The following is a 144,179-nucleotide window of genomic DNA, read 5'->3' as shown; positions in this document are numbered from 1 at the left end:
CATGATACAAGCATCATAAAGATAAAATATCTTACAAGAATGTGGCTATGCATGTGATTGGTCTCAACGGCATCCTAGTTAATGAAAGCTTACTGGTACATGTGAAAGCTCTTTTAGGAAGCGAGAAACTTTTCGCTATGCCGAAAGGAGCAGAAGCTTTGGGAAACTCACTTCCGAAATATGAGAAACTCGATTCCCTTTAGTGGGAAGCCCGCTTCCTCTTTGTTTCACAAATCAATTTTGTTTTCCCTCTAGCTTATTGTCACTTTCCACTCACTTTCGACACTTTTCATATTAGTTATAACTTGGTTTTATATAGTTTTATATTTGTGTTTGGGTTGTTTCTTATTTGCTTCCGCCCATGCATTTGAAATTGAATACCTCGAATCTCACATTGGAATTTGTCGATTGGCAGGTAGGTAAATTTCAAAACCAGTCATTGGAATACACACTAAGAGGGCGTTTGTTACACTCCCACCCAAAGGCGTTAGAGGGAAAGGGATTCCCTATGGGAGGAGGTCTGAACCCATTTTGATGAAAAAGCTTCTTCTTCTTTTTTGCATTTATTATGGACATGTTTCACCCTTTTCGTGAAAGAGACTCTATTTCCTATGAAAAGGGTCTCTTTCTTAGGAAAAGACATGAAATAAATGCATGTGTTTGGATCCCTTAGATCTCAAGATTTGAGGGATATGCTCAGGTGAGAGATCCTTGGATCCTCTCATCAACATCCCTAAGGTTGGAGGAGATATCTAAATCTAAGGATCTCTATTTGTCTTTCTTTACTTCTGATAAAGGGATTTTAGATAAAGTGTTTGAAATAAATTCAGACCTTGAGATGAGGAGTGCACCACATCAACGAACCGAACCTCAGATCCTCGGGTCTGAACTCCGAGGGATTCAAATGCACCCTAATATTATTGACCATGTCACGTATTGACCACATTCAGCAATACGTGAAACAGCAAAAATTGTTGAATACATAATTTGAAAAGGACTCACATTAAAAAAAAGGCTGAGAAGTAAAAAAAAATCAGCAAACAATACATACAAGTTTAATTCAGTTTAAATTTTAAAAAATGGATAGAGAAAATAGACATATATATATATATATATATATATATACTCTCAAACATTTTTCAAATTACATGTTACCTTTTTAGGTTAAAAAGGTAACTTTGATAAATTTATGAAGTTAATTTTTTAAAAAAGGTGTTTGACTTTTTATTTTTTCTCAAGTTCAAAAGACTTATAATGCCCAAAAAAGTAATCCTACATTTTTTAAAATACCATTCTTTTAAAGGGCATTTTAACCATTTTAATGTGGAAATGTAACTAATGTTAAACAGAACCAGTTTAATGTTAGGTTAACCTTATATATATAAGATTTGTTATGAAAATTAATTTTTTTTTATGAAAAATAGTTAATATATAGGAACAATGAGATTCAGATTCAATAATCATTATGATCCAAACCCAATATCTGATTCAATTGGGACCTATAACTGATTTTGTATGAGAAGTATTTTGTTTAATAAGTTTTAATGTTCCAAACGCTTTTCTCAAATAAGGTGTATTTTTGCTGATTTTTTTTAAAAGGATGGAGTTTCAGTGAATTTTTTCATTGTCAAAATGTGTTGGGACGTTGCAAGTTCGAACCCCAAATTGTATGGTTGTATCTGGTAGGGGTCTGTCTAACCCCAGCTTTATCTGTCGAAAAAAAAAAGATATCTCCAATCAACTCAAAAAGTCCAGCATCGTATCCTTCTTATGAGGCAACAACAGATTCGGACCTTGACTGGGTTCAAGAGAATGAACCACAATCCAAATCGTTAGGCTATTGAATCCATATCAGCACCTCCGTCAGTCAAAGTGCTTTATTTTTTCCCTTCTGACTATCAAATTTATTATTTATTGCTGTTTGACTCAACCTGCTAACTAAGTCGTATAAACGACCCGTTGAAGCCCACTGACCCACCACCGATTACTAAAAGGGAAAACTTATATTTCCCAACTGCACATACATTATTACTTTAATTGCCAAACACTTCTTAATTTATTTTTCATAAAAAAGTTGAAGAGCAAAAATTATCTTTTCGCTCCTAATCTTTTGTTGTGCATAGAAGACGTTCTACTTATTCTATGATTATAAGAAGGATGGATTAGTAACTTCCAAAAAATTGCCCTAAACTAACAGTCATATAACAAAAGTGGGGAAATATGTAATTCTCCTTCAATTAAAAAAAAGGAATTTTTTCATTTTACGGACTCATCGTTTGTCACTAATTTCAAATATGGTTCTCATGTTTTTAAAATTCTAAATATCCGTGGAACTTTTTCTAAAAAGTTTCAAACAAGAACCTGCATTTAATATTGTCATTTAACTCAAGTTATACCAAACGGGGTTATAAGTATAGCATTGTTACTCGTATAGGTCGGGCCCAAAATAAGATACATATCGTATCATAAAAATAAAAAAATAAAAAAACTAAAATCTAAAAAAAAAATTAATAATAATTATAATTGAAACCATGATGAATTGCACAAAATACTATCATAAAATCAAAAGCATTTATGTCTCTAGCTGCATAAGATATTATCAAACATCAACTATCTCACAAGAACAATTCAAAATATTAAATATATTATAATTAATAGCATCCTACGGTACTCATACTTTCAAATTATATAAACAAAATATTATGATAATAGTTGCACTTGATTTTTAATCAATTTGTACTTATTGTTTGACTGCATTATTGTTATTATGAATCAAATGATGTCAACTTAATTTGCTTGAAGAGTGTTAAGCATGATTTTTACTTTGATATAAATTTTTTATTTTTGTGATTTCAACTTTGTGGTAAGTTGACGAAGGGTTGGAAAGAGCAACACCTCAGATGTAAAAAAAAAAAAATGAAAGTAGCTTTATAATTTTACTCATAATAATTATTTTTTTACCTTAACTCATTTTCTTGAATAGAAAAATGATGAAAATATATTTTATTTTAGCAAACCACAAAAACCCTCTCACTTGTACATGGATTGTACTCAAAATCGTTTTCATGAGTCCTAAGATGCCTCTAATAGCTTCTACACAAATGAGAGAGTCAGCTCTTAAGAGATTTTTAAAACATTGAAAAATGATGATTCGACCCTTTTTTTAAGTGTTTTGACTTTGTATCGTATAATACACTATGTATAGTTTGGCTAAATTACAACAGCCATTATTAAGAGTTTGATCCAATCTTATCAGTATCACTATCGACCCTCTATCGCTTGGCCTGCCAACGATAAATCGATTGATACTCAAATGAATCATTCTAAATCAACCAAAAAATATTTAAAAATATCACATGTCAATCAGAACATGACAGATGTTAAAGCCACTAAAATAATATTAAGTATTTTTATATTTATTAAAAAATAACTGATTTACGGTTGAAGCTTATCGATTTTCTGCCGATACAATACTTAAAGGGGATGATATATATGCACCCATACCACAACATCGGTTCAAACTGTTTACTTTTTTCTCTTTTTTAACGCGGATGAATGAATACTTTTCAAGTTTCAAAGAACACTACAAGAAATAAAAAAGAATAAAGTTTTTTTCAAGATCGCAGATGTTGACCTCAGATCCGGGGGGTTTCCTATTTTGACTGTGGGCAATATTTGTAATAAAGTGCAAAAAGTCGGACCTTGAAATTTTCTCAAAAAAAAAAAAAAAACTTGCGGAAGTTTCCATGGTCCTTTCTTCCACTTCCTACAATTCAAAACAAATAAGAGTTCCCAAGTGGCTTAAATATCGTCAAAGAAGAACGGCATCTTAACTTGGTGAAGATCAAATCTCTATCTTTTCCGGTTTCTCTCCCTCGATGTTCTCTTGCGCGAAGGTTTCTTCCGTGGACGGTGACGACCAACTAGTCGATAGCCCATCAACACCACCGAAGAAACCGATGAAGAAGCAGAATAATAAGAAGAAGAAGAACCCCTTCTCCTCTGGAGGCTTGGACAGATTGGCCGTCCTCTCCGCAGATCTCGATGCCAGAAGGCAGAAGATCTTGGCCCAGATAGGCTCCACACAGGCTGATCACGTGCTCGTAAGGTTCGTCCACTCCAGTTCAACCGGATGGATTCCGGTCGTAATCAGGCTCAAGGAAGAAGATGAAAGAAAAGTTTACAAAAAAGAACACATAAAACCTGCCGCAGTCAGTGACAAGTTTTGGGTGTCTCCCACAAAGCCAATCGAAAGCTTAGTTCAGAGACGAAAAACTCAAGAAGAGAGTGCTCTTGCATCTCATGGCGGAAAGAATGGAGCGGAGATACGTGGGGAGAAGAAGAGAAGTGCAAAGGATTGGCTTGTTTGGTCTGGGGTGGTAGGGGGGAATTGGGGACTTCTGGTTGTGGTAGTGTTGGTTCTGTTGTGCTTGGCGTTGTTTGGGAGGACGTTCGCTGCTCTTTGCACCGGTCTTTGGTGGTACTTGGTGGCTGCTTTGGAGGGGTTGAGCGTCGATGGGAGGGCCTCTAAGGAGAAGAGAAACGTTAGGAAGAGGGTTCCTGGTGATCTTAGATCTGTTGAGTACACAAAAATTAGTGGTTGATGAAGGGTCGTGCCTCGAACATGCCATTTTCAGGTGTCCAATGTGTTGATTCTTGGTGCTTTGGAGTCTCTTGGTTTTTTTTTTCACAAAATTTTCCTTGTACAGCGATTGTAAATTAATTTTTAGGGGTTACAAGAATGATGGGGTGGCCGTAGAAGTTGCAAATGTAAATTTTCGGTGCATTGAAATGTATGCATCTAGGGAAGCAGAATGTGATCTTGAAAAAGATGTTACAAAATTTTAGTTTACAATAACTATGTTGCGACGTTGAAAAGTTAATTTTGATTTTTTTTTTTCAAATTTGTCAACAATTTAACATTTTCCGGCTATGGGGTTTGCCGGAATACGATGTGCAGCTGTCCATTACATTATTTCCAGCCAACGTTGATCGGATAATCGCTGGAAAAGGGAGAACGAAACCGTAGTTTTGTACTTCGGCAATTTTCCGACGATGGGTTGGTCGCAATGTGATGTGCAATTGCACGTCTTTCTTTTAGATTGTTTTTTGGCCAACTTATGGCTGGAAAAGTTCCCATAAGAGGAGAAATAAAAAAAAAAAAAAGGCATTGGGATTACGTTTCTCTTGTTTTTCGGTCAATTTCCGGTGATAGATTGGCCGTAAATTATTAAAATCTCCTTTCTTTGCTGTTTTCGGGCACCTCTTTCCGCCATTTTTCATTATCCATCAAAAGAATTATTTACTAAAAACTATAAACAATTTGTCGTCCAAAATGTAGTCAAAATCGGTTTCAGAATCGAATCGATTCACAAAAAGATTCAAAGAATCGGCCGATTGAGCTTCCATCAAGTGGGGCCGAATCGGCCATCTTATTTTATTTTAATTTAAAAAATCAATACAAAATAAAATTTACAAAAAAAATAAAGAAAATTCTGATTCAACCTCAATTCAGCTCGATTCTGCTGATTTGTCACCCTTAACCAAATCGATTTTAAACAATGTGATTTGAATTGGCCTATTTGATTTGATTATGATAACATTGACCCACTGACGCACGGGTGTGTCCATAATGTAAGATCATCGTAGGACCTCACCCGGGTTTTTTCTCGCTTCATCGAAGGTTCCTCATCATAAAAAAAAACATTGGTCCCAACACCAATAGAAAACATATAAGCTCTCATAAATCAAATCGGTTTTGCTTATCACCCAAGTCATCCATATCATTTATGTAAGTTGTTTTGATCAAATCAAACTCTATAAATATGATCTGCATCGTGCATTTAGCGAAGATTGACATTTAAATCACCCTATTAGACTTGTGTGCAGGACTTTTGGTAATTCAAAATTCAACTGTTGACAACACCCAAAATTGTGGTTTAAATTAATATATTTGTTGACAAAAAATACAAGGGTTCACATTTGTTAAATCAACCATGTTGAATCTATCTATAGGGTCAAATTTGATCAAAGCAACTTAAGAGGGTACGAAAATAGGGAATGACATAGAGGAGTGGAACCAAACTGCTAAAAAATGACATCAAAATGAGTCCTCATTCATATCATGCAATAAGATAAGGTTATTTGTCTGCCAACGATTAGAAAAATGCTTGCGATGTACCTATTAACTCATCATATTACAATAACAACCTTCACGATCAAATGTTTAAAAATATTGACCCGTTTTTTTGTTATGAAGATATGTGAGAAACTTTTTTATTTCGAAGGACAATATGTGAAACCACCAAAAAAAAATATCACTTCTCAAGGTGATGGATACTAACATGTATGCCCTTATTTGGCAGTTTTTATAAACTGTGTGGTCCGTATGGGGATTTTCAGAAGATGGTGGCTCATGTATGGGATCAGACGCAATAGGTTGGCTCCAAATGGAGTTTTACTTAAAAAATTTAATGCGCCAACTCAAAAAAGTAAAAAAAAAAAGGTCACGAAATCAAAGAAGGGACTCCATTTATCAAAGTGAGAGAGATAGAGATTCAAAACTGCTCCAAAATGTTGGTTTGTTTGATGCTTTGTCTAAGATTGGATTGAATGAACGAACAAAAAAGACATAACACATGTTTTATTTGTTTTGTAACAACTGTACAATGTTTGTTTCGACCATACACATAGTTTGTGTTTCTTAATTATGTTTGTTGTTTGATTTACGTTGTGCGGACAACTTTGACACACACGGAATTTGGGCCGGATAACTTCATTTTGGATCATACGACCAGATTCCACTTACCAATATCTATGTTTTAACATATTTAATATGGATTTTAACCTTGAATATGGATCTCAAATTAGATCTTAATATCAAAACAATATAAAAACTTTGTATAAAAACAAATACACATTCATTTTTTCGACATCCCAAATATTATAGTTCGTATCACATTGGATCAAAACAGGAATGTATGTCAAAAATCATGAATTTTTCCTCAAATACAGATCTCAATTTGGATCCAAATACCAAAATAGTATAAAACTCGTGTAAAAATAAATACACAATCATGTTTTTGATATCTCAATGTTATAATCGATATCATCTTGGATCCAATTATGAATGTATATAAAAATAATGGATTTTTTCTTGAATATGGATCTCAAATTGGATCCAAATACCAAAACAATATAAAATTAATTCTATTTTTTCTTTAGAAAAAAAAATAAAAATGAAACTACATAAAGTTAATTATGTTTATACTTTATAGAAAATAAATTATTTATATGCTATTATGGCTAATTAATTTGTTCAACCATGCATAATATTGAGTATTCCCAAAGGGGTTTGGCATAGTGGGATTAAGCCTAGTCCCCTAGTCAGGCAGTTTAGGTTCAAATACCATGGGTGCCACTTCTTGTCGAGCCAAACATGGTCTCCTTATAGGCTTGGGGTAAGCTCACGAAGTTTTATGCTACCAGGACAATGAACGTAAGTACAACAGTCAGAGCTAGAGCGACTAGGTCTCTGATCCTGAGGGCGGTTTCTTTTTGTAAATATAAAAAAAGCACAACATTGATTGATATTGATTCATTTGAAAAATTGGTCACCTTAATAGTTCAAAAAATATAAAAAAGTTTAATTAATGATTCAAAATCTTGTCAATTGTCATTCCAGTCCGTATTAAATATTAAATGTAATGAGAAGCTACCCGACTGCATCCCTACCATCACTACAATAAAAATGTCAATTAGCGACGGAAATAATCCATCACAATTTTATGACGGATTAGCGAGAGAAAATGAGTTGTCCCTAAAATTTGATTTAGTTGCGGGATTTGCAACGGAACAATTCCGATGCTAAGTAGCGACGAAATTACATCCATCACAAACTATGTCGCAACTTAGCGACGAAATAGCGATGACTTTTTCCCATCGCTGATTAGCGACGGTGTTTGCGACAGAATATTTTTGTCGTGAATCCGTCGCTAAGTAACGTCGATGTTGACGACAAAATTATTCTGTCGCGAATCCGTCGCTATTTTTCAATGTAAAATGCTCATCTAGGGCACGAAATTAACTATGCTCTCTCTCTCTCTCTCTCTCTCTCTCTCTCTCTCTCTCTCTCTCTCTCTCTCTCTCTCTCTCTCTCTCTCTCTCTCTCTCTGCTCGCCCTAGCCACCTACCTCTCTCCAACGACCGCCTTGGTCGCCTCTCCTCCTTGTGTCTGGTAGACACTCCGAGAACCCCCCCTCTTTGTGTCTCCTCTCGTTTCCCCAACGGCCACTAGTGACTGCGCTGACGATCTCCCTATCGCCGTCCCTCTTTGACCTCGCTCTCTAGAAGGCTCCCTCGGTCGATGACCTCTTTTCTCTAATGACACCTTCCCCTTCGGCTCAGGTAACCCTCGACTCCCCTCTCTCTTTCTGTTGCATCGCCGACCGTTTCATTTTTCGCCAGAGAGGGGCCGAGCCTCCCTGTCTTACGGGATGCGAGGGAGGGGCTCAAGCCCCTCCCTGTCTTCTTGTCTTACGGGTTGCGCTGGAGGGGCTCGACCCCTCCCTTTTTCTTTTTTTTTGCCAGGGAGGGGCTCGGCCCCCTCCCCTGTTTTTTTTCGCCAGAGAGGGGTCGAGCCCCCTCTCTGTTTTTATTTTTTATTTTTTTGCCAGGGAGGGGTCGAGCCCCCTTTCTATTTCTCTATCTTACGGGATGCGAGGGAGTGGCTCGGCCCCCTCTTATGTTTTTTTTCGTTGGAGAGGGATTGTGCCCCCTCCCTATCTTACGGGATGCAAGGGAGGGACTCTGACCGCTCTCTGTTTCCTTCTTCGCCAGGTAGGGGTCGAGCCTCCTCATTGTATTATTTTGTATATTTGTGCTTTATAGGTACGTTGTTGAGCTAATTATGTGATACTTAGTGCTAAGCATGGCATGCAATTAAAAATGCAGTGAAAAAAAAATGCAAAGGCAAAAGCAATTCAAATCGGGTAAATACCCGTGGTGAGTAAGTGATGCAAGTGCATCACATGCTATTTAATTTCTTGGATGCAACACTTTTCTGTTCACACACTCACTTAATTATGGATATCTAGGACTGCTTTGATAGAGTTTAGAGATCATGCTGAGCATGATTTTAATGTATAAAAATATAAGTGTTCTTATTTTTTGAGTACGGATTTCATGCTAGGCATAGTAGTAGTTAGCGGGTTATTGGGGTGTGTTTGTTGCAGATACATGTTTGACATTGTTTTGATATGAATGATTTAAATGTATTACAATGTTTGATGTTTCTGTATCCATACTTGCATGAAGTTATTTTTTATTTGATTATGCCTTCCATGTGAAATTGTATCATGAAAATATGCTTCAAATGAACATATCATTTTATGAAATATGATCTTATATTTCTAAATATTCTCATGATGTGTATAAATATGATGTAATGGTGTTACACACAAAATTATTGAATTATCAATGCATGCATAATAGTTCATGGAATTGCATTTTATATTAAGCATGTTTGTGGTATAGAGGAGAAGAAAATTTACGCATTAATTGAAACAAAAAATTGCTCACAAACAATCACCAAATAAGAATTAATAGATAAATTAGATATTTTTTCATCATAGCATTATTAAAATTCTCTTTTAACTGGTGATGATAATATTCGTACATCGAGTAAGTATATTTAATATGTAACACTAAGTTTTATATGTGCATACATGGTTTGGTAATGTAAGTATTTATTAAGTGCAGACAATTTGTTCTGGAGTTGCGAAGAAAACTTTCATATCTCATTGATGCAGAAGTATCGACGGAACGTAAAAATAAGTTTGTGGCATGGTTGAAGAGTTGGTAAGGACGATGACATACATTCTTTTCATGTAAACAATAATAAGTTACTTAATTGGTCGTGATCACAGTCATTATTTATGCTTGTAGGTTCACCATGATGATGTTAAAGATCAAGGAATATGTGATTTACAAAATGATATGACCAAAGTTGTGCAATGTTACAATGGGTACATCGTAAATGGTTATCGATTCCATACAAAAGACTACGGTGTCAATAAATCAACGATGAATAATGGCGTGTGTGTCAAGGGCAGCAGCTACGATGAAAATGAACATGACTACTACGGTGTTATAGAAGAAATAATGGAGTTGACTTAAGCACAAATAATAGTGTAACTTTATTCAAGTGTCATTGGTTTGATCTCACATCAGCAAGAGTCAATAAAGTCTCAGGCATTGTGGAGGTGAAACATAAATCAAGGTTTGGAACATATGAACAATTCATATTAGCCTCGCAAGCTCAACAAGTTTATTATACTTCATATTCGAGTACAAGGAAGTCAGATAAAAATGAATGGTAGGCAGTTTGTAAGGTGAAGTCTAAACTATAACCCGAGTATGATCAGTTACAGGAAGACAAGTTAACTGAAAAGAGTAATTACTATCAATTAGATGATATTTTTGACTTCTTTTATGGTCACGATGTCACACATGGTCTGCATGTCATATCTCCATTATCCGATGGCACATGTATGGGAGAATGTGATTAAAATGATATACCAAGTGGATAAGCACCCAATGTAGAAGAAGACGAAAAGGAGGAGAAAGAAGAAGAATATGAAAGTGGAACAAGTGATGAGTAAGCATACTCGATCTAGTAAAATACATGTTTGAATGCTATGAATGATTTGAATGTATTGCCATGTTTGATGAGGTAGTAGTTAGCAGAATATTGGAGTGTGTTTGTTGTAGGTACATGTTTGACATTGATATGCTATGAATGATTTGAATGTATTGCCACGTTTGATGTGACTGTATCCATGCTTGCATAAAGTTATTTTCGATTTGAATATATATCCATGAAATTGCATATTATGTAACTGATTTAAATAACATTTTTATTTGTTAGAATATGGTTCGTGGAGGTCACAGTGGTCGAGAACCAAGTGGAGGCAGTGGGACATCATTAGGTAAATGTCTTTGTTATATTTAAATATAGGCATTCATTATGGTTTTGCTTATATGTTGATATAAACATTGTTACATGTTAATCATCTTTATAGGATCTCAGCTCAGTGATAGGGAGACTCAGCCTTCATCTTCACGCAATGCTTCAATAGGTATATCCTTTAAATAATTATATACTTGATTAGTTTAAATATGCATTGTATGAATTTCTAATTCATTGTTCTGTAGGTGATGGTTCGCCTATACATGACCCACCTACACCAGTTACTCATACACATCACAGGACAACACCGGATGCAGGGTCTTCTCAGTGTGTCACACAATGACTCATTCAAATAGTGTATATTGATAGTCGATCGTAAGTATTTCATTGTCACTTATCCAATATTTATCTTATAAATAATATATATCGATAGTCCACTGTTAATGTGTATCAATTCATGTATAGTGTGAGGTTCAAGCACCAAAAAGTAATACGAGAAATTAGGAAGTCACTACTGTAACATCTTCCAGGACCGATTGCGTAATAAAAAGAGTATCTAACGGAGGTGTTGGACAGATTAATGTCCTCATTTATGGTATGCAATCATTTATCATAATTAATGTGTTTCATATTTAATTTTTTGTTATACTCATGTGTGCTAACTTCTGAAAGTATTTATAGGTTTTTCATCGCTTCGCGACTGCGAACAAAGAAAAAGACGCGAGGGTAGTGTGGCAGAAGGTGGTTGTCAATCGATTTGCCGACATGCTGCACAATATAAAGACTACAGCAAAAAAAAAACAGTTGTTGGGATGGATGATCCACTACAGTGGAAGGGCCATGAGTCTTCTACTATCAGGAGAGATTATTGGGAGGGCATGTGTGACAAGTGGGTGAGCAATGAATTTTGAAATCGCTCAACAAAGGCTGCACAAAACCGAGATAAAATGCCCAATGCCCATCTACACACAGGTGGATCTAAAACTTTTGGGAGTCACCAGAAGAAAATGGTAACTCATTAATATATATATAGTCAAATTTGTAAGTATTTCTGCATACTTATTAATTGATTTTTTTATCATTTAACATTGCAGGAAGCAGAAATAGGAGACATTGTGCCTTACAAGGATGTGTTTGTTGAAACACATAAACGTAAGAGCATGTGAGATTTTGTATTAGAGAAGGTGAGAGCGACATAAGTATGTATTTATTGTATTAATAAACACTATAATATACAAGTTACTATGAATTATATTATCATAAACATTATTCTTAATTCTTAATTCATATTCTAATCATTACTTTGTAGGAGTCATACGAGTAGCAAATGGTAGAGCGATATGGTGATGACTCCACTCAGCATCCGCCTTTTGATCCTACAGCATGGGTGACTGCAACCGGTGAACCCAAAAAGGGTCGTGTGTTCAGATTTGGGAGTAACATGAACACCACAACAGTCGTTGCCTCCTGCAGCCATGGCTCTCAGAGTTCTCCCGCCAGCATTAACTCTCAATGTTTGATTGACTCTGCAATGTCTTGGGATGGTGTTTGTTAACGTCTTGAGGACAAAATGCAGTACTTTTTAAATAAAGTCATTTTCAATATTGTCTATAATGAGTTGTGCAACTTTTTTAGGGATAGAAGAACTTTGTCTGCATTCAACATGAGCTCCGGTGTCCGTCAGGTATAAAGATTCATGTCATTTATTTCATGTCGTTAGATTTCAAGCTAGTATATGCATGATTGACTACATATATGCATGATTGCCTAACTATGATTTTTTTGACACCTTTAGAACACATATATGCATGATTGATTCACTATATAATTTTTATGACACCCTTATAACACATATACGCATGATTGAATCACTATAAAAGTTTGTTTATAACCGTACAACACATATATGCATGATTTCATCATTATAAAATTTTCTTAGTGCCTTATAACACATATATGAATGATTGAATCATTATGAAAGTTTTTTTAACAACATTAGAACGCATACAAGCATGCTTTCATCACTATGACAACCTTAGAACACATATGAGCCTGATATTAGCATATATAATAGTTTTTTAATGCCTTATAACACATATACACATGATTGAATCACTATAAAATTTTTTGACTGCCTTAGAATATGATACACATGATTTAATCACATATAAAGTTTTTTTATTGCCTTAGAACACATATGAGCATGATTGAATCAATATAAAAGTTTTTTGACTACCTTATAATACATATGAGCATGATATTAGCATATATGAAAGTTTTTTGACTGCCTTATAAAACATATATGAATGATTGAATCAATATGAAAGTTTTTTGACAACCTTAGAACACATATATGCATGATTGAATCAATATGAAAGTTTTTTTACAACCTTAGAACACATATATGCATGATTGAATCACTATGAAAGTTTTTTGACAATCTTAGAACACATACAAGGTTGCTTTCATCACTATAAAATTATTTTACTGTAATAGAACACACATATACATGATTAAATTACCATAAAATTTTCCTTAGAACACATATATGCATGATTGAATCGATATAAAAGTTTTTTGACTGCCTTAGAATACATATGAGCATGATTGAATCACTATGAAAGTTTTTTGACAACATTAGATCACATATAAGCATGATTTCATCACTGTGAAAGTTTTTTTACTGCCTTGTAACACATATATGCATGATTGTGATACATAACACATTTATTTGACAACCTTATAAACCATATATGCACGCGTGAATCACTGTGACATTCTTTGACAACCTTAGAACACATATCTGCATGATTGAATCCTATATTTTTTTTTTCAGTCTTAGAACACATATCTAAGTTCTCTTAATGTCCTTCAGTTTATTGCTAGCCTATGTGTCATTCAACCATTTACTTTGTTGCATTAGATTAGGTGCATTGCATATAATTTATTTCATTATATTTTGTTTATAAATACTAATATTTTGGTTCTCTTGTAGGATGCTGGAGATGATCAGTGTAGATGAGCTAATGAAGGCATGGAGGGAGGGGCAGATCGAAAAAATGAAGAGGATGATGCCCAGAATCTTGGCAAGGATTAGATTCATGTGTTTAATTTGTTTGACGTACTTGGAACTAATTAAAACTTGGCAATGACTGTATTTGGTTGTTAAAGTTGTTTAACTTAGAACTTGTGTTAAATTTGTTTCACACACACACACACACACACACACACACACACATATATATATATATATACATTATGTGTACTTTATTTTTTATAAACAAGTTATATGAATTGTATAGCAAATTTTTTTTCTCGAGTTTCAGAATATTTAATTTTTTTTTAAAATTAGCGACGGATATTATCCGTTGCTATTCCGTCACCAATTTAAAGCAGTCGTTGGTTTGCGACAGAATTTAAGGCGTCGCTAATATCCGTCGCCAACTTAGCGATGGACATTAGTGACATATATGTATCCCTCGTTACAGATTAGCAACGGATTAAATTCCATCGCATAACTAAATCAGTCTCTATTTAGTGGCAAACATGATCCACCGCTAATCTGTCGCTAAGTAGCGACGGATTGGCGACAAATAAATATTGTCGCAGTTTAGCGACTAGGGTTATGCGACGGACGCTATCCATCGCTAATCCGCTGCTAAACATGTTAGCGACGAATTTTATGACAGATTAACGACGGATAGCGTTCGTTGCTAATACACATTTTTCTTGTAGTGCATATGGTACCCGATTGCTCAGAACCATCCATTTTTTATATTTTTTTGGAATTCTTACCTTACAAATGTGTTCAACATGATTGATTTACTATAGATTGACACTTGGATCATTTGATTCCAATCGATCTGCAATTTTCATAATTTTTTTTCAAATACCACTTTTTTAATTCAAAATGCATGATCCAAGTGTCAATTTTTAGTTAATCAATCATGCTTAACACATCTAAAAGGTCAAAATTTCTAAAAAAATGCACAAAAACTTCTTAGTGGGTAGTATGTTTTTTTTGTATGGTAGGTTTCCATTTCTCTATATCTTCTTCATGGATGTGATGTTATTTTTGTCCTCGTATTTTCATGTTTAGGGGTGCGTGTGTGGCGCCCCAAACCCCGACTTTGGAAAAACTTAGGATTTTCTGTAAAAAAAAAAATTTGAAAGGTTTAAATAGAAACAACGGAAAGCAAGGTGTTGGAAAAACAACAAAGCCGCGAGTTTGGGCGGCCATCACAGGTAAGTGCAACAAAATAGACAACAATTTTAAAATAAGGTACAACCACCAGTGTAAAAAGGGCATACAACCCAACAGTTTAAATGTTTATAAAAATAAGAGTCTAAAAGTCCAAAATAGGGAATACATTCCAACAACACCCAAAACCCAAAAAGCACAGGATCTGCAGGTTAGTGTGTGGGTCCTCCGAGCCTCCACCGCGTATCATCGCATCCGCACTATACTTGTTCGTCACCTACATCCCCATAAAACGGGGTCAAGCCTCTTGCAAGGTGGTGAAGAAACAACCACAGGCATAAACATATATTATGTAAAAAGAAAAGCAGTAACAGAACTGACAAGTATAAGTGCCTGTGTCAAGTAAGTGCAAAGTGACAAGTACTAGTCAACTAGAAAGTAACAAGCTGAAGTAACAGTGAAACACGTAGCTAAAGCAACAAACTGGACTATAACGAGTACTGAGCAGCAAGTAACTGAAGTAACAACTGAAAGGACTGTAAAGCATGTACTCAAGCAGTAACCAACTGTAACAAGTAAAGGAACTAAGCAACAACTGGAACAAGTAAGGCAACTGAAGTAAAGTCTACATGACAAGCCAGGTAACAGCTACTGTAAGTCAGCTGTTTGGTTAGTCTTTAAGTTCTTCTGATTACTCCTTTGGGTACGCGAAGGAAACCTCACATTCTGTGAGACATGCACCCAACGTCTGTTATTCAAATTATAGTGTGGTAACCGGGGAAGCTACAGACCGAGTCAACCATATGCGAGCAACACACAGCTAGGAGAAAACACTCGCATAGGCAAGGATTGCAATCCATACTACTGCAGTAATGAGGTCCTAAGAAGGCAACCTCGACCTCCCTAACTATGAGTGACTGGAGGCCAAAAGACGCTACAGCTCCTGTCAAAACACGTGTCGTAGTAACGACAAGTCACTTAGGGTTGTACCATCCACCATCTCCCAAGGTGAACCATTTTGTGAATGGGGGCGAGACAAGTTTATCTTTCTTAGGCTCATGTTTATTTGTACCTCACAACGAGGAATTTGCCTCGTGGTCCCCGTAGGGTACGCAAAATGAGAACTTGGCCTGCCCATTCACGTGCTCAGCCTCACGCGGCCAACAGAGCACACTGTTCGTGAAAGCAGTCACAACACCATATTATTTATTTTTGTTTAGGGTATATCACACAAGAATCTATACACAACACAAGGGCCACTGCCCAAGGACTCCATCTGAGCCCACAACAAGTCATTTTTGTTTATTCATACCCTATGGTGTTTAATTTCTTATCTTTACATTTCATAAGGTAAGTGCACCTAATGCGCTTACCAATGCCTCAAGCAATATACCTCCTCAGGGTACGCACTACTCAGTAACAGTGTCAGGATGTGCTAAGTGCAAAGTGTAAGAATATCACATGTTTCTATCTTTTGCACAAGTATAAACAATAGAGGCATTTGCATAATATGCAATAATTAAAATGCATTGACTTGCATACTTCGGTGTTAAGATTGCATTTAACAACATTCTCATGCATATGGGAATTACATTCGTGTTCTCAAGGTTTTGAAATTGAACTTAACCAACATCCCGTCTAATGGGAATAACATTGGTTTTTTCCAAGGTGAATCGCCGCTCTTGCAGGGGAGATGCAATTGCGACACAAAAGATCATTACACGTGGTTCAACACACTTATGTGTTTATAGCGAAATATGGGATATTCTGTCTTATGGTAATAACATTAGCTATTTCCACGGTATGGGGTGCTGTGCCTGCGGACCCGAAACAAAGATATTTAAACACACTTGTGATATACAACGACGTAGTCTCTAAGTAAATGAATTAACAATAACGATCAATGCTTATCTTTCTGGTCTGTCAAATGTGAACCAAAGCATAAGGGTCTTCCTTACGCAACACGACACACATATGTGTCGAAGGTGATTCTGAAGTAACCCATCTAATGGGGATTACATTAGCATTACCACTGTTCGGGGTGCCGCGCCCGCGGACCTTAAACAAACCGTTGCCAACACGAACGTAGGTCAACAATATGTAACTCATACATAGTTCAGCATGCGGAAACATCTAACGAAATATCTGGACGACACACAGAAGTGTCACAAGTCCATTCGGTCATACCGAATCGATCATTATGTGTTTTAACCTATATGTGTATACTTATCTATACCTATATGTATATGTATTTATATATGTTTCTCATTTCAATTGCACTCAATCAGGCACAACCTTACATGTATATATATGACACGTACATATATACATTCGCACCGAAATATATATATATCGAACTTTTTGAAACCCAAGGCATGTACAGTTATGCCAAAACCCTAACCGACTAACGAAAGGGTGCGAGGCAAGTCAAAGGCTAACCCGAACCCACTATGGTTCAGTTCCAAGTAGGTGTGGACTGGTTTTGATAGGGTAGAGTATTAACAACCACAATATTGGCAGAACGGGGCTGCAAGTGTGCCAATACGAAGATCCGCACGCTTGCTGCCAACAAGCTCTAATTAAAATGATGGACTGGTCCTACGGACCAGACTGTCATGCCTACCATCAAGGTCTGGTCCAACTCATGGATCGGATCATACCTGCTAAGGGGTTCGGTTCGGGTTGATTCAAGCCCCGACAAGGCCCAACCGGTTAACATAGTGCAAGGGGTACTAAGGTTGACCAAGGTATCTAGTCCATAGGACCAGACCGCTGTCACAACATGCTAAGTTCTAAACCTTTTAGTTCAGACCAAAGCCCAAAGGGGCTCTGCTGAAAGAGAGGACTCGGGGGTGTCCAGCACTAAGCGGTTGGCACCCGGCTCCAACTGAGTGGAGCCACGACTAGCACTGGGTGCTAGCAGGGCTGCCAAGGGTTCAGGTATGAACCTCGGTTCAGACCTGCACCCACAACGAGTTTACAGGTTGCCAAGGGTGCGCAACACCCAAGTGGTGCGCACCCAACTCCAGTCAAGAGGAAAATGGCTAGGCCAACTAAATAAAGTTCGGGGCACCGAGGGAGCTGGACATGGGGGAGGGACTGGTCCACAGGACCCTGCGGTCCACAACCACAAACAGGTCTGAACCACTCGATTCAGACCTGGACCCAAACAGGGTCGACAACTATAGCCCGAGTGCCCAGCCCTTGCGGCTAGCACCCGACTCATCCTAAGAAAGGCCAAGGCTGGCACCGGGTGCCAGCCTTGCTGCCAAAGCACACACACACACACACACACACACACACACACACACACACACACACACACACACACATACAGGTCTGAACCCTGGGTTCAGACCTGCATGCAACCGAAGCACATAGGTATAAAAAAAATACTTTTGAAGGCATGTGCTGGGCACACAGACTATCTGCATGGCGCAAACCGGGTTGGCCAAAAGGTCTGGTCCACTGGACCAGGTCTGGCGCTTATCCCAGCAACATGAGCAGAAGCTCAGGGGGGGCGGTCGAGCAGCCAACCCAAAGGGGTTTGGCACCGAACAACAGGGTTCACCTGGTCGGTTAGACCACTCGGTGCCCTGGTGCGCCAACCGAGTAAACCGACCCTTGAACCAAAATGTCAAAAATAAGGTAAAAAAACAAAACAAAGCAAGCATTACCTTGCTACTGAAAAGGCCAGGGTTCCACGCTCAAGCAGAGCTGGTCACGACGTGACCCAAGCCCAGATCGTGGCTGCAATACCAGCCCCAACGTGTGGGGACTGGGTTGAGCCCAACACCACAAGAAGAAACACCAAAAGAAAATAAAAGAATGTTGATGGCTGGAATGCACCAACCGGCGTTCCAGCACTCCAAGATCATGCCAAACAAACTGGGTGTAGGCTGGACGAGCCCAGCTCGGTCCAGCGCACCCGGAGAAATTTCTATAGATGTGAACACACCATGAATACAGCAGGAAGGAAAAACGTAACAACATTTTTGTTAAAAAGGAAGACAACAACAAGCATAAAAGATGATTAAAACTGAAATGAAATCGAGAAAAAAAAATCAAAAAACAAAGATTGCAAATGCATGCTGCAAAATGATAATGCAAATCCATGGTGATTCAAGATTACAACTACAATCTTAGAGCTAATCCACTGTTTGGGCTTGCATGCAAAGATGCAAAGCCCCACCAGTTTCCTTTTCATACCGAAATCGTAAACAAGTAAGGTGAATCTTCACCTTAGCTAATCGAAGAAGAAGAAGGTAAGTTGCAGTTTCCTACTCCAAGAGACACCCACGACTGGAAGTAGGGAACAAGAGAGAGAGAGAGAGAGAGAGAGAGAGGAGATTTGGTAGAGAGAAGAGAGAGAGAAAGTTAGGGAAAATCGCCCAACAAAGTGGGGCCGACTTTTCCAAGGAGGTTTTATAGGATGTGCTTTATGGATGGACGACTATGATTATTCCCTCCAAGATGGAGGGGTGGGGAAATCCACGCCCCCCCCACAACCAATGCATGTCAAGCTTTCAAAAAGTTTAAGAAAACTTTCAAAAACACCATTTTGAAAAGCCTTTTAAGTTTCAACAAATTACAAGGGGGCGCCCTTGGCTGCCACCCAACTAGCCCAATCGTTTTTAAGCATTTGAATCTTTTCAAAAACCTTTCCAAACTGCCATGGGGCGCCAGCCCCATGCCTTTCTTTTGGAAAAGACGCCCCTCATGATGGCCTTGAAGCTCCATCATGAGGAACTTGGAAATGATACATGGCCAATAAAGGCCTTCTTTTCAAAATCATGCAAGATTATTTCAAAAATACCATCCAACTGGTCAGCCCTTGACCAGCTGGTCAACCATGGACAAGGACGTCCACCATGGGGTCGTCCAAGGGGTTTGGATCCTTTAGTAGCTCCGGATCCAAATCCAAAAATTGCATATTGTATACCTCTCAAAATAATGCTTATTTAATACATTACAAAGCTAATTTAATTCCAATAAATTATTTAGTTCTCTTCATAATCTTAATTAATACGAAATGCTTAAAGCCTTTTGAGGAAATTACCTCCCGTTTGCTAGAATTAAGCGTATTAAGATTCGAGTCCAATCGTAGATCAAAACTCATAATTCACATGCATTGATGAGGTTTTTTCGTCGTTCGGATCTCAAATTCGGGGTGTATCACCACAACCCTATTCCAAATTTACCCTAAAAGTTTCAGAAGTTAATTCGTTCTAGATTTCCCGAAATCACTCTTTTACATAAAATTACGCGATTTTACCCGATTCTCAAAATAAGCAAATCTTCAGGAATTGCCAAAACATAAAAAATCATCGATTTCAACATATTTACGCAATGTACATCAAAAGTAAAATCGTGGATCTTACAACGTGCGTAACATATTTTTTCAAAACACACACTTAAAATTCTTTCCTATCCTTATTAAATATCATATCATTTTGAAAAAATTGTAGGCAGAAATGACTGAATTTGAGAACTCACTAAGCACCAAGTAGATCACCTGATTCGATAGTTGCCCCCTTGTAAAATCAATACTACATATCACATCTGTATGATGGCATTTAATAGAAAACAAAAAAACCTAAGAAAATCTTGGTTCATAATCTGACAAACATATTATTAGTAAGCATATTCTATTGATTCATTTTTAGTGAGTCACTATAGTTGTTCCAGCCCGCCATGTTGATACCTTTGTTTCTTGATGTAAATACCTCTTTGATCTTCATAGTAAATAGCCTTTGGCCTAGGATCCCTCGTGAACAACAATTGTTACGGGTCCCTCCCCCTTCTTTTTCTTGCTCTCTTAGTGTAATCTTGCAACTTATGAATATGAGTTACTTTCTCTCTATCTCTCTCTATTGCTCTCTTTGAGATTGCGCGTGCTCTATTGCGATTGTGCACCCTTGTGCAGGGTGTTTGTGTTGCTTCCTTGACTCAGAAGACTGACCTAGTTGGAATCACCAGGAGCTGCGCGATGTTTCCGAATAAGTCCATGACAATTGGTATGAGAGCCTACTCGAGAATTGGAGGAAGGAAAGATGGGTATTTGTTGAAACTCTCATGAGTTGAGTTCGATAATGGATTCAAAGTTTGGAGAACTCTTTGGAAAAGTCCATAAAGAGAAAAAGGCAAAAAAAGAAGAAATTTATCGTGGAGTCGACAAAAAATGTTTCGCTTGGAAGAAACGGTCAGCCCTATAGAAAAATGGGTGACCAAAGTCGAGAAAAGAATGACAAAATTGACAGGTGACGTTCGTACATGTGCCAATGCTGTTAAAAGGGCACAAGATGACTTCAAAAAGTTAGATGGTGATATGAGGGCTGAGACTGAAGAACTAAGGACTACAGTCCAAGAATTATCAGATCGGTTGGGTATGCAGGAGGTTGAAATGCGGGAACTTTGGGAACGATACAGAGTCCTATAAAGGTTATTGGAAAACAAGATTGGTAGTATGGCCAATGCCGAAAATCTTGGAAACAACCCACAAGGGAGAAACACAATGATGTTTCATCTTGAATGCCCTAAGTTGAAACTAGTCGAGACGAAAAATTTTAAAGGTGAAATAGATGCTAGGATCTTGGAAAATTGGTTGTGGGATATGAAACAATTCCTTGATCAAGCAGAGATTGACATAAATGCTGATCGAATACGTACGACAACTAGGTATTTGATTGAGGATGCCGCCATATGGTGGAGGACGTAATACCGGAGCATAGAACACAAAGGAGTTATGATTGAATCGTGGGACAACTTCAAAAATGAAATAAGGGGATATTTCCTTCCACACAATGCAGAGGAACTTGCCCGTGACAAGCTGATGGCCCTAAGAAATACAGGAAACATTCAAGAATATGTGGCAATATTTTTATCAGTGATGCTCGATATAGAAGGCATGTCGAAAACAATTCACATTTACATCTTTAAAAGAGGCCTAAGGTTTTGAGCTCAACAGGAATTGACTCGGATGAAACTGACGAACCTTGTAAGTGCGATGGCGATAGCTGAACAAATAGTTGAGTTCCCTAATCGTGGGGGACCTCAAGCAAGGCCATTCCACAAAGATGATCTGGGTAATGCTGCAGGAGGTCAAGGAGAAAACCATTATCGACCACCTCCTCGAGGCCAGAGAAATTAGCCTCAAGCATAACATGATGGACTTTTGGAAAATAGACTGGTACCTCCGAACCTTCGGTGTTTGTACTGCAACGGAAATCACTTTGCGCACGTTTGCCCCAACCAAAATCAAGGAAATGTGAGACGAAGGGCGGTCAATGCTATCGAGATAAAAGAGACACCCATAGAAGAGAACGTCCTTAATTACCGATCTGTTCGACCAGCTAGAGGAAGCTCGAGTTTTCTCAAAATTGGATCTGTGATCGAGATATTGGTAGGTTAGAATTGCGGAAGGAGACGAGGCCAAGACTACATGTGTTACACGGTATAGTGCTTTCGAGTTTTTAGTAATGCTATTTGGTTTAACGAATGCACCTGCAACTTTTTTTACACTGATGAACCAGATATTCTACCCTTATCTTGATCATTTTATAGTCGTGTATTTAGATGATATCGTTGTTTATAGTTAAAACATGAAAGAACACGTGCGGCATCTGCGCAAGATGTTTCAGATTCTAAAGGACAATGAGTTGTACATAAAAAGAGAGAAGTGCATGTTCGGCCAAGAGGAGATAAGTTTCTTGGGCCATATGGTTGGAAAGCGTTGTCTAAGGATGGATAGTCAGAAGGTAAGAGCTATTCAGGATTGCAAAATCCCAACCAAGGTCCCTGAGCTACTATCCTTTTTTGGCTTAGCAAACTACTATCACCGGTTCATTGAGGGATATTCATCCATTGCAATGCTTCTAACAGAGTTGCTGAGAAAGGATAGAAGTTGGGATTGACAAGGAGAATGCCAAAATGCATTCGAGTCTCTTAAAGATGCCATGGTCAAAGAATCGGTCTTACAGCCGCTAAACCAAGAAAAAATGTTTGAAGTATATACAGATGCATTAGATTTTGCCATTGGAGATGTATTGATGCAAGAGGGTCATCCTATCGCCTTTGAAAGTTGAAATGACTGCCATCATACATTGCTTATGTGCGTGGAGGCATTACCTACTGGGGTCGACATTTGTTGTCTACGCTGACAATGTTGCCATGACCTATTTTCAAACATAGAGAAAGCTTAGCCCCAAACACGCTCTCTGACAAGAGTTCTTAGTCAATTTTGATATAATTCTGGAGTACAAACATGGAAAGACCAACATAGTGGCAGATGCACTGAGTAGGAAGGCCGAACTGTCGACCTTGATTGAAGATAAAAGTGGGGGTACTGGACCTCGAAGCGACCTCCTCGATAGAATCCGAGAAAGCTTGCAAAAAGACCCCATGACATAACATCTTTTCTCTCTGGTAAAAAAAGGAAAGCCGAGACGGTTTTGGGAACAAGAAGGATTGCTGATAACAACCGGGAATTGAATATATGTGCCCCGATGAGGATCCTTGCGTTGAAAGATATTGGAGGAGTGCCACGACTCTCTCTGGGCAGGACATCCAAGACAGGAAAAGACCTTTGCGTTGATGGAACGAGTTTATTACTGGCCTCAAATGCGTGATGACGTAGACGGTTACATACACACTTGTTTGATCTGTCAACAGAATAAGGCCATGAATGAGAAGACTGCGAGACTATTGGAGCCTCTCCTCATCCCAAGCTGACCTTGGAAGAGCATTTCTATGAATTTTACCGTCAGCTTACAAAAAATTGAGGGGTACAATATTATTTTTGTTGTAGTTGACAATTTTTCAAAATATGCGACCTTTGCGCCTATCCATAACAATTATTCAACTAAAGATACAACTCGACTCTTTGTAAAGCACGTTGTGATGTAATGGGGCATTTCAGAGTGCATTATCAGTGATTGGGATGCTCGGTTTACAGGTAAATTTTAGAGAGAAGTCTTCCAGTTGTTGGGATCAACATTGTATTTTTTCTACCAATTTTCACTCACAGACAGACGACTAGACTGAACGTATTAATGGGATGTTAGAAGAATACTTAGGCACTTTGTAAATGCAAATCAAAAAATTGGATGGATCTATTGGATATCGCTTAGTTCTGCTATAATATTTAAAAGAGTGAATCATTGGGACATAGTCCATTCGAGATTGTAATAGGACAACAACCCCAGACACCACACTACATCGCTGCCCAAGGTTGAGGAAAGACATTTATACACAAAGCTGTCAAGAATTGGCATGATCAGACAGAATTAGCAAAGACATTTATACACAAAGTTGCTAAACGAATGAAGAAATGGGCAGATCAAGATCATCGGCCCACCAAGTTTCGAGTCAGATATAAAGTGTTGGTCAAATTATACCCCAAGAGAACAACTGTCTTTCGGGGATACCATCGAGGGCTCATTCAAAAATATGATGAACCCTTTTCTGTTATCCAGAGGATTGTCAAGTTAGCATATAAGCTAGACCTTTCTACCAGCTTTCAAGTTCACACTGTATTTCACGTGTGTAATCTAAAGCCCTTCAATGAAGATGAATTTAGCCATAATCTACCTCAGCGGGCTCTCATTCCTCAGCATCAACATCGACCTCCAGAGAAATTGAATTCATCATGGACCACATCAACAACTATCTAGGAGAAGTGAAGAAGTATCTCATGAAATGGAAAGGACTACTAGAGAGTGATGCCAGTTGGGAGACTACAAGAAATATTTGCCAGTTTCAACAAGTCATTGAAGACTACCGATAGTAGATCGCGTCGAGGACGACACCAGTTTAGGTGGGGGAGCATGCTCCAGCATGCCATATTGATACCTTTGTTTCTTGATGTAATTACCTCGTTGATACTTTGTAGTGTACATAAATGGCCTTTGGCTTAAGATTCCCCATGAACAACAATTATTACGGAACCCTTCCCCCCCTTTTTGCTTTCATGGTGTAATCTTGCAACTTATGAATATGAGTTACTTTCTCTCTCTCTATGACTCTCTTTGAGATTGTGCGTGCTTTGTTGTGATTGTATACCCTCGTGCGGGGTGTTTGTGTTGCTTCTTTGACTCGAAAGACTGACATGATTGGAATGACCAGGTGTTGCGCGGTGCTTCCAAATAAGCCCACGACAATAGTATGTTTACTCAAAATACATCTATCAAAATGTGGATTAGGTAATTTTAATGTTTTCTTTGCAAATTTGACCATGTCCGTTTGCTAAGAATTAATTGCTAGATCATATACTTTTGACAAAAAAATATAATTTTTGGAAGTTCAAGTATTTATGATAATTATGAGCCCTTGATTTTAAGGTCTCAAATGATTTTGCCTTTGCATCGTTGATTACGGTGAGATTTAGAAAAAAGACAAAACAATAAAAAAATCTCGATTCATACTTCGATCAACATATTTTCAATAAAAATTTTTTATTGACTCTACTTTTAATTAACTAAAAAACAAATGAAGTATGCATTTGAATTAACAAAAAAATTTGGGTACAAATATGATAATCCCAAACGTTAACTCATGATGGTCCAAATTGTTTTTTTTTGAGTCGCCACGGTACGGAAAGCCTTCGTTTGGGAGTTTAATTTTATCTGTCAGCCCTAAGCGCATCGCCGTAAGTCACGGCGGTTCCGCACCAAAACCCAAGTTACGCGTAAATATAAAGGCAACTCGGACGCACGGTAGAACAGCACGAACCAGAGCTGCTTGCGCTTTCCCTCCACTGGATTGATTTGATCTGCTCAGAGATGCCGATGGAAGATGAGGGTAGAAACCGAAGAAGAAGAAGAAGCGGCGGCGGTGGCGATGGTGGTGGGAAGAGGAGGATTGGGAGTGGCGGTGGTGGGAAGGGGAGGGTTGGGGAGGTGAAGGGGCGAGAGCGTTCGTCCTACTTCGCTCGAAGGGAGGCAGCGAGAGTGCTGCGGATCGTCCTTCGTGGGGACGCACAGCAGAAGGCCGTTGCCTCCATCAAATCCCTCGTCTACAGTCCATCCGTCAGGAACAAGAAGGCCACCTTCGCCCTCGTCTGCCAGACCCTCAAGCGTAACTCTCTCTCTCTCTCTTGTCTGGTATTAGGAAAGATTGAAGCTACTCATCTGCTCAGCGGTAGATGGTACCTTTGTTATGATGCATTGCAGTAAAGGGTGTGTTGGGTGAGGATAACTCAGGAGTTATAGGACTCAAATTGGCGTTGAAACAATCTATGGGCGCATTTTTATGATGATTTACAAGGCAACAAAAGTGTGCCGACATAGATGCAAGAAGAAGAAAGGTTGCTTGTGTAATGACCCGATCCGGGGCCTCTCGAGCCCGGGTTCGTGGACGTTAGTTCTGAGAGGGAAATTACTCAATAATCTAAAAAACAGTTAAAAATCGTGCAAGAATTTTTTTTCTTTTATTCAATACTTGAAGGTCCATACATCCATTTACAATATCATAACCATCCAAAGACAAAAGAAGCATCAAAAGTAAAAGAAAATCATACTTCTGATGTGGCTGAGTCGTACTAAGTCCTGTGAGTGGTGGCTGCAGTCCCTGAACCTACAGTTGCAATAAAAAGAAGGGAGTGAGTCTATAACACAATAAGATTCCATTTACAAATAGAAACGACCGTTGCAACTGTAGTGAGCTCTAAGCTCCTAGTCTTAGTTTAGTTTGCTACTTATGCACACATGTTAGTTATGAGTTTTACCCCCTTTACCGCATCTCTATTATCATTTCAAACAACTCTTCTACTCTAATCGGCTATTCCGGACATAGCTTCCTCGGGCGTAGCAACCCATGTAGACAACTCAGAGTTTACAATGTTGGTCAGACTTATGAACCTACTCACAAACAACGTAGTCCAAACCGGCCCAGATTACAGACACAGGTGCTGCAGCAGCTCGCCGGTTGCAAGCCGGGAGCGAAGGGACTCAAACGGTAGTTAGCCGAAGAGCCAGGGTGGCTATACTTTCCCCCAAGGTGTCTCAAGGAGCTATACCTTCCCCCAAGGTGTCTCAAGGAGCTATACCTGCCCCCAAGGTTTCGTGGTTCATGCTACATCCTACATGTGTCTAATGGACAATGTTTTAACCCCTAAGGGTCACCTAGAAACGTCTGAGATATTCCCAGGTTACTCACGAGGTACACACCTCAACATTACCCTAGACCATGCCTCTTAGTAGAGTTCCCATCACACACCGAGTGGTCATCCTATAGACAACTTTTACTCAACATTCACATCTTGAATTTAGTGCGTTATACAATCCTCAGTGTATATCCATTAATTACTTTTAACACATGTTTACATGTTTGAACTGTTAAGGATGACAACCCACTACAGATTAATTCACGACACTTACAATGCCCCTCCCAAGGCATAAGCGTGACATTTCCCAAGGTAATACCTACCCTGAGACTCTGGAACTCTACCTCAATTTTCACATAACACATCAATCTCATACATGCAATCATGTCATGCCACTTTTATTTCATAACTCAGAAAATATGATGATCAGGTTTAAGCATTGCACTTGAACTTTATAGATTCCTAGGCATGCAAAACAGTGTCTCTTTATAATAAACAAAACTAACATATTTAAAGCACATAGAATCATATATAAAGATGCCTAAACTAATTAGCATGTGTTTTAATCAACTAAGGAGGAATTTGCAAATGTTCACTTACCTGGAACGCTTAATTTCCAATTGCAACCCTTGATCTGAAAACAACGAATACCTCGTATCATCAAAATTACCAAAACACTATTAAACTTAATTGTCAAACTCTGACTCCATTTTGTTCACAAATCCCCTACTAATAGATTCTACCCAAGCAGTAGAATCCATGGATTCAAGAATCACATGGATCTGACTTCGGGCACTTAGCTATGCCTTGTATATTTTGTAGGCATATCAAGGGCAAAATGATCTTTTTGCTCTTTCAATGACCTCTATGTCATCTTTACTTCATGTTACTTTAAGATTCACACTCATAATAACATTTGATCACTCAGGTCCTCAACTCAACTATGATTTGGATCATGGATTCGGTATTCTTGATCCAAACCTGCTTGAAAAGGGTTTGTCTGGATCTAAATCAGGTCGTCTAATCGAATCCATTTGAGTTTTGGGTCCAAATTGAGATCCAAACCCGAATCCAATTTGTAATGGAAAAATCGAGTCTTTGCTACTTTGATTTTTTCACCGCACTCTATAAATCAATCGCACCCGCATCTTATTTGTCTTGGTCTAGACTTAGTCGGTCTGACCCATATTAGGTCTACCTTTGTTCTGGGCCGAAACAATCCACCATTACAAACCCGACTCGGTCTGCTAACTACTTCGGACCCGACTCGGCCCGTATAGACTAATACGGTCTGCTGTCACAACGCACCTATCCACTTCATCTTTTTTTTTTTTCTACAACAGTTCCGACAACATCATTGTTGTCGAACTGTTGCAACCTCTGCCGATGGGCCGGTGCTTGCGGTGATGAGGGCAGCGGCCAGACCTCCTGCCTCCTTGCGGCAGGCGGTCCTCCCTTCCCCGTTTTCGTCATCAGTGGTTGACAACAGCAGAGGGAAAATCCCTCAATCATTCTCCTTCTTCTATTGAAATGCAGGGACAGGGTTCTCCCTGTCCCTGTTTTTCTGCAACTCGCCGGCAGCTGTGAGGTTGCCGGCGACCCCCGTGTTTAGACAACCAACGAGAGGCAACAACAGAGAGGAAACCCCTCTGTCGTTCTCCTTCTATCGCAAAGCAGGGACAGGGTTCTCCCTGTCCCTATTTTGTTGCAACTCACCGGCAACTGTGAAGTTGCCGGCGACCCCCATGTTTAGCCAACCAGCGAGAGGGAGATGCTTACCTGACGGCGACCGACGACAGCTGCAACACTCCTCCCGATTCTCCCTTCACGCTCCCTCTATGCTCCTCGTGTGATCAAACAGGGAAATGAGAGGAGCCCCCCCCATGACTTTTATAGCCATGGGGGGTTTGGTCGGTTACCCCCTCCCTCCTTCTGCATTAACTGGGGGCAGCCCGCTTTCTCTCCCACGATTTGCTTCGTGGGAGAGGAAGGGGCGTCGTCCCTCTCTCCTTCCGTAACCCCCCCACGATGGGGGGAGCGTTACAGCTTGCCCATGAGATACATGTCTGAAGTCGTTAGCACTGAAAACTAATAAGCCATAGTTGGTGTGGTTTAGGTTTGACTTGATAAAGGGAATGATCAAGATCGACACTAGAGCATGCCTTTAGGACGATCTGGAATGATAATTTTGCTAATAGGTGCTCTGCCACGGGGCCAAAAGAACCAGGAGAGGACTGTGAGAGACACAGAGGGAAGCAACATGAATCAACGTTAGCAGTGAAAGGAGAAAGCAGGCTTGTAAGTTAGAACCCTTGTTTCGTGTATAGTTTTGGTAATGGTGGTCAGAGACGGTACGATAAAGTGTGACCAAGTTTCTGTGGTACTTTTGAAGAGTATCGGCGCATTGAAAGGCTCAGGGGATGTGCAGATTGAGATCTGTGGATCTTCAGTGCATATTGCACATGTCGCACTAAGATCAGAATACAAGAGAGCCGTGTGATGGGTTACTATCCGGCATGATTTGTCGACAATGTTGGTGAAAGAAAAGAATGACAACCATCGTTTCACTGGACTCTTGGTCTCTTCATTTGTGCAATGATAAAGGTCCAAATTGTGCTTTGAGCACATGCTTATGCTTATCAGCATGTGGGAGATGCATGTGCTTGTTACCCCAAGCAAAATGTTATTTGCATTGATGTTTATGTCAGCATTCTTATACATATGATGATTTGGTACTCCATTGTAGGAGTAGTGAGAGAGGACGATACACTATGAGTGTACAGGTAAGAGTAGACATTGAGCCGCATAATTCAATGAGCTTCAGGTGCCTAGTATAAGGTATTTTAGAATTGGGCTTGAGGTTGGTTGTCTTTGGCCCAAGCCCACTTTAGGAAGTATTTGGCAAGTGCTTACAACTATACTTAGATTCAATTGGCCCATTGATATAGGTAATTTAGCTTGCTTTAGACCTGGCATGATTGAGAAGAAGCCTAATAATATCTAAGTTGGGCATAGTTGGTCTTATATTTTGCTGGCCCAGTGAACACTTGGTGCTCCGACATGGGCTTGGTCTGTGTCTACCTTGCATGCAATGCTTGACATGTACATAGTGCTATCAATTTTGTAAAAAGTGTATCATATGATGTATCAAAGGGTTTAAGATATGAATTCGTTGACCTTATTGCCCCATATTGTAAGCTATATGAAAAAATAATTTAAAATAAATTAAGAATTCTAGAAAATTTGGAAAATAAAAATATTAAATTTGTTTGAAAAAGTATTTTATAGCAAAACAAAGAAATACATATGAGGAAAAACTACTGTTGGTATCCATATCATTTCCAAGATGATGCCAATGAAGGCTTTGTATTCAACCTCATTGCTTGATCTTGCCATGAGACTCGTTTTCTAGTGTTTGGATCTTTGGCCCAATTTGCACTTGGGTAATTGATGATTGATTTATTTCTGGATCTTTCCTATGGTGAAAAAGAACATGCCTGCTGCCTTTTATGTATAACATTATTCTTTTCAATGCTTTTACTGTTTTACATGGACTATAATGGGAAATTATAGAATAAAATACTTAACTAGCTGCGTATGATTTATTTGCCATGTAATGTAAGATTGAAGAATTCTAGCTATACTTCTATCTCTTTTTGGTTCCTTAAGTGGTTCTCCTTTGTCTTTCAATAATCATTTGTTCATTGCATATGGCGTGTCAGTAAGCTTGCAATTTGCATTGTTGAACCTTTTGAGTACATCCATTACATACTTTTATTTAGATATGTTAATTTATTTTTCTGATCTATCACCGACAATGCCAAGCAAATATCATAATTCCCTTATTTCCTTTGGAATCCTTTATGCAATTTTAATTTTGTTTCATTTTTAAGAGATTTGGAGCTTCTTGTGAGGATTACGTCATCTACATATAATAACACTATCACCATACCTCTTTCACCATGATACTCAAGTAGTTAATAATCAGTTGCTAACATGGGTATGCTACAACACCCTTCGTACCTGTGTCAACATGGCTGAGTACGGGTGCAAGTGTCGTGTGCATACTCGGTGCGGTTTGGGTCGGGTCAGATCCATTTTGACGTTGACTCAATCCAAACTATCCATACATTTTTTTAGGTGGCCTTTGACTTGGGACAAAGGGTAAATACACTCACATCCTTATTGTTCCCTTGTCCTGACTCCCTTCTCTTGCATTCCGACTATTGGAAGCCTCAACCTTGACCTTGGGCGAGGTTTTCCGGTGGGGAGGAGGTCAAGCATGAATGCTTGTAGTGAGGAGGAACTTCGAGAGAGAGAGAGAGAGAGAGAGAGAGAGAGAGAGAGAGAGAGAGAGAGAGAGAGAGAGAGAGAGAGAGAGGTAAGGGTTTGGGGTTGAATTAAAACCCAATCCAAACCCAAACCCCTCCCTTTTCTTTTTCATCAAGAAAAGAGGGGAAACAGGAGCGCACCTTCCTGGCTATAGGTTTGGGTTTGGATTATAACCCAATTGAGACCCCCCATATACGTGTATATTGTTAAGATACACATATACGTGTGTGTGTGTATATATATACACATACATATACATATACATATATGTGTTTATTGTTAACCAAAATACCCCTAATGGGTATTTCGGTCTTTTCTCTGTAATAGGTGTCAGCCCATTAGGGGCTGACATTTCTGTATTTTATTTCATGTATTTATTTTTTGTCTTTTTCATTTTTCACCTTTTGTCTTTTTCAGATTTGATGGGACAGCTCCATATAGCTGTTGGAGCTGCCCCAACAGCTATATTTATGACCGTTGGGTGCAGCCCCAACAGCCATGTAGAGCTGCACCCTATTGGCTTCATTGTATTATATATTGGCCTCTTGTGGCCTTGTATTCCCAACTCATTCTTGAGTGCTTCTATGCAATAACAAGTTTGTAGACCCTTGTGTGGGTGGTTTCGTGATTCAATCAAGTATTTTTACTTGATTGAAAGTGTGTTCTTGCATGTGTATCGGATTCAATCCACTTCATTACATATATATATATTTATGTATATCTATCTATCTATCTATATAGTTGTATCCTTGCACCTTCAATTTTAAAAAGCGTCGTACTATACTGCTGCCGTACTCGAACCTGAACTTGTACTTATGTGACAGGTTACTACTCTCATGAGTCCTCTTCCTTTTAACATATGATAAAAGCTCTCAAACCAAGTGGGGACTCTCAATAAGCTTAATGCTACATTTCTATAGCTGTGCAGTAAATGAAGTGAATGTAGAGTATTGGCGCGTTGAAATGCTCATGCAGATGTGCAAGTGGGGACTCTCAAAAGATTTCACTTTCGGCTAACCCCAATGGCCCAGTCATTACTTTGATCCTAGTCTCCTTAACTACTTTCATATTGATTTTTTTTTAAAGCTCTATCTCGAGGGGTAGTCTTGATGGAGCTCCTAGGGTGGTTGATTTCCAGGCAGTGTTTCTTGAGAAGGTAGGGCAACCAAAAGAATGGGAGAGGTACATGTGTTATCAGTAGGGGTGGACATTGGGTCGGGCCGGTCCGATCCTATTTGAAGCCCATTAGGTCTGGACAGGCTCGACCAGACTCAGGACTGCCAAGAGCCCGACCCGACTCTTCTCAGGCTTGTGCTCAACCTGAGTCTTTTCGGGTTCGAGTATTCAAGGCCAGCCGATACCCGCTGACAAGCTCGTTTTGGGTAAGTCGAAGGGCTATGTCGATTGAGTAAGAAAGCTGCTTGAAAAGGGAAACTGGACCCTTTTTCGACCAACACACACACACACACACAGAGAGAGAGAGAGAGAGAGAGAGAGAGAGAGAGAGAGAGAGAGAGAGAGAGAGAGAGAGAGAGAGAGAGAGAGAGAGAGAGTTATGACGGAAATGGTGGTTCCTTTGTGCACCCTCGAGTTGTTGTCGGTGTCACCGCCGGTCGGCTCCTTTCGGATCCGCTTCCCCGACTTTTGATTCATACAGAGAAAGAGAGGTATAATCTGTTAGAAAGGAAACAAAAGGGGGGGAACACTGTTTACCTCCTGCGAAAGGAGAGAGGTAGAGGGGCACATGTCTCTCTTTCGTTCTTTCATGTCACATCATACTAGCCAGATTTGATAACTGGTCATTTTACTTTTTTTTTTTAAATGTTTTGGCTGTAAAAGGTGGGAGGATGAGGCACACTTTTTTAAAACTTAAAAAGTTTACTTTTTAAGCATTAACTTTTATCGGACCCATAAGGGCCCAACTCATGCCGGAACCAGTGCTCGAGATCGATCCAATGTCTTATGGGGTGGGGGCTCGGCCTGAGTTTTTTCTGGATAGGTCATCACAGTTGGTCCGAGCCTGACCTGTTACCTGAAAAACTTGACAGGTACCCAGCCCATTGTCCACTCCTAGTTACCAACAAGTACAAGTTGCATATAGGTCTACTTGGAATGCTTCCCCTCCCAAAATGGATATTGATGTCAACAATCTAGAAAGGTTAAATTGATGTATCCTGAAAAATTATGTATTTTATTTCAAAATGGAGTTCTAATTAAAAAAAATGAGCAAAATCTTTCTTGATCCCTCTTTTTTGATGATTCACTGGATATTCTTGTTAGAAGCTTGAAGAATTTGAACCCTCATGAGTGGAGACATCTCTATGTTCCTTGAACATGTCAACATAGTTCTTTTATTAATTCATAATATTTGGATAACATTTGATGTTGCCATGTCCATCAATCCGGTTCTACATAATAAGACTAAACATATAGAACTAGATAAGCACTTTGTTCATGAGAAAGTTGAGAATCAGGAGCTAGAGAATAAATTCATATTTGAAGAAGATCAAGTAGCTAATCTGTTCACTAAAGACCTTTCTAAACATTGACATTGGCGATTGAAGAACAAACTGTTCATAGTCCTTACCCATCCATAGGTTGAGGGGGACTGTTAGATATTATGTTTGTTTCGGTTTGTAATTATATGTATGCATGTGTGGTTTACTGTATGCAATAGTAGACTTTTAAAGAGTTAAAGGGTATTGCTGGTATTCTTTCAGAACCCTAACTATTGTAAACAATAGAAGCTCCCAAGGATCAAGACATCTGGGCGTTCAATCTATTGAAACTCCCATGCTGTCGCCAGCTTCTTCTCGTCCTCCCAAATACCATGAATTAACAAGGACATTTCTCAACTTATTGATGAATGGGAAGCAGAATTGAAAGACTTGCAACAAAAGTTTGAAGATGAAGGACAAGATAACATAAACCATATAAAGATAAACTGAATACGCTTGTTGCCTTCAATTATGCTGAAATCAAATGGTGTTAAACAGATAGAATTAACTGAATTTGTAGGGGCTACCAGAGTAGTCAATATTTTCACCTAATGGCCTCAATTAGCCATAATCACACCCCAGCCATGAGAATTTGAGACCATTGGGTTGAGGGAGAAGTATTCTGGAGTATCAAATTACTTTAAGTAACTTGGGCAAGACATAGGGTTTGGTGGGTTCACTGATGGATATTGCAAAAGATTTCAAGTTTCAAGTGACCTGCGGAACAAGCTTGAGATCGCTTTTCTGGTGGCTGGGATGAAATCTGCTCTTTGGAGGATGGCAAGCCATAAAGCTTCTAGACCCCATCCTCAGAGGAGTTCTTCAAGCTGATTTGTAAACAGCATCATAGATGAACTATCGGAAATTTTCATGAACAATGAGGTTCTAGAGGAACTTAGTTTATCAATGCTTATCTTAATATCAAAGAAATCCAATGCTGAGAATATTTCTTGAATTAGATTTATCTATTGGTGTATTTTCTTATTCTTGATGAAAATCTTTTCTGAGCATGTGAAGAATCTTATGGATGCAATCATCTCTTTCAACCGGCACACTTTTGTACTTGGTGTAGGATACAAGAATTATCCAAGGGAGGTCACTTATCCTTTGCTAGACTAAATTCATACTCCAATTTTTGCAAGCCTGCTTTCACTGTTAAACCTCAGTTATGACATTGCAAATGTAGAATATTGGTGAGTGGTCTTTGTGCAACATCAATATCTAAAAATGCCTGCATTTCCAATCGTTTTCATTTGAGAATGCAAACTCTAGTAATATAATTTAATACAAAGTATACAACTTGATTGGCTAGCTTGCTTGTCCTTTTCCCTTTTCTATTGAATGCTATACCTATGAATTGCTATGAAACCAAACTGCAAGAGTTAATCAGGACTTTGAAATGGTTATCCTTTTTGTTAAGCTTTTATACAACAACCTACAATTTTTGTGTTTGCCTTTTATGCTTTTATGCTGCTCTTAGGTGCAATTCCTTTCCAATCATTTGGGGCAAATTTTAGCATCAGCCATAAAGTTTTTCTGTTTCTTTTGGTTCCATCAAAATGCCCCCATATTTAGACAAAACTATTTGTATAATTGAATCCTGAAGTACACCTAATTCAGAAAGGCATCAGAAGGGCCACTTATGGCAACAACCTCCTCATAAAAGCCTTTTATTTTTATTCCAAACAGTGATTAACTGTTTCATTATATTCCAAATAAATTTTCTTTTTGTTTATCTATTTTTAAATTTCAGTGGACAAATTGTGAACTAATGCATGGTGATTTCCTCTTGAGCAGATCTTCCGCTCTTGAATAAAATCTTGGCAGCTACTGATATTTTGACCGGCAAATTGAAGGTATAAGAATTTTAGGGTATCTGGTGACTAGGAAAAAGCTAATGAGTGTGTTCATGAGTTTTCTACTCATTCTTTGCATTATAGTTTGAAAACTTTATCCTTCAAAATTCTTATGCAGAAAGCTTCCTATCTGAGGATTTAATTATTTGATTGCTATCACTCACTTCTAGCTTTCGTTCTCAGAGACAGGAAGAACTTGTCTACATAATCGCCTATGATATTCTCTTTGGACAGGTGATATACTTCTCAACACTTTTGCTCTAAATAATCTTCAAGTTTTATTAATTCAGAGTCTGATATTGGCTACTAGATCTGTTTGAACTTGTTTACCTTTTCTTTCTGTGGCACATATGTAAAGCTAACTAGGATACAACTTTTTGATATTGATAGGAAGAGATTATTTGTAGTGTTGGGAAGCTAATACCAGAAACATGATAATGATCCTTTTATTCAGAACTTAAACATGTTTTTTCATTTTCACTAAAATGACTAATAAATTTGAGAATCATGACTTGGGGCTGATTAAAACATTTTCACATTGTGTAAAAAATTTATACGAGGCTAGTGTTCTTAAATCACATCCTACTAATTTCATTTGTAACTACATTACCAACATATGCATCGGCAATCCAGCCTTATGGAAGATGGTAAGACTACAATCACACAATGTCCACCTCACATGGTGCACCATGTATTTTTGGTCTATCCCCTATACCTAATCACAAGAAAGGATTTGTGTTTCACTCGAACTAGTTAAAAGTACTCTCAAATTCTTGATGAAGGGACTAAATGATAGATTGGTCAATGCCTGAAGAATCCTCTATCGAATGAATTGCAAGGTAAATTGTAAACCCTTCTTGTTGACATGTAGGCGTAAGGGTAGGTTCCATAGTGAAACCTGAATTTAGTGCTATCAATCAATTGGCTGGAACCCTGAGATTGAAATGGATAGGAATTCATAATAAGATATACTATGGCTCTGCTGTTTTCAGCTCAATGATGGATGAAATGGGGTTTTCAAGGACATTGAGACACTCTAATTGTAACAAATTCTTTGGTTTATGAACACCAAAGAATAAAACTTTTGAAATTGAAATTTAATGTAATTGATGGCAAATTTTAAAAGAAAAAAAACTCAAGTGAATATGAAATAGGTAAATAAGATCATAAAAGAAAATAGATAAAGTTAATGACACGTGTGTGAAACTCATTCGACTATCTCCATGAAGTGTCGAGTTGTGTTTGTGAAGTTTCCTTGTGTCGTGTCGACACAAGATACACATGCTAAGTGAAATGTCTATGTGACATAGTCTATAGGGATTCCCATACTATGGAATTCATTTCCTACTCTAAGGAAAAGTGATTCTTATTAGATGGGAATCATGCTTTCCTGAAAAGGGAAATGTGTTTCCTTTTGCAAAGTAAACATGTTTACCCTTTTAGGGAAATGCACTTCCCCTCGTGTTTTGGGAAGCATTCTTTTCCCTATATCGTTACTTTTGGTAACTCTGGTCTATCACTAAGTTGTCTATAGTTTTTGCAATAATACTTGAATGCTTCCAAATGGATGGGGAGACAAATCTATTGACGTTTTGCAGATTGTTATTTTGATAGTAATTTTACTGACTGGCCTTTGTTTCTTTGTTGGCATAAATCTTTCCTATAACATCTTTGTACAATAAATTCTCGTTATACACAAAAGAAAGCAGTTTCACAAATCCGGTAACTTATTGATCTTTATAATACTTATTTTAATATGTTTGGATTTGAATTTTAGGGTTTACAGGGGAAGTACGACTTGTAGGAAGGAGTCTGTTGTCGTTATTGGTTAACTGTCCAGTGATTTTCTGCTATTAATTTTACATTTTCAGTACTCTTTTGCCATTACAGATTTGAGGGGTTGCTGAATTTATATTTGTATTGAATCCTGCAGGCTGCTATGACTTTGGTGGGTGTCACAGAAAATTATCTCCTTTCAAAGAAGGACATGTTACAGTTAGCTTTGGCACAGCTTTGTGCGAAGGAAAATGTGAAATCCTATAGAGATTTATTAGTTCTCGATATTAAAAGTCCTGGTATGTTCTAAACTATTCTATCTTGTCAGATTATGCTTCCTTACATTCTAAGCTTAGAAAAAATATGATATAAATGTATTAATTAGCATTTCAATTTTCTTATTAATTGTGAATTATAAAAAGGTTAGCTGTGCATTTGGAGTTCTGGAAACCAGGTAGGCATTACAAGTGACATGGATGCCAATAAATAGTAGCAATTCTTGAAATGATAGTTAAAACTCTACCTAAATTATCTCATGTTACCATGTGTTTAGTTGGTACTCTCTAATTTTTTCTGGCATCGTACAAATGCTTGCACTGGTTTACACTAGGTAAATTCCTTTTCAGCATATAGTACAATTTCTATGCATGCATTTGCATAGTTGCTTTTTGGCTTATGGGCTCATCACTTATCAACAATCTGCTTGAAACAATTAATATATATTGTTATTGTGTTTGGCGTGGCTTCTTGTACAACCTGAATTTTTAGCTCTGATATTGCAAACATCTTTGCAAATTGTGAAGGAGAAGATAAAAAGTTTCTTTTTTCAACTTTTCCTATCCCAAAGTATAATTTTTTTACTTTTCGTATCTCTTTTTTCATGTTTGACTATTTTTTGTTGGAAGGTTCATATATGATAATATTCTTGGTGTAATGTGATTTTCAAAATCCAATGGTGCTTTTCTGATTCACCAGAGATGGGTTGGCTTGAAGAATGGTTTGTTAATTTCATTTCATTTATGATATTGGAGATTTGGATTAATAGGAAGTTTTACAATAGATGTCTGTCTGCATGACATATGGGTGGGGAAAGTTGTATTCATGCTTGTGAGGAAGCTTATAACAAAATTGCATGAAAAAATATTGTTCCATGCCTTGTAAACTTCTTGAAAGAAGGCCGGTTGATTTCTAGACCGCCGATGCCTCTGAATCTACATTCTTTAGTTTTTCACTTTGGTTTGATTGAGAATCTCACACTATTGATAACAGAAATGCTATCAAGTGTTGGTCTCATTGTCATTCTTTTATGTTGATGAGCTTTTATGTTATTCTAACTGCCAGTTCTAGTAAATGGTTTTTTTTCCCTCTTTGCAGATTATCCAAGCCTTCGATATGTTCGTGTTAATACACTGAAAATGGATGTAGATACTGCTATGAATGAGCTGGAGAAAGGATACAAGGTAATGTCACGTAGGTTCTCCTCTAAATGCCATACTCATTTGCTTCAATCTTGGATTTTATATTCTTGTTTATTGGGGCTCATGCTGTTGGATATCAGAATTTTGAGTGTTGGCATATGAATAGTCCGGATGTTTCGTTCTCCTTTGGCCTGAAGCACTGGTTTCTTGACTTATACATTTGCAAGCAAGAGATAGAAAACACTTATTCTCCTCAGCTACTTTAGCACCTGAAAGTGTAGGGAATAGCACATCAATGCAAGTAGAACTGTTAGAAATCAGTGAAATATTGAATGGATTGATAGTGGATTGAATCAGTGTCCTCTACAGAACACCATCAACTTCAAATTTTCTTATTGCTTTGCCGTTGGGCGTTAATAGATTCTGCAAGATGAGAATTGGAGTCTCTCTCTCTCTCTCTCTCTTTCTTAGCGATTGAATTCTTGACTTTCATCTTCAGGCAGTCACTCTCTTTTATGGGATCATTGTGGTTCTTTATCAGTTCCATTTCCCTAGAAAAAGGCTTCAAAAAACTGATTCACAACACAATTGAGCTGCTTCAAGCTCATTCACCAGTCCAATAATCAGTTATTCTTATTCCACATTTTGTGACATTTTCCTCAGTAAGCTTTGACAACTCTACCCTTGCACTTATCAAGGTCCCTATATTCCTTAAACATGGACCAAACTTCAAATGATTACCTTTTTTAATTTTTTTTATAACACAAACAGTTAACTCTTTCATCTAAAAATGATGTGATTATGATCCAATGTCAGTCTAGGGCCGATGTTTAGGAGATAGGACACTATTATGTTCCATAACCTTCAACAAGTTGCAAAGCATATGGCTAGCTTACATCTGTCTGTTCACTAAACAATATGCTGGCAATCTGCACAGATACGTTCACATACTCAGTCACCGAATGCAATGGAGGGTCCCTTGTAATATACACTTATTTCAATATTTTGGTCAAATGGTACCTTTGGTTTTCTGTTGGAATTCTTATTGTGATGTTTTGCATTAAACTCTTGGCTAATAGTTTCTGCTTTCGATGATCAAATGTGTCATCCTGCTTGATCTGGCTGATTAATTTGGATGACATGTTGGTCATCTAAATTTTGATTTATGATTTCATGTTTGCATTGGCTTTTGAAGATTTGGTTAGATGTATGTGTGAAGTTGTCTACGAAGAGACAATACATAAACAAGCATAAAAACCTTATAAAAGAAGTGCACGAAAGCACTCTCACAACACTTGAACAAAATACACAAAAAGTGTATAAATAATAAACATGCAATAATGCATGTATTTCAATATATAAAAGCAAATGCTTGAGACTCTCAAGCTTGAGAAAATACAAAGGGGGAACACCCCTATTTATACAAGAAGGAAGGAGGCAAGAGGGGGCTCCCCAAAGGAGTCGTTGGGGAGCTCCCAACGGTCACAATTGTGACCGTTGGGGGCTCCCCAACGACTCTATTGGGGAGACCCCCAATGCACTTTTTGAGAGTGCAAAAAAGAAAAAAATAAAAATTAAAAGAATTACAAAAATAATGGAAAAAAATACAGCATATTCCAAATGGAATATGCGCAAAATGTAAAATGACAAAAATACCCTTTCGAGTAAAAAAAAGGTAAAAATGTATAAATATATATACTTATATATAGAGATACGTATACATATAAAATATGTATACGTATCTCTATGTATATAAGTATATATATTTATACTTACAATATTGATTTTGAGTGTACATTTTAACACCCCCCCTCAAACTTACGGTGTGATAACCGCAAGTTTGTCCAGAAGGAAATGAAATCTAGGCGAACAAAGAGCTTTTGTGAAGAAGTCCGCAAGTTGATACTCAGACGTCACGTATGGTAGATCAATGACCTTCTTCAAGTATTCTTCTCTGACATAATGGCAGTCCATCTCTATATGCTTTGTTCGCTCGTGAAAGGTGTGATTTTTGGCAATATAGATTGCACTTTTATTGTCACAACACAGCTTTGTTGGTTCTCGGATAGGTACTCCCATATCTTCCAAAAGTTGTCGAATCCATACAATTTCCATGGTAGTGGATGCCATGGCTCTGTATTCGGCTTCAGTGGATGACAAAGAGACTTTCTGTTGCTTTTTACATCGCCATGAAATCAAAGATTCACCTAGAAAAACACAAAAACCAGTGGTGGAGTGACGGTTACTAGGGTCACCTCCCCAATCTGAGTCAGTATAAGCAAGTAATTTTAAATCAGAAGAAGAAGATAGAAATACTCCCTTATTTATTGTGCCCTTCAAGTATCTGACGATGCGAAGAACAGCACTCATATGAACGGTTGTGGGAGCGTGCTGAAACTGACTGGCGATGTGTATAGCATGTGATAAGTCAGGTCTAGTAATACTAAGATACATTAACGAACCTACCAGCTGCCTGTAAGGGGTAGGATCGGTTAAAGGAACACCATCGTCAATTTTCATTTTTGCTCCCACAACTTCAGGAGTTTCGCATACTTTGTCATCAGAAATCCCGAATCTGTCAATAATCTCACAAGCAAGTTTAGACTGAGATAAAAAATAACCACGTTGCGAATAAGCAACCTCAATTCCAAGAAAATATGTCAGAAAACCCAAGTCTGACATCTCAAATTTTGAAGTCAAGACGGACTTAATACCCTTGACTCCTTGAACATCATCACCTGTAATTAACATATCATCAACATAGAGCAATAATATTACAATCCCTGCTTTAGATTTCTTAGTAAATAGAGCAGTGTCAGTATAGCATGAGAAGAAACCATTTTCCAACATTACACTGGTAAATCTATCATACCAGGCTTTGGGAGCCTGTTTCAATCCATAAAGAGCCTTTCGAAGACGAAGAACTTTATTTTCAGGAATCTTCATGCCTGGTGGGGCATCCATATATACTTCTTCGTTAAGATCACCATTTAAAAAAGCATTTTTCACATCCATTTGAAAAATGTTCCAATTTTTAATAGATGCAATAGTAATGAGACATCTAACTGTAACCATTCGGGCTACAGGAGCAAAAGTTTCTTCATAATCAATTCCATACTCTTGCCCATACCCTTTTGCAACTAAGCGAGCTTTATACCTTTCAAGGGATCCGTCACTCTTAGTTTTAACCTTAAAAACCCATCGACAACCTATAGTTTTCTTTCCTATGGGTAGAGTTTCGAAATCCCAAGTTTCAGCCCTTTTAAGAGCATTAAGTTCATTTTGCATAGCTTCTTGCCATTCTATACATTTTTTAGCTTCTTCAAAGTTTCTAGGTTCAAAATAAGAATGAATGGCACTAAGACAAGTCCTATATCGGGGTGAAAAGGAATCAAAGGAGACAAAACGAGTTGGAGGTCTCCTATTTCTCTCAGATCTACGGTGATCGAGAACAGGAACAAGTTCACTATATTGATCAATAGCACTTCTAAAGGTGTCTTGGTTTCTACGTGAGTATGTTATTGGATCACTTGAACTCCTGCCTTCTTGTTGGTTATGCTCTTCGACATTACCCTCAATGTCCTCATCATGGTTTGATGATACATCATCATCACTAGATACATCATCATTACTAGACAATAAGTCAAAAAGGAAGGAATAATCAAAATTTTCTTGTTGCAAAACATTTTTTTCAAATCCACTTTCATTTTCCAAAAAAGTTACATTTCTAGAGACATATAACTTATCTTCTCGAAGATCATAACACCGAAATCCCTTTTGAGTTTCAGAATAGCCAAGAAAAGCGCAGGGGATAGCCTTGGGAGAGAGTTTGTCATTCTTATCCGTAAGTATGAAACACTTACACCCGAAGACTCGTAATCTATTATAATCTGGTTCAAGTTTATATAAAATCTCAAAAGGGGATATTTTTCCTAATAATCTAGAAGGCAAACGATTTATCAGATAAACAGAAGCAAGAGCAGCTTCAGCCCAAAAATTTTTTGGTATGTTTTGGGAAATAAGAAGGGTTCTAGTGGTCTCAATAATATGTCTATGTTTTCTTTCGGCCAACCCATTCTGTTGGGGGGTTTTAGGACAAGATCTTTGGTGAATGATTCCTTGATCTTCAAGATATATTTTAAATTGGTTGGAGAGATATTCTCCTCCAGAATCACTTCTAAAAATATTTATGTTACTATTAAATTGATTCTTGATCATCGAATGGAAAGTTCTAAAGCATGAAAAGACTTCATGTTTGAATTTAAGAAAAAAGATCCATGAATATCTAGAGAAATCATCCACAAAAATAACATAATAAGAAAAACCTCCTTTTGAGACAACAGGTGCCGGTCCCCAAACATCGGAATGAACAATTTCAAAGGGTTTTGATGAGAACATAGTTCTTTGCTCAAAAGGTAAACTTTTCATTTTTCCGAGAATACAGTCATTACAAGAAAATGAACTTTTACATAGGTCTTTTGCAAAATGTAAGTAAGACAACTTGGTGATATTAGGATGACCAAGTCTTTTGTGCCACATGTTTATATCTTTGTTTCGGGCAACATTACAAAAAGATTTTGGAACTCGAAGAGATTCCATGTAGTATAAATCGCCTTTTCTAAAGCCTTCCCCAATCAATTTCCCGGACAGGCGATCCTGTATTAAACATTTATCACATGAAAATTTAATATCACAACCATGATCCGAGAGTTGAGAAACAGAAAGAAGATTTAAATTAAGTTTAGGTATAAATCTAATTTTTGGAATAAAAAAGTCTTGAGTTTCAAAATTACCTATTCCTTTAATTTCAAGAGAAGTTCCATCCGCAGTGGAAACAAAGGATGGAGAAGCATTTTTTGAATAATCGGAAAGTGAAAACATGTTTGGGGACATATGAAAGGATGCACCTGAGTCCAAAAGCCAAGGGACTTTACCTGGAATGGAAGAAGTAGACACGGCGGCACCGGATGTAGCTCCCTTGAGAAGAGGTTGAAGGGCTTCCATTATTTGGTTCAACGAGAGTGACCCACTTGATGATGCCTCTTCCTTTTGTGGTGCGCCGGTGGTGGCCATAGCTAGGAGCTTCTTCCATTTGGGACATACCGGCTTGATATGCCCCGGTTCTTTACAAAAGTGACATATAGTCTTGCTATAGTCCCGCTTCCCTCGTGGTCCACCATCTCCTCCTTGATTTTGGAATTTAAAGTGAGGAGGACGATAGGTCTTTACATTATTTCCGGGTCTTGATACGGCATTAACCTCATTATTTTCTTCATAATTACAAGGAACCATAAGAACACTTGGTCCTTGTTTACATAAATTCATACGAGTCTCCTCACCACTTAATTTGGTGAGAACATCTTCAAGAGAGGGAGGAGTAAATGAGGATAGAAGTGATGACCTTATTTGCTCAAATTCCGGTCTCAACCCATTCAAAAAATTGAAGAAACGATCTTCTTCAAGTTGCTTGTGGCGGAGTTCAATTGCCTCTCCACTCCATTTTGGTTCAAGCATAGAGAGCTCATCCCAAATAGAGGAAAGATCGGCAAAATATTCCCTAATAGACATTTCACCTTGAGTAAGGGAGAGGGCCTTCTTTTGAAGGTAATACTTATGAGATAGGTCTCTTGATGTATACATCTTCTCGAGATAATGCCAAGCTTCCGATGCCTTTTTGAATTTGATAATGTTGGCATTAATCTTCGTTTCTACGGATGCGAAGAACCAAGAAAGAATCTTGAAATTCTTCATTTCCCATTCGTCGTGTTTCTTAGAGTATTCTTCAAGAGCTTTGATCCTTTCCTCTCCCTCAAGAATCTTGATTTCACTTCCGTCCATTATGATTATCTTGGGTTCCGGTTCCGGAATTGTTCCTTGCACATAACCCCACAATCCTTTTCCTTTTATGTGGGCCTCCATATTCCCGGCCCAAATATGATAGTTGGACCCATTCAACTTGAAGCCAAGGGCAAAGTGAGACTCTTTCTCACCCATTAAGACGTAGAAAGAAGAAGAAAAAAGGCGTACCAATACGATGTTTCCACTTCTTCTTAGCACAAGATCCTTCTAAAATATTTGAGAAGCAAGATCCACCACTTCAATCTCAAAAAAATCCGAAGGCACGGTTTTCGAGGCACTCGAACAAAGGCGGATCTCACGATCTCCAATCAACAACCGAGCTCTGATACCATGTGAAGTTGTCTACGAAGAGACAATACATAAACAAGCATAAAAACCTTATAAAAGAAGTGCACGAAAGCACTCTCACAACACTTGAACAAAATACACAAAAAGTGTATAAATAATAAACATGCAATAATGCATGTATTTCAATATATAAAAGCAAATGCTTGAGACTCTCAAGCTTGAGAAAATACAAAGGGGGAACACCCCTATTTATACAAGAAGGAAGGAGGCAAGAGGGGGCTCCCCAAAGGAGTCGTTGGGGAGCTCCCAACGGTCACAATTGTGACCGTTGGGGGCTCCCCAACGACTCTATTGGGGAGACCCCCAATGCACTTTTTGAGAGTGCAAAAAAGAAAAAAAATAAAAATTAAAAGAATTACAAAAATAATGGAAAAAAATACAGCATATTCCAAATGGAATATGCGCAAAATGTAAAATGACAAAAATACCCTTTCGGGTAAAAAAAAGGTAAAAATGTATAAATATATATACTTATATATAGAGATACGTATACATATAAAATATGTATACGTATCTCTATGTATATAAGTATATATATTTATACTTACAATATTGATTTTGAGTGTACATTTTAACAGTATGCTCTCTAACTTATGCGTGAAGGGTTTCCTAATACTTTACTTTTATTTGTTGAGTTTCTTTATAGGTAATTAAGGATGGCTTGATTCCGGAGTTGTTGGCCCTTCCATCAGGAATAGACCTACATAATCATCCACTAGTGACAAGTGGAAGCATCTTCTTGCAAGTAAATGCACTTATTTTAGAAGTTCATTTTGTAACTTTCCCGTTAGTTGATCTGATGTAACATTTTCCATGCATGATACTTTGGACCTGTTTGTTAAATTTTGAGGGTTAATATTGCCGGGAATGCTTGTGTCCTCTTCCGGAAGATATGGCATGGTCAATGTTGTCATATCATGGAATAGTAATTCTTGTGAGTCAACTCTCTTTTACTTAGTGGTACTAACCTTTCGAGTAATTATTAGCTATTCTTCAACATGTTACATAAATGTAAGCAATTTAGCAGCATATTCTTAAATAGATGTAACAATACATGAATCATTGCGTTGCCTATTAAATTGTCACTTAGAATTGATACTGTGGCACCTATTGCTTGCTAGAATAATCTCGATGTGGTACCAACTAGTTACTAGCAGGCTACAATTGCCAGTTACAGAGCTTAGGTCCAATTTCATATGAGAAAGGAACATGTGACTAGGGGTGGCAATCGGGTCGGTTTGGCGGGTCGTGTCGGCGGGTCAGCATACCTCAACACGAACTCGACCCGTTTATTAAATGGGTCGGCTGTGGCAAACACGAACCCAGCCCATTTATTAAACGGGTAACCCGACACGACCCGGTTAACCCGTTTAATAAACGGGTTGGGTCGGGTAAACGGGTTGGCGGGTTGGGTAAACGGGTTGGCGGGCGGGTCGGGTTCGGGTAAACAGGTTGACCCGCCCGTCTAACCCGTTTATTAAACGGGTAAGCCGGGTTGGCGGGTTGGCATACCCCTAACACGAACTCGACCCGTTTAATAAACGGGTTAGGCGGGTCAACCTGTTTATGACACGAACCCGTTTAAGCCAAACCCGAACCTGCCTAAGAAGCGGGTTGGCGGGTCGTGTCAGATTTTGCCACCCCTACATGTGACTGAGTTCAATATCACATGAAAAAGGAATATGTGGTCGGACATTCTTTCTATCGGTAGTAATTGGCTTGACTACACAATGAACATCTCTGGGAGATATCTCATGCATAGAACTTGCATACTATTTGATAGAGATGCCAGATGCTTGTATGTTCCAACTTTTGCATACTAAATATTCTTCTGCAAACACCTTCAATTGTACCTATAAATATTGATGCATCTATTTTTATCCATCCATTTGCCTATCTGTTTATATATTTCATCTTGTCACTCATTACTCTACATTGTACATGTTCATGGAGTTACCCCATTTGAGCAAGGCTACCAAATTAATTCATATTGACGGCACATATTCTCATCATTCCATTTCTTTAACTCCTGCTTTTCTCTTTTTTCTCCTCTTTTTAGTTATCAACTTAGTGGAAACTTAGGGCACGTTTGGAAGTGAGAAAATAGCAGAAAAAATGAAAGTAGGAAAGAAAAAAGTTCATTTTTTCCAACCTTTCCAAACAAGAGATTTTTTTTCAAAAAGAATGAAAAAATATTATCTGGATGAACAAAAGAGGAGGGGAGGCTGCTGCTGCTGGTTGAACAAAAGAGGGTGGAGGATGATCAAAATTTTGAAGGATGCATATCTTGAAAGTCTGGGTGACATCGACGAAGTTCCAGTGGCTGGTGACGATGGTCTTCATGGCGTTGTCCCCGTACATGAACATGTTCTCCTTCTGGTCGACGGTGACCTGCTCATCGTAGATCCTGGCCTTCACGTAGATGACGTACCTGCCAGCGTAGGTCTTCGCATGGCGGTGATGGTCTTGAACTGCCCGCTCACGTCCTTGGCCACCACCTCGTTGGGAGTGAGCCTGGTGCCGCTGGCGTGCCTCGCCAGCAGCTTCCGGTCATTGGCCGGGACCCACTCAGGAAACCTTTCATCCTTCAGCTTCTGGTACCGCTCCTCCTCGGAGAGGAGCCGTCAGGCCTTGAACAAGATGGGGAAATTGGACAGGATGAATGAGATCTTGGTGAGGATCACAAAGGCGTTGTTGCTGAACCTCATGGCGTTGTGTAGCCCGTCCTCCATGGTAGCCTTCAAACTGGTGTTGTTGAACCCGTTCAAATCCTTCAACATTGACATATGTGGCACCAACCACAAGGCCCTCCGGAAAAAGAGAGTTCATGATAGGGCAACCATTTTTCTCACATTATTCTCATGCTACACAAACAAGCAAATTTTTTTCATTTAGAAAAGTTATCATATCAAAACTTCTCATAGGAAAACTTTTCTTTTCCTATGAGAAATTTTCTTGCTTCCAAATGTTCCCTTAGTGATATTGAGAACGAGGTTGAAGAGAAAGCTGCAGAGAAGACAAACAAACCATGACTGTGTTAAAATATGATGTATATTTTATATATACATATCTATATATATAGATTAAGACACATATACATATATATAATATATATATATGTCTATGTGTCTATCTATATATATAAATATATATATATATATATATTTATTTTTGTAAAACCCGATAGGGGTATTTCTGTAATTTCACCTGTACACGCATATCTTTGATATGCTTTTTCTTTTCTTTCTTTTTCCTTTATTCTTTTTCCTTTTTTGCTTTTTCAGTTTTTCTTTTTTAATCATTTGAGAGGGGTCCACAGAGAGTCGTTGGACCCCTCCAACGACTCTATGGGAGCCCCTCCTTGGGTCCCTTGCTGTGTATAAATAAGGGGCACAACCCCATGTATTTTCTAAGCTTCTTGTGAAGCATTCTATGAAGTGAAGAATATTTTTTACCTCTTCTTGTGCTTGACCACTTTTTGTGGTTTATTTTTCCCCCTTTGTGGCCTCTTGTGTATGTGCGTGCTTCCGTGCTTTCGCTTGAAGACTTTGCCCTTTTCATTGGGCACTTCATTACATGGTATCAGAGCTTGGTTAAGAAGGCTTCATCGGATTCTATCTTGACAAGTAATACCTCTCCTCTCTCTTGTCTTATTAATTTGCTTTTCTAAATGGCCAACAAAGATGCAAAAATCGATCTCTCATTCAAATTGGATGGAACCAATTACCGCATGTGGGCCGCCGCTATGGAGAATAATCTCAAAGGTAAAAAGCTTTGGGGTTACGTATGTGGAACCATTCCGGAACCACAATTGAAGTTAACTAAATTTGAAGGAAATGAGGAAAAAGCTTTGAATGAAGAAGAAAAGGAAAAGGCTATTCTTGATTATTCTTCTAAAATGGAAGATTGGGAAAGTGAGCATGCTAAAATCTTAGCATGTTTCATGAATAATGTCGAGTTGAAGATTTGTGCAAACCTTGCAAAATTCAAAAAGGTTAATGAAGCATGGTTTTTTATGAAAGGCATGTACACCCAAAGAGACCTTGCTAGGCATTTTTTTCTACAAGAAAAGGTAAGAGCTACCAAGCAAGGTGATATGAGCATTAGGGACTACTATAGTGCCCTATCCTCTTTATGGGATGAACTTGTCCTTCTCGAACCACAATGGGAAGGAAGTGCTATTGCTATGAGGCAAGAGCAAATGGAAAAAGAGAGGTTTTTTCAATTTATTCATGGGCTTCGTCCCGAATTTGAACAACTTAGAGGATCTCTACTTCATAGGGCCTCTACCCCTCTAAGTGATATTTTGGCCGATTTATGTCAAGAAGAAACCCGTTTGGCCTTGAAAAGAGATGTTGATGAAGTGCATGCCGTGTCTAGACCCGGCAACAATGTAAGAACATATAAACCACCACATTTTTGGAAGAATAATGGTGGTGGAGGAAGAAAAATTATTTGTCATAATTGTAATGAACCGGGTCATATTCGTCCCGATTGCCCTAGATTTAAGAAGAAGGTGGCTTCCGTGGGGGAAACTCCACCAATCATCAATGAAGATTCAAAGAAGGATGGTGACATAAAGGAGTCCATCGCTCATCTAACCGAAACTCTTCAACAATTTATAAAGATGAACGCCTCTACATCATCCTCCTCACCTTCCACTTCCGGTGCCGCCATCTCCTCTTTTCCAGGTATGACCTCTTGGATTCTTGACTCGGGTGCCTCTTTCCATATGACTCCAAATGCATCACTTTTATCAAAACCAAGTCTCAATAAATTTAAATCATATGTATCCACCGCCGATGGAACATCTTTAAATGTTGAAGGTATTGGAAACCTTGAGAAAACTTATGATCAAAACAAAGAATTTTTTGTTCCCAAAATCCGAATTATTCCAAAACTTAATCTAAATCTTTTTTCCGTCTCTCAAATTACCGATTTTGAATGTAATTTCTCGTTTTCACCAACCCATTGCTATGTGCAGGATCTCCGGTCCGGGAAGCGGATTGGGCAAGGCCATAGAAGAGGGGACCTTTACTATATGGATTTTTTGTCTTTGCCATCTAAATCATTTTGTAATCACGTTCAATCCAAAGATATTGAGACTTGGCATAAGAGACTTGGACACCCTAGTATTTCCAAGTTGTACATTTTTCCGTTTTTGGAAAAATTTTGTAATACAAATACATTTACATGCAATGATTGTATTCTTGGAAAAATTCACTCTCTTCCATATTCTCATAGCAATTTTGTGTCAAAAAGGCCTTTTAAACTTGTGCATTCCGATGTATGGGGGCCGGCACCCGTTATGTCCAAAGGGGGCTTCTCTTACTATGTTTCTTTTATTGATGATTTTACTAGATATACATGGGTTTACATTATCAAGAATAAATCCGATGTCTTCATTAATTTTAAAGAGTTTCACGCTCTTGTTCAAAATCAATTCCAACACAATATAGCCACTTTTAGGTCCGACTCAGGAGGAGAGTACATGTCTAAAGATTTTCAAAATTATTTTAAAACAAATGGAATTTTGCACCAACGATCTTGTCCTAAAACTCCGCAACAAAATGGTCTTGCGGAAAGAAAACATAGACATTTAATCGAAACCACAAGAACTCTTCTTGTGTCTAAAAATGTTCCTAAAAACTTTTAGGCCGAAGCTCTTCTTACCGCAACATATCTTGTGAATCGTATGCCCTCTTCTTCTTTAAAAAATGTTTCACCATTTGAAAAACTATTTAAAATTACTCCTGATTTTAATAGACTAAGAATCTTTGGATGCAAATGTTTTGTACTTAATCTAGGACAAGATAAGTTGTCACCTAAAGCTATTGAATGTGTGTTCATTGGCTATGGTGAGAATAAAAAAGGCTATAGATGCTATGATATTCGAAACAATAAATTATATGTGTCAAGAAATATAAACTTTATTGAAGATCAAAATGGTTTTGATATCCACACATCTAAGGAAGACATCGATTGTTCTTTTCTATTCGACTTAGCTCCTAGGATTGAGTCTCCTGAGGCAATTACTTGTGATACTAGTTGTGATGGAATTTCACATTATAATGATATATCACAACATGAAAATACTTTCCAAAATGATATAAATGTATATACCCGGCGGATCGGAAATGAACATCAACCTGCTATCGACAGATACTCTCAAGACCTCTCTTTAAAAGAATCTATTGATAACAATCCACCTATGAGATCTTCTCGTACTAGTAGGCCACCACAAAAATTTGTGTCTTATGAATCTTTTTCGCCAAATTATAGGGCCTGTCTCATGTTAATACATTCGTATTATGAACCTACCTCATTCAAGGAAGCTAAAGATTACCCACATTGGATTGAAGCTATGAAAATCGAGTTAGAGGCTCTTAACAAGGCCCAAACCTGGAGCATTATTCCTCAACGTTTAGGAAAAAAAGCAATTGGGTGTAGATGGGTATATAAGGTCAAAACCAAATGTGATGGTTCTCTTGAAAGATACAAAGCTCGTTTGGTTGCAAAAGGCTACGCCCAAGAATATGTGATTGATTATGAAGAAACCTTTGCTTTTGTAGCCAGGATGACTAGTGTTCGAACCCTAATTGCTTTAGCATCCATCAAACAATGGCCGATATATCAACTTGATGTTAAAAATGCGTTTTTAAATGGAACTCTGTGTGAAGAAGTTCTTATGGACCCTCCGCCGGGTCTTGAAATTGGGAAAGGTAATATTCTAAAATTAAACAAAGCACTCTATGGTTTAAAACAAGCACCAAAAGCTTGGTATGATCTTTTTAGCAAAGTAGTTCTTGATAATGGTTTCTCCTCATGTTACACAGATACTGCTTTGTTTGTTAAATCTTCTAATGAATACATAACAATTTTGTTATTGTATGTTGATGACATGATTATCACAGGTAATGATAAGAAAGGTATTGATCTTATTAAAAACATTCTTAAGAAAAATTTTGATATGTCTGATCTGGGTTTTCTAAGGTATTTCTTAGGAATTGAAGTTGCATACTCCTCCAAAGGGTATGTCCTATCTCAAATGAAGCTTGCCTCTGACATTATTGCTAAGTCTGGGTTGACAGATGACAAAAGGGTGGAGACTCCAGAAGTGATCAATGCCAAGATGAGAGCCAATGATGGCACTCCTTTAGCAGATCCCACGCCTTATCGTCAATTAATTGGATCCTTAACATATTTATCTATCACCAGGCCTGAAATTTCTCATGCAGTTCATAGTGCAAGCCAATTTCAGACTGCTCCTACTACTACTCACATGGCAGCTGTAATGAGGATTATCAGATACTTAAAAAATTCTATAACTAAGGGAGTATTCTTCTCCTCTTCTTCACCTCTCACTTTACTTGCGTATACTGACTCTGATTGGGGGGGTAACCCCGATGATCGTATTTCTACCACAGGTTATTGTGTGTTCCTTGGGGAGTCACTTATCTCCTGGAGGTGTAAGAAGCAGCGTAAAGTTTCTCTCTCGTCTACCGAAGCAGAATATTGTGTGATGGCTACTACTACAACTGAGATTATATGGTTAAGAAGTTTACTTAAAGATATGAGTGTCTCCTTCTCAACTCCTTCAAAGCTGTGTTGTGACAACAAGAGCTCCATCTATATTGCTAGCAATCACACTTTTCATAAACGAACGAAGCATATTGAGATGGACTGTCATTATGTTCGAGATGAGTTCCTACGCGACACCATTCAACTCCCATATGTTCCTACCGAATATCAGTTGGCGGACTTCTTCACCAAAGCCTTGCCCTCGCCTCGCTTTTACTTCCTCCTTAGCAAACTCTCGGTGATCTCACCATGTGTTTGAGGGGGGGTGTTAAATTATGATGTATATTTTATATATACATATCTATATATATAGATTAAGACACATATACATATATATAATATATATATGTCTATGTGTCTATCTATATATATAAATATATATATATATATTTATTTTTGTAAAACCCGATAGGGGTATTTCTGTAATTTCACCTGTACACGCATATCATTGATATGCTTTTTCTTTTCTTTCTTTTTCCTTTTTTGCTTTTTCAGTTTTTCTTTTTTAATCATTTGAGAGGGGTCCACATAGAGTCGTTGGACCCCTCCAACGGTCATAAATATGACCGTTGGAGGGGCTCCAACGACTCTATGGGAGCCCCTCCTTGGGTCCCTTGCTGTGTATAAATAAGGGGCACAGCCCCATGTATTTTCTAAGCTTCTTGTGAAGCATTCTATGAAGTGAAGAATATTTTTTACCTCTTCTTGTGCTTGACCACTTTTTGTGGTTTATTTTTCCCCCTTTGTGGCCTCTTGTGTATTTGCGTGCTTTCGCTTGAAGACTTTGCCCTTTTCATTGGGCACTTCATTACAGACTGCTAGTGCTAACAGATCTCTTAGTGAGAGGCAGCACTATTAAGCTTTCATTTATAGAAAAATGTGCTAATTAGAACCAGACCGTTATGATAAGGAAACGTTTGATCCAGAGTGGCAGTACAAAATGAACATTGAAGTTAATGAATATAACTTATCTTGATGCTTACTAAGATGCTGACTGAATGGTGATGCTTGTGAAAGAAGATCCACCATCAGTTTTTTTCTTTGTATTTTTATGTGAGTTATAACTTGGAGATGCAAGAAACATTGACAAGGTTCTTCATGAACTGCTGAAGCTAAGTGTCTATGCTGATTTTGACTTTGTGTTTCTGTACATGACCTATCAGTATGTTACCAGAGCTTCTGTTTTGTGCTTACTTGGTTTTTGGTAATAAATTGCATGGATGTAATGTCATGACAATATGCTGCTCAATGTTTTTAAAGTCATGAGGAGGGTTGAGGTGTTCTTGAAAAATATAAACAAGGTGTGATCCTTGAGGCATAACAGGCATAAGCTTTAATGTCTTTTCAGTTTTAAAGTTTAAAAATATAAACTTTAAAAATACTTAAAAATAAGTTTTACATTATAAAACATAAATAATTATTAATAAATGCAAACGACATTAGACTCCCATTCCTTATTGTTCTTGAAAATTAAATGCTAGTAGAAAATGGACTTCCTTGCATTTATCATATCAACATATAATATATTTGTATACTTTATTATTCAATTTGAGAAGAAGCTCTTCCAGAAACTTTAACCTATTATTAGTGAATTTTTATGTCATGCAAAATCAATATGAAGGTGAAGTTAGTTATGTAAGGGATTGAAAAAGACTTTCTGTTATCCACCATTCTTTTAGCTTTTGTATTTACTTATTCTGGTCTTCTTTTATTCTCATTTTATAATTTGTTTCTTTGCTTTTTCAATTATACAATGTTATAATGCTAAATGGCTGCACAATTTTCTGTAATCATGGTAGAAATGCTAAGAATCTCTGCTGTTTGTCACTTGACTGTAGTTGATATGAGATTGATAACTTTTAGGACTATCTTTTGCTCATTTGCTTCTTCACTCTAGCTAGTACATTATAGTTGTGTAGCCTGTTTTCCTACAGAATGGAAATAATCAGTGTTTGTAAGAGATATCAACTCAAATAGTGTGAATATATTTTCTTTGTTTTATGTTTAATTTGTAAGTTTTATTCCCCTATGTCTATGCTTAAAATGAGATTTTTTATTCTCAAACGGCTTTGTTTTCAATTGAAAAGAAAATATTTGTAACAAAATTACACAATGACTTTAAATAAAGAACTCATTTTTAATAGGCTTAAGCCTTTCTCATAGAGGTTTAAGCCTCTTTAGATAAGAGTCTTAGGCCACTTTACCCACCAGAGAAGCTTTAAGCCTCTGAGGTAAGTAGACCCATGAGGTGTTAGAAGTATAAGCTTTTAAAGCCATAGCTTTTTCAAATTATGCTGCTGCTGAAACATCTTAAATTATTTGCAAAACTGATCTTTATACTGTATTGACAATCATTTTATGTTCTATATGCCTTTTGTGTGTTCACAAACAGTATGAGGATGGACTAAATTAAGAATTAGTTGCTTAATTCATCATGCTTATCACTTTTGGTATGTTAGTATAACTTTCTTATTAATTTTGATTTATTTCATGGATTTTCAACATTCATAGGGTAAGGCAAGTTGTATGCCAGCCGTTGCCCTTGGTCCTCAACCTGGATGGGAGGTTAGTTTATGATCAAACTAAGTGATATAACTACTGAATTTTCTTTTTCTTTTTGTTTACACCATTGATATGCTAAACTATTTTGTTTTACATTTCTTGTAAATTGTAATAATGAATTGTCTCTTTTAAACTAAATCAGTACTGTAATGTGCTCATGTTTGTTAGAGACATGTTAAAAACTTGTTAAACTCTATTTATATGACTTTTTAATGATTTAGTTTAAACTCTCTTTTAAACTAAATCAGTACTGTAATGTGTTCATGTTTGTTAAAGACATGTTAAAAACTTGTTAAACTCTATTTATATGACTTTTTAATGATTTCCCAAATTTTACTCTTTTTTTAGAGGAAACAGAGTTTGTGTTAATTTAACATAATGGTTGACAAGAAGTCTCCACCAATTACAACAAAATATAAGCATTGATAAGAGTGAAACATAAGAAATTACAGAAATTTCATGGACCCAATCCTCAAATGGCCAATCCAAGACAAATCATAGTTTGGCCATTCCTTGAACGCATAAGCTGGAACATCTTTTTAATATGGTCAGGTTTAGAAAATCTCCCTCTAAATGGCCCACCACTTCAAACACGATGCAGTTTTCTCTTTTTATGTAAGTATTTGGGACCAGCAAAAGTTTGCAAATGCACGTGGCAGGGGTCATTGAGACAGAGATTTCCAGCCATGCTGTTTTGAAAATTTCTTGTAAGAATGAAGAAAACCATAATAGATGCTCGTCAGTTCCTCCTCCATGTGACAACAATAGCAATAACTGGTTAAGTGAAAGCCTCTTTGCTTCAGATTATTCTGTGCAATAATCTTGTCCATCAATACCATCCATAAGAATGCTTTTGTCCTTGGAGAAGGATCAAAGCTCCAAGATGTATCGCTTGAAAAAGGCTTAACCCCAGGCTGTGCTACTGAACGATAAAAATGGGCCACTGGAAAGACTCCTGATTTTCCATTTGTCCTAATAATCAGCTCTCTTTCATCATACAATCTCCAAGCTTCCATGCTACTGCTCATCTTTTTCCAATCGTCGAGCTCACTATCCTTGAGTGACCTAAACTGGATGCTCCACCCAGCAGGTGGTTGCCAACATTCAATTACTCAAGTGTTTTTGTCTTTTGCTATGTTATAATGGTTTGAGAAGCATTCAGCTAAGGTAAACCAATGTCTCCATTTATCTTTCCACAAGAGGATCTTGTTATCATATCCCAACTTAATCTCCAGAAACTGGAAATTTTGATGTGTGCTTTTTATTTCAGCATGCCACTATATTGCCAGTATATTGTGACTAGGACCAATAGTAAGACTCTTTGTAGTGGGTGACTTACAGAGAGGACCTTCTGATAAAGAAGGTGATAGTTATATGCATTACATTAGGTTCACATGTCCAATTAGAACATGACACTTGAGCTAGTTTAATCCTCTTGTCTTTTGCCCGTGAATCATATGGTCAAGACCTATGTCATACAGGAAATTAGGAATTAAAGTCCTTCAATATTTTAGTTCCTGAATTGCACCCGACCTAAGTTCTATTACTCTTGCTATTTGGGATGTTTATAGTCTGGCTTCAAAATGCAAAGCGATGGAAGCATATTTATGAAGCATCCAAAGCTTGTCAACCTTTCTGAGCTCCAAGAACTTGTTGAACTATCCTAGCCATTTGTGTATAAAGGTTAGACTTTCTGGTTAGCCAGATATTCCTTTTTGTTAGTCATATGCTGCTACTACACTATGACAATGATGAGTAGGCTGGAATAAATAATAGTGTTTGGAATGTAAAAGAAAGAAAAAAATCATTCAAAGGTGAAATGAGATAAAAATTGACCTCTGAGGAAGGGATCTAGATCTACCATTTCCCACTGAACAATCACCACACCCATCCTCAGGTGTTTGTTGTGTATCCACTAGACAACATACCGCAACCTCTGCGAACTTCTGAAATTTTCAATGGATTATTCCAAGCATGTGTAAGATGCTTATTCTCCAATCAGTGGCAAGGTCTTGCTCTTTGTAGACTTTCAGGAGTCTTTTAGCAACCTAAGCGCTACATTTGTCCAATGGAGTAGAACTGGTGAATAGAGAATATGACATTTTTTTCAAAGTATATTGTTCAGATTTTGTTACCTATGGTGGAAAAAATTGATGCGACTTCATCACTTCTGGCAATCCAATTATGCTTCTGCACCTTTTGCATTTATGTAGAGTTGTTGTTGCATGCCTACTTGTGGTGCTTGCGCTGCTCCCAGAAGTACACAATATCCTGATATTGATGTTCTAGTGCTCTGGTCTCCAGTCCAATCTGCATCTGGATACACAGTCACCTTCAATGACATTGATGCCAAGGCTCCTTGATGAGGGACTTGATAATCAATTCCATCTATTAATGTGGATTTAATGTATCTTAATTCTTAAGCCCTTTTCTACTTCTTATGAGTCCTAGGAGCATGCATATACTGCAATGCTTTGTTCAAGGCAAACAAACCACAATATAGTTGTATTTGTGTGACACTGGTTCTTGTGATCCATGAGAGACAAACTCCAGGAAGATCGAAAAATTACAGGATTATATCAAGACTTACGTACAAAAACATATGATAGTATCTTCAGCTTTTTAGAGAATTACACATATAGATATTAAAAAAAGAATTGATTTGATCTAGGTCATATAACTAGTAAAAGATGATATCAAATGCTTGATGAAAGTCATAAGATGCAGAACTCCATGGTTGGCTGTGGATATGTTTATTTTCATGGCTTGGAATATTTTTTCCATGTTTTACAAGTGCTGTTTCAATGTGAAGATCGTATTCATGCTTAGTCTTTAAGATTTTGGGTTTTCTAAACAACATATTAGAGCTCTCATTAGTTACAATTGTTTTTTATAATGTGAATTATGTGTCATATTGGAAGGTTCTTGATGCTTGTTCAGCACCAGGCAACAAAGCCATTCAGATGGCTGCACTTATGAGAGGTAAAGGAAGGGTTATAGCATGTGAACTAAACAAGGAAAGAGTGAAGTGCTTAGAAGATACAATCAAGCGATCAGGAGCTCCAAATATCCTTTCCATGGAAGACTAGTAATGCCTGATTTATATAATTATGATGGTATTTTTCTTATAGTCTTATGGCATCATAATGGATAAGTGGTAGTATTGAAGTCAAAACAAGAAATTCTTTATTTGTATAAATTTTGTTCTTAGCTATGTCACATGGGTGCGGGTGTGCGACACTTTCAAAAACCTTGGGTGCGGGGGTGCGGCAAAAATAAATAAATAGATAAATATATATATATATATATAATTTTTAAGTTTTATCAGTTAACAACATTATCAGTTTCACAGTCTGAATTAGTTCATACTTACATATTCATGGCTTATTCTTTGAGACAAGCATATGTGTAAAGCCCTCGTTAAAAAAAAAAGTCGGACACGTGCCGATATTGGTCTGCCATATCGGACTCAGACTCGGATCCGAGTCCGAGCCCGACCCCGACCCCGACCCCGACCCAGGTTCCAGATTGTTTGCCCGCGTCTTTTAAAAGACGTAGGCTGAGAGGCGAAGGGCAAAACCCTCGCCCCTTTTCTCTCTCCTCTCGCTCACCCGTCTTCGTCCCCCTTCGCTGTTGACGTCAGCGATCGAATCGCCGGTGACCCCCGTGCTCCGACAATCACCATTGCCGACAACCCGCTGCCACCACCCCAGTCCGGCGGCCCCCCCTGCGAGACCCTCTGAAACCCTGAGCTCTCTTTCCCTCTCTTTGTTGTCTGCAATCGTCACTGCCGGCGATCCTTCGAGACTGCCTCTCTTTCCCTCTGCCTCCCGTACTCTCTCAACCTCGTTGGGTTCTCCGGCACCACCGTCGCCCCCCTTTGCTGAGATCCTGGACGATCGCCCGACACCTTGTGTCGCCTCTTTTTTGCCACTGTCAAACCCCCCGACGACCCCGCCTGGGCCGTTCCTTGCCATCGGTGTCCCTGGGCTCCCCCTTCGTCGATGAATCTGCAGGTATACTGCCTCTTCTCTCTACCTTCTACTTAGACCTCTTCTGTTTTCTCGGTCAAGCGGCAGGATCGCCACCTGCTTTGTGCCGATAGTGGCGTTGACCGCACCCAGGGTCGGGTTGACAACACCGAGTGCCGCACCCGCATCGCATCGACGCGTGTGCGACACTTGGTTGGCCGAATCCCTGTGACATAGGTTCTTAGTATATATATATATGTTGTACTATGAATTTAGAACTTCAGGATATGGTGCATCCTGAGAAAAGGTATATTTGATATATGTTCTTTATTTGTTATCTTATAAATTGCACACATGTGCAATGTCTTTAAGGGAATACATTTTTTTTGAGATAGTCCAATGCATTATTAGGATGTTCAAATTTTGCAAGGCTAGAGCATTTTTTGATGTCTATTCTATTGATAAGCCAAGACATTATTTTTGCATGTTCCATTATCTATTCTTTCTATTTTTTCTCATAGTTGGTTATGACTTTGGTTCTCTCATCCTCCAAAAGAGCAACTTCTTTCCCGTTCTCTTTGGTAGGGATAAGTTTAAGCTTCAGATCAAATCCATCCACTAATCTCCACAAATCCTTGCCTCAAATATGGTGCTTCATGATTGAAGACCACATTACATAGTGTCATTAAGTTTAATGGGCATGACAGTGGCATCTTTCATTATTACAAAGAAGAAGAGAAGAGAGTGGGAGAGAGAGAAAAAGAAGGGGTGAGAAAGAGAGATAGATGTAGAGAATGAGCACGTCCACTTTGAGCCACCATGAGCACCAACTACAAACACTTTGAGGAGCGATCTACGAGCACATGAACAAGGAGTATAGCCAACGAGCACACAAACACTTGGTTGCCAATCACTAATGATCAAGAGCACTATGGCTCTGATACCATGCAAAGAAACAAGAGCCTTCAAGCTTAAACAAAATGTCCACCAAAAGACAAAATGGACAAGCACAAAAGAGCCACTATGGTCCCACTCACAATGGCCAGAAAGGGCTCACACCATTGTTGTGAAAAGCGTTGAGGCGCAACGAGGCGCTCCACCAAAATCTGAGGCGAGGCGTAAAGCGTAAGCCTCAAAAAAAATTTTTTTTTGTAACTTAAAAAAACTATAAAAATGATCTAAAATTATAAATAAATAAGAAATGCTTTATTGATGAAGCAACAACCAATAAAAAATAAAAAATCTCAAATAAATACGGAAAAAATATGAGATGCAAAGGGGTTAAATTCATCTCTGTTGTAGGCATTACAGAATCCAACCTAGTAAGATCTTACTTTAAATTCAAATTCAGAGTCAGATGGGAAAATATAATAGAGAGCCCACATTGACTGGTAATCATATGCATTCTATATGTAATTAGTTCATTATCCTATGGGCTTAAATTCCGATTTGGTTCAGATTCAGATGTAACACTGCATATTGAACTCGAATATGATTATTTACTACCTGCTAGCTCTACTGAATCCTGCTAATTGGATATGGATTTGTTAGATATCCAACCTAAATCCGAACCGAAACTAAGTTTGAAACCTGATCAATCCAATGCCCCCAAGGCCACACTAAATCTATTGTAAAGAAGTGTAAAATCTCTTATTGCTTAGGCGTTTCATGCACAACCAAAATCAATACAAGAGTGCAAATGGATCGGATTTGAATTTTTTCCCAAACAGAAACCTTAATTAAAATCAAATCAAATTTGTATATCTTGATACTTTTTCAGATTCATGATCTCAAGCCATTCCCTTTTTTCTTAGTTAGAAATTTTGGATTTCTAACGGTTTTGAGATCTCAGAGATCCCCCAGTTGAATGAAGGTCGGATCTGGGGTGGCCCGCATGTCTAGACCGGATCTTGAACCGCAAGCCATGCATACACACCCTAAGTGTGTTTGTTCTTGTGTATTTCATCTTCCTATCTCCCCTTTTTTCCTTTATCAGAACATTTTGAAGAGTTTGAGCATGCAGGGCAGTGAAACAAGCCGAGCCACTCAAACTCATAAAAGAGGCTTAACAAGCTGAATGTGAACAATGGCTACTTGGCTCAGCTTGACTTGTATATGCTCGTTACAAATTTTAACGCTAAAGGAGATTAGAACTCAACCGAACATAAAAGAAAAATATATACAAATATATAAAACATGTACCTCTTCTTCTTCTTCCGAAACCCAAGCTCGGGTTAGGTTGACATACGAGACGAAGAGAGGTGGGAGAGACCGAGACGAGAAGTGGGAGACGAGTGAGGGACTGTGAGAGAGAGATGAGTGAGAGGCGAGTGAGAGACTACGAGAGACGAGTGAGGGACTGAGATGAGCGAGAGAGACTGCGAGACGAAATGAAAAATTAGGGCTTAGGGTCGGGGGGGCTGATTTAATAACATCTAAGTTTTGGTCAAATGGGGGCTTTGACCCCCGTTTGACCAACAAAATGAGGCGCATACGCCTCTCATTGAGGCACATTTCGCCCCGAGGCGTGTGCCTCAAGGCGTATGAGGCGCACACCTTGAACCTTTTGCGCTTTATATGTGTGCCTCAAGGCATAAAGCCCCTCACCTTGAGGTGAGGCGCGCTTTTTGCGCCTTGAGGCGCGTTTTTAATAACACTGGCTCACACAAAGAAGGCACAAATAAAAATAATAATATTTTATTATGTGTCACAAGTATGCAAAATGCATATTTACAAGGAAGGTGTTCTCCCCTATTTATACAAGCCAAAGGAGAATCCACATAGCTGTTGGAACTAGTCCAATGGCTAGTCAACCAAGAGTTGACCAAAAATAAAAAACAAACAAAATACAGAATTAAATAAAAAAATACAAAAAATAATTATATGCAATACATATATGTATATACGCATACAAATATATATACATACATAAGTATGTATATATATATGTTATATATGTACAATTTAACACTATCGACCTTGATTTACAGCATAAACTACACATGTTATGGCAAATGATCAAGAACTTGAAAGCTCCTACTATGCTCTTGAATTTCTTGGGCATTTTACAGGGTTGGTTAACTTCTTTATTTTCACATAGTCGGGTATTTATGGCTACTGGCATCTTGAATGTTCTACAATCAACCATGCTACTGTTCTGAAGAAGATCTAGCACGTGTGAGAACCTATTCTTGTCTCACCTTGGTGATGTTTATGAGGAGAAAATACTACATACAAAAAGTGTATGTCCATTAGATGTTATTTACCAAGGTTCATGTCTTGGATTCATATTTTGGTGGAGTATTTCATGGTCTGCAGAAAATTGAGGTGGAAATATTGCTAGATTATGGATCGATCCTTGGAGAGTTGTTTTCCTAGTGTCACAAATGACTGTTATAGAGTTCTTAGCAATTAGATTGATATATATCAGTGGCAAAGGCTCTATTGACTCTGAATTCACATGTCCTTTGTTATGGTTGTCATCATCAACATCATCTTATTGTTCGTCTGCTTGATCTTGGAAAGAAGATTGCATCCTATAGAAAGATCATGATACAAGGTTTTTATCTGGAAAGAAAAATTAAGAATTTTGGCACATCAGAAGTATATTGTGGTCCATTGAAGGAAATTTAAATGGCTGAATCGTGTTCCTAGGGCTGCTTGCTGGTGTACTTAGTGTTGGGTAATAGACTTCCGATGCAACTGCTTTATGAAATTCAGAGTTCCTACTAGCTGTCGCTTGTACAAGATGAAGACTCAGCCAGTTTGCTTCTTACATGCACTATTCTGGCAAATATATGAAAGGGGTTGGCAGAGAGTTTTAATAAAAAAAATGCATTATCATTTCATGTCATTTAAAATGGTGGTTGTGTTTTCATCATTAGTGGGCATGTTTAAAGGACCATCAGGAGATGGCTTTCCATATGATAAATGTTCATACTATATGAGAAAAGGTATATCGTGAAGGATACATTCAATTAAGAGAACTAGATGAGAGGCTTTTGGCTTCTTTTTAAATGCTCTAGAGATTAATCCTGGTTGTTGGATTCTGCAAAAGAGAGGTTAGGTACCTATATTGTTGCCAACTGTTGATCTAGGAGAAGTTGCTAAAGTTCTTTTTCTATCAGATGTTGCAGTTGGAAGTTAGTCATTATTGGGGTTTTGTATTGCTTAGCTGATTATTTGGTTCCAGAAGTTGGCATTCTTGAAGATAGTCCCCTATGCTTTCCAACCTGAAGGATTTGCTTCTTTTCCATTTATTGCTAAAGTTGGCATTGTGGATGATGGTTAGCAATGCTTTTTAACCTGAAGGATTCATCTATAAATTGTGCTAACAGCCATAGGTGTTTCTCTTTCAAGAATGTGAGACTTCAACAGCTCAGGACATCAGATTGACTCTTTTATTTTCACCCCTTTCTTTGTAAACTGCAATTATTGCACTTTATTTGTAATCCACATCCCTTTCTTTTTAAATCCATCTGTCTTGTTAAATCTGTAGGGAACTATTTCTGCTGGAAAAGTACTTCATTGTTTAGTTCAGAGCAAATGCAGTTTAACTTTATTTTCATTTCTCTTCACTGAAAGAGCGGCTGTATTCCCCCTGCTTGATTATCAAAATAAAAAAGGAGGAATTATTGCATTATATGCATATATAGAACATTCTGGTAAGACATTATGAAAGAAAAATGGTTTCATTTCATAGTCGATTGAAATAGCACAGGAGGCCACCAAATAACGTATCCAGCTGCCTATATCTTCTTGTCCTACTTGAAAGGGATTAGTTTCTGGAGTTTTAGAGAAATTGTAATAGGTGCATGCCTGAAATGTGATATTTCTAATTATCAATTGAAATAACTTGCTCCAAACAGGAGCTACATTCACTCATGAGGCCAACCATCATGAAGATGTTCTTATGACTATTTGAAGGAGAATTTAAAAACAAAATGTAGAGTGGATGTTATGTCAATACCTCTGTTCAAGATAATTGGGAATCTATGTCACCTGGGTTCAGATGCAGGTACGGGTATGGGTATGGTAATTTCAAAAAATAAGGGTACGGGGATACAACTATATATATATATATTAGTGTGGATCCAATGCAAGATTCATATATACGTATGTTCCATGCAGATTTTTGTAAAAGAGAAACAAATTTTAGTAAAAGGAATTGTATGATGACATTTTGAATAAAGGAGGGGAGTGTAGGTAAAATATGAATAAAGGGGGGGGGGGGGGGTGTCCAGAAATTTTAAAAAATGAATAAAGGATCAAATATGATAAAAAGGAAAAGATCTCCTCCCACCACCTCACCACCTCTCTCTCTCTCTGGATACGAAGAAGGAGAACAAGGAGGTGAAGAAGAAGATGGAGGAGGAGGTAGGTACCTCTCCCACCGCCTCTCTCTCTCTCTGGGTATTTAGGAGAACAAGGAGGTAAAGAAGAAGATGGAGGGTGTAGGTACCTCTATCTCCTTCTGCTGCCCTCCTACTGCCGAGGGTGGGAAGGAGGAGGTTCGTTAGAGAGAAGGGGAAGACAAGAGCCAGAGAGGGGGGAAAATCGAGACCAGAGAGAGGTGTATCGGGTGGGGCAGGACCAAAATGGCCTCACCCCTTTGACCTTGGTTTGACCAAGGCAAAGCAAAGGGAAATTTTGGGTCTTCGTTGGACCTGAACCGGTGCAACGAGGGACCCAACCCGTGGTGTACCCGCACTGCGCCTGGTACCTGCACCCCTGGTGATCTATGTCACATGGGTGCGGCACTTTAAAAAACCTTGGGTGCGGGGATGCGGTAAAAAAAAAAAAAAAAAAAAAATATATATATATATATATATATAGAAGGGGGGTCTGGACCAAAATTGGGATCTTTGGACATGGGATGCCCATAATACGACAGGCCAGTCCGGGCAGTCCCAAACCCAACAAAATTGGAGTACGGGTTTGGTGTCAGCGTGCTCAGAAAAATGGATCGGGGCAAGCACTTATGGATAAAATCCAACACAAACTTGTCACTGCACCATGTCCATTATATTCCCGCGTTCCAAAAAGGCAGCGTCAGATTGCGCCAACACGTAACAAGATAAATGGTGAAGAATGCATAGATGATGGCCCTGCCACCGTCCCTCGTCGAATGCGAGACTGTCACGATCCCCACCACGTCAAAAAGATGGACGGTTCTCATTACGCAAGAAAAAGGTGCGTCTCACCCCATCATGAGAAAGCACAACACTCAAGCAATTATGATCTTACACCGTCCATCCAGGAATCATGTGTTGCAGATCTACCCGTACAAGTCGTTTCACAAGCATTCGCTGTATAGGAACAATGCTCTCCGTGAAAAATTAGCCAATATAAAAGCGCCATGAGAGAGAAACTTTTTCTGTCTCTCTCTGGCTCTATCGCTCGTTCGTTCTGGCGAGAGAGATGGTCGAGAGTCGCGACCATCGTTCATCAGAACAGGTAATCTCTCTCTCTTTCTCTACATATATTATATTTGTGAAGTTGTTTGGGACTTCACAAATATGGAAGCAAGAAAATGCTCAATATTTCTCTCTTTGTATATCTTGGTTCATGCATTTCTAGTGATTTTCTTGTATATTACTTCGATCAACAAATTTATTTGTTTTATTTTTTGAGGTACTTGGTCTGTGCTATCTTTTTTAAATTCCGCAGCCCATTTCATCGGGCAATTTTTTTTATAAAAAAAAATCCAAAAAATGGACCAAAATGACCCTGGGTGCGTTGACCACACCCAGGGACGGGTTGACCTAGAGTTACCGAAAGCGCATAGGTGTATGGGGAAGCGCGCTTCGGAAGCACAAAACGTCGCGCTTCCAAAACGCGTGGGGGAAGCATCCCCCTTTTTTGGGAAGCACACTTCCCTTTTATGGGAAGCGCGCATCCCCCACGCTTCCTCATTTTTTCTCATTTTTTTATTTTTTTTCTCTTCCGAGACGGTTCGTAATTTTCTTTTAAGTGGTCCCACGCTTCTCGCTTCCTAAATTTTTGAAAGTGCCTCGCTTCCCGCTCCCGCTTCCCGTATCGCTTTCCGCTCCCGTTTCCTCGACTGGTAACTCTGACCGCACCGGGTGCGACACCTGCACCCGCGTCGCATCGACGCGGGTGCGGCACCTGTCTGGCCGAATCCCTGTGATACAGCTGTTGATGCATGTTGACACGGGTGCAGCTAGTGTTTAGCCATGCCACGGTTACATAGTTGGGAATCAAATGTATACCTATAGGGTATTCCACATGCACCTTATGAGTTGAACATCCCCTTACATGTTGCATGCTTAGTTTTAGTTTTGAACATTCGATTGATTTACTGCAAATGCAATCTGTTGTCTCTGAAACCCTAACTTTATGTATATCGCCCACAAGACTTGAGAAAGTGTCATGGATATTTTGTTCTAAAATCTTTCTTTACTTTTTTCCTTCTGGGATATAATTTTTTCTAAACAATCTTTGCTTTGATGTTGTGATATATTTTTCATGGTTGATGTTATGTTGCTTCTTATTATCAATTCATGATAAGCATGGATTGGCATTTATGTTTTTAATCCTTTCATGTTCTTTGATCTTCTTGTCAACTTACGATGCATTTTTGCAATGCAAATCATTGCTACAATATGTAAAAGATCTTGAGGTTTTCTTTCCCCCTGTTACTGTATTTTGTTACATCGTTTTGTGTGGTTTCAGTTTTATAATTATCAATGTGTAGTTCGCAATTTCCCTTGACTCAGCTGCCAGATGTTGAAGTTTTTCATAATGACTTTCTAAAGATTGATTACAAAAATCCCTTGTACTCAAAGGTATGCCATATCATTTCCATGTTTTTTGTCATTTTTCATATTTCTGGTCATGTAACTCCATACGTGAGAGTAGAAGATATATCCAACTGGAAATATTGGAAACATAATGCTCCAGTCCTGGCTTAAAGATTAATCGTTATTTCTTTCCTTTGTATGACTGAATGGGTGCACAATCAAATCCTAAGGGCTTGTCATTTTCTTATACCTTCATGGTGTTAATACTCCATATTGTGTTCATGTATTTCTGATGAAAACTTCACCATTGTCCAGTATAGTCTGTGTTGCGACTGTCCTGGGTCTATGAAGTGTGGGTTCGCCTGCCTTTGCAAGGATATGGAACATATTGGAACCCTGGCGACACAATTTGATTTTGCGTACTTGCTACCAGTCCCATAACTAAGGCTTGCACTTTCTTTTATCAATCACCAGAAAATTCTATGTATTCTTTTAAGGTTTCCCTTGCCTTTTATTGAAAGTTAGCTGTCATGAACCTGATGGTTATGCATTTTGTATGAACAAGTGCATTGCATGCGAAGTAATGTGCAAAACTTTATTGGTGAAAGCTTGTTCTCCTTTAGTTATATTTTTTCTTTTATTAATGCTAATGTGCTTTGTACATTTGTTTCCATATCAATTAAATATCATCTATTTGTTATGTTTGCCATTTCTTGATCAAAATGATATCAAACTAGTCGAACCTTTCCCCCACATGAGTCATTTATGGATCAAATAACTCTTTAATTGAAACTTGGAAGGTAGGGCTGTCAAGGGTTCGGATCTGAGGTTGGGTACCTGCCCAACTGGATCTGTGATTCTGGGTTTGGTGAAAACAGTGAAGACGTGGAAGCTGTGTCACAAAGGTATGGGTGCCACTTGACACGTGACTCAAGTTTGACTTGCAAGTTCGAAAAGTGTTTGAAAGATGGGGGTACGAGGACACATTTTTTAATTTAATCAATAAAATATTTTTTTGATTTTTTAATATGTATAAATGCAATTTTATTGAAAATTATTAAAACTACTAAAAATATTAAAATAATCTCCATGTCAGGATCGTGTCAATGTGTCTGACTCCTGTCATCCATGACATACACCCTAGATGGAGTGTCACTACATAGCCTGGAAGAAAAAATAAGTTTGCTTGGGAAATTGATTCAAACCTGTTTGTGTTCAGATCCAGATATGAGCAGCTTATAAAAAAGTTCGGATCGGATATCAGACCCGGCGAACGGACAACTGAATCGGATATCCGATCTGAAGTCTTATGTGGGTATCTGAAGTATGTCAAGTAAAAAGGTAACTGGCACTGGTGGGACTCGAACCCCCACTCTCATACATGGAAACTCAGGCAGCTAACTACTAAGCCAAGATGTCTCTTTAGTCTTTATTAGAGGTGTCAGATAAAAACGGTATATATCCACTTTGTAAATCCAAATTCCAACAAGCAAACCCGACCCTACAGCAATCCAATCCATTAATAAGTCAACTGGGTTTTGTGTTTGAGAATTTGAAAAAAAAAATGTAAAAGATGTCAGATATGGTTTCTTTCACGTCTGACCCGATAACTATCCAAACCTGAACCCAATTATTACTTATATGGGCAGATTAGGGTCCGGATCTTGCCCTGATTCAACCCATTAACTGCCCTCTTTGAAGGACATGAAGTACAGATGGGACTTAATCTTTTCAATCCTTTTCTCACTCATCTTCTAGATTGCTGTTTCCAGTGCAATAAACTTCGAATACTTATTGTTCATTGATTTTGAAATATAATTACACAGGTCCATGCTATCCTTTTGGATCCTTCATGCTCTGGGTCTGGAACTTCCACTAATCGCTTAGACTATCTGCTTCCATCATATGACGCAGGTTGTTAGTGTTCTTGAAACCATGATGATATGGGTTCTTGTTTCTGTTCTTCAATCATGCATCTTTACATTTTCTTAACCTATTCAACTGATATCATTACCTTTTTATGGCAATTGCTTTAACGTGATACAGCAGTAAAGAACTTATTCCATCTGTATAAAATATGTCAGTTACTTGGGTACGGATTATAATTCCTGATTTCTCAGTGGACATTTTTTTATGAGTGAAGATACAATCCTCTTTGTGCTATAGCTGTTTTTGAGTTTAATCTAAAATACACTGTACTTGCTGATAGCCTACCTAAATAACTTCTCTCTTTTCTCATCCTAATGTCAAAAGTATTTGATTTAGTTTTGATATCAGATGTCCAAGTTCTAGGGGCTTCTGCAATTCTTTTTTTTTTCCCTCAACTGATATTCTGTAAAGAGAAAACTAGATGGACAATGTAGGTACCTTTCCTGTTTAGAACTGCAATATGCCAATACATTAAGATAGGAGGTCAAAATTCAACTTCATGGTCATTTATATTGTCTGATATCATTCTTATATAATCCAATGCTTCAACATGATGACATAGATGCATATTTAAAGTTGTCCCATTTGTAATAATTTATTGTTTGGAGTTCTATATTTATTTGCTTAGTTTTTGTGGTTGTTATTGTAGAATGTCATAATCTTATCATATTTGGGTTAATGCTTTTGCTATTTGTTGGCATTCTGGTTTAATTATTTTCACTTAATGTAATTTCAGGTCATGTTGGTAATAGTATAGATAGGGAGCGTGCTAGAAAGCTTTCTGCTTTCCAGAAGAGGGCCTTAGCCCATGCTTTGTCTTGTACGTATAAATCACTTAATCTTCTTAATCCCTGTTGCAAATATGGCTGTTGGAACTTTTTTAATTGATTTCACAACTTTATTTGCTAGAACTGCTGTGCAATTTTCCTTATACTGTCTGCACAAGGTATCCCTCAAGCCAGTCTCTTGACCTGGAAATAGAATCTATAGTGATGTAAAGTCTTACACTGATGCATTTCATGTAGTTTTTTATATGCTAAGAGACAGTGTGGATATGGTTTTGTAATTGGACAATCCTGATATGATTTATACATAAATTTTAAAATATGATTTGCTACAAATTTTCTCCAGACACTTTTATTTTTGTTGTGATTCTCATCACTTTTTCTTTTTGGCCGTATCCTAGCATTGTTGGAATGAAACATGTTAGAACGAAAGTTTATCTTTTGTTGCACAACAGGAATCAGTCCAATCTCCTATCCTTAGCAGAAAACTGTGGTTTTCCCATAAAAAAAAGTGCAGCTGTGTTCAGCTTGGTGTGCAAACAACCATGTGGTTTTTTGTTTTTTAAAGGCATTAACTTGCGGCCTTGAAGGGTGTTCGGAAGATCTATGAGATTGTTGATTTACTTCTTACGCAAAGAAGGAAAGAGAAATTGAAGCGATAGAAAGGAAATTAAAAGGAAAAGAAAAAGAAAAAAAGAGAGAAGGAAATAAGGCATTAAAGAACTGGTGGATGGAAGAAAATTTTGTTAGTTTAACATAGCATCATGGCCAGAATGCCATTGGATTCCTTTTGATTGTTGGAAAGCCACCACATAAGATGGAATATGACCAGAACTCTTGCTAGAAAGTTACAAATTGTCAGAACACAAGGTTTTTTAGGTTTCTTGCTTCCTTATCGATGTGCTTTTTGCTTGCAGCCCTTTGCAATAAAGTAGGCTCTAGCTTATTGGTCCAAGTTTTTTAGTTGAATATAGATAACAAGAGAACCTCTTTGAGAATTAACTTGTTTTCTTTAGGCATTCCCTGAAGGTGAAGACAACAATGAAGCACAACATGTACATGTTAAGGACAGAAAAATGTATAAAGACTAGATAGCATGTCTGCTGATTATATAGAATAACAGACTAAGCTAATCCTACTCAAATATGATGGGGAAAAAGACTGCAGTGGCCTTGAGGCAACTAGAGGATATATAGCTTGAAGTAATCTAATTTCATGCTCCCCATAACAGTCAAGAAGCTTCAAGAATGAGGATAAGGAACTTTGGGCATAAGGGAAGAAAAATGAAAAGTCAAATATGGTATTATGATGGATGTGTTAATTCTAGTCACTTGGGGATACAGTATTATAGCATTCAAATGTTTTTGATGAAAACAACTTGATTTTCTACCATGCTGTATGCAGATAGATGTCCTCACATTCTTGAAAAGATAGAACTCGAGTCTGGTCTGACACTATTCACGTTAAGGTGGAAAGAATAAATCGCCTGCTTGACATGCTAGAAATGTGGTTCAGAAGTGGATCTTACTCCAAAATCATGGCTGACCATGATAATTTGAACCGTCTTTGCCACCTTGCTTTATATTTTGTGATTACACTTTTTATACCTGTCTTGTTTACATGTTCTCATCTGTGGTCTTATTTCATGTTCTTATTCATCCTATTTTGGTGCTAACAACTTTTCAAGTTTCTTCTTTTCCTTATGCCCAAAACCTGTGATTGATTGTCACATCCTACCTTCTTTTTCTACTGTCTATAGATAAATCTGTGCTTTTAACTTTATTTCTGTTTATTAAGTGGGGGGTCATTATTATCTTCTAATCCATCCTTAGTTGAAAAATATCAGTAGACAATCCTAGGGCTTGATCTGTCCGTAGGTGTAAAATCTGTTAGTAAAAGTTTGAACACAAGTTTCATTTGTCTTGTTGTAGTTCCTTCGGTTGAGAGGGTGGTTTACAGTACATGCTCCATTCATCAGGAGGAGAATGAAGAGGTTGTTAGGGCAGTTCTCCCAATGGCCAAATCCCTCAATTTTCAACTGGAAGCACCATTCCCTCAGTGGCCTCATCGCGGTCTTCCTGTTTTTGATGGTGGTGAGTGTTGCAATTAATGGGAGGTACTCTTTTGTTGCTTGGGAACATATTTACACACTTGTATTTCAGCGGAGCATCTATTGAGGACAGACCCAACCGATGGCATGGAAGGCTTTTTCATAGCATTGTTTGTTCGTAAGAGTTTTCAGAATGAACAGGAGAAGCTGAACTGTGAGAAAGGCAGGTCATCTAAGGATTATAGTTCAAATGCTTATGACAGCGAAGTACCGCATTTTGCAAACAGGCAAATGGGTTGTAGAAGTCATCATCTAAGGTTAAAACATGCAAGGGCAAAAGCAACCTTCAAGACAAATCCGTGCATCAAACTACCGCGGGCAATATCCTTTTTACGTATGGTTAAGCAGAAAACGCAGAAAACGTCCAAGAGACGATCACACAAATGAAATGTATGATGCTTGTATGATCCCTGTTTTAGAATGAGCTGAATTCGGTTTGTATAAATGATTTCAGTACCATTAATGTTCTGTAAACATTTTATACTGTACTGCCTTTTAATTTATTGAAAAATGATGCTTTTATGTGTTTAAAAGCCATAGGAAGCTGGATATGTGGATTTGAATATGGGTGTCAGCGTTCTTTTTCATGTTGATATTTTACAAGGGGAAACCCCGGTTCAAGAGGTGGAGCCTGGGAGAGATCGACTGTGTCGAATGGCCAGCCCTCAAGCGGTGAAAAACCCCTGGGCTGCTCCATTTGCCCATCAAGGAGCCTGTTCAGCCCTCAAGGCAAAGTGACGTGCACCTCAGGTACTCAACTCTTGATGTCCTTGACATGGGTACAAAATGTTGAACATGTTGATGTCTAACAATACAATCTGGATATGGACGCATGGTACACACAAAAACACACGCTTGCTAAAAGAAATGAAGGCATACTTTACCTATCAACTACAAGGATTAAAGGTAAAACATATTTGAAACGTTGAACTGCAAAGAGAGATGTCTAACTGGTAGTGTAATGTATGAGACCAAAAGAAAATAAAGTTTTCCATTGCATTTTATGACGGGTTTATTGCACTTTGTTAGTGACTAGTTGCGAGAAAAAATGGAATATTTGTAATAACCCAAAAAAAAAAATTTTTTGGATCCGGGCCAGATCCGGACCTGGGTGATGAGTCGGCTGCGTGCTTTTAAAAGCATGCAGAGGCGAAGGGGGAAGGTTCTCGAAACCTCCTTCCCCCTCTTGTCTCTCAGTCTCTGCACTCTCTCCCCCGACCGCCTCCCTTTTGCTTATACAGTGAAGCGAGGAGGGGAGGGGTTTCGATACGAAACCCTCTCCCCCTCTGTTACTCTCTCGTTCTCACTCTTGCCTGCCATCCTCTTTCGCTCGTCTGCCAATGCTGCCACCACCGCTGTCGAGCTCCTCTCCGGCGAGCTCCTCCTCCGACCCCCAAGTATGCTTCTTCCCCTTTTCTTTTCCTTTCACCGCCTCCTCTTCCCCTTTTCTTTTATTTCTCTTCTGTTTCCCTCCCTTCTCCTTTTTTCTTTTCTTTTGCTGGCAGAGATCCGCTCCCTGTGTCGGCGCGATTTTTTGACAAGGGCGGAGCCCTGCCTCTTGTTTTCCTGGTAGGGGGCGAGCCCCCTGCATTCTTTTTGTCTTCTGGCAGGGGGCTTCACCCCCCTGCCCTCTTGTGTTTGTCGGTAGGGGGTGAGGCTGCCCCTACTTTTGTTATTTTTGGCAGGGGCGAGGCCCCTGCTCTGTGTTTATTGGCAGGGGGAAGCCCCCTCAGCCTTGTGTTTTTCGGCAGGGGGCGAGGCCCCTGCCCTGCGTTTCCCGACAGGGGGCGAAGCTCCCCCTGCTCTCATGTGTTTTGCCGGCAGGGGGTGAGGCTCCCCCTGCCTCCTTTGGTTTCCCAGCAGGGGGCGAAGCGTCCCTTGCCTTCTTCCTGATTTCGGGCAGGGGGCGAAGCCCCCTTGCATCTCATTTGTTTTCTGGCAGGGGGCTTCATCCCCTGCCTTGATCTTGTTGCCAGCAGGGTCAGAGCCCCTGCCTTTCTTGTTTTCAGCAGGGAGGGTTGCTTCCCCTGTTCTGTTTCTTGTTCAGGCAGGTTCGGCAGGGAACCTCTGCTCCCTCTTCTGCCTTTTCTGTCCTGACAGGCAGGGAGCATGAGCTCCCTGCCTCTATGGCTTTTTGTCGGCAAGAGTGAGGCCCCTGCCTCCTGCACCCTTGCAGGCAGGGTGCAGTGCCTTTGCCTATGCATCTCTGATGTCTGGGAGCAGGCCTCCCTGCCTCTGCCACCGTTCGTCGCCCGCATCCAGCAGGCCCTGACAGGGGCCTTTTACTGTTCCAGTTGCCTCCTTGTAGTCTGCTGACAGCAGGTCAGCAGGCGCTCACAGCCTCTGCCTCTGCTTCTTGCGCTTATAGCAGGTGCGCAAGGGCACAATGCCTCTGCCTCTGTTTCCCTTACGTCAGGACGACGAAAATGCCCCTGACCTTTTATTTTTGGTGTTAGCTTGCTAAGATCATCACTTTTGTAACTCGTACAATGGATCCTGCTTACGCTCCGTGACCCGAGCCGTCTACCGTTTACACCTGTAGACGCTAGCAAGCTTGCAACTCTCCAAGGTAGGACCACGGAAGATTTGGACAATTGAATCAAGTTCAATTAACTAAAAAGGACCATTAAATATATATATATATATATATATATATATATATATATATATATATATATATATATATATATATATATATATATATATATATATATATACGAGTATGCATTTAACTCAAGGACGCAAATTCGGGATTGTTGTCCTTTACTTTTTGTCAAGCTTTTGCCTTGTCGTCGCGCATTGCGCAAAGGTTTTGCGTTGCACTCCTGCTTACAGTTTTTACTTTATCATCGCGTGTGTTGCACTCCTGCTTACAGTCTTTGCCTTGCCGTCGCGCATTGCGTAAAGGTTTTGCGTTGCACTCTTGCTTACAGTTTTTACTTTGTCGTTGCGCATTGCGCAAAGGTTTTGCGTTGCACTCCTGCTTACAGTCTTTGCCTTATCGTTGCGCATTGCGCAAGGGTTTTGCGTTGCACTCCTGCTTACAGTTTTTACTTTGCCATCGCGCATTACACAAAGGTTTTGCGTTGCACTTCTACTTACAGTCTTTACTTTGCCATCGCGCTTTGCGCTCAGGCTCTTGCTTTTGCATATGTGTTGTTACTGCCTTGCTATTGCAGATGATGCTCAGGTTTTCACTCATTGCATACGTTTTAGAGGCATCCTCGTGGATGATGCAAGAGGCATTTACCGCTCTCCCTCTTGCGACAAGAGTTTAGTCAAGAGCTTAGTGATTCATCATCATCGAAGGAGAGGGATCCCTAGCAGGGATCCGGGTTCTTCGAGTACGCAGTCTTGTAGACGAATTGGGGTTCGAGCGAACTTCTTAGCAGGGGGGGATCTGTTGAGAAACCCGTATCCCGTCTATCGAGGCCGGTATCGAGTCATATGAGGCATGTAGATACCCCGATAGCGGATGAGATTTGAGAAAATCGCATGCTAAATATTGGCACAAGCAGATGGTTGTTTTAAAAGATATAGAATGTCAAAGTATAGTTTGAGAAATATTACATCTTTGCGAAACACTTCTGATGAGACTCTTATTGAGGAGCTATATCCCTTTCATCCTAGAGTACTTATAGTCGTGCACTATACGCTAGTACTGCGATGATCGGATGAGACGGTCGTGCGACCTCGAACAGTGCTAAATGCAAAATGCTGTAATCACTTAAATGGTGACTGATTCATTTTCACAGGTAAGATGCTCGAGTGGTTTAAAGACCACAACGTAGAATGGGTCGTTAGTTAAGCAAACCCTAACACACCCATTCGCTTCTTGTTGTCTGTCAAGGGAGAGGACATAGCGGTGCAAAACTCAAATGGACAGGTTGTTAACAACCACCCCACAGACAATGATCCGGCCTCCCCAGTCATTAGAGTTAGGGGAAATGGGCTACAATAGTTAGCTCAACACTTCTGCAGAAGTTGGATACATCTGTGACACTGCTTACCTGCCTTTGGGGAATCCTGTCTCGGCTAAAACCGTCCCTTTAGGAGCGGACTCAACTAGCTATTCGGGTTATTGAAAATACATAGAATAACAGATGCCCGAACTAGTCTCAGTTGTTTTTACGTTTTCCCTACACGTACCCGCAGACCAGTAATATCAAAACATAAAGTCTGTTCACACTAGTTAATTACTTGCTTTGCACCTTGGTCGAACTGCTTGGTGCTTGTTGTAATGTAGCACTTTGGCTTGCATCTCTTATGATTGATGTGATTGCATACAACTCATAATCTACGAACTGGTGGCAACTAAGATTGATGTGGCCGCTTGTCTTATAAGCTGCTTACATATTGTGATATAATTGTTGTTGTATGATTGCTTATCATGTATAGCTTATGAATGACTTGCGATGCAATGGTTTATACCTTACGATTAATTTAATTACTTGCTGATGGACTGAGCCATTTGATGGTAATTGTATATATTGCGAGCATTGTTATGAGTGCTTGTCTTATTAGTTGTTTTGTTTGGCTGTTGGATAGAGTTAGTCACTCTTCGCCTATAGAATTAGCTGGATTGCCATATCTGTGTGTTCTCACGTGTCGTTTACGCATGCTTTGAGGTCCTATTTGAGGATTGCAATGTTTCTTGTGGCAAAATTTTGATGCATAATATTATATGCTTCTCTGTGATGTGATTGATGTGCCACGTGATAAGAAATGTTGAGAGTATGCAATATTATGTTTATGGTTCATGGAACTTTATTGGAGGAATGGGTGATCGTGTGTTTTGTTTTACCATGTGAAGTGATACGATGCATATTATTGATATACATGTGTGTGCCCATATTGGTAGCTACTGACCCCAAGAGCGGTCAATTGTTCGGAGTAGTCGATTGTATTGACTCATGTATCACTGAGTAGGGTGTCTGTTGAGGACCGGATCTTCAAATGATTATCTGCGATGGCGTGTATGATCAAGACCAGGTAACCGGCTAGAGTGGTAGATTCTCTGTGAGGATGTACACTGTCCACGAATGGGTAGCCGCAAAGACGGTGAACTCCTGTGAGGAAGTGTATGGTTCAAGACCAGGTATACCATCTAGGGCGGAATTCCTTGTGAGGTTATACATTTTTCAGACCAGGTGATCCGGCGTTGATCTTGTTGATTGTAATAGTGACTATCGACCCTGAGAGCGATCATTTGTGTTGATGTGTGTATCACAATGATTTTTATTGTATATGACATTTGTTGAGGATCGAGTTCTCAAAGGTTTCTCTATGGAGTATATATGATCAAGACCAGGTAACCAGCTAGAGTGGTAGATTCTCTGTGAGGATATACACTGTCCACGAACAGGTAGCCGTAAAGACAGTGAACTCATGTGAGGAAGTGTATGGTCCAAGACCAGGTATACCATCTAGGGTGAAATTCCTTGTGAGGTTATATATTTTCAAGATCTAGTAATCCAGCTAGAGCGGTAGAATCTCTATGAGGAGGTACACTGTCCAAGAGCGGGTAGCTGCAAAGACGACGAACTCCTGTGAGGAAGTGTGTCGTCCAAGACCAGGTATACCCTCTGGGCGGTATTTTCTTGTGAGGTCGTATATTTCTCGGACCAAGTGATCCGACATGGAACTTGTGTTTTTGCTTACCATAAAAAGTTATGGTAAGTTGTGATGTTCTTCTGAGATTGTTTGAGATAGCCAATTATGAATCTATAGTTTCAGCTTTTTATTTTAGCATGATTTCATGCAGGATTCAGATGTGAGAATCATATCTTTATTTGATTTTAGATCATGTTTTGGACCTTTTATAAAAGGGTGAGTTTTTTTTTTGAGAAAGTATGACGCCTCAATGAGTCATAACCGGTGACAGTTGGACGCGTAAGGCCTTGAGAGATGTGAATTAATTAAGGTTGTTCAGGACAAAGAGTTGTTAGAAATAGTGAGAGCGACAAACGATGACCTGATAATGATTAGATGCAGAAACCCCGTTCTAGGAATGAGAACAAGCTAGTTGTGTGGTAGTTCACAGCTTACGATCAAATGAATCGTCTGGTTGCGTTCGACAGTTGCACTACTTACTTGCTTTGAACTGTTTACTTGCTTGAACTGCATACTGTTTGCACTGCTTACCTGTTTAACCGCTGATCTGCTATATACTGCTTGGCATGCTGAATTAAATATATTTAATTCAGTTTTCTATAGTCTCTCTTGTGCACCTACTAGTTTTTCGTGAAACTAACTCATTCTATGGGTATAAGTGATGATTAGGTACACCACGTGCGATTGTGCGATTGCAAGATAGTTTTAAGACTTTCTTTTTCCTGCTCTTAGCTCGCATCCTGAACTTTTTTGGGGGTTTTGTACGGATTTTTCTTTGGATATTCGAATTTTGTACTTTTTAGTTCTTTTAGCTAACGTGCCCAAAGTTGTCAGCTTGCCTTTCTAAATTTAACCAAAAAATAGTCTTCCGCTGATTTCATAAACAAACTCTTAATGAAAGAGATTTTTTCTAGTTTCTTGCCTGTTTTCTGAAATGATTGCAAGTTTAAAATTTTGCGGCGTTATAATATTTTTTAGCAATTTTGTTTTGAGAAGCATGAAAAATTTGTTTAAGCAATAAATACTTGACATATGTGAGTGAAAATCAAAAGTTAGTTGGCTCTTGGATGATTTGAAGAAGTAAAATAACTCTAAATCTAGATGCTTCTCAAAGAATGGCATGAGCAATCAAGTTTAACTACAAATGCAAAAGTGACTATCTTTGATTTGAATGACTCATAGCCAATTTTCGGAGATAAACGCCTTGGGATTTGAACCTGCTACCTTGGGCTATGAGAGTCCAGCTGTTTTTTGAAAGGCAAGTTAGGCAGACCCCTACTAGCAACTATACCATTGGGTTTTGAATCTGCAATGTCCCAACACAAGGTAACGTGCCCTAGCTGCTCCTACCATACAAGTGGAGCCCCCTTTGGTATCAAATTTGTTTGTTATTTAGCTTTTACTGGAGGTTGATATTTTCATATATTTTTCATGGGGAAGTATTTGATACTTACGAAGGTATGGAACTATTAAGCTCAAAATCAGGGGTGCAAGATATATTGACTCAATCTAACTACGTAGATGTGGCATGGTTTGTTTCAGATCAGTAAAGTTTGATCTAAAAAAATTTGAAAAAAGACATGCAAAGGTGACTTTTACTCATTAGTATTGTATCTTCATTAGTACCAAACATTTAAGCATTTTAATGTATGCAAAAGTAAGGGGGGGGGGGGGGGGGCGCGTCTCCTTGTGGTGGGACGTTGCAGGTTCAATCCCCAGTGGTACGTTGAATAATAACTGGTGCAGGTTGCGAATGGCCAAAATAAGTTTCGGATATTTTGAGTTGTCACTGACAATGTGACAAGTGTTGATATTTGGAAAATATTGCAACCAAAAAATTATTATAATCGCTGTTTTTAATGGCCAAAATATTGCAATATTTTTCAAAATAGCGTGCTACTGTCCGATGGACAAAAATATCATGAATTTATCACGACACTTAATTTAGATCAGCATGTAGTCTTTACTGAATCTGACTAATCAGATGTTGGATGAGCAGGTCCCCAGTCGTTCGGATTAGATGGGTCACAAGGCTAATACGGAATCTGATCATTTACGTATTGTTGGATTTGTTTATCCATTGATTTCGGTTATAAAATTCTATATCAAATCCGAATCAAATTATTAATGGGATTTGATCTTATTTGCCAAATGACATATGAGAGCTGGATTCGGGTCAGGTGTTGGATAACATCTGACCTGTTCACATCCCTACATGAGTGTGGTCCACACTAGGGGTGTCAATGAGTCTGGTTTGTATTGAATACTTGCGTCGACCTGAACCCAAATGCCCGGGTATGAGCATAAAAAACACTGAGCTGAGTATCATTTGGGTTAACACAAACCCGCCCCAAGTAATATGTGGATTGGGATTTGGATTATAGATTTTATTGGACATCCGACCTGATCGAGCTTGACTTGAGTATTTTACATGTATTTTTATTGAAAGATCCTTGAATTATATGGGTATGGACACAAAAAACACAGATCTAAGTATCATTTGGGTTAACCCAAACCCATCCCAAGTAATACGCAGGTCGACATTTGGGTTATGGTTTTGTCTGATATCTGATCTGACCCACCTTGACCCGAGTATTTTACATGTATTTTTAGTAAAAGATCCTTAAATTATATGAAAAATGACCGTATTGTTCTTGCAAAATGACATTTTTTGAAATACCTATCAATTTGACAAAATCCCCCGCATATCCAAATTATTGATTCTTGATTTTTAGAAATCTTTTACCCCTCCACAAATACAGTACGACCTTCACAACTCTTAATTGCACATGTCCCAAAAATGTGTGAACCTCTATAAAAAATAGGCTCAGGCAAGAGGACATTTGCAAATCCAATATGACCTTTACAACTCCTTGGTTGTGAATGTCGTATTATATTTGTAAATGTCCTCTTGTCTGTGTGTTATTTTTTTTACGAAGGATGTTCTCAAATGTGAAGACATTTAACCTTTACCGGCACTTCAAAATGCTACTAAAACCAATTGAAAAAATAATGGGTGTGTCTTCGTAAGAGCTTTTAGCGGCATTTTGAAGCGCCACTAAAGGTTCTAGCGAAATTGATAACTTTAGTGACGTTTCAAAAGCATCTTTTTTGGTCTGCGTACGTGCATTCTGCTTAGGTAGCTATAAATTAATTATTTGTGGTTTTTCACTTTATATATATATATATATATGTGTGTGTGTGTGTGTGGAGTTCCTCCTATATATGCGATTTTTCTCCTATATATACAAAGTTCTTTCTAAATATATAATTTTCTCTTAAATATATGGTTTTCTGTTATATACAGAGTTCCTCCTATGTATACGATTTTTGTCCTAATTATGTATTTTTTTAAGTCTAACAGGATGTTCATACCTATTTTTTATGCAAAATTAGTCAGATAATTGTGAGGTTTTGAGGTTGGAGTTTAACAAGATGTTCAAACTTGTTTTGATGTGGACTTTCTCATTTTATGCATATATTTTATGCAAACTTTCTCATTTTATGCAAACTTTATTATCCTCACATATATTTTATGCAAACTTCTTCATCCTTGCATATATTTTATATGGACCTCCTCATTTATGCAGATTTTGTCATTTTTTTATATTAAACATTTTATCTTTAAGACGTTTCTCCTCCATCGCTCATTAAATTAAAGTGATTTTGGTGGCATTGGAAAGCTAACGTCCTGATTTTTTTTTGATGTTTTTCAATTTTTGAATGAAGCTGACTGAAAAATATCATAGAACAGACAAAAGGCACAACCGTGACTATTCATCTCTTATTTTAGAAACATTGTTAGGGTTGTATCTCAACTTTCATTCGCCGTTTTTCAGCGAATCATATATCTATAGAAAGATATTTCTGTCTAGTTTTTTTTGTGTATTTTTTTTTGAAATCTTTCATTTTATGGGTCAAAACTTCCTCTGAAAACATATGATTGTTCCTGTTTGTAGAGTATATTTCTGTTATTATTTTAGAACTTAGAAACAGGAACCTTAGAGGGGTTTTCAGTCTTGACTTAAAACATGAAAGTTATAGTCCTATGTCTAAGCTTTTCAACGATTATAAAAACATAAGTTTTTGATGTCAGATAGAAGAGATACATATCTGAGAAAAGAAACTATTATGCAAAAAACAATTACATATTTGGGAGAAAGTTCACATATATATATATATATATATATATATATATATATATATATATATATATATATATATATATATAAGAAGTTTGCATGTGCGAAGGATAAAATGATTTTTTTAATTATAAATATTTATAATTTTGGACATAAGAAAAATATAAAAAATTACAAGGTATTTCAAGAAATATGTCAAATTAATCGTACAATACAATCATTTTTCATTTTTTTAACAAAGGTTCGTACATTTTTGGTACATTAGCAAGCAAGAGTTTCAAAGGTCATACTATATTTAATATTTAAGGAGGAGTAAAAATATCTTAAAAAATAGAGAATTGAATTTTTTGGTATGCAAGAGATTTTGTCAATTTGTTAGATATTTTGGGAAATACACCATTTTCCATAAATTATTTTGGCATGGGCATAATAAAACTCCGTGCTATCATTTGGGTTTACGTAAACCCACCCAGATTAATATGCGGGTCTGCATTTGGGTTATGGTTTTGTCTAATGTCTGACCCGATCTTGCTTGATCCAAGTATTTTATGTGTATTTTTAGTGAAAGATCCTTAAATTAAATGGGTATGGGAATAAAAAATCACCGAGCTGAGTTTCATTTGGGTTGACCCAAACCCACCATGAGTAATATGCAGGTTGTTGTCTGATATCCGATCTGACCCACCTTTACCCGAGTATTTTAAGTGTATTTTTAGTGAAAGATCCTTAAATTATATGAGCAAGGGCATAAAAAGCACTGAGCTGAGTATCATTTGTGTTGATCCAAACTCGCCCCGAGTAATATGCAGGTCTGGATTTGGGTTGTAGTTTTTGTCGGATATCAGACCCAACCAAGTTTAACCCGAGCATTTTACATGTGTTTTTAGTGAAAGATCCTTAAGTAATATTGTTTTGGGTTCAGCGTTTTTTTTTAACCAGATAAAGCCCAAACCCAAACCCAAACCCAAACCCAAACCCAAACCCAAACCAAACTAATTTTTTGTGTGGGTTTGGGTAAACTCTGATGGATCAGATACCCGACTCGTTGATAAGATCTAAGTGGATATGGAAATATTGGAGTTGGATCCGTATCCTAACATCCCTTATTAAAATACCCACCGGCGAGAGAAAACGGCAGCACCACGCGCCCTACCCCGCACTCACCTGTTGGCTCTGTTACCTTCGTCTATCTGCTGCCACCGAGAAGTCAGAAGACGAGGAAGAAGAATAAGGAGGAGGAAATGGTGGGGACGAACGTGAAGGAAGAGACGACGTCTCTGATGGAGCAGAGAGAGATGATGGAGCAGGAGATGAATGCCATCATCTCCCGCTTGACCGCCCCTGGCGGCCCCGGCATCTCCGGCAACCTCCTCGACCCTGAGGTGAGCTCCCCTCTCTCTCTCATCTGAAACTCTTTCCCTCTAAAAAAAAATACTTCTCTATTCTCATTCCGCCCTTTTTCCGTCGATTTTCGATATCCTATCGACTTATGAAGGATTTTGCTTGTCCTCTTCAATCGTTTCCTCTTCTGGGGTTAAAAGTTGTAAGGGAAATAATATCTTAAATCCTTATCCAATGGGTCCTGTTTAAAAGTTGTAAAAGTTTCATTCAGATAACTCATCAACCGTTTTGCATTTGTCGGTTGTTTTTTCAGTTTAAATTAGCCATTCCTTTTTAAGTTAAAGGCGCTCTGATATTTCTAAACCCTGCTTATGCTTATTTTTGTGAAGGGTTTTCCACGAGCGGATATTGATGTCATGGCTATACGGACAGATCGTCATCGTCTTGCAGGTTTGCCTTTCTCCTTTTTCCCTCACTTTTTGTCATCTTATTATTTTCTATATAAAATTGGTAATAGATGATTGGAATTTTGGTTAGTGCATTTGGAAGCCTGTCTTTCCGATGTCCCATCCTTGATGCTGCCTATGAAAGCGAATTCTATTTGGGAACATGATATATGATATAGTGGTAGGATTAGTTTCCAGTCACATTAATTGTTCTTAGTGTGCTCTTAATTGTGACACATATGTCTGATATATATTTTCTTTCTATTGTTAAAGCCGAAGGTGCCAACTTGCAAGAATAAGAGTGAATGACACTCAGTGATTGCACATTAGGTATGTTGATATTAGAAGACTATAAGAGTACCACCAATATGTGTAAAAGTAAAGAATACCATCTTGTTTGAACTTTGAACAGTTGCTCAGAAACATATTACAAACACCAGTGAAAAAGGTTTACATGATTCAACTGGAAGGAATTAAGAGATGGGGAAGACCATTGAATACTTGGAGGGAGGCCGTAAGAAGTATAAGAGATAGTAGGGAAACAGAGGCTGTAGCTCTTGATAGGATGGGTTGGAAAAATGGGACAAGTAAAACCGGCCCTTGTAGTTGAGATAAGGCCTGATAATGATCATGATGATGATTTTGACAGCAGGGGATAGTAGCATTCCTCAAACCTCTTGTTTTATGAGTTAGGGAAAACTTAGCAATTTAATATTTCTGCTAAGATGCATGCCTGTATGATTTTTTTTGGAATGGATTAAGATTTTTCTTGAACAAATTGACATGACGTTACTGCTGAGGTTGTTCTGACTTCTTAGAGACACATCTTTCAGAAAGTTTTTATCACCATTTATTTCCTGCTTCTATGTTATTACATAGTTGCATTTTTACTTCTCTTTTATCCTAACTGGCAGACCTTGTGCAAATGGCTCAATTGTATAGATTGCGTTGCTACCACTGGAATAAATAATAGCAATGGATGTTGATCACGTCTGTTGCCTTTTTCAATTTGCATGTATGAATTACGAATTTTACTTAGGTAATTGATTATCCTCATCTAAAAGATGATCAGTTATTCTGCTCTTAAGATAATCCATATCTCTTTACACCTTTTCTTTTGTCAGTCTTTTTTGGGATCAATGAAGCCCTTTTTTTTATCATACTTATGCCTCTCTCTCTGTTTTGTTTTGTCTCAAGAGAGTTCTTCTTCATTAAACTCAATAGAGAGAACTAGATAGAGGCTTGTAGTTGAGGGTTTTCTGTTTAGATCTCATTTTTTAACTGAACTCGTGTTCATGGAACAAACTTAGTAAATTATCATGTTAATGGTGATTTAGAAGTGTTGATTATGCTTCATTTTCTTAGCTCAAAACTGTCTTATTACAGGACAAATATATATCATGTACACTCTCTGCAGTAGTTAATATCATAAATCTAGTGGCAGACAAAAGTTGAAACTTCTTCATTTAATGGACTTCAAGTTATGAGCCCAAAGAGTGCCTCTCTGGTCAAATATTGCATAAATTTCATTTTGTTAGGATTCTGTATAAAAACTTTAATCTTTTCTTAAACAAATGTAGAGTTGTGTGAAAATGTTAAAATCTTATGTTTTTGTGCATACTTCTATGTAGTTTTCTTACATATGAGTAGTGCATGTTGCACTCCTTTTCAACTTTGTGATAGTGCATGCTGCATACTACCTACTTTGTATATGGAATTCTGTTGCGAATGGCATAGATGATTTGTTTCACTTTTATTACAGAATTACGTAATGATCACAGGGATATCACTTCAAAAGTTGAGAAGAGCTTGCAAATTCTGCACTCAGCAAGGAATTCTTGTAATTTGTCATTTCCTTCCAGAAAATCAGGTACTTGTATTATAACTTTGGTCCGACTATAGGTTCTTTTGGGTACGTTTCCCTTGCGTTTTAGTAATCATTCGGATGCTGCTGATTTATCCCCACCAGTGACTTGGCGAATTATTGGATTCTAATGTCTTTGCTCTAACAAGTTCCTGATATAAGACGATTTAACAAATTTGTGAATGTAGTTTTGATTTTTTATTGTCATTAATTTCCTGTTGTCAGCATTGATAATGTTCAGTTTTTATGAAAACTTTATCTCTTCATCAATTGTAAATAAGTTCTGTGCTTAATAAACTAATGGCAGTGGGGTGGGGCCTTGGCTGCTAGACGGGCAGTCAAGGTTCAATTTTCACGGGCGTCACTCCTCTGCTTAGCATAGGCCCCATGGGCAGGGGTCCTAGCCTTAGAGTTTTATGTGGTGTGCACCACAACCGTAGGTATGGCACGCTGAGACAGCATGACTAGGTCTTTGTGCCGGGAGCGGTTTCTTCGGGTTATAAATTCAAAAAGAGTAAATTGTCAATATCTAGTTTTCAAGTGGCACCATGAATATGATCTAACAGAATTAAATCAATTAAATGTATATGCCAAAAAGGTTTGCAGCAAGGTTGTAAGTATCTTATCGTTACCCGTATTAGTCTGGTGTCGTATCTTATTGTAAACATCTCATAAATATTTAATAAAAAATTCCAAAATTTCCCAAAAAAAAAACAGAAAAATTAGCAAAAATTCTAAAAAAATCATAACACATGAAACAATGATGAATTGCACAAAATACAACTAGAAAATCACATATGAAGCATTTATGTCTCTATGAGCTACGCAAGATTCTTATAATTAAGAACATGCCACAAGACTCATACTTTCATATTACAAAAACAAAATATTCTATAAAACCTCAATAATCATAATCATCATCATCTTTTTCTTGCAACTGATAAATGGCAATGTAAATAAAAGGCAACTACATAATTTAAATTTTAAACACAATTAAAGTCTTAACTAACAATATTAAATTCACATCCAACTCATACTAAAATGTCATAAGTCATGATTAAACTACTAAGAGTTCATAATAACTAAAAACGTTACATTTAACCAATGTCTTACATGCCAATCTTCATCTCTGAAGTTCTAAACCAGGGTTACCGGAAGCGCCTAGCTAAAAGGGGAAGCGCGAAACGTTGCGCTTCCGAAGCGTGGGGGAAAGCGTCCCCCTTTTTTGGGAAGCGCGCTTCCCTTTAATGGGGGACGCGCTTCCCTTTAATGGGAAGCACGCTCCCCCCTCGCTTCCCCTGTTTTTTTCAATTTTTTTGTATTTTTTATTTTTTATTTTTATTTTTTTCGCTTCCCCCTCGCTTCCGAGACACTTCCTAGGTCGCTTCCGAGACGCTTCCCGAATCGGTCCTAAGTGGTCCCACGCTTCCCCGCTTCCTAAAATTTTGAAAGTGCCTCGCTTCCCCGCTTCCTAAAATTTTGAAAGTGCCTCGCTTCCCGCTCCCGCTTCCCGTATCGCTTCCCGCTCCCGCTTCCTCAACTGGCAACCATGTTCTAAACTATATAGATCCTAAAACTAAACTATCTTTTAGAGCCTATTTTCTAAACATTAGGGCAATAATTTCTCACTGTTGCATCTAACTGCCGCGCTATGACCTCTTTATCTTTGGCCATTTTTTTGGCAAGTAGGTCATCATCTTCATCTTCAAAATTTGGAACAATGGTTGAAAGCCATTTTTCTTTGCATTTTTTGCAAAATCCTTCTTCTTTGAATTTCTTCTAGTCCAATAATAACATCAACACGAAAAGTGACAAGAATAGATGAGTAATCACATGAATGTATATTTTGACAAAGACTTGTAATATGTTGCTTAAATCTATGCAGTCCACCTCTAATAATAGCACCACAAAACATACATCTCAATGATGACCTTGGTCGTATTGCCATGCAAGATCATCTTTATAAGATGAACATGAAGATGACATCGAAAGATTTAAAACAAAATATAACCAATTAACCACCAAATAAAAATATAGGCATACAAATATTCGACAACAAGTATACACACATAACAAACTTAAGTCCTAGCAGTTTTCCCAAAAAAACTCAATAAGAAGCAAAATCGCTCTCACGGTTTCTAGGGTGCGCGTTGATTCCCTTCTAATGGCCTCTACACAAATGAGGGAGTCGGCACTTAAGGGGTATTTAAAGACCAAAAAGTAAAAAAGTAACTTTCAGGTATTTTAAAGCTTGTCGAAGGTGTATCGTACGATACAAGTTGATACAAGGATGTATCATACGATACACCCGATACAGATACAATATACAAGTGTGTATCATATTAGTTTTTCAAAAAGTAACGATACATATCGTACGATACGGTTTCTGAGGTCCCCAAATGAATTTCAATCTCATAGCGATCCTTTTGGGTTAAATGATGGATCTTTTTTGCCCAATGATGATGTTAAACTCTTGGAGCTCTGGTGCTTTGCCATTCATAGTGTAAAACCTCTTTTAAAGGGCCTTCCTGTTGCACGTCTTATTGGATTATACCTTCCTGGTCTCTAGATCTCAGTTTAATTTCTTCAAGATAGATGCATTTTTTTAAAGTGGTACTAACTACTTTGACTTTCCACTACAATGACCTTTGTTATGAATTTCCATGCATTTAGTAGCTTCATGTTGAAAATTCCACATTTGAAATGCCTTTTTAACTTTTAAATGCTTTATAGCACAAAAGAATGCCACTTTTTAAGCTTAATTGAAGACAACAAAGATCTTGTCCAATCAATCAATTGCTGGCTAAAAGGAATCCTTGTTTTGCCAAAAAAAAAGAAAATTCCAAACAACAGGAGACTCAAACACATTTTCCAGGTCTATGTCTGACATTTATGAATTTGCTTGCTATAAATCCTGAACTTTGAAATTGAATCTTTGGGTTTCTCAAGATGGCGATGATTATCCAATGTTTGAAATGTGTTCTCACACCATGGAAATGCATAAGCTAAGAAATTACAACACCTCTTGATGCATGGGGTATTACAAGAGATATAACTAAATCTCCCCTGAAGTGTGAAGCTGGGAACCATGGATTGCTTGCTTTTGAGGTGCTCATGAGTCATGCTTACCCTTTTGTAGTAGTTTTTGTGGGGAACTGGTTCCAATAAAGTGAACATCAAGTTCTTCCTTTTCTACTTTATTCTTAAAATATTGATGAAATTCAAGGTTTGATTGTTTAGCAATGGATGAGGCAACTGGTTGTTATAAGATAGCCCAATTTATAGATAATCCAAATGATACAATTATACCCTTTGGTATATTATGCATTTACAACATAATACATAAAGGAGAAAAGACAAAGAAGCCCCTCAGACGTGATTGCTAACAGCCCTCCTCAAACTGTGCATGGGTCTTGAATGACCATGGATAGTTTGTTCTTATGAAACCAATGATGTAAGGAAGAAAGTGGCTTGGTGAAAAGGTCTACTACTTGATCTTTATCGCGGAGAAACATCAGATGGATTTCTTTATTTTTTACCTTCTCATGAACAAAATGCTAATCAATCTCGACATGTTTTATTTTTTCATGTTGCACTGGATTGGTGGCAATGGCAACTGCACTTTTATTATCATAAAAGAGAAGTGATCTAGAAATTTGTCGACGTAGGTGAACTAGTAAGTGGTGAGTCCATAGTACCTCTGCTGTTACGACTGCCATTGCAAGATACTCCGCATCGGTACTTGACCATGCAACGGTCTTTTGTCTCTCGCTCGACCAAGAAACGAGATGCTGCCCCAAGAAGACTGTATAACCTGTGACAGAACGTCTAGTGGAGGGATCCCTAGCCCAGTCCGTATCAAAATAGGCAAGAACTACAAGTTCCAACCTACCATGAGGGCTAGAAGGAGGCTTGTTGTAAATTGTAAACAATGCCATCACTGATTATGCCTTTCACATAACAAAAAATACATTTAACTGCTTCCATGTGACTAAGTCTTGGTGACTGGATAAAACGAGAGACTTGATTAGTGACATATATCAAGTTAGGCCTCGTGAAAGTAAGATACTGAGGGCATATTTTTGTTGGGATAAAATAAGGGAGCTACTGGTTTGGTTAACTTTAATGCCAAGAAAATACCGCAGAGGGCCTAAATCCTTCATATGAAACCGTTTACTGAGCATGAACTTCAACTTTGATATCCGACCTGGGTCACTGCCTCGAATAACAAGATCATCTACATAGACAAGGATGATAGTAATGTGAAACTGATCTAAATGAACAAATGATGAGTAATTACATTGGCTACAAATGTAGCTTAAAGATCAAACAATAACACTGAAAGTTTCAAACCATGCACGGGATGCTTGCTTCAAACCATAAATAATCTTCTTTAAATGAAGCACTGTGGTCTTGATACACACCTCAGGATATCCAGGTAGGTGCTCCATGTACACTTCGTAATGTAATGTACTAATAAATACATTTTTACATCTATTTGACTAAGGCTCCATCCATATGAATTCACAAGAGACAAAACAACACAAATGGTACCTATACATACAACAAGACTGAATGTCTCATCAAAATCCAGACCATGTTCTTGGGTATACTCTTTTGCCACCAACCTTGCTTTATATTGCTCAATGCTGCCATCACTTCTATATTTAATTTTGTAGACCCACTGGCATCCAACAACATTTTTATCATCCGGCTTGGGCACTATTTTCTAGGTGTCACATTCATGGAGAGCAGAAATCTCCTCATTCATGGCCTCAACCCACTTAAGATAATGTTGATCTTCATGATAAAACTTGGGTTCTTGGCCAAAATCAAGAGACGTGGCAAAAATATGAAACTTAGCTGAATGAATCATAGATTACCCAACGCTATAATGGATGTCGGATGCGGGCATATCTACGAGACTGAATCATTTGAGGTGCTTATGTGGATTCAGCTGGAGCAGAAGAGGAAGGTTCCAACAAGGAAGGAGAAGAAGTATGGGGAATCTGATAAGCAACAGAGGACTGATGACACCGGTGATATACTTGTGGATAGAAGGAAAAATCAGCAACCGGTTTTGTTTGATCAACACCTTTCTCTGGAATGGCTGCAGCCTGATGATCAACACTCGTAGTTGATTGCATAGCAGAAATTGTTTGCTCACTAACTGTTGGTTTATCTAGGCACGAGGATACACTTGTAGGCCAGAAACTCAAGAGGCGTTCACGTGAGCTAATTTGACTAGAATGGCTGCTGTCATGGCTGGTAGTACCAAACTTGTTTTCATGAAAAGTAACATACTGCGAAACAATTAAGTTAGATGTGACATGATTGTAGCACCGATATCCTTTGTATACATCATCATATCCAACAAATTTGCATACTTGAGCCTTAGGTGAAAACTTATCACGGAGGTAATTATGAATATGCACAAAACATCTACTTCCAAAAGTTCTTAAAAGAGAATAATCAGGGTGCTGCCTGTTTAGCATGAAATAGGGTGAATATCTATGTCACATGGGTGCGGGGATTCGGCACTTCCAAAAAATCCGGGTGCGGGGGTGCGGGGGTGCGGCAGGGGCAAAAATGTAAATATATATATATATATATATATATATATATCATGTATAGTGTATATGTATGAATGTATGGGAGCTGTTAAGGTCCATGACATTTATGCATGTTAGCACGTTCACCACAATTTTATGCCCCTAACAAATTTAAAAATTGATATGGTGATTATGTGTATTAATTATCACAATTATGGACATTTTAGTAATTTTTATTAGGAAAACATATTAATAATTGTGCATTTTGAATGCACAGCTAATAAGTGTGTAACTTATTTTTACACAAAATTGCAAAAATAGCTACTAGTGTCCATTAATGCATGGAACCGCCAAGTCATTTTTAAACTTCAAGGTTGTATTTTATGGTCATGTGTTAACACCTGCAGATGGCTATGGAAGTCAACACACTTATTAACTTCCTAGACTGATCCATCTTCATGAGAAGCCTTTTGTTTTATGTTTGCAGAGGCATTGATTTTTTTAGATGTATATCTGAATGTGTGCCCAACTTGCTTTTTACCATTTTTTTATCTTATATGGTTGTCACCAAAGATGAAAGTGATGAGTTGTGGAGCTTGATTCATTGTTTTTGCCCTTGCAGGAAGGGGGGGCCGCCCCTGGCGGGGGGGTTATAGGGGGGCAGAGCCCCCCCCAAAGAATTTTTTAAAAATTCCGCAGCCCATTTCATAGGGCAGATTTTTTTTTAAAAAAAAAATCCAAAAAAATGGACAAAATTGACCCTGGGTGCGGTCAACGCACCTAGGGTTGGGTTGACCGCACCCGGTGCCGCACCCGCACCTGCGTCGAGTCGCGTCGACGCGGGTGCGGCACCCTGCTAGCCGAATCCCTGTGACATAGGTGAATATCCTCCAAGAGGAGTGAGCGGCCTGTGGTTAATAAAAAAGGTGGTTGTGTGAAAAGCCTCCGTCCATATACTCAGCTGAATTTGGGATTCTTCTATAAGAGTGAGTGTTGTTTCAGATATATGCCGATGCTTTCTCTGCAACCCTATTTTGCTGAGAGATTCTCAGATAAAACAACTCACGTTTGATTTCATTATCATCGAGGTAATTAGAAAAGGCCATGAACACATATTCACCACCACCATCGCTATGAAAACGTAATATTTTGCAAAAAAACTGATTCTCAACATGAGTTTTAAACTTTTGAAAGACAAACAACACTTGATCTTTAGTTTTCAAAAAACAGATAAAGTATAATGAGAGAAATTATCCACAAAAATTACATAGAAACGAGATCTAGATAAGGACATTACAAGTGCTGGACCCCAAACATCAGAATGTATTAACTCAAGAGGAAATAAAGATCTTTTTATTAAAAACACTGAATGTGTTCCCTTGCGACTTACAGTGTACAGTTGCGCTAGAGTCTGTTTTGCTTTTGTTGAGTCTGATGTAAGCTGCCCGGTTCAGGTGAATCAATACCCCGAAGGGGCAGCCCGTATACTTGAACTGTAATAGCCTGCGGGCAAAATTGTGAATGAATTAAATGCGTTGAGCTTTCTTTTGTTCACCCTCGTTGTGATTGCTTCTTGTGATTGCAACTTCTCTCCCTCTATTCTCTTTTGTTCTCTTGCACTCTGATCATAAGCTTCCGCGACCGACAAGCGAGCTGACGAGTAGGCTTGCGGCGGTAAGGAAGGACCGTCGCGCCGCGCTGGCCCATTGAAGGAAATAGGCCCGTGACAAGTGGTACCAGAGCCCGTTCTCGTGCTGGGGAAGGGACTCCGGAGTCGGTGTCGACAGACACGCCGACAGGCTGCGATTTGTGAGCAAGACATCGTGGCGCCTTATCAACACTTGCGCAACACCAGAGGCAAGGCAGTTGCCGAAGCTGAGGAGATGGGTTCACCTCGGGGCCAAGAAGAGTTAGCTGCAACTATTAACAAGTTGGTGGAAGATGTGACTTCGCATGATGAAGCGATTTCACGCGCATGTGAATCATTCAATGGATTGAATGATGTGGTGGCGAGCCTGCAAGAGCAGGTGAACTTACTAATGGGGCAGGTCACTTCGTTGACGACTACAGTGACCGATCTTGAGTTGAGGAATCGTACGTTGCAGCGGACGGTGACCCTGAATGGCGGAAATGGTGAGAGACCATCAAGGATTGATGTACCTAGACCCGCAAAATTCAATGGTTCTCGCGACAGCAAGGCCATTGAGAACTTCTTGTTCCAAGTAGAAGACTACTTGGATATCCAAAATGTGACCCTTGAAGATCTGAGGATCAAGGCTGCAGCGGCCTTACTTGATGGTGATGCTATCGCTTGGTGGAGGCGGAAGCGCAATTACATGGAGAGGGGTCAATGTGTGATAGACACCTTTGACGACTTCAAAGTAGAGTTGCGCAACTACTTCATGCCAAGAAATGCGCAGAGACAGGCTTACCGGATGGTTCGTGAACTCAAACATACTGGTTCGTTGCAAGACTATGTCCGAACGTTCCAGAAGCTTATGCTGGAGATACCTAACATGTCAGAAGACGACATGCTCAACTGGTTCATTGTGAGACTTCAACCATGGGCACAGTCCGAAGTGGAAAGGAGCAACCCCCGTATTTTGGAAGATGCATATGTGGCGGCTGAGCGCTTAGTTGATACTCAGCGCAAACCTTTCACCCCATCAACCAAAGTTGGGAAGAAGCCTGACCACGGAGGCAAGAAAGATGAGCAGCGCAACGATAAAGGTGAGGCGTCGACACGCCATCAATCCGAAAAGAAACAGAACTACACAAAGCATAACAACAACAACAATGGTGCGGTTGTGACATGTTGGTTCTGTGGTGATAGACATATCGCCCGGCAATGCCCAAAGCGCCTTGTAAAGGACGACGGGCAAGCCAATGCTGCACAGGAAGAATGCAGCGATACTGAAGGCAGTGACACTGAGACCATGCAACCGAGGATGGGCGCCATGCGATTGATTAACGCAGCTAGAAGTTGCGCAGCTAAGAACATGCAGGTCAGTAAGGAACTTATGTACGTAGAAGTCATTATGAATGGAAAGTCTACTTCGGCAATGGTAGACTCCGGGGCCACACACAACTTTGTCTCGCGGGAAGAGGCAGAGCGGTTGTGCTTGAAAACAGGGCCAAAGCAGAGGATTATCAAAACAGTAAACTCTGAGGCCAAGCCCATTCTTGGTGAAGCAAGAGATGTGGCTACTCAAGTGGGGAGTTGGGTCGGCAAAGCCAACTTCTCTGTGGTGCCCCTAGACGATTTCAAGGTGATTCTGGGTATGGAGTTTCTGCGAAGCCAGAATGTGATGATGCTGCCAAAGTTTAACACGTTGACGATCATGGGATCAGACCTGTCCCACACAGTGCAGTGCCTTACGCAGAAAGGCAAGTCTTCAGTGTTATCAACAATGCAACTGAAGAAGGGTGTCAAGCATGGGGAGCAGACATTCTTAGTTGCAGTGCGTGCAGATGAAGGGAAGGTAGAAGCAGCAGTGCCGCCGACCATAGCCCCTCTATTGGAGGAGTTTCGGGGGGTGATGCCTCCGGAATTGCCAAAGCGTCTTCCGCCAAGACGCGAGGTCGACCACAAGATTGAGTTGACCCCGGGAGCAAAGCCTCCCGCAATGGTTCCATACCGTATGGGGCCAGCAGAGTTGAAGGAGCTGCGCAGGCAGCTAGACGAGATGTTGGACGCAGGCATTGTTCGTCCATCAAAAGCCCCATTTGGTGCCTCGGTCCTTTTTCAGATGAAACATGATGGCTCTAAACGGTTATGTGTGGATTACCGGGCCTTGAACAAGGTCACGGTGAAGAACAAGTACCCATTGCCATTGATAGCAGACTTGTTCGATCAGCTAGGCAGTGCCCGTATCTTTTCCAAGCTAGATCTGCGATCGGGTTATTGGCAGGTGAGGATTGCCGAAGGTGATGAGCCGAAAACAACTTGTGTCACCCGCTATGGTGCTTACGAATTTCTAGTAATGCCATTCGGGTTGACAAATGCTCCAGCCACGTTCACGACTTTAATGAACCAGATTTTCTACCCTTACTTAGACAAGTTTGTGGTAGTCTACCTGGATGATATCGTGATCTACAACAGTAACATGGAGGAACATGTCGGGCACTTGCGAACAGTGTTTCAGGTGATGAAGGAGAATGACCTCTGTGTTAAACGAGAGAAGTGTCTCTTCGGGCAGGAGGAGATTAGCTTCCTTGGCCACGTTGTGGGGCGTGGTGTGCTGCGTATGGATGGGCAAAAGATAAGGGCCATCCAGGAATGGGTTCCGCCAAGCAAAGTGCCAGAATTGCGGTCATTCCTCGGCTTGGCAAATTATTATCGGCGTTTCATCGAAGGTTATTCCCTCATTGCTGCGCCCCTCACAGATTTGTTGAAGAAGAATCGGGTATGGCTCTGGACAGGAGCGTGCCAAGATGCCTTCGAGGGCTTGAAGAAAGCCTTAGCGAGAGAGCCAGTGCTGCGACTGCCTGATCATTCGAGACCCTTCGAAGTCCACACCGATGCCTCAGACTTTGCCATTGGCGGAGTTATTATGCAAGACGGGCATCCGATCGCATATGAGAGTCGTAAGCTGAAGGATGCAGAGAGGCGGTACACAGTGCACGAACGTGAGATGACCGCCATTGTGTATTGCCTCAGGACCTGGCGGCACTACCTTTTGGGTGCCGAGTTCGTCGTCAAGACGGACAATGTGGCCACGAGCTATTTTCAGACGCAAAAGAAGTTGACGCCCAAGCAAGCTCGATGGCAGATGTTTTTGGCTGAGTTCGACTTTGCCTTAGAGTACAAGGTTGGAAAAACCAATGTTGTAGCGGATGCCCTGAGCCGTAGGGCTGAATTAGCTGCTGCGCGCACAGAGCCTTCTGAAGTGCATTTGGAGGGTGCATTGCTGAGCCGCATCCGCGAGGGTACACAGCAGGATCCGACCGCACAACACCTTGTTTCTCTGGCGCAGGCAGGGAAGACTCGGCGATTTTGGCTACAGGATGGCCTACTTGTAACAAAAGGGGGACGCATCTTTGTACCACGGTGGGGAAGCCTTCGCCGAGAGCTACTCAAGGAGTGCCATGATACACTATGGGCCGGCCATCCTGGTCAGGAGCGGACCTTAGCACTCCTTGAGCGCGGCTACTATTGGCCGCAGATGAGAGACGATGTTGAGGGGTATGTGCGGACATGCCTCATCTGCCAGCAAGATAAGGGGACAAACCAGAAGGCTGCCGGTCTCCTTGAGCCTCTACCAATTCCAGAACGTCCTTGGGAAAGCATCTCTATGGACTTTATTGTTAGTCTGCCAAAGGTAGAAGGCCTCAGTTCTATTTTAGTCGTGGTGGATCGTTTCCCAAAGTATGCCACCTTCATCTCAGCTTCCAAGGAGTGCCCTGCAGAGTTGTTCGTAAAGCATGTGGTGAAGCACTGGGGCATACCAAAGAGCATTGTGAGCGATCGCGATGCTCGCTTCACGGGCAAGTTCTGGCGTGAAGTATTTCGGTTACTTGGCTCTGATTTGCTGTTTTCAACAAGCTTCCATCCGCAGACAGATGGGCAGACATAGCGCATCAACGGGTTACTGGAGCAGTACCTTAGGCACTTTGTTAGTGCCAATCAGAAAAATTGGGTGAAGCTCCTTGATGTGGCACAGTTTTGTTATAATCTGCAGAAGAGCGAATCTTCAGGCCACAGCCCGTTTGAGATAGCCACGGGGCAGCAACCACTGACCCCGCACACTTTTGCCGCACAAGAAAAGGGAAGGCCATCCTTCGCCTATCAGTTTGTTCGCGACTGGCACGAGCAGAATGAGTTGGCGAAAGCATTCTTACACAAAGCGGCGAAGAGAATGAAGAAGTGGGCGGACAAACACCGTCGGCCCGCAGGGTTCCAGGTTGGGGACCAAGTGTTGGTGAAATTATATCCTGGTCGCACAGGCATCTTCCGCGGGCGGCACCGCGGACTACTCAGAAAGTATGAGGGACCCTTCACCATCACAAAGAAGGTGGGCAAGCTGGCATATAAGCTGGAGTTGCCCCCAGACTTCAAGGTGCTCCCGGTGTTCCACGTGTGCAACCTCAAACAGTTCCATCCAGATGATGGAGACCCGGAACGCAATGTGCCGCAATGCGCTCCCATCATGCAGAGGGCCCCGGCAGCACAACGGGCCGAGAAGCACCTCAGTCAGATCCTTCGCCACAAGGTCAACTACTTGGGGCAAGCGAAGAAATACTTGGTGCAGTGGGAGGAAACAACGGAACCAACGTGGGAGCCTGCATTTCGAATGAACAGCCGCTACCCGGCTGAAGTCAGGGCTTACCACGAAACAGATGGCGCCGAGGACGGCGCATGATTTGAAGGGGGGAGCATGTTCCCTTGCGACTTACAGTGTACAGTTGCGCTAGAGTCTGTTTTGCTTTTGTTGAGTCTGATGTAAGCTGCCCGGTTCAGGTGAATCAATACCCCGAAGGGGCAGCCCGTATACTTGAACTGTAATAGCCTGCGGGCAAAATTGTGAATGAATTAAATGCGTTGAGCTTTCTTTTGTTCACCCTCGTTGTGATTGCTTCTTGTGATTGCAACTTCTCTCCCTCTATTCTCTCTTGCTCTCTTGCACTCTGATCATAAGCTTCCGCGACCGGCAAGCGAGCTGACGAGTAGGCTTGCGGCGGTAAGGAAGGACCGTCGCGCCGCGCTGGCCCATTGAAGGAAATAGGCCCGTGACAGAATGAGAGCTCACGTCTCTTAAATACTTATCCTGAATACATGACAATGAACTAATGCTGAACTTATTATTTAAGGGAATAAACCCTTTATTACATAAAATATCAAGAAAGGTAGATTTGCAGCTTGTGCTACAATAAAACATCATTATTGAGGACAACGTCATCTAACATTAAAACTTGAGAATGACCAACATGAGTTTCATTGAGAACGTATAACCCTCTTCATCTCTTTCCTTCAATGAAGCTCCGCTTCATCTGAATGTTCTTTACAGAGACCAAAGAAGAAGATAAAAAAATACAAGAGTTAGATTGATTAGAAAGTTGTGACACAAAAATAAGATTACACTTAAAGGCTAGGAACAAGAAACATATTTGAGAGATGAAACGGACCATGGGAAGTGTGAATGGTGGCGGTTCCCATGTGGGTAATGGAATGTGTTTTTCCATCACCGGTGACTATTTTTCCATTACCGCGAAAAGGAACTAGATTTGAGAGTTTACCAGCATCATCGATGACATGATGTGCTGCTCTTGAATCTAGAAACCAAGCACTTGGTTGTGAGGTCTAAGGAGTGGAAGAAGCTGTTCAAGTGGGCTGATCTGAACTAGTAGGCCACTAAGAACCAATAGGGAGTGTGGGCTGCTGATATTGCTCTGTTGTCCATGGTGAACCATAAAAATTTCCAATGCCATGCATGCCAACCTGGGAAAAGGCTGCACTCAAAGAGTTAATATCCTAAGTCTGTCCCAGAGAGAAGGAGGATCTAGGCCCAATAATTGCATTATAGGTTGCTGGTCGTGGACCTCTTCCCCCTGTCATACAGCTGGCATGTTGTGCAAATTGACGAAAATGCGCTGGATAAGTAACTGTAGGAGGACAGTATGTTGGAACATATCTCCAATAACAATTAGAACATGAATCTCCCCGCTTTTCACACATCTGACATGTTACATTTTGACGGTTTCCATTTGGATTAGGAACATTTGGATTGGGAAGAATCCCTGCATTCTTGTTATCATACTGATTTCGACCTCTTCCACGTCCACGGTTTGAGGTGGCAGCCATCATTACCTTATAGTTCGGTTGATAGTCCTCTTTCTTAGATGAGATACCAAACTTGGATTCAAATTCAAGTAGCATGAATCTAAGTTTGTCAAAATTACCTCTTTTCTCAAGATCCGTATACCTCACCCTCACCGTAAACATGTTGTAGTCATCACCTAATCCACAAAGGGTCTGGCTGCATACATCTTTATCTGTCAGAGAACTGCCTATGGCTGCCAGTTGATCTGTAATGAACTTCACGTGATCAAGAAAATTTGCCACATTGTTGCTGCCTCTCTTCAACTATCCAAATTCAGATTTGAGGTGGTATACCTTTGGGGTAGATATCTGCTCATACCACTTATGTAATACTTCCCAAAGTTCCCTTGCAGTTACCCTTGTCGGAGTATGCAGAAGCATCTGTCTAGAAAGCATTGCCATGATGAACGTGTTAAATTGTATCTCTATATTTGTATATATATATATATATATATATATATATATATATATATATAAAGAGATACATGTACATATATGTATGATACATATATGTATATGTATCTATCATTATATATATATTTCACATCATGTAACCCCAAGGGTATTTTGGTATTTTCCTCTTTTTGCGCATATTCACATTAGTGAATATGTTGTACATTTTTTTTCCATTTTTCCTTTTCTTTTTTTCTTTCTTTTCTTTTCCTTCTTGTTGACTTAGTCAACTCTTGGAGGGGGTCCAACACTATACGTTGGACCCCTCCAACGGTTAGATTTCTAACCGTTGGAGGGGCTCCAACGTGGGAGCCCCTCCAAGGGTCCCTCTTTAGTATAAATAGGGGTGAACCCCCCTCATAAATGTATCCAATGCTTCAATTTGTTCAATAAAATTCTTTATATTTTGGCATTTGTGTTCTTCATTTGTGCCTTGGGTACATTTTTGTTCTAAGTGTGCTTGTGCTTTTGTGCACATATTCCTTCGTGAAGGTGGTGCTTGTTTTGCACATTATCTCTTTTGAGATATTTTTACATGGTATCAGAGCAAGGTTGAAGATTAAAGATCATGTGATTCTTCGTATTTGCAAGTGCCTCGAAAAACGTGCCTTTGGTTTCTTGGTGGAAGGCGTGGGGGCTTTTCTTCCTTCATTATTTTGGAAGGATTTTTCGTCAATTAAGATTTTAAAGTCCTTTTGTGGTATGTATTTTTTCTTCACTTTTCCCTCTCTAATGGGTGAAAAAGAGTCTCATTTTTTCACTTGGTTTTAAGTTAAATAGCTTCAACTACCATGTTTGGGCCGGGAACATGGAGACTCATATTAAAAGGAAAGGTCTTTGAGGATACGTCAAAGGAACCATTCTGGAACCCGAACTTAAGATCACCATCATGGAGAGGGGTGAAATCAAAGTTCTTGATGGTGAAGAGAGGGAAAAAGCCTTTGAAGAATACAATAAAAGACATGAAGAATGGGAGATGAAGAACTACAAAATTCTTTCATGGTTCTTTTCTTTCGTTGAAACGAAAATAAATGCCAATATTTTGAAATTCAAGAAATCTTTTCAAGTATGGAAGTATCTTGAAAGAATGTATACTTCAAGAGATTTGTCCCATAAATATTATCTTCAAAAGAAGGCGTTAACTCTTCAACAAGGTGAAATGTTCGTTAGAGAGTACTTTGCGGAGTTATCCACGATTTGGGATGAACTTGCTCTCCAAGAACCTAAATGGAGTGGAGAGGCAATTGAATTGAGAGCCAAACAATTAGAAGATGATCACTTCAACTTTTTAAATGGGCTTAGACTCGAGTTCGAACAAACTAGGTCTTCTCTTTTGTCTTCTTTTTCTTCTCCTCCATTGAAAGATGTGCTTACCAAACTGAGTGGAGGAAAAACTAGATTGAGAATGAATAAAACCAATCTAAGTGTGTGGTTTCTTCTAAGGATGAGGATGAAGATGAGGATGAGGGTGCTTATGCCGTCTCAAGACCGGAGAATAATGTCAAAACATATAAACCCCCTCACTTCGACAAAAGTCAAGGAGGAAGAGAAAATGGTGGGCATTATGGAGGAAGAGATTATAGTAAGATCATATGCCACTTTTGCAAAGAACCGAGACATATTAAATCAGTATGTCCTAAATAGAAAAAGATGGTGGCTATGTCTACAACTTTCCAACCAACCAAAGAGGAAGAACCTTCAACTTCCAACAATGCTACTTTGTCTCTAAATCAAATCATGGAAGCTCTTCAACCTCTCCTCAAGGGATCCGTTTTCGGAGCTGCCATGACCACCTTCTCTCCTCTCGGTAAGACTTTTTGGCTCTTAGACTTGGGTGCATCCTTTCATATGACTCCAAATGTTTTTGCTCTTTCTAAATACTCAAAAAAAAATCCACCTTCCTTTGTCTCTACCGCGGATGGGGCTTCTCTTGAAATAAAAGGAATTGGAGATTTTGAAAGACAAGATTTTTTTATTCCTAAAGTTAGATTTATTCCCAAACTAAATTTAAATTTGCTTTCCGTCTCTCAACTATCGGATCATGGGTGTGATATTAAGTTCTCATCAAATAAATGTTGGATACAGGATCGCCGGTCCAGAAAGTTGATTGGGGAAGGCTCTAGGAAGGAAAATCTATACTTTATGGAATTTTTTCAAATTCCAAAACAATCTTTTTGTAATGTTGCCCAACATAAAAATATAAATGTTTGGCACAAACGCCTTGGGCATCCAAATATTGCCAAGCTCTCTCATTTACATTTTGCTAAAACTTTATGTAAAAACAATTTCAATTGTAATGATTGTATTTTTGGAAAAATGAAAAGCTTACCTTTTGGACAAAGAACTATGTTTTCATTTAAGCCTTTTGAAATTGTGCATTCGGATGTATTGGGACCGGCAACCGTAGTGTCTAAGGGAGTTTTTTCATATTATGTTATTTATGTTGATGATTTCTCAAGATATAGTTGGATTTACTTCCTCAAACATAAACATGAAGTTTTCTCTACCTTTAAGTTTTTTCATATGATGATACAAAATCAATTCAATAGTAAATTACAAATCTTTAGAACCGATTCCGGGGGAGAATATCTTTCAAATGATTTCAAAAGTTACATTGAGAATAATGGAATTGTTCATCAAAAGTCTTGCCCAAAAACACCTCAACAAATTGGATTAGCCGAACGAAAACATAGACATATAATAGAAACTATAAGGACCTTACTTATTTCTCAAAAAATTCTAAAACGATTTTGGGCCGAAGCGGCTCTTGCATCAGTTTATCTCATAAATCGACTTCCATCCAAAAATTTGAATCAAATATCCCCTTTTGAAATCTTGTATAAAAAGGAACTCGACTACAATAGACTAAAAATTTTTGGTTGTAAGTGTTTTGTCCTCACCGACAAGAATGATAAACTATCTCCCAAAGTTATCTCTTGTGCTTTTTTGGGATATTCAAAAACACAAAAAAGATTTAGGTGTTATGATATTAAAAATGACAAACTATATGTTTCAAGAAACGTAACATTTTTAGAAAGTATGAGTGGTTTTGAAGAACATAAAACTCATGAAGATAATGTCGATTACTCTTTTTTGTTTGAGTTATTATCTAGGAACGAAGATTTTTTTAGCGATGATGAATTAAATGAGGATGAGGACATAAGTATAAGTACTCCACAAACCATCCAACATGAAGAAGAAATAATAGTTGAACCAATTACCTATTCACATAGAGATAAAAGTACCTTTAGAAGTGCAATAGAGAAGTATAGTGATCCTAGTGAATCTTCCAACCACTCTCGAAAAACCGAAAGATCTAGGAAAAATCCTTCTAGATTTATATCATATGAGTCTTTTTCTCCAAAACATAGGGCATGTCTTAGTGCCATTCACTTATATCAAGAGCCTAGGAATTTTGAAGAAGCTAAAAAAATGATAAAATGGAGGGACGCCATGGATAATGAACTTAGAGCCCTCAACAAAGCCAAAACTTGGATCTTTCAATATCTTCCAAAAGGAAAAAAATCAATAGGATGTAGATGAGTTTTTAAAGTCAAAACCAAGAGTGATGGTACTCTTGAAAGATATAAAACCTGCCTTGTCGCAAAAAGATATAGTCAAGAATACAATATTGATTACGAAGAAACCTTTGCTCTCGTTGCTCGGATGGTCACTGTAAAATGTTTTTTAATCACCATTGCATCTATTAAAAAATGGGACATTTACCAAATGGATGTTAAAAATGCCTTTCTAAATGGAGATCTTAATGAAAAAGTTTACATGGATGCTCCTCCTAGTATGGACGTACCGAAGGGAAAAGTCCTTCGTTTGCAAAAAAACGCTCTATGGTTTAAAACAAGCCCCTAAGGCTTGGTATGATCGATTTAATGAAGTTATGATTCAAGAAGGTTTTACTTCATGCTACACTGACACTGCTCTGTTTGTCAAAAGGTCTAATGCAGAAATTGTGATTTTATTGCTGTATGTTGATAACAGGTAGCGACATAAAAGGCATCAAAAGTATTAAAACCACTTTAAAAGAAATGTTTGAAATGTCAGACTTGGGGTATTTGACATACTTTCTTGGTATAGAGGTAGCCTACTCTCATATAGGCTATTTCTTGTCTCAAACTAAACTTGAATGTGAGATTCTTCACATATCAGGTATTTCTGATGATAACGATAAAATCTGTGAGACTCCTGAAATTGTGGGATAAAAAATGAAGATCAATGATGGGATTCCTTTAGAGGATCCTACTCCCTATCGGCAACTTGTGAGGTCTCTAATGTATCTTACCATCACAAGACCAGACATCTCGCATGCCGTGCACATTGCAAGCCAATTCCAGCATGCTCCTACATCCGTTCATATGAGCGCCGTTCTTCGAATTATCAGATACATACGGGGAACTGTAAACAAGGGAGTTTTTCTTTCCTCATCTTCTGAGCTAAATTTAATTGCGTATACTGACTCTGATTGGGGAACTATGTCACATGGGTGCGGGGATTCGGCACTTCCAAAAAATCTGGGTGCGGGGGTGCGGCAGGGGCAAAACTGTAAATATATATATATATAATTTTGAAGTTTTAACAGTTAACATTGTCATAATATCATTCATCATGCATGCAATATATCAACCTAAATATCAATCAAATAAGTAAAGCAATTACATAAATCAACCTAAATATCAATCAAATAAGTAAAGCAGAAAATAACTAAATTACATACCAAAGTATATCCTGATGATGTAATGGATCTTAATAATTTTCTTCTTCATCATCAAATGCATCATTAGAAGGAATACTGGGCTCAGCTAAATCCATGTTTGTTATGTTGAAATCATGCTCTCCCTCGAACTCACACTCTTCTGGGTTTACATCCCAAAATTTGGATGTTCCTTGTCTGCGTTACAAACCGAATTTGAAAATGTTAAATACAATACAAGTATATTTAAATGAAAAACTAAGAAATAATCAAATAACTAAGAGAGCAAATTAGTACCTGTATTTATCATTGGTTCGCGAAAGTAATCGAAGATTTGAATGTACATATACTAAATCTTCTGCACGCTTGCTGTTGAGTTTGTTTCTCTTCATGTTGTGCATTTGAGAATATGTGCTCCAATTTCTTTCACAACAAGATGAACTAGCAGACTGCGATAGCAATCTTAATGCAAGACGTTGAAGAAGAGGTGTTTCTGATCCAAATGTTGACCACCATGTGATAGGATCTATATTATCTTCTTCTCTCGCAGATAATGTCGGTCCATATAATCTCGAAGATGAAAATTTTTCAAACTCTTGTGTGACTTGATGTAGAAGATATGCTTTTGAAAAAAGTCTTGTCATACATATATTTCTATGTCTTGATAGCTCTGAGTCTAAATTTGGAGGGACACGACCAATACCACCAACCCACCACTTATTTGCATAATATTTTGGATTAAGAGAATGTGCCATGCAATGCAAAGGAGTGTTGCTCTTATCCCATCTTCTGAATAAAATTGAATGAATATGATTAAAAAAATCTGAATCATCTAATGCAAGATTTTTTTTCATGCTTGAAAACTATAGCTTGTATTTTTTCAATCATATTATCCCACATTTCATAAACTCTGTGAAGCATAGGCTCATCCTTATCAACTTCTCTTAACATTTCTCAAATAGGTTGCGTAAATTGAAGGAAGTATACCACTCTGTCCCAAAACTCATCATCAAGAATGAATTTTTTAATTTCTTGAGCCTTGATATCATCATCAGTACGATAGAATGTCCAATTTCAACAGTCACCATGTTAATCAAAGCATTCTTCACTCTTTTAATCCTCTTCACCATCACAATAATGAACGCAAAACGTGTTTCAGCGACCTTCAACAATTTCAAGTCAGAATGCCTATTAAATATAGCATTAGCACGATGGTGGTTAACAAAATTCCTAATGCTTTTGACATTTTTTTCTAAATTTTCAATCCATGAACATAAAGCATATGCTTGCGAATTTTCTTCTTCTTTGAGGTTGCAAATGCTCTTTAGGCCCAGATTTAAGTTGTGTGCTACACAGGGAGTCCAAAAAATATGAGGGTACTCACTCTCCAAACTCAACGCTGCACTTTTACAACTGGAGCGTTGTCTGTAATGATTTGTACCACTTTCTGATCACCCACTTCTTTTATGAGTTCTATAAACAATCCTTTCAAATACTCTGCATTTTTATATTCCCCAGATGCATCAACTGCTTTCAAGAATATTGGGTCACTAAGCGAACAAGCAATGAAATTGGTCAGTGGACGCCTTTGAATATCTGTTCATCCATCAGACACAATAGAAACTTCATTTTGCTCTCATGAATATTTTTTAATCTCTAACAACCTATCCACATTTGCCCTCTCTTCTGCAAGAAGTGTGGTTCGTATTTTTTCTGAACTTGGAGGCACATAACCACTCAAATTACAATTTGCCAAGGATGTTACTAAATCCTCCCAATAAGGATTTCTAGCCACATTAAATGGGAGTGAACCAAAATAAAAATACCTCGCAACTTATCTATCCAATTCTTCTCTTCCATATGTATTAAATGCTGCTTGTATCGTTCCTTTACCTCCTACATTAACTTTTTTTTTTCAGCATCTTCTTGGTGGCTTGCAAATGGCACACTAACTGCACAAGAATCAACCATTGCCTTTCGCTTTTCATATTCGTCTTGTATTTTCTTGTATTGTCTTCGCATTGCCTCATCAACTTTTCTACATCCTGAGATGCCATGTCCAGGTATCTTTAACAAATGAACCTTCACTCTTGTGTAAGACCCAACAAAATCTCTTTCGCTGAGCTTGCATCAAAATCTCTTATTTCCACCACCTCCTTCTCCAGATTTTGCAAGTTTATCTACATGTACCCATAGTGGGCCCACATCATCAATCCCACTGCAACTATCAGCAAAACTAGCAGCAGAACTCACATGTTGGGATGAGCATGAGGGAGTAGGGGGGGGGGGGCTCAGCCCCTCCCCTGCCGACCCAACGAGAGAGCGAGAGGGTGGAGCCCCCCCTGCCGACCCAACAAGAGAGCGAGAGGGGGGGGTCGACCCCTCCCTTGAAATTAAAGGGAGCAGGGTGGGGGGCTCGGCCCCTCCCCTGCCAAAAACAGGGAGGGGCTCAACCCCTCCCTTGACGAAAATAGAGGGAGCAGGGGGTGCTCAGCCCCTCCTCTGTCGACCCAATAAGAGAGCGAGAGGGGGGGCTCGTCCCCTCCCCTGCCGAAAACAGAGGGAGCAGGGGGGCTCAACCCCTCCCCTGTCGACCCAACAAGAGAGCGAGAGGGGGGAGGGGCTCAACCCCTCCCCTGCAGACCCAAAAAGAGAGCGAGAGGGTGCGCTCAGCCCCTCCCGTGCCGAAAACAGGGAGGGGCTCGACCCCTCCCCTGCTGACCCAACAAGAGAGCGAGAAGGGAAGGGGGGGGCTTGGCCCCTCACCTGCTGAAAACAGAGGGAGCGAGAGGGGAGGGCTCGCCCCCTCCCCTGCTGACCCAACAAGAGAGCGAGAGGGCGCAGGGGGGGGCTCGGCTCCTCCCCTGCCGACATAAGAAGAGAGTGAGAGAGGGTACATACCTGCGAAAGGAGAGGATAAGCCTAGGAGGTGGAGCTGGGGCGTCGATAGGAGAGAGCTCGAGCTGAGGGGGAGAGGAGAGATTAGGGGCAATTTTTTTTGCCCTAATCCTCATTTTCATTGGGGATTTTTTTTAACGCCGAAAAGTGGGCAAAAATGACCCTGGGTGCGTTGACTGCATCCAGGGTCGTGTTGACTGCACCCGGTGCCACACGTGCACCCGCGTCGCGTGGACGCGGGTGCGGCACCTATTTTGCCGAGTCCCTGTGACTTAGTTGGGGAGGTGACCCAAATAATCGTCACTCCACTACAGGTATTTGTATTTTTTTAGGTGAATCCTTGATCTCATGGAGATGTAAGAAACAACAGAAGGTGTCTCTATCATCTATCGAAGCAGAATATCGAGCGATGACTTCTACAACCATGAAAATTGTATGGATTCATCAACTGCCCCAAGACATGGGGATTCAGGTTCAAGGACCCACAAAGTTATGTTGTGATAATAAAAGTGCAATCTACATTGCTAAAAATCACACGTTCCATGAACGCACAAAGCATATTGAGATGGACTGCCACTACGTTAGGGAAGCATATTTGCAAAAGGTTATAGATCTTCCTTACGTGACCTCAGAGTATCAGTTGGCAGATTTCTTCACCAAGGCGCTTTGCTCTCCAAGATTCAACTTTCTTCTCGGCAAACTCTCGGTCATTGTGCCCTAAGTTTGAGGGAGTGTGTTAAATTGTATCTCTATTTTTGTATATATATATATATATATATATATATATATATAAAGAGAGATACATATATGTATGATACATATATGTATATGTATCTATCGTTATATATATATATATATATATATATATATATATATATATATATATATATATATATATATTTCACATCATGTAACCCCCAAGGGTATTTCAATATTTTCCTCTTTTTGCGCATATTCACATTAGTGAATATGTTGTACATTTCTTTTCCATTTTTCCTTTTCTTTTTTTCTTTCTTTTCTTTTCCTTCTTGTTGACTTAGTCAACTCTTGGAGGGGGTCCAACACTAGACGTTGGACCCCTCCAATGGTTAGATTTCTAACCGTTGGAGGGGCTCCAACGTCTAGTGGAAGCCCCTCCAAGGGTCCCTCTTTAGTATAAATAGGGGTGAACCCCCCTCATAAATGTATTCAATGCTTGGTGCATTGTTCTCCAATTTGTTCAATAAAATTCTTTATATTTTGGCATTTGTATTCTTCATTTGTGCCTTGGGTACATTTTTGTTCTAAGTGTTCTTGTGCCTTTGTGTACATATTCCTTCTTGAAGGTGGTGCTTCTTTTGCACATTATCTCTTTTGAGATATTTTTACAGAACGTCACTACCATTTGATCATTCTTGAATCACATGGTATGATCTGGGTTCTTAACATAGACCATCTAATCAGAATAACCATATTTCGCTCCCTCCTTTTCCTTTTCTTTTGATTTTTCTTTAGTAACCGGCACAAATTCCAAGGGTGCAGCTGTAGGTCTATCGAGGTGTCCCATCAAGTCGTGACTGCAAATGAATGGAATAATATGCTTTTTCCACGTTATGAAATTGGTTTCATCCAACTTTTCAAAAACAAGTTGGTTGAGAAAAGAAGGGAATGAGAAGAAGACATTTGGAAGAAGATGAGATAACTGCTAAGACATAAAATCGATTTTAGAATCTGAAATATGGAAATCGATTTGAGTTTAGAATCTCAAATATCAAGGAAAAACTCTTCACAGGTTCTTTTTTGAACCTGCGGATCTTGGAGAGGGTGTGTAGTCTAACGACTACTCAATATCCACCAAATGAAAAAATAATTTTAGTTGGTTTTGGGACAAAAAACGTGAATAGGAAAAAATAAAAGGAAGGGCTCTCACGTTATGATAAGGGAGAGGTGAATCAGATCTGTATAGAATATCAAGAGTTTAATGTCAATCAATGAAGAATTCAGATCGAAGAATACAAAAGATTTGGAATGAATAAAAGAAAGAGGATTTGAGCAAAATTCAGCAGATTTGATTCAACGTGATCAAATCTGACTGTATGTGATCCAAACTGATTTTATGTTGTCAGATCTGACTTAAATAGAAAAGAAAAAAGAAAAAAGAAAAAAGAAAAAAGAAAAAAGAAAAAAGAAAAAAGAAAAAAGAAAAAAGAGATTTGATAAAGGGAAGGAAAAGAAAACAAGATCTGTTCTAGCGTGATCAGATTAGTTTGAGAAAGAGAAAAGGAAAAAAAAAACAAGATCTGATCTATTGTGATCAGATTTGACTTAGAAAGAAAAAGCGATAAGAAGGACCACGACTTGATGTTACTACCTCGATCCGCTCTGATACCATGTGAAGATTGCTGCACCTCTCAGTTTGCGTGACCTGTTACATAGAAAATAGAGGGAAAAGAAAAGAAAAGAAGATGAACTGGGGTCGTGCCCTAGCTGGGACGTCCCTCTTGATTATATATTGAAGGCTGAAAACATATGAGCAATTACAAGTATACCCTTTGGTATATTGTACATTTACAATATACATAAAGGAGAAAAAACAAAGAAGCCCCTCAAACGTGAGTTCTAACAGGAACTGTGTACTATTTGCACTTTCACCAGGAGATGGAATTTATAGTAAGAAAAGTTCAGTGTCCAGTTATGGTGAAGGAGCCTTCGACTATATGAATGTCTCCATTGCACAGAATTAGAATAAGTACAGACCGCTATATGGGCCTCATGGAGGAGAATGGCCTTCTGGTATGTCTAGCTATCAGTTAGTGGACTGTCAATGTATTGTGATGTGCTTCACAGCTTCTGTATGCCAAAAACGATGTGTTGTGGATAAGGGATAAGTTGGGGAGATTGATTGTCAGTTAGATCTGGTTCTTAGTTTGTTTTTTGCAACTCAAATTGTCGATTCTTTGTTTTCAACACCATAACTCACTGCCTTGAGTTATTACCCATATAGCACGAAAAGTACCCTTTAGCTAACTCCTTGTCAGTTTCTCTAATCAGTCATTGCTGTGGGCAAATATGAACGATGCATTCAGAATCAAGATACTAGCTTGCTGCTTGCTGTTGTCATGTCTGGGTGAAATGCTTCAATAAGCATACAAAAAACCATTTTCTAACTTTTTTCATGCTTGTTCTTCATTTCAGCTTTGTTGTACATGTACCTATTAAAATATTTGAACCTATGACATCTAGCTGTTGAGCTTTCTGATGCTATTAAACTGGTCTACACTGAAGAACTGGCACTATTGTAATGTTATATCTATGAAGCTGGTATTGCCCAATGTTCCAGAAAGTAAGAGGGCTTTCCTATTACCATAGAGAGGTCTATAGGAGTATGAAGATTGTCGTTGCCAGCTTGATCTTCTTGCTGCCAAGATGATGCATGAATAATCTTCCAGAGTTGATGATTTTTCCCCAACTGCTTTTTGATTTTCAGTTGTTTTAAACGCTTCTCCATCCAAACAATATTTTGGCCTTTATGTTTTTAAGGACAAGAAACCTAATCGACATTTATGTTGTTTATAAAGAACAAAAAACATACAACCAAATACAGCCTAAACATGCCTTTGGAAATGTTCCGATTTGAAGTTTAACTCAAATGTGCCGCATATTAACCATTGCAATCTTGATCATTATAGTCATTTTAGCTTATTTTGTTCCTTCAATGCACAACTCATAGGCTTAGACTTTTATTTTCTCTACTTGTTGAGGAAGATAGAAATAATTATGAATGTCTGAGTTTTACCTGAGATGTTAGTTAAGCAATGTGAGATTAGATTATGCTGTTATCTTCAAGCATCTTCTGTCTCATAATCCATTTCTAATGGAATTTTCAGCTGACGGTGAGGAGTCAAGTCATGTGACTTCATTTGGTTCTGTCATTTCACCGAGCTCCTCTGATCATGCTATTGCTGAAATTTCTTCTAGTGCCATGGAAGAGGATCCAATCATAAGGCTGCCCTTTGCTGTGGTTGATGAAATAGCTGATGAATCGCCAGCTGCTGAAGATGGAATTCAACTTGGTGACCAGATATTGAAGTTTGGGAATGTGGAAAGTGGTGGTGAATTATTGCTTCCAAGACTTGCTTCTGAAGCTCAATCAAACCAGGGTAATGCAATACCATTGATCATCATGCGGCATGGGGCCCTTGTCAATTTGACTGTAACACCTAGACCATGGCATGGGCGTGGCTTGTTGGGGTAGGTTCTTTAGGTTATCTCCATTATTATTACTATTATTATTATTATTGTTATTATTATTTTCATGTGCAAGGTTTACTAATGATTACAATGATCAAATATTCAAGAAGTCCCAATCTGTTTTAACTGATTCTCTCACCTTCATATTTCGTATTTATAATCAAACTTATTGCTGGACTTTTCATGAATTTTCTAATGCTTAGTAGGATTCTTTACTCATTCCCGTAATATGGGATGTAAACTAGAATCTAAAGATATGTCCACCAATTCATTTAAGAACTTCTGGATACTGTCCTTTGTGTTATATATTACGTGCAGTTGTCTATTTACCATTTTTTGTACTTTGTGTTTTATATAAATTACTTCAGTTGTATGCTTGCCATTTGTTGTTCTAGCCACAGTATTGCCTTGATCAGATAAATGAGTTGACCACGGATTTGAACCATCCTTCTTGTTGCATGTTTCATGTTTTTTTTCTCATGTCTGTTATGCAATTTTATTTTTCCTTTTTTTGTGCGAAATGGCTTCTATGCAGTCGGAATTTTGGCATCTGCTACTTAAGGAAAGGGTCCTTGACAGGTCAACCAAGGATCCAGTAAACTGCATGTTTTAGAAAATGTGGTCAAATTTTGGTGCATTTGTTAAATAATAAAGATCACGTGTTTTCTTAGTTTGGATCTATGTGCTTGAGTTTGTCTTCTAAATCTCCTTTTGTATTTCTACTATTTTTTTGTCTATTTTGATATTATTAGTAAACAAGTCTAATTTCTGACCTTTTCTATATGGCAACAGTGATTATCTCAAATGAGTTTGTTTTGGAGGTTAAATAAAAATGTATTGATATGTCTAATCTTCTTCATAATTAATTTACAAAAGTATCATGTTTCGTTATTTTGACTATAAAATTGTTTTGCCAGATTTTAAACATGCAGATTTGAGAAATAATGTTGTATGTATATTAGTAAACTTTTAAAATTTGCTATCTAACAAATCAGAGTTCTGGTATGTAGAGCAGAATTTTGATTTTGCCTTTTTTCTCACATATAAGATGACATGTTTGTGATATTATAGGTTCCTGAGAAGAAACACCATGAAAAAATCACATAAACCAATAAATTGCATTAGATATTATTATTAAAAAGGATGGAGTTTTCTAGGTCACCAGCCATCCACATGCTATGCTGATATAGATAAATTTATTCCATGTTATTCTATAGAATACTACCTTTGGAAGATGCCTGGAAGAGTTATTTAACATTGTCCTTGCAACCACTTAAGTATGAATTAAGGTAGAGATAGTTCTTATAGCTAATGTAAGTTGTTAAGTGTTTACTCCTCTTCTCTTGCTATTGCTCTCCCAATTTCCACATGATATCTGGACACTTGTGATCATCAGCTTTTCTCATGCATCTTTTTGTGCTAGAAAGTGCTCTTCATCTCAAGTTTATCAGGAACAGAAGTGGAATTAAGAGGCAATGCTTTTCAAAGTTCATGTGGAGTGGGAACTGAGAAGGCAATATGTAACGACCCTAATTCATCCCCGTTGAAAAGTGTTTTTTTTTAAACAATTGCGAAAACCGAAACCCAAGGATTCAGGGCCTCACAGACTTAACAACATTCCAAACCACAAGGTATCTTTACATTGAACCAACCAATCAAAACAACTAACTCAAAGTCTAAGAACAAAATTAAATTAAAGTTTAAAATCATAGAGCCACACCGTGCAAGAATAACAGAAGTTACGCAGTCTCGTAGGCTCCCTGTGGTAGTCGTCCTCATCACTGAGCTCCAGATCCTGTGAAAAACATAGGGAGTACTGGGTAAGAATCAAAGATTCTTTTTACGAATTTATCTAAAAATCCAAATAAGCAAGAAAAAACATAAATCAAATTCATGCAAGTTTTCAGAGGAACATAACTACAACAATCTCATAATTCAATTACCATTCAAGTATTTAAAAGCAATTATCATGCAATAACAATATCTCACATAAAACAGAACAAGTAAGAATGCATGAACTAATGCAAAACAATAAATATGCATGATTACAATGGACATGCATGAACGATTTATTAAGTTATTATTAGAATTCTCTTTTGCATGCATGTCCCTATTAAATGCACACAAGTTTAGTTTCACTTTTCATTAAAACCCGCGGATACTCAAAACGGGCACTAAAAATTCTCGAAGTTCAAGATAAGTTTATAATTATAGCTTAACACATAATTTATATTTTATTACTGGGTTTCACATTTGTTCCTCTACCGTTATCAGGAATCAACACCATCCATCAGAACATTAAAAATCAACATTTAATGTCGAGATACCAGGGAAATCAACATCCACTGATGCTACTTTCTTGGTATACCAATAACACAATTATGTCATAACACCACTTCCAGGCAAAGTGACTGAAAACTCTCTAAAACTATGGCCGGGAGGCGAACCACCATATCGGGTTCAGGGGCACAATCGCACACAGAGTTTTAGTATTCTCACGGTTTTCCCAAAACTATTATCCAGGATTTCCACACTGAAGAAGGGACCTCCAAGAAAAAAATCATTAATTACACTGTTTATCTTTTTTATCTTTTTAACAAGAGTCAAATTCTTTACAAAAAAAATCGTTTTGCAAATCAATATGCAAAACATAACACGAGACCTTGGCCCGTTACAAATCTACAGTGCAATTAATTTAGAATGCTAATAATTTCAAAAGTGAATTTTACAATGCATAACACTAATTTTGGAGCTATAGATGCTTTTGGCGCACATGGCCTACAATGGTTCACATTCGACCATCGATGCATCTTAAGCAAAATTCTCAATGAACATGTACACACACAACTATTGAAACATATCCACAATGTACATTCATTCACACATAATCAAGAATGTACATATAAAATAATTTACATATGCATATGAACAGTTACATTTTACTTTCATGATTCATCTCATGCATAACATCTAAACATGCAGATGATCATGTTAATGCAACATTAAAATAACTTCAGAAATTACGTGTTCATGATATGTGACTTTATGCCAACATAATATTCAATTTAATGAGCATACATAACCAATAAACACCTTTGCCAATTCGGGCATGATCGAGATACAGAACATAACTACCGAGCCAAAGCTATGCTGACCCCATACATGGGACAACACTAGCATGCTATGGACAGCATGGTTCTCATGCATAAACATGCAGCCAATGGTGGTGGACAACAGAAAATATTGTGTATAAATGTGCAACATTGTTTTGCCCTATAACAACCCGCCAAAATAATAAATAAAACCCCTCTCACAACATTAGAATAACTCATTTGGCAGCATTAAGAAACAATTAAAATTCAGTATGCAGGAAATATTTTATCAGAGTGCTAAGATCCATTGAAAACTTATGATATCAAGGTTGTTTCGATGCCCACCCATATGGCAGACTTGAACAAAAATAAATATTTCATATGCAAGAACAAAGAAATACATGGATCTAATTTTTGATCAACACTCGATTGCCTTTACGCAATTAACATGTGTCGATATTGAACCAGTTTTGACAGCCTAACAGTGTCCAATAAAAGTTTCTGTATAACACAGTCTTGACAGCAGTTCATAACTCGATATTAAAAACTATTTAGACATGCCTAACTGCATCACTACAAACTTTGACGTCACACACTCATAATAACCTCAAAACAACTCTAATATGAACAACCATGACGATGCTGGAAAATAAATCTGCTATTACATCTTATTAAATAATTCGGGTCTCCATGCTTTTAACAGCCAACAATTTTAAGCATGTGTATAATATTTTAATGTCAGGTTTGCAAACATAATTATTCCTAGAAATCGTGTATAACGATCATAGTTTTTTTGCACACATATGAACATAGTTTTGTGGTAATTTGTATAACATAATTAGTGCTGTAAAATAAAATTATGCTGCTGCACATTATGACAGAAAATCAGCTCTGTTTTATCGTGCAATCGACTGATTTTTAGTGTTAGTAGCCATGTCTAAAAGTTGGTTTTACAAACCCTGCCACATTAGCAGCAATGTATATAAAAAAAATCAGCTTGCTGGAAATCTAACGACGGATTCACATGCACCCACCAATCCACAGATGTGGACCAAATTTGCGCGCCTACAGGAAACACCAGATCTGTCTACGTGCACAGTGGGACATATCTATCCACACGTGCGGTGGGACAGATCTGTCCACATGCGCAGTGGAACAAATTTGTCCAGATCTGTCCACATGGACAGTGCGACAGGTCTGTCCAGATCTGTCCACATGCAAAATGTGACAGATCTGTTTATATGCATGGTGGAACAGATGTGTCCACATGGACAGTAAGGCAGGTCTGTCCAGATTTGTCTACACGCAAAGTGTGACAGATCTGTCCAAATCTGTCCATATGGATAGTAGAACAGATTCAACTATTAGCACGAAATCAGAAAATTGAATACATGCTATGCTGAAAATAAATGGCTAATTTAGCATTATATATATATATATATATATATATATATATATATATATATATATATATATATATATATATATCGGTTGAAAAGAAAGGAAAAATCAACCCAAATCAACGTTATATAAATATGTATATAATCTTGTATTCAAATTCAAAATTTTTCCTTTTTTTTTCCACTAAAAACATTACATAAACTTAAATTAGGCTATTTCTCCCCGTTCGAATAGATAGAAGAACCTGTACCTTCAATCGGAGATAGAAAATGACCGAAAATATATGCCGAACGATCAGACTGGAAGGAGATCCTTCTTCTTCTTCTGTTTCCACTTTTTCTTCTTTCCTTTTCCTCTCTTCTCTTTTTCTTTCTTTCTTTTCTCTCTCTTTAGAAAGCAAAATCTAAAGAGAGGGGCGATAAAATTTTTTTTTTTGGTCTTCTAGAGAGAGGGTGACGTCCCTTCTCAAGTTTTTTACCCATTTGGCTATGAAATAAAGTTTTTCTAATGTAGAATTGTATCTCTAACCTCCTATTTCCTTTTTAACTATTTTTTATCCATTTGGTATTTAATTTTGTTTTACTATTTTACTTTAACCCCATTTGGGCTCTTCTAGAATCCCTACATATTAGGTAGAGTTCCACAAATGTAGAACTCTGCCATACCAAAAATAAAATTTTGGAATTAATTAATTTTTAACAATTAATTAATTAATTAATATTATTTATTAAATAATAACTTTTTAGTAAGTTTCAGAGGGTATGTCACCCCTCTGGGAGTTTTTTCAACATGAATTTTAACTCGATTTAATCTTTATATTGAATTTGAAACTTTAAATTGGTTGAAATTTGATTTCGAATCTGGATTCGGATCCAAGATCCAAATCCATACCCAATATCCATATGAATCTCAAACTGAATCGGATCTTAATTAGTACGAGTCTTGGATTGGGTCCAGATCCATATTAAGTTGGGTCAAATGGATCGGATCATATCCGATCAAATCCAGAACCGATCACATTGACGCGGGTCATTTTTTGAAAAATGAGATTTTTTAGCCACCCGTAGCTCGAATTCAGAAAAACAAAATATCAATGTTTTTAGAATTTCGAGACGCATCTAATGATATATTACCTGAATTTTGCCTCTAAATTTTGCCCGAATTTAACCCAAATTTTGCTCAATTTTAAAGGTCAAAAATAAAAAGTTTTACCAAATCTTAATTGGCTTGTTTAGGTCTAGTCAATGGGTCTTGGGCCAAGCCCCGACTCATCTGACTCCATCTAAAATCGAGGATTTCTATAGACTTTACAAAACACTTAGCCAAATTTTATGAAGTCTCAAAATTTAATGTTATAGAAAAACACACGATATTATACAATAAGAGCAGCTTAGGATAATGATTAGGATTAGGAAGTCTTAGATTTTAGAATTGAAAAGAATCAAAATTATGATATTGCCGTAATAATCCACGACTTTTTCTTAAATTCTTATCCACATGAAAAGGTCTGCAGTAAAATAATATTCATTAGAACTTAAGATTTTTTTTCTTTTTCCTGTGCATTTACAAAATAGTTTAAAAGACGAAATATAAATTGTTTTCATGTCTTAAATTGGTTTCAAATTAGAACTGCTGATAGAATTAGTAGTAAGTAGCAAGTAACAAATGAGATTTATCATGAGGTCAATGAATTGCATGCATATGAATACAAATGATATATATATATATATAGATAGATAGATAGATAGATAGATAGATAGATAGATAGAGAGAGAGAGAGACTCTTGATTTAAATGTACATATTATATACTTATAAATGAATTAGATGTAAATGCTTACTTGACTTAGCAAAAATTGAAAATGTCAGATTTATGTTTACAATCATCCACGGATACAACATAATCTAGAAAACAACCTTTTGAAGTGATAGGAGCAGGTCTCTGTATGTCACTATGAACTATTTCAAATGGACAAGTAAGCAATTCTCTTGAGAAAAAAAGGTAATGGATCAATTTTCCCATCATACAATCATCACACTTTAATTGCATCACTTGATGTACAAAAGCCTTCCAAAGGAGGAAAATAATAAAACCTATGACTATGCGTGATCTGGTCTTTTGTGCCACAACAAACTTAACCAATCTACTTTCCTGATTGGTTATTCTGCATTCAACAACCAGTAAAAAAAAATATACATTGCATCCATGATCAGACCACTGAAAGAATGAGAGAAGATTTAGATTCAATTAGGAGCATGTCTGACCTTTGTTACAAGAAAGTCATTTTAGATTACCTATCTTTTTTACTTCCGTCAACAAAACTTAGAGGTGAGAGTAGGACAAATTATACAGTCCAATAATAAGTAATATAAGTCATATGGAAAAATGCTCCTGACTTTAGGAACCAGGAGGACAAAGAGGTAGTTTAGGGTGAACTGGGAGAGGACTCTGATGTAGCAATAGGACCAACAGGGCCAGATGGTACATATTGGAGTTGCTGTAACCATTAGAAAGTATTTGATTTCTGGTCATCGGGGGAGTTCATGTTGTGGAATTCCCATTGGATGTTGATGCTCATGCATGCTCAAGGGAACATATGATAAGTAGCAATGTCATCATGAGCTACTGCAGTTGAAGAGATGTTATTTATTGGACTTCTTTTGGGACAATTTTATTTCATGTATCACATTACTATAATCACAACTTCTATTATGTTCTGAGGTTCCTCTTGTAGGTGAAGGAATTTAATATGCAGATTTAGTTGGAGCACTAAAATGTGCAGTTGCAAGGATTGAGTCCCGTGATATGCCTCTATCTATCTAATACATTCAACACTTTTAGTTTTATAACACTTGGTTCTATCAGCATTTCATGTATAAGGGAAAGGGATGCTCTGAAGTTCACATTTTTGTCTCAGACACTTTAAACATTTAAAGATTTGTTCCTCATTTATCTGCTACTGTCCGAGAGCTATATTGTCTAGGCTATCCTATTTGTAAATTTGGTATCTTGATGCAATATTGAAGAAGAAAGAAGGAGGTGAACATAGTTGTAGCAGTCGGTTGGTTGGCCTCTAAAGTTCCTCAAGTGAGAGACGTCACCTCGTGATTCTCATTAATATAATGAAGCCTTAATGTGGACTGATTACAAACATCTATAAATAAAAACAAATGATACTCTAGATTTCTCAAAGAAATTGACCATATAATCTACCCCTTTTTCTGACGATGAGGAACCCTCCCCGAAGTAAGGAAAACCCTGGGTGGGGGCGGCCCATGACCACCCTGCATTACGTGGCCCACCTCTGAAAGCTCCACACTCGTGTGCCAGCGGGGTTTGATCCGACGCCTTCATCTCAGCACCCTCACAACCACCCTGCTGGCCATGCGGATGTATGATCTACTTAATCCTATTATCTACAACAAAATCTTACCATTATTCAGTAATTTCAATACTATCAAATTCCTTGGCCAACCATTAAAGCTAAATTAGACATCAAAAAGTAGATTGCATGATTACATAAATAAGTAGTCCAAATTGGAAGTGAAAATAATCAAACACGACAAAGAAAAAGAAGAGGATCACAAGAGGAGGAAGAAGAAGAGAGAGAGAGTCTCCATTTACAAAAATTCCAAAATTGTCCTCACAATTAGTCAAGGTTGACTAGTCAACCTAGTTGGGGCTAGTCAGCTGACTAATAGGAGACCAACTAGATGGCCTGTGATTAGGTGCCTAGTTGGCCACTGAAGCACGATTTTGACTACATATGAATTATTCCACTTGCATGACTCACCACCTCAAATGGAACTTGCTATTTTCCATTCCATGGATTCCATGTGTTTGACTTATAACAAAGAGGTATCATCCACTTTGACAGAACATGTCAATGATGGGAATTTACAAAGTGATATCACTACCAAACCACTGTTCTTCCTATAGCATGATTGCTTCACTCGCAGAAGTTGCTTGAAGTGCCTACTATGCTAAGTGAGTCCCTACATTTTGTTGAGGGTGTTTTTTTTTTTCAAGAAAAAATGCAGCTCGTTGTGTCTATTATTTACGCTATGGTGGAAGCCTCTTCATCACTTATAGCTGCTAGAGTCCCACCTCTTTGATGAGGCCCTTCTTCGCATAAACATCTCTCCACTCCAGCCAATGAAAATTAATGTCAAGTATGAACAAAATGTCCTTTTTAAAAAATGACAGAAACATATTTCGTTGGAAGAAGGCTCTCAACTTAAAGGTTTAAGGTTCAGTTCATTGGTATCCACTCTTTAGAATATGCATGTACACTTTTTTTCCTGTAAAAATAACAATATTTGATTGGAAGTATAAAAAAATTACGAGATTAGATTCAGCAAGGAAACAAGAAGGGAAAGAGCGGTAACAAATGAAATAGCTCGGGGAAAATAAAAATATGATAAAAAAGAATGAAGATTGAATTAGGGTTTCACAAAAAAGCAAGAAGAATAGATATGAGGAACTAAAAAGAGAGAATATAAAGTGAGAACGTTGAAACAGAAAGCATGGTCTTTCAAGCTCGTGGTTGAGACTCAAGAATTGTATGCTTCTATGCCATATTTGTTTTGAAAGAGAAGGGAAGAACATGGATGAGGTGTTTGGGACTTCAACCTGCCTTATTCCCAAGATAGAGTCGTGTCATTCTCACTTTCCTTTATATATTGAAAAGTAAGACATTCCAGAACTGCCACTGATCAATATACAGATACAAAATTACAACATTACAATATATATGTATTTATTTATTCATTCATATTTATATATAAAACCCTAGCATAACAAGGTAACTAGACACTTAGCAGCCAACAACCATCAATCGTAGTGGCCATGGTCCCTAATAGCTGCAAAACATTCATCATGGAATTTCAAGCCTTGTGCAGTAAATATGCCAAAAAAGCGTTTTAGGATGAATAGCTAAAATTTTCAAACGGTCTGCTATTCTTAGGACGACTATTAGACCCGCTTTACCATATGGTACGGAATGTTGGGCTGCCAAGAGACATCATATTCAAAAAATGAGTGTAGCTGAGATGCGGATGCTTAGATGGATGTGTGGAAATACAATAAAAGATAAGATTCGGAACGAGGAGATACGTAAGAAGGTAGGTGTTGCACCCATTGAAAATAAGATGCGAGAAATCGTTTACGGTGGTTTGGACATATTCGGCGAAGGCCTAATGATGCTCCAGTTAGAAGGTTGGAGAAATGGGAAAATATATTAGTTAAAAGAGGTCGGGGTAGGCCTAGGAAGACTTGGATGGAGATGATAGGAAAGGATATGAATGCTTTGAACCTCACCGAGGACATGACATTGGATAGAAATGATTGGAGGAAAAGGATTCATGTGGAAGACCCAAAATGAATTTCTTTTTTGGTTCATATCGCTGACCCCAATTGTTTTGGGATGAAGGCGTAGTTGTTGTTGTTGTGGTCTGCTATTCTTAGGCTTTCCTACAATGTTCTGATGTCATGTAATGTATTCTTTCTTGACGACATTGCTTTTGCCTTTCAAAAAATGTTGTTGATTGTGCGGTTCATGCTTCAAAAACTAATAAATTAAATTGGCTTCAGATTGCCAAGTATCTGTTATGGCTATTAATAGTCAGCAGTTGCACCAGGAATTTTTATCCAAAAGATTTGATTTTGTCTTGTTAGCAGAGGGACATGGCTGTAGAGCAACAAGTGTATCTTGGACTGTCACTTTCTGAAGTGTCATTAGAATAATGCTCATTTTAGGTTTCTAGGTAATGTAATATTAGTGCATGGCCAATGATCTCATGTTCATGGCAACGAGCAATGTTTATCAACCAGAGGCAAGCTGCCCCAATGCTCATCCTTGTTTCTGACATTGATTCAGAGTGTATAGCTTAATCTTAAATGACATTCTAATTTGAGTGAAGTGGCATGTTTTCCAGTACAGGTTTTGTAACTGATTGATGGTTTCCTCAGGTGTCCTGCAGTCATTGAACATGCATCAAAATCACTAATGGTATTGTGTGCTTGTGTGGCTTATGCAGTTGCCATTTCAGAATCCTATGATCTCAGTTCTGCTGTAAAGGGACGTGGTGAACAAGCTCGCATGGGTGAGGTTGAGTTAAAACATTTCAACAGGATCATGCATCAAGTTACTGGGTTGGATTTCGAAACTTTCATAAATGATGTCATTAGTCATATCCATCATTGAAGTTTGGCATATATATATGGCAACTGGATCTCGGAAAAAAAATGAACTATCAATTTCTGGGAACTGCCTAAAGGATTGTTGTAGTTTTGTGACTTTGAGGGCTTGCATGTCATCTGCCATGAGGCATCTTAGCCCAACCAATTTCCAGTGACACTTGAATTGGGTATTTTTAATCTCTTTGGTAGTTATAAAGGATTATTCATGCAATAAATTGGTCATTAGTGGTGATTTCTGGAATAGAGGTATGGACGCCCAAATACGAATAATCTAACCTTTAGAAGGCAATTGGATCCATGTACGAGGAAGCTTGGCCACATGAGTTGTGTCAAAACACCAACCTAAAACCGGCTGTTTTGTTATTTCCTTTATTTTTTTTTCTTGAAGGAAAAATTTCAAAGCATGACAAACAAGCATGCTATATACTTTGGAAGGAAAACCTTGATATGCCATCATATCTAAATTTTAAAAGAATTTTCATAGATCACATTTAGCGAAACAGATTTGGAATTTGTCATTCCTTTATTATTTTTTACCTCTTTGCTCCTAACTTCACTAAAACGAAATTTAGACATTTGCACAAAAAAGGTTTATAGGGCGTTTGGTGGTTTTCATCAATAGTAATTTATTTGGCGACCCTTTTATGATGATTGAACTTCATTTATATGGCAGGCAAAGTTAAGGTTGACTCATTTTCAAGTTGCTTACATGTTTGAAAGGAGCGAATGGTGTAAATCACTATTAATTTCATCTACAGTCTCTCTCTCTCTCTGTGAAGCCCATTTTGCATTTTAGGCTTTGTTTTGGAGCCTGCAGTTAGGGCTGATATACTGTCGCCATGATTTGAGAAATCATGGAGTGGATTCCAGAAGCACTGAAAACTGTCTTATGGCCAGAAAATGTGATCTCATCAGACAGCTGCCGGAACAGGTGATGCCACAATCAATCTCTCTGAATACTTGCTATAAGGTCCAGACAGTTGATTGAGTTGCAAGCACCGAGATCGACCAACGAAGTTTGCTGGAAAGAATGCGGTGAAGATGCAGGAGGGCATCTTTCTTGGATTTGGTAACTACCACGTAATTTTAGGGCCTGTTTGGAATCTGTAGCTGGGATGGGTTTATGGAGTTTATGCATTTGAAGAAGTGTTCATATCGCTGACCCCAATTGTTTTGGGATGAAGGCGTAGTTGTAGTTGTTGTTGTTGTTGTTGTATGCATTTGAAGAAGTGGCAGCTGCCAAATCCATGATTTAGTGTAAATACAAAGGAGAAAGGGCCTCACTTCCCATTGAGATCCTAAACAGTCCCTTAATGAAATTCCAATTGGGAAATGAGAAGGATTTGTTGCTATCGAATCCTTTACCATCTCCACTATGTTGCCGCTCCCTAGATCCCAAATGTTCATGGATGTAAGGGTTTCCACAAAAACCACTTCGATGCCCATCACCCAAACAAAGCCTAAGCCAAGATCTAGAAGATGGAGTTCCAACAAATATCATTTTCTGATATTTGCCTAACAATTTTGTCTTTCCCAAGCAACTAGTCTCCTCCCTCTTTCAGTGATCCTCTAAGGTTCACCCTGCTTTTACTAAGAGGGTATCCCGACTCAATTGGTCCTTGTGGGCCGGAGGAATTCAGTTTAGGAAGCTAACCAATCACAACAAACAGCATGGAGGATTCTCATCAAAAGTAATTTTTTTTTCAATAGGGAAAGCTGGGGTTAGGCATACCCCTACCAGTTATACAACTATACCATTGGGATTCGAACTTGCAACGTCACAACACAAGGTGACGTGCACTAACTACAACTGCCAGACAAGCGGAGCCCCCGTTGGTTTCTTCATCAAAAAAATTGCCAAGTAGGTTCCTTGGTACTTATTTTTAAGCCATTTCGCAGGGGCATGCGATTTTGGGTGTGTCCTTGGTGACACGTTGACATGGACACCGCCATGTATGGCATTATTTTAATATTTTTTAAATAATTTTTCAATTTCATTTCAATAAAAAGTTGTTTTTAATGTTGCAATATCAAAAAAATAGTTTTTATTGATTGAAAAATTTAAAAATTCTGTCTTAGTGTCCCATTTTTGAAAAAAATATTGAACTTTCTAGTTGAATCCAAATCTCGCATCCTCGAGCCCACAAATCATTGTGACATACATAGTTTTTAAGTTGAAAATTTGAGATGAATGTGACAATTATTCAAAGTGCCACCTGGCATAAAACCTCTATTTGGCGAGACCCACATGGGCACACATATTCACATACATGTGCAGAAACATGTCTGCGGTTGCACTCGCTCATTCTTCCATTGCCAGTCTCTGAAACAATGCAGAAACCAAGTAAATTAATTGTGTGTTTGGATTTAAAACTTATTTTGTGTAAATTCTCAATAGAGTGAAATGTGAAATTACCAAACTACACAGGAAAAGAAGGAAAGTTAAGTCAGACTTGTGATGGGACATCACAAGTTCGAAACCCATGAGGGGCATCCTTTGCGGCAAGTTGGGTGTACTCCTTAGTGAGAAGGGAGACCTGAAGGGTTTACCAAACAGAGGGCTGACAATGTGAGGTCAGCGATGAGTGTTTTTCCTTGGCCTAACATTTTTTTTTGTTTTGAGAATGCTATTTTAAGGATCATTGGTGGCAATTTGAATTACAAAGGCAGAGATCAATCAATGTTTTCAGAAAAAAACTATCTTTTTTATTTGTAGCAACTCACGAAAAATTCAACAAAATTGAATTCTCATACAAGAAAACCTCTAAAGTCTAACCACGGGAGCCCAAACGAGAGTCCGGAATCCAAATTCACCCCAAGTAATTGACTGATAAAAAAAAAATGGTACCAACCTCTCACCGCGCCTTAGACTGGGATGCTGCTCTGCCCTCTTTCCTACTTTTTAAAGTTTTTTTTTTCCTTTTCTGATCTTTTGCTTACCGTTTTTTGAAACCCACGAAAATCTTTCTGAGATGAACATGAAAAAATAAATAATATAATAGTTGCTTCCAACAAAAGCACCCTTGAGATCTTGAGATTCGCGCTTCTCCAATCCAGGGAAGATTCGAAATTTGAAATATCCTCTCTCTCTCTCTCTCTCTCTCTCTGACCAGACAATGAATTTTTCAAAAAATGATGGTATGGTGATTATGGTCTCGGAGAAATCCTTCCGCGGCTCGAACCTTGAGACTCTTGCCGTTGAGCCCATCGGGGGAGACTCCAAACCTTGCCAATTGACATTTTGATTTGGCCACCTCCCAACTCACTCTCGGTAGGTCCACGATAGGCGAGGGGAGGTTGACGGTTTGAGGCGTTTGTTGAAATGCGACACAAAACCCCGAGGGCTAAGCTGTTCCTGCAGAAGAGTTGTCCTCCATTCTTTTTTTTTTAGATATCAGAGACCTAGCCGCCCTAGCTTTGCCTGACCTACTTAAGATCACTGTCCTGACAGCATAAAACTCTTTGAGCTTAATTGTCTTGTGTTTGAAACCAACTTAGATGGAAGACAAAAAAAATTGGAACTCCAGGGTTTCGACTCTGGCATTCCGAATACGGCGTACATCCCCTCAAGACTCATAGGGTCTTGGATACGATTCGAACATATATGAAGCCTGCCCAAGTACAATACGATACGACGGATGATTCTACAAGTCACGCGAAGGTATGATAAATGACAAGCTACACTAACGATGATTAGATAAGGTAAAATAAAAAAATAAGAGTAGAAACTGCAGAATAAAAAAATAAACGAGGGGGAGGGTAGTTGCTGTCCTGCTGGCTTCTATGTATAATATATACACACTGGCGGTTAATTTCTGAATTTTCCAAGAACTGATTCTTCAAAAACAATATTTTGAGCCTCACAAATTTATGAAATTGTAGGCCAATGATTTCTGAAACTTTATAAAAACATATTCATGCATAGAAATCAAATGCTCCAAGAATTGATTCCTGTCAAAACAGGCGTAATTCTCCAAGAACTGATTCCTATAAAAAACAAGGGCATAGATCATAGAATTTCAAAAAGCACTGAAAATCCCATAAATGTTTAGGTTTGAAAGGTTTCCTATTGGGTAGGTCTTCATTTCTCTCTATATATAGAGAATCTCATACCCATGGCCCGCCTTGGCTGCTGCACCCTTCTCGTTCTTCAGTTGTTCTTTTCTACTAATGAGGTGAGGTGAGCCGACTCGGAAACTGTCGGGTGATGTTACCGGCTACAACCAGTTTCCCACCTGCTCTATCCCGGTTTCTCCGGTCGGCCCCCGTCGAAATTCTAATTTCTAAACCCCCATCACTAAACACTAATCCTCGTCTCTCCCCTTCTATTTTATTTTCAGACTCTCTCTCTCTCTCTCTGGATCTGAATGATCCCACAAAGGGGGGCGATTGGAATAGGACTCTCATTTTCTGGGTAAGAAAATTTCTCCACCCCCCCCTCTCTCTCTCTAAACCTAAATCTAACCATCTCAGTAATCAAGCCTGAGCAATGTGAAGGTAACGAGTGGAGAAATTGCATCCTCCGATGATGGGATCGTCCGGAAGAGGTCGATTCGTGGTAGAAGAACTCACAGACAAGGCAACAAGACTCCCCATTTTCGTGTTGAAGTGCAGCTTCACAAAACCCTAGATATATATATATATATATATATATATATATATATATATATATATATATATATATATATATAGAGAGAGAGAGAGAGAGAGAGAGAGAGAGAGAGAGAGAGAGAGAGAGAGAGAGAGAGCGCTCAATGTCGGGGCCTCCCAAGGTCAGGTCCATGAACATCTCCGTCGAGTCAGAGGTGCGTTCGGTTCTAGGGCCCGCTGGGAACAAGGCGAGGTCGACGGTCGCGCGGAAGCCCTCGCCGAAGCCTCCGCAAAAGGAGGAGAAACGCGAAATCTGCCCTCTTGCTGGTGATAAAGGGGCTGCCGGCGAGGCCGTCGCGGTTGCGCCTCCGGGGGACTTGGCCGCTGTTGCCTCGCCTCCTTGTAAGGTTCAGCCGAAGGCTGTAGCCTCGTCGGCTCCGCCGCGAGTTGGTAACTTTCTGTGGAGGCACGAGGTGTTGCTGCATTCCAATCTTTCGCTGAACGCCTCCTGCTCTTCGGATGCTTCTACGGATTCTGCGTGCAGCCGCGCTTCGACGGGGAGGATGGTTTCTAGAAGGAGCACCGGCGTTGTGAGTCGAAGGAAACCGAGTAATGGTCCTAAGCCTGGTAGAGTTGTTCCGGATAGTGTCGATGCATCAATGCGTCCCCCTCCGTCGGAACAGTCCAAGAAGAGGTGTGCGTGGATCACATCAAACACCGGTAGGCACGACCGTGCTTCGACAGTTCTGTTTGTTGGTGGTTATTGGCCCAACATTTTGTTCCTTTGATGAAAAAATGAATTCGTTTCTTTCTTTTTCGAATGCTGATTGCTGTTTTAATTGTTTTCTGAATTTGATTTCTTTGGATCTCTTCAACAGCTATTTAGCAAACTCCTGAAGTTGTACCTTGTGATTTTCTTTCATGTGTGAAGTTAGATTAATATGCTTTGTAAGGATTGATTTTGTAGTAGCATTGAATGTTGCAGAAAAGCAGTCAGCAGCTCCTTGTTTTCTTAACATTGTGGTGTAGTTGAAGTCCAGCAGTATGCATCACATCAACATTAGGTCCAATCTGTCTTCATCTTTTTTTTTTAGTAAACAAAAAGAAATATGTTCAATCTGGTTTTGAGCTACCAGAAGTTCATTAAGTAGAGAGAAATTCTGCAACTAGATGTCCTTTTTTTCTTATTAAATACCAGTGTTTGATGGGTTGGTGTGCTTTCTGCTTCGTGCTTCCAAATGATACTCCCAAACAGTACAAAAAAAAATCCTTCAAGAGTTATTGAATTCCACCCGTTGTTATGTTGTTGGTGAACTGCTACCAGGTTTAGCACACCTAAAGTCACAATCTTCCTGTTCCTATCTGTATACATGTATATTTGTTCGGGCGATATTCTCATTTCACGTTGTGAAGAAGCAGATGCATTGTGTACATCTGCCTTGTTGCTTTCTTTGAACTTTAATATTTTGATTCGTCTCTCCTATTATGTTGTTTGTTGGATCTTGAAAAGAAGTCTTCATTCACGACTGGGTTCGGATCCTATCCAAACCCAATTCCAGTTTACTTAATTACATATTTAAGCACATGTTCATTAATGACATATTGTAAATTTCTCTTGTTGTGTAATGGGTATTTTCCTACCCTAGTAATTGTAACACCTTATACTTAATGGATAGCCAATACGGCAGCCTCCAGTTGAGGATTCTGCAGCTCTCACGTATTCTCCTCTCACCTTGTGCTCAGTCTTGTGTATAAGAAGGAACCCACGATTTCTATCATGGTATTAGAGCACCAGATCAAGCCTTAAGGATCGTGATCTTCTTATGAACATCCGGTAAAGCTTCTTCATCTTCTAGATCTTCTTCTTTATTCTTATCCATCCGGTAAAGCTTCTTACTTCCTTTCTTATTGTTCTTCTGATTTCCTCCTTTATTCTCCTTGTCTTCAAATCAAATCATTCAAATAACGTATTCCCTTTTCTTACAAAATCCAACGTCTTTCTCTTTTAAAACTTGGATTCTCTGTTTGTTGATTTCCTGTTCATGCTTTTGTATTGTCATATTGCTGCACGTGATCTTATACATTAACAACCTAAATAATCACACAAGCTCGGATTTAAACCATTCGATCTTTGCGTGATCTCAAAGCTTGAATAGGATCACATCCTTTTGCAATCTGACGGCACATTAGATACATATCTGGAAGCGATCCCAGATCTGTCTTGACTCTCTCTATTCTTCTCTGTTTTACACCGCGTGTCTATATTCTCTCATATTTTGAAAGAAAACACATTACTTTCCAAGTAACGTGTCCCTTTGTTTGAATTTTTAATTCAAAACAGATTCTTATTGCGTAGTTCTGTTTTTTTGCCTCGGTTTTATCATACCAATCGTAAAAAAAAGACGGTGGCAACAAAATTATCTGATATTGAGTTTCTGTTCTGAATTTTATTAGAATTCAATAGAATTTGGGTTTTTGTCGTAAAGCCATTTTCTTATTTCTTACTTCTTCCTATTCTTGATTTCGATAGAATATTGACTCATTTCCTCATTCTCAGTCTGGCCTTTCCTCAAACTTTCTTAGTCAATTCGTGTCTGAAAAACTGAACAATTCCAATTTCCTAACTTGGAAGCGACAAATTATACCATTCATAAGAAGCCAGGACCTTTCTGGACATCTGGATGGTTCTGTTCCTGTTCCTCCGGAGTTCATACCATAAGAAGAAAGGAATGGTGAAGGAGATCTTTCTATTACCTATGTCAAAAATCCAGAATACGTATCCTGGATGAAGCGAGATCAGGCGTTGGTTGCCTATATCACTTCTACATTGTCACAGGAAGTGCTTGTGGCAATCCCAGATGATTGCTCCGCAATGCAATTATGGCACCGATTGGTTCAAACATATTCTCAGATTTCTCAGGCCAGAGTATTATTTTTGAAGAAAGAGTTTCAAATGCTGAGGAAGAACTCCATGACTATCATGGAGTATTTGAACAAAATGAAGACCATTACAGATCAGTTGGCCATCGTGGGATGCCCAGTTAGTGACAAAGATATGGTGCAACAAACTTTGATTGGGCTGGGTTCAGATTATCATATGATGGTTACTTCTTTATTGTGTTTGCCAGATTTACCTACATTTGAAGATCTTTGTGCTAAGCTTTTACAGTATGAGATGACCTTGAAGGGTTTTTCTGAAAATACTCATGCTCAAGTTGGAGCACACGATGTCCTTGCCACAAGAGTTGCCTATGGACGATGACGTGATAGGTATGATTTTCAGGAAAGAGGGGGTCAAAAAAGAAATGGACAAGGAAGTCGTGGAATATTACCTACACCCAATATTCCTCTTAATGGGCAGATGCAAAGATCAATACCCACCTGTTTTCTATGCAATAAAAGAGGGCATATCAAAGCTAATTGCTGGTTTAATCCTCAAAATAGAGGCAAACAACCATAGACAAGAAAGGGGTCAGATCAATTGAAGAACAGTGGCGAAGTCAAGGAGTTGTTACTATATGCTCTAGTTGAATTGAATTTAAAACAAAATGATCAGGGCACTTGGTATGTTGATTCTGGTGCAACCACTCATGTCACTGGTGATGCTGGTAAGTTCCTAACTCTTGCTTCTTATGCTGGTAAAAATAGTATAGTCACTGGAGACGGGTCTCACCATCATATTTCTCACATGTCTACTTATTCCCTTACTCTTTCAAATGTCATTTATGCTCCGAATATCAAGAAAAATATTGTTTCTGCCTCTAAGCTTGTAGATGACATTAATGCTTTAGTTGAGTTTACTTCTTTTTCTGTTCGTGTCAAAGACCTTCACACGAGAGAAACGTTCGCTGAAGGAAAATGACAAGGGAATATATACGTGTTCCAAGAGAATCCTTCCACCTTGTAGCTCACATCATCGTCTTCTTCAGTTCCTTTTGAGAATGTTTTTAGTCTTTCTGAGTGTAATAAGCTGAATCTTTGGCATGGTCGTTTGAGTCATTGTAGTAGTTGTTTTATTGAAAAGCTTGCTTCAAGCAGTCTTATTCCCAAGTTAAGTCTAAGTTCAAATGTCAATGATAAAAAATGTTCTAGTTGTCTTTAATGTAAGAGTCATGTTCTTCCATTTCATTCTATTAATAAAAGAGCTTCAAGACCATTTGAAATCATTTATTCTGATGTTTGGAGTCTGACTCCAGTCCCCTCTATGTCTGGCACCAGATATTATCTCATTTTTGTTGATAGCTATTCTCGGTATACATGGATTTTCTTTATGAAATATAAATCTGAAACATTCAAGTTATTTCAGAACTTCCATTCCTTTGTTCAAAATCAATTCTCTGATAATATCTTTTGTTTTCAATGTGACGGAGGGGGTGAATTCTCTTCAAATGACTTTATTAATTTTCTCCAGACAAATGGAATACGTAGGCAAGTGTCTTGCCCTCATACATCTTAACAGAATGAGATTGCTGAACGAAAGCATCGCCATATTGTCGAGAGTGCAATGAGCATGATGCATGATAGGAACCTTTCGGTTACCTTTTGGGCAGAGGCTTTTCATTTAGTCGTTCATATCATAAACTGATTGCTCATGAATATTCTGGAAAACAAATCACCCTACCTTTCTTTACATGGTGTTCATCCAAATTATCATGATTTGCGAGTATTCGGGTGTGTATGTTATGTTCATGTTGACAGTTCAATGCGACACAAGTTTCATGCTAAGGCCTTGAAGTGCATATTTGTGGGGTATGCTGATGATTATAAAGGGTACAGATGCTATGATCCCCTGAGCAAGCGTATCAAAATATCCAGGAATGTTGTATTTGCTGAATTGAATTTTGACCACAATGTTAACAACCTTCCTGAAATTGAAGTTTATCACCCATGGTTGAACTCTGATCTCTTTTTCAGTGTTGATGATGTTTGTCCTTCAGAATGTAATAAAAGAGACTAGGGAAATATGCTTGATGATGTACAAAGGACTCAGGAAAGTATACTTTCAGATCCGCCCTTGCCCCTCGAAAGGTATAAAGGCATTGTTTACTCTCGACGTGAGAAGGTATACTTTCAGATCCACCCTTGCCCCTCGAAAGGTATAAAGGCATTGTTTACTCTCGACGTGAGAAGGGGGCTCTCTCCAATTCTGATCAGGAGATGAATTCTTCTTCTGTTTTTGTTCCATCCTCTGTTCCGATAAGATCCACTCGACCCCGACATCCTATTAATAGATGGGTAAGTTATGAGAATTTCACTATGGATTTTCAACTCTTAACCTCTTTAGGTAAGGAAGAACAACCCACAACATTTCATCAAACAACAAATTCTAAGTGATGGATTGAAGTTATGAATGAAGAAATGGAGGCTCTTCATGAATGTGGCACTTGGGAGATTGTTCCTAGACCACATGATCGAAATGTGGTTGGGTACAAGTGGGTGTATAAAATAAAATATAAGCTAGATGGTACTATTGAGCGATATAAGGCCGGACTGGTTGCCAAGGGATTCACCCAGGAGCAAGGACAAGACTATGATGAGACCTTCGGTTCGGTTGTAAAAATTGGCACTATTCGAATCATATTATCATTGGCTATTGAGCATTAGTGGATTATCAGTCAGCTGGACGTAAAAAATGCATTTCTACATGGAACTCTGAAGGAGGAAGTGTGCATGGAGCAGCCCACCGGGTATGCAGAAGAGAACTCCAAAAAATATGTGTCTGTAACGACCCCAATCCATACCCTTTAAAAATGCGGAATATATATATATATATATATATATATATATATATATATATATATATATATATATATATATATATATATTTCAATGCGGAAACCTTCCCAGAGATCTGGGGTCCTCACAGTTCCAATTTCCATTGGATAACTCAACCACCACAAACGAAGTTGCAATCATCATCCATAAGAACCAAACCAACCCTTTTATTTATGAGTAAGTAAATTTCAAAGACAAGGTTTTATTCAACTGAAAATAAAGCGACAACTGAAAAGAAGCAAGAAGAACTAAGACAAAAGAAAGAGTCACTCTGTCCCCTGCTGAAGCGGTCAAGCTCAAATATGACTCTCATCCATCCCCAGATGCATGTCGAACTTCACTGTTCACCATTTCCTGTGAAAAACCAACAAAGTAGGGTGTCAGAACCGAAATTTTGAGCACAACTACTTCTAAAGAAACCAGGTGAGATAAAGAACATGGATAAGATTTCATGCAATGATTTGAGTGAGTGCAGATATAAAATTTTGCAGCATTCAAATATCCATACCTACCAACATTTACATATGCTCACCAGTCAAGAACAGTAAAGCGGTACCATATATCAAGAACTAAATAACCAAACCTTGCAGCATGATTTCAATAAGTAAATCATATGCTACCACCAAATTATGTCATGATATAAAGAATGATTCAAACATGCATGATCTAATGCATAACAGGAAAATGCATAATTATGTGCAATGCATGATTCCTTTTTTATTATCTTTCATTTAAGTTTCATATTTCCATATGCATGCCCTATTAAATGCATGCAGCTTTAAGTTCTTTTTTTTAATTACCGTTGCCCGCGGATACACCAAACGGGTACAATTCCCGAGGTCAAGTAGGTTCTCAGGGTAGCTTAACACACAATTTGTATTTTATTACTGGGTTCCAACTTAGTCCTCGACCGAATCACCTTCGGAACATTAGACCTCCACATCTAATGTCGGGGACACAAGGGACACCCCACGCCCACAAGTGTCACTTCCTTGGTACCAAACAAACTCACAGCTGTGACCATCATACCACTCCTGGGTAAAGTGGCGGATTCTCCCTAAAACCGTGGTCAGGAGAAATAACCTCAATATCGGGTTCAGGGAACCAAATTACAGCACACAGAGTTTTTGTATCCTCACAGTCTTCCCAAGATCGGATATCTAAGATTCTCATACTCCAGATGAGATATCCCAGAATGTGTATTACACTGTTTTTATTATATTTTTATTAAAGTTAATTTTTTAAGTTTGCAACACCATATGCAAAAGTAAAGTGAAAACTCGCATCCTCCCTCGTGGAGACCCTTACGGAACTCCGACCCGTATAATCAACCAGAACAGTGTAGTAATGTGTCAAACCATCTTATGTGGTTCAAGTGATGCAGTAAAAAAAACATATGTAAAAGGAAACCAAACCCACAGCTCTCCAGGCCGATGATGGTCCATTTAGGCCATCGATGCACCACCTAATAAAACCAAAGTAATGTTTCATTCATAACACTAGGCCAAAGTGCTCAAAAGTACGTGCACTCATGCAATCATACACCCAAACATATGCATGTCATAACTCATTCATATGCATTTTCACTATGTGTGTGTTACCTACATCACATACGGGTATTAACCAATCCATGGTTTCTTTAAGTGTGTGAGTGCACCATTCAAGTATTCTTACCCAAAAAGAATTATCAATAACTGGATCATGCTCACATTCATGAGTACCATAATCATAACAATAACAGTTACATAACCTTCTTAGGAACGACATTCCAACTTGTTCTTAACACATATATAAGTGTATGTAGGTTCCAAGATTTCCCTTTATTCATATCAAAACTTACACAGTATTTATTAAGGTCTAGAACCTAATTCATAACAGTCAAGTGAAAGCATAAACCTCCATGGCAAGTGTTTCCATACAATCCAATACACAAGCTTTTAAATAACACATGGACTCTAGACAAAAATATAACGTTCAGCTAGAGACGACAAAGCAAGATACATTACATATAAAATTTCAGTTTTTACGTGTCCATCCTCCCTAAACAGTGTAACATGAACACTATTATACACAACTGAAAATTTTCAGGTTATGTTTCAATGATCCCACGCTGCATCTTACAAAATTTGAGCTTAACCACACTCAAGCACCAACTTATGCCAATAGACAACCTACAACAAATGTTAGGTAATGCATGCAAGATCCTGTCGGACCTTAATAGTTCATGAACCTAGCAGCAGTGTATCACACTATTCATGCTTTAATGGTTTAGGATTTTGTATTTTCGTTTATGAGAATAGGAAATCCGATTAACATCATTCAGCTAACTTATGAAAACATATGGAAATCAGCCCTGCTAATAGAAATCAGGACATGTGTGTATATATATATATGTATACACACAGTCAGCTGGAACACATACTGACTTTTAGTAATTCAAAACATCGAATGGTGCTGCATCATCAAACCCATCTATTCCCTATTTCAGTATACACAACAGTGTTCCATTTTGAGGATAGCAAGATTTCAACAGTCCCCTTTTGATATCAAAATAACCAATATCAAACCGAAATTATGACTTCAAATTCTGGAAATCCAACCTTTCAGTCCAGCATACAATGCTACATTATGGAAACAACACATTAAGATTTTTGCAGTAAATTTATGAGACCAACTTACTCCATTATCAACAACAACTACAAATTCCAAACATTTTTTATGAACTTGATTTCCAAGATTTCAAGTACTCAGATTCAATTACAGCGCATTTCAGGTAAGTAATGATATCAAGAATTAGCTCCATACACAAGATCAACTGTTTGCATGACTTTAAAGTATCGTTACCCTAGCATATCCAAGCATAGAACACTTGGCAGAGAAAACAAAGGAAAACTCATGGTATATGCTACAATCTGCCATTAATGGGTTATATAAAAAAAATTTTAAAATCTCCAGATTCGAATATATCCCCTCATCCTAGGCATATTCACGATGAAGAAATCCCATGCCCTAAGTGGTATACCTAAACAGAATTTAAAACAACCTAGATTCGGGTTATCGATTCCAAGATCGAAAACCCCCAAATCAAATTTTATTTTAATTTGATCATGGCAGCCGAATCCCCCTTTTCAGTAAATGAATGCGGACCTAAACCAAGAACGCGATTCCAAACCCAAGAACGAAATCCCGAGAATACGATGCCCAATTTGAAGTTTGGAATCAATTTAAACCAAAACTGTGTCTCAGCAAATAGGAAATCGATTCTTTTTGAAAAACTATAAAAACACAGAAAAACAATTACAAAGAACACAGGTAATCCCTGCATTACGCAAACAGGGTCCCCATGGACCCTCATCTCAAAAGATTACATGGGATCAAACCCATGTTCGATCCCTCACCTAGATTCGATAGGAGCCCCGTACCTTTTTACGGTGGTTTTCCGGCGGCTGGAGGCTGCTATCGTAAAGAGATGCAAACTAATGGCGTTTCCCCCCTACTGCCGTGAAGGGATGCTCGCTGTGGCCTTTGATGGCTGCTGGCTGTCGCAGCTTTCCAGCGACCTCCTTTCCTCTAGCGTGCGCGCACCGAGCGAGAGAGAGAGAGAGAGAGAGAGAGAGAGAGAGAGAGAGAGAGAGAGAGAGAGAGAGAGAGAGACCCTCTCCACTCCCCCCTTTATCGGCCCCAAGCCCCCCTTCTTTGCCGAGGGGCGCGGGGTCGGTTACGCCCTGCGTAACCCCCTTCTGCCCCCCCTTCTGTTTCTGTTAAGGCTTTATCGGGCAACCCTTATCGGGTTGCCCCTTTCCTTTAAAAGCTGTTTACACAGGGGCGTGGCTCGGGTCCGCACCCGAGACCCGTAACCCGAGTCCAAACAATATGGATCCAAATGGATCCAACTGTGGATCCTCGGATAATTTTTTAAAAATTTTAAAATTTCATTTATTTATTGTTATTATTATTATTAAATCATGATTTATATCATTTATACCTAGTTACCCCTTTATGGGTCCTAGATTCGAAATGTGGATCTAGGCCCAATTTGCAAAAATTGAAATATTTTGTAACATAAAAAAAAAATTTGGTAGCAAAAATTTTCGGGTTTTACAGTGTCGATTAAAGAGAGCTATATATGGTTTGAAGCAAGCCTCTCGATCTTGGTTTGACAGTTTTTCTCTTGAAATAGAGAAATATGGTTTTAGTCGATCTATTCTTGATCATTCCCTCTTCATATACAACAACAACAACAACTACGCCTTCATCCCAAAACAATTGGGGTCAGTGATATGAACCAACAAAGAAAATCATTCTGGGTCTTCCACATGAATCCTTCTCCTCCATTCATTTTTATCCAATGCCATGTCCTCGGTGAGGTTCAAAGCATTCATATCCTTTCCTATCACCTCCATCCATGTCTTCCTAGGCCTACCCCGACCTCTTTTAACTAATATATTTTCCCATTTCTCCATCCTTCTAACTGGAGCATCATTAGGCCTACGTCGAATATGTCCAAACCACCGTAAACGATTCTCTCTCATCTTATTTTCAATGGGTGCAACGCCTACCTTCTTACGTATCTCCTCGTTCCGAATCTTATTTTTTATTGTATTTCCACACATCCATCTCAACATACGCATCTCAGCTACACTCATTTTTTGAATATGATGTCTCTTGGCAGCCCAACATTCCGTACCATATAGTAAGGCGGTCCTATAAAGCTTTCCCTTCAACCGCAATGGCATTCTACGATCGCACAACACTCCAGTTGCACTCTTCCATTTCATCCACCCAACCTTTATCCTATGATTTACATCTCCATCAATTTCTCCATACTTTTGAATGATAGATCCCAAATATTTGAAAGAATCATCCACCGGTATTTCTTGCTCACCAAGCTTCACTACACTCCCATCTCTATTTCGTTGCTTACTAAATCAACATTCCATGTATTCTGCCTTACTCTTACTCAACTTAAAACCTCTTGCTTCCAATGTCTGTCTCCATAATTCTAACTTAGCATTAACCACAGCTCTAGACTCATCAATCAAAACAATATCATCAGCAAACAACATACACCATGGCACATTTTCTTGAATTGATCTCGGAAGCTCATCCATCGCTATAGCAAATAGGAAAGGGCTTAAAGCAGATCCTTGATGTAACCCAACCGTTATAAGAAAATTGGTTGTCACCCCTCCACAAGTGCAGACATTGGTTACTACTCCTTCATACATATCCTTAATTATACTAATGTACTTGAGAGAAACACCTTTCTTCATCATTGTCCACCAGAGAATGTCCCTAGGTACTCTATCGTATGCCTTCTTCAAATCAATAAAAACCATATGCAAATCTTTGTTCCTCTCTCTATTTCTCTCATTCCCTCTTCATATTCAAATGCAAAAACATAGTTACTTTGTTATTGATATATGTTGATGACATAATCATTACAGGTAACTCTAATGAACATATTGAGCAGGTCAAAGAACTCATGAATCACAGGTTCAAGATGAAGGACCTTGGTCAACTGTGATATTTTCTTGGAGTAGAAGTTGACAGAACTATTGAAGGCATGACACTTATCCAACATAAGTATACTATTGATGTTCTCAGCAAGGCAGGTATGAAAGATTGCAATCCTCTAAGCACGCTCAGTGTACTTTATCAGAAACTTAGTTCTCAAGATGGAGATTTATATGAGGATCCTACAGGATATCGCATGATAGTAGGGATGCTTCAATATCTCACCTTTACTCGCACTGATATTGTCTATTCAGTCAATCAGGTATCTCAGTTCATGCATGAATCGCGCATGGGACATATGGAAGTTAAACACATTCTCCGATATTTGAAGGGAACTATTGGGGATGGACTTTTGTACAGAAAGAGTATGAATGAACGTCACATGCATGAACTTCTTGTTTACACAGATGAAGACCGGGCAAGAGATCCAGATGAGCGTAGGTTAGTCTCAGGATATTGTGTTTTCATTGGCCTAAACCTTGTCTCTTGGAGCAGTAGGAAACAAAGTGCTATTGCGAGGTCAAGTACCGAAGCTGAATATAGATCAATGGCAGCTGCTGCAACTGAGGTAATATGGATCAGACATATCTTGACAGAAGTAGACGAATCGATATCCAAATGTATTCTCTTATGTGACAATCAAAGTGCCATCAACATGTCATTTAATCCTATCTACCACAACCATGCCAAGCATACTGAAATTGATCAACATTTTGTGAGACAGAAAGTTGAAGAGAAGGAAATTGAATCATATTTTGTTCGGACTGTTGATCAAGTTGCTGACCTGTTTACCAAAGGACTTATCAAGGACAAATTTTGGATGTTGAAAGGCAAGTTGTTCATGGTTCAAAACCATGTACAATTTGAGGAAGGATGAAAAGAAGTCTCCATTCATGACTGGGTTTGGATCCTATCCAAACCCAATTCTAGTTTACTTAATTACATATTTAAGCAAATGTTCATTAATGGCATATTGTAAATTTCTCTTGTTGTGTAATGAGTATTTTCGTACCCTAGTAATTGTAACACCATTGTACTTAATGGATAGCCAATATCGCAGCCTCCATTTGAGGTTCTCCTCTCACCTTGTGCTCAGTCTTGTGTATGAGAAGGAACCCACGATTTCTATCAGATCTTTCATTTTGTTTTGTTGTTTTTCAATGAAAGCAATCCAAAATATGGAATGCTTTGGTGGTGGCTTTTTTATTCTTTATACACTAATATGCCCATGAAGGATGTTGTGAAAAGCATATCGGAACACATCTTAGAAGGGCTAGGGCTATGGATGTAACGTATCATATCATAAGATACAAGAAAAAGCCTCATTTAAAAAAATTACTAGAAAAGTACAACAAAAAAAATCTAAAAAAGAATCTAGGAGAAACATATAAAGCAATAAAAAAAGAAATCAAATTTAAGCATTATTATCAACTAAACATACATATGCACTACTAAAACCTGCTAAACAATATATAGTAACTAACTAAACAAAATATTTACTATGAAGAGTTGCATTAATTAAAAAAAGGGAAAGATGCAAATCTACTTAAATTTGTCAATCATATCAAAAGATAATAAAATGGGTGTATCTTATGATGTAGTACGATACATCACCATATAGTATGATACAGTCTGATATAGCTCGATAATTGAAACCTGGTGATACTTGAAGCAGTATTGTATCAGTCTAAGGGATGATGCCACGGTATGGCATATTGTATCATAAAATATGATATGATACTGATAAAACTGCATCCGCCTACTGTTTTTACTTTGAACAAAACATTCAACAATTCTTAACTTAGGAGCAATATCTGGAACTTACGTTCTTAGGGAACTGGTTTGGATCATTAGTGACCTCACTGCTGTAGGCATGGCTTCAAGGACCTAAGTAAATGTATGTAGATATCAATTAGACTTGGCTTGTATGTGAAATTTTGGGGTGTAGGCATCTCAATCAATGTCATCTAAGTCGTTCCAATTGCACATTTTTATGACATCGCCAGTGCCGACCATGACAGGCAATTTGCAAGTATTTGGATTACTCAATTTATCTGTGAAAACTTCTTTGCACACAAGTGATACTTCACCTAGCTGGTATACTACACTTTAATTTTGGCTCCCATTTCAGTTTCACATCAGTTAGCTTTTGTCTTAGGAATTCAATATCCCATTGCTAATGTGGTACTTTAAGGTGGTTGAGTGGTTTTCTGCTTTGTTCTTCCAAATGTAGCTCTCTCTCTCTCTATATATATATATGTATATATAATGTATGTATGTTTGCTATAAACTACTGTGTCTAGGATCTCATTGAGAAATCACATTTGCAAGTGGAAAACATCATTTTCATGGGTTGAGAAATTTGGTGCATTTTGCAGCCATCAATTTTTTAATCGCCTAAAAAACCTGATTGCATATTGGAATCCAGCTGTCACATGGGTGCGGGGGTGAGGCACTTTCAAAAAGCTTGGGTGCGGCAAATATATATATATATATATATATATATATAAAGTCCAAAAGTTGGACATAAATGATCCTGGGTGCGGTCAACGCACCCAGGGTCAGGTTGACCGCACCGGGTGCCGCACTCGCATGTGCACCTGCGTCGCGTCACGTCGACGCGAGCGCGGCACCCAGTTGGCCGAGTCCCTGTGACATAGGAATCCAGTGATCCAAGTGCATATCCCCACTAAACAAACCGTGTATATCACATGTATAGGGTTTGATTTGCCAAAAAAAAGGGATCACATTTTGCTAGGTCAATCCTACATACACTGGACTGGACTGTAGCTAATATATACACACACAGGCATACATGTGTGTGTATTGCTGTCCTTCAAACTTGGGCTATTGAAACCCGAGAAAGATGGGGAATCCTTTTTTTGTGTATTTTGGGTGTGAAAATTGGAAATAAGAAAAGAACTCATTAAGAATTTAAGGAACACTTATTCTACCAAGTTGGTGACTTGCATGACGCATATTGCATCATGTGATTTTGGAGGACTTCAGATGCCTAATTTTCTGACAAATGTGTATATTGTATGGAACTATGGGCTTTTCCATAACCAATTGTAAAAGGGAAAAACAAGTAACAGTATGACTTTGCAAAATATGGTGTTCATATAATTCAACTAAATAATAGGAATCATTGTCTTTGTAATCTCACTCTCCTTTTCCCATGCTATTTTGGCTCTCAGTTTGCTAAATTATGAAAAGAACCTTCACAAATTGCAACTTTTTATAAACATCGCAAACAGGTTAACCTAGAAAATAATTTAACTTTATGGTACAGTTTACTGCTACACTACGGTATTTTGATATTTTAAAAGTTTCATGTTCCTTTGTCATGACAGAGAGGAGTGCAGCAAAGTTTGGGTGGTGGTGGTGTGTGTGTGTGTGTGTGTGTGTGTGTGTGAAGAGTGCATCTTGTAAATTTGTTTCAGTTTACTGATCATGATGTTTGCTTGTTCTGAATACTCAGAACCATGTTATGTTACCTTTCATGATGAAGAATGGGGAGTGCCGGTTCATGATGATAAGTAAGTGCTTTACTTAGTTTTGTGGTTTATATCTGATTGATTGAGCATCAACTTATTGAATACTGGATGCTTGTTTTTCATCCACCAATGCAGGAAGTTGTTTGAATTGCTGTCCCTGTCAGGAGCACTGGCTGAACTTACATGGCCGGCTATCCTTAGTAAAAGACACATATTTTGGTAATGCTTTTGCTGTTCCTGTTCAATGAAAGCTGTATAGTTTTATTACCGATGGTTCTTTTCTGACTTATGTTTGTACAGGGAAGTGTTTGCTGGTTTCGACCCAACTGTGGTTGCCAAACTGAGTGAGAAAAAGGTCACAGCACCAGGAAGCATTGGCAGCTCCCTGTTATCAGAATTAAAGCTCCGTTCCATAATTGAAAATGCTAGTCAGATACTGAAGGTAGCTCTGCTTTTGGTTTCTTATTGTGATGCTTGACCATACTATATAATTTGTTGTGCTTTCCAATTATTGTCAGCATTACAGCTTTTTGTTTAAGTAAATTCTTCTGAAATTCTGATACTTGACTTTGCTGGCATTTGACGCTTTAGATTTTTCTTCTTTTTAACATTTTCCTGTGTTTCAGATTAATTGAATCTGTATTTATGTATGTGACAAATTTCTTGAATATTAGAATTTAAAGGAATTTAATAATTTGTTTTAAACCAAGGTAGCTAATGAAATTAGTGGTGAGGAATTCAAGCCTTCGGTGCTTAGTTGAGCACCTAGGCATCGCCTAAAGACCCAGAAAAGAGTATAATTATTTAGAATGAAGATATAAAAATCATAAAAATAAGAAAACTTAAATGTTTCAAAATACACAAGCAAAACATTATTATAATGTTTTAAACATTACAAAGAAAAATAAAATACCAACCTTGATGCCCCCACAAGGGCACCTAGCCGCTCTTAGGCAGTAAGCTTGTGCCGAGGTCACAGGCAGGATTTAAACTACTAAGGTTCATGCTTGTATTCGACATCTTGAAGCATTGCCAAAAAGTGCTGCTTTGGTTCCTCATCTGTATTGTTTATTTTTGACACTTAGCCTCTGCGACTGTGGTACTTTTCATTCTGTTTATTAATTGGTTAATGGCCTATTTGTGTAAAATTTGGTGCTTTCTTGTAGGTTGTTGAAGAGTTTGGGTCATTTGACAGCTACTGTTGGAGTTTTGTGAACCGCAAACCTATTGTGAGTAGCTTCCGTTACCCTCGGCAGGTGCCTGTGAAAACCTCAAAAGCAGAAGTGATAAGCAAAGATATGGTTAGAAGGGGTTTCCGAAGTGTAGGGCCAACTGTCATATACACATTCATGCAGGTAGCTGGCATAACAAATGACCATCTTATAAGCTGTTACCGGTTTAGTGAGTGTGTTGCTGTTGAGCAAGAGCTGGTAGATAGCAGCAAAGCTGAGATTAAGGATGAAGAGGTGAAGTTAGAGATTGGAAAATTGGCATTTACAAAAGCTGTGGATGATTTGAGTATCAGCTCTCTGTCTATAAAAGTTGATTCATCTGATGAAGTTGGTCTGATGTTGGTTTAATTCATGAATATAGCAAGTGTCAAATGTAAATCTTTCTTTGGCCAAAAGTTGCACCACTGGGAGGTGCTGCAGGCTTGTCTAGTATTTTGCTGTTTTTTTCCCTTGTGTGTAAAAAATGAATGTTTCTTGGTTTTGGTTTCGTGGAACATTCTTTGCAAAGAAATTAATGTCCACATTCGAGATGCAATTATATGTGCAAGGATTTTATGAGAATGCGAATGTGCCCATTTCATGCGTGTTCCACCTGCGAATGTTCGTGCCCTGCACCTTCAGTTCTGCAAATGATATCAGGACACGATGATTCGCGACATGTTATTTTCGTTTAATTTTTCACTAAGAATAGTATACAATGGTATATGACACGTAGGTAAGTTGGGGTATCCTATGGCATAGCCTGCAAATGTTGCTGGTGATTTTGCTTCGGAAGTACGGGTGGAATTATAAACTCTATTATTAGGAAAATACTTTACTGAATAGTGACAGTCCCTTCATGGTATTGTTTACAAATGAAGAAAGATAATTTACTCATCTCTTTAATGGAGTTGTGTAGGTCTTAAATGGCCGCATCTCCTAAACCATCCTAATTGACTTGAAAAAAACATATACATAGGTGTTTGCTTAATTTAAACTTGGAAATACGTTATGCTCAGATGTTATAGAGTATTCTTAGTAAAAACATGCTTTAGATGAGTTTTTTTTATGTTTGGATGTGTTTTAGAGCGAGTGTCCTGTACTCTGAAACTTGAAGATGAAATAAATTAACTTTTCTGGTTAAATTGATTTGATCTGAAGTATATTTTTTTGGTAAATAAACATTGATAAACAAATTTATAGGTCAAGTTTAAGCAAAAGCATGTCTAATTATATTTGCATTTAGGATGTTTAGAAGATACTGTTTAGGATTCACTAATTTCCCTCTTTGATTCTCAGACAAAAGAAAGCTCGGCTCATAGATTGTGTAAATTCAAGCTCAAACAATCCACAACAGGTGCACCTGTGGATGTAGAAGGGCAGTGATGCTTATTCACTTTGTGATCCTGATGAGGGTTCCACCAGATGCTAATGGCTAGTGTATTTTACTGCATTACTTCAGTCGACATGGTTGGGCACATCAACATAGAAAATGCTGACCCAAATGTTATTCGTCCTCAGTAACATGGGGGTCAAGCGGGCTGGGATTTTGCCAGATATCCAACCCGACCAGACTAACCCATGTATTTTCCTCTAAATTTTGTAGGGTGGGTGCATATCGGAACTCAAACTGTGGTGGTGGTTATTTGGTAGAGTTTGTGTGCACTGTGATAGGTCGGATACTCTACTGGTTGACATCTGTATGAGCGACAATAAGTAATAAATCATAGTTAAAATAATGGCATTCTTGGTGTCCCAAGTTGATCTTTCGGAAT

The 144,179-nt window shown here is 38.5% G+C and overlaps 4 protein-coding genes across 4 annotated transcripts; all 4 read left to right on the top strand.

Annotated features, from left to right (window-relative positions):
- The first annotated feature begins 3,817 nt into the window (after positions 1–3,817).
- On the top strand, positions 3,818–4,883 carry LOC149835441 (uncharacterized). The gene has a single exon (XM_090010529.1). The coding sequence runs from the start codon at positions 3,879–3,881 to the stop codon at positions 4,602–4,604; it is 726 nt and encodes a 241-aa protein (XP_089866655.1). The 5' UTR covers positions 3,818–3,878; the 3' UTR covers positions 4,605–4,883.
- A 21,065-nt stretch (positions 4,884–25,948) lies between these two features.
- On the top strand, positions 25,949–72,591 carry LOC149835440 (S-adenosyl-L-methionine-dependent methyltransferases superfamily protein). Its single transcript, XM_090009584.1, has 12 exons — positions 25,949–26,243; positions 35,898–35,956; positions 36,140–36,190; positions 37,890–38,031; positions 39,107–39,192; positions 46,004–46,102; positions 55,450–55,503; positions 67,211–67,279; positions 69,061–69,148; positions 69,900–69,983; positions 71,880–72,041; positions 72,111–72,591. The coding sequence occupies exons 1-12, from the start codon at positions 25,949–25,951 to the stop codon at positions 72,443–72,445; spliced, it is 1,524 nt and encodes a 507-aa protein (XP_089865710.1). The 3' UTR covers positions 72,446–72,591.
- Positions 72,592–82,932: 10,341 nt separating this feature from the next.
- LOC149835439 (uncharacterized) lies at positions 82,933–122,029 on the top strand. The gene is made up of 5 exons (XM_090010528.1): positions 82,933–83,195; positions 83,544–83,604; positions 85,363–85,470; positions 110,758–111,121; positions 121,652–122,029. Exons 1-5 carry the CDS (start codon positions 83,055–83,057, stop codon positions 121,671–121,673), a joined length of 696 nt encoding a protein of 231 aa, XP_089866654.1. The 5' UTR covers positions 82,933–83,054; the 3' UTR covers positions 121,674–122,029.
- Positions 122,030–126,558: 4,529 nt separating this feature from the next.
- LOC149835438 (uncharacterized) lies at positions 126,559–142,960 on the top strand. The gene is made up of 5 exons (XM_090010527.1): positions 126,559–127,124; positions 141,178–141,235; positions 141,329–141,412; positions 141,494–141,635; positions 142,360–142,960. The coding sequence occupies exons 1-5, from the start codon at positions 126,569–126,571 to the stop codon at positions 142,771–142,773; spliced, it is 1,254 nt and encodes a 417-aa protein (XP_089866653.1). The 5' UTR covers positions 126,559–126,568; the 3' UTR covers positions 142,774–142,960.
- Positions 142,961–144,179: the final 1,219 nt, after the last annotated feature.

The sequence above is a fragment of the Nuphar pumila genome, chromosome 6 (genome assembly GCF_984573655.1).
Source record: "Nuphar pumila chromosome 6, dmNupPumi1.hap1.1, whole genome shotgun sequence".
Taxonomy (NCBI): Eukaryota; Viridiplantae; Streptophyta; class Magnoliopsida; order Nymphaeales; family Nymphaeaceae; genus Nuphar; species Nuphar pumila.
This window is presented reverse-complemented; position numbering and strand designations above follow the sequence as displayed.

Excerpts from the sequence above, each read along its gene's own strand:
- LOC149835439 (XM_090010528.1), top strand. The coding sequence starts at position 83,055 with ATGGTGGGGACGAACGTGAAGGAAGAGACGACGTCTCTGATGGAGCAG. Across the intron at positions 83,196-83,543 it reads GCAACCTCCTCGACCCTGAG|GGTTTTCCACGAGCGGATAT; the intron begins GTGAGCTCCCCT and ends ATTTTTGTGAAG. Across the intron at positions 111,122-121,651 it reads CATGGGCGTGGCTTGTTGGG|TTGCCATTTCAGAATCCTAT; the intron begins GTAGGTTCTTTA and ends TGGCTTATGCAG.
- LOC149835438 (XM_090010527.1), top strand. The coding sequence starts at position 126,569 with ATGTCGGGGCCTCCCAAGGTCAGGTCCATGAACATCTCCGTCGAGTCA. Across the intron at positions 141,236-141,328 it reads GTGCCGGTTCATGATGATAA|GAAGTTGTTTGAATTGCTGT; the intron begins GTAAGTGCTTTA and ends CCACCAATGCAG. Across the intron at positions 141,636-142,359 it reads ATGCTAGTCAGATACTGAAG|GTTGTTGAAGAGTTTGGGTC; the intron begins GTAGCTCTGCTT and ends GCTTTCTTGTAG.
- LOC149835440 (XM_090009584.1), top strand. The coding sequence starts at position 25,949 with ATGCCGATGGAAGATGAGGGTAGAAACCGAAGAAGAAGAAGAAGCGGC. Across the intron at positions 39,193-46,003 it reads AGCTGGAGAAAGGATACAAG|GTAATTAAGGATGGCTTGAT; the intron begins GTAATGTCACGT and ends GTTTCTTTATAG. Across the intron at positions 69,149-69,899 it reads GCTTCCATCATATGACGCAG|GTCATGTTGGTAATAGTATA; the intron begins GTTGTTAGTGTT and ends ATGTAATTTCAG.
- LOC149835441 (XM_090010529.1), top strand. The coding sequence starts at position 3,879 with ATGTTCTCTTGCGCGAAGGTTTCTTCCGTGGACGGTGACGACCAACTA.